General features: G+C 37.3%; 1 pseudogene; it reads right to left on the minus strand.

The window, feature by feature from the left end:
• Positions 1-6,232: 6,232 nt before the first annotated feature.
• LOC100588552 lies at positions 6,233-116,119 on the minus strand (annotated as a pseudogene).
• Between the last annotated feature and the right edge of the window lie 28,060 nt (positions 116,120-144,179).

Genomic DNA, 144,179 nt, shown 5'->3' on the forward strand with positions numbered 1-144,179 from the left:
GGATCTTTCCTGCTTTCTCTTGTGGGCATTTAGTGCTATAAATTTCCCTCTACACACTGCTTTGAACGTGTCCCAGAGATTCTGGTATGTTTTGTCTTTGTTCTCGTTGGTTTCAAAGAACATCTTTATTTCTGCCTTCATTTCATTATGTATCCAATAGTCATTCAGGAGCAGGTTGTTCAGTTTCCATGTAGTTGAGCGGTTTTGAGTGAGTTTCTTAATCCTGAGTTCTAGTTTGATTGCACTGTGGTCTGAGAGACAGTTTGTTATAATTTCTGTTCTTTTACATTTGCTGAGGAGAGCTTTACTTCCAACTATGTGGTCAATTTTGGAATAGGTGTGGTGTGGTGCTGAAAAAAATGTATATTCTGTTGATTTGGGGTGGAGAGTTCTGTAGATGTCTATTAGGTCCACTTTATGTAGAGCTGAGTTCAATTCCTGAATATCCTTGTTAACTTTCTGTCTCGTTGATCTGTCTAATGTTGACAGTGGGGTGTTAAAATCTCCCATTATTATTGTGTGGGAGTTTAAGTCCCTTTGTAGGTCACTCAGGACTTGCTTTATGAATCTGGGTGCTCCTGTGTTGGGTGCATATGTATTTAGGATAGTTAGCTCTTCTTGTTGAATTGATCCCTTTACCATTATGTAATGGCCTTCTTTGTCTCTTTTGATCTTTGTTGGTTTAAAGTCTATTTTATCAGAGACTAGGATTGCAACCCCTGCCTTTTTTTGCTGTCCATTTGCTTGATAGATCTTCCTTCATCCTTTTATTTTGAGTCTATGTGTGTCTCTGCACGTGAGATGGGTTTCCTGAATACAGCACACTGATGGGTCCTGACTCCTTATCCAGTTTGCCAGTCTGTGTCTTTTAATTGGAGCATTTAGCCCATTTACATCTAACGTTAATATCGTTATGTGTGAATCTGATCCTGTCATTGTGATGTTAGTTGGTTATTTTGCTCGTTAGTTCCTGCAGTTTCTTCCTAGCCTCGATGGTCTTTACAATTTGGCGTGTTTTTGCAGTGGCTGGTACCGGTTGTTCCTTTCCATGTTTAGTGCTTCCTTCAGGAGCTCTTTTAGGGCAGACCTGGTGGTGACAAAATCACTCAGCATTTGCTTGTCTGTAAAGTATTTTATTTCTCCTTCGCTTATGAAGCTTAGTTTGGCTGGATATGAAATTCTGGGTTGAAAATTCTTTTCTTTAAGAATGTTGAATATCGGCCCCCACTCTCTTCTGGCTTGTAGAGTTTCTGCCGAGAGATCAGCTGTTAGTCTGATGGGCTTCCCTTTGTGGGTAACCCAACCTTTCTCTCTGGCTGCCCTTAATATTTTTTCCTTCATTTCAACTTTGGTGAATCTGACAATTATGTGTCTTGGAGTTGCTCTTCTCGAGGAGTATCTTTGTGGCATTCTCTGTATTTCCTGAATCTGAATGTTGGCCTGCCTTGCTAGATTGGGGAAGTGCTCCTGGATAATATCTTGCAGAGTGTTTTCCAACTTGGTTCCATTCTCCCCATCATTTTCAGGTACACCAATCAGATGTAGATTTGGTCTTTTCACATAGTCCCAAATTTCTTGGAGGCTTTGTTCATTTCTTTTTATTCTTTTTTCTCTAAACTTCCCTTCTCTCTTCATTTCATTCATTTCATCTTCCATCAGTGATACCCTTTCTTCCAGTTGATCGCATCTGCTACTGAGGCTTCTGCAGTCTTCACGTAGTTCTCGAAACTTGGCTTTCAGCTCCATCAGCTCCTTTAAGCCCTTCTCTCCATTGGTTATTCTAGTTATCCATTCTTCTAATTTTTTTTCAAAGTTTTTAACTTCTTTGCTATTGTTTTGAATTTCCTCTCATAGCTCAGAGTAGTTTGATCGTCTGAAGCCTTCTTCTCTGAACTCGTCAATGTCATCCTCCATCCAGCTTTGTTCCGTTGCTGGTGAGGAACTGCATTCCTTTGGAGGAGGAGAGGTGCTCTGCTTTTTAGAGTTTCCAGTTTTTCTGCTCTGTTTTTTCCCCATCTTTGTGGTTTTATCTACTTTTTGTCTTTGATGATGGTGATGTACAGATGGGTTTTTGGTGTGGATGTCCTTTCTGTTTGTTAGTTTTCCTTCTACCAGACAGGACCTTCAGCTGCAGGTCTGTTGGAGTTTACTAGAGGTCCATTCCAGACCCTGTTTGGCTGGGTGTCAGCAGCGGTGGCTGCAGAACAGCGGATTTTCGTGAGACCACAAATCAGCTGTCTGATCGTTCCTCCGGAAGTTTTGTCTCAGAGGAGTACCCGGCCAAATGAGGTGTCAGTCTGTCCCCACTGGGGGGGTGCCTCCCAGTTAGGCTGCTCAGGGGTGAGGGACCCACTTTAGGAGGCAGTCTGTCCGTTCTCAGATCTCCAGCTGCATGCTGGGAGAACCACTACTCTCTTCAAAGCTGTCAGTCAGACAGGGACATTTAAGTCTGTGGAGGTTCCTGCTGAGTTTTTGTTTGTCTGTGCCCTGCCCCCAGAGGTGGAGCCTACAGAGGCAGGCAGGCCTCCTTGAGCTGTTGTGGGCTCCACCCAGTTCGAGCTTCCTGGCTTCTTTGTTTACCTAAGCAAGCCTGGGCAATGGCGGGCGCCCCTCCCCCAGCCTCGCTGCCACCTTGCAGCTTGATCTCAGACTGCTGTGCTAGCAATCAGTGAGAGTCCGTGGGCATAGGACCCTCCGAGCCAGGTGCGGGACACAATCTCCTAGTGTGCCGTTTTCCAGGCCCGTTGGAAAAGCGCAGTATTAGGATGGGACTGACCGGATATTCCAGGTGCTGTCTGTTACCCCTTTCTTTGACTAGGAAAGGGAACTCCCTGATCCCTTGTGCTTCCCGAGTGAGGCAATGCCTCGCCCTGCTTCGGCTCGTGCACAGTGCGCTTCACCGACTGTCCTGCACCCACTGTTTGGCACTCCCTAGTGAGATGAAACCGGTACCTCAAGCAGAAATGCAGAAATCACCCGTCTTCTGTGTCACTCAGGCTGGGAGCTGGAGACCGGAGCTGTTCCTATTCAGCCATCTTGGCTCTACCTTTTTCCTGTCTCCATATTATACTATGGAAGTTTATAGTTTTAACTTCTGTGAATGTAAGCCATCTTTAAATCCACGTTTCAGTTACCGAGCCAAGCAAACTCTTAGAACCACTTTCAACTTCTAATGCTAGCATGGTAAATCTTGGATCTCATTTAGTGAACCACTTTAAGAAATTAATGAAAATGTAATAAAATTAAACATCAATTTGTGATTATTATTTTAAAAATTTCTTAACACAAAAATATGAGAACTGTCTTAACATTAAGAAGGACATCTATTACATATCAAAATCAAATATCATATTTAACAGCAAAATGTTGATGTGTGCCTCTGAGTTTGGGACTTAGAAAAAATGCTCACAACCTTCAGAACCATTCAACATTGTATTGGAGGTACTAGCTAACAGCACATTAAATCAAGAATAATGAATAAAATATATAAGAATCAAAAAAGTTGAAATAAAACTGACAATATTTGCAGTTGATATGACTATATATGTAGAAAATTCAAAATCTAAAGATAAATTGTCAGAATTTATACGTAAATTTAGAAAAAATTGTTGCATATAAGGTCAATGTATCAAATCAATTGTATTTCCATATCCTGGCAACAAAGATTGACTATTAAAATAGTTTAAAAAGATAAAATTTACAAGAGAATAAAATTATCAAACACCCATGAATAAATCTAATGAAAAAGTGCAGGATTTCTATATAGAAAACTATTAATGTGTTGAGGGAAATAGAAGAATACCTAAATAAAATGAGGATATTTTCATCTTCATTGACTGGAAGACACGAGTTTATGTATTTATGAAATCTAATAAAAATCTCAAAAGGTCATTTGTGGTGATTGACAAACAATTTTACATTTCTTCTGAAGATTTTTGAGGATAAAGAATAGCAAAGATTTTTTTTTTTTTTTAAAGAAGAGAAATTGCCATAGTCAATTTGGGCTGCTACAACAGAATACCATAAGGCTGGGTGGCTTAGAAATAACAGAAATTTATTCCCCATAATTCTGGAGGCTGGGAAATCCAAGATGAAGGTGCTGGCAGATGGTGAGGGTGCACTTCTTGGTTTATAGAGTATTGTCTTCTCACTGTGTCTTTACCTGAATATACATGGTGAAAGAGCTCTCTGGGGTTTCTTTTATAAGGACACCAATTCCATTCAAGAGGTGTTCACTTTCATTACCCAATCATCTTCTAAAAGCCCCACCTCCAAATGCCATCACACTGGGGATTAGACTGTAACATATTAATTTTGTAGAGGACACAAATATTCAGACTATAGCAGCTATGAAGCCTTGATCTACTAGATATCAAGACAATATAAAGAATTGTTAGGACATTGTCATATTAGCACGAGGTTAGAGAAATGAACAAATGATATTAAAGGAGAGAATTTAGGCATCTGAATGTGTATATATGGACTTTTGTATATGATAAAGGTGAGATTTGAGGTAAATAATCAAAGGAAAATATTTTCTATAAATGATGGTCGGTCATTTGGATGGCTGCATGGAAACAAAGGAAAATGTGATTCCTAACTTCAAACTCTGTTCAGAAAAAATCTAGGTTTAATATGATCGAAGTTAGAGCACCAAAGCTTTAAAGTTCCTAGACAATAATATGGAGGTAAATACTCTTGATTTTGGTATAGGGAAGTATTGCTTAAATGGGGTTAAAAATACCACCCAAAAAGGAAAAATGTACAAATTGAACTCCATTAAAATTAAGTTCTGTTCACCAAAAGACACTATTAAGAATGAAAGATGTAGAGTAGAATGGGAAAGCTCATATTCAGAATATATTAAAAATTTCCATAGATCAATAAGAAAAGGCATACTATTTTTTAAAATCAACAAAACACTTTACACTCACTTCACAAAACAGAATATCTAAAAAGTGAATAAATACATGAAGCCATTTCATCTCTTTAGCAGCAACTCAAATGTAAATGAAAGCACAGTGAGATAGTATGCTCCCATTAGAATCTCCAAATTTAGAAGATTGTTATTTTCAAGTATTATTTCAAGTATTGACCTGTGAAGGAATATGTGAAGCAATATAGGAAGGCTCATGCAATGTGGTGGGAATACCACCAAATTAGTACTAGCACTTTGGAACACAGTTTAACATGTCTGCTAAGTGTAAGATGTGCTTACACTATGAACTCTAATTCCATTCCTAGGTATATATGCAATAGGAATTTGTGTATCTGTACACTAAGAAACTTATGCAATAATATCACAATAATTACCTGGCATAATCCATCATAGTTATCTTTAAGAGGTCAAAACTGTAAATACCCCTAATGTCTATCTACAGCTTAATAAGTTGTGGCATATTCATATAATTAAATATCAGACATCGAAGAAAATCAACAAGTATAGCTATAGACAACAAAATTGATAAATCTCATAAATGTATCGAACACAGGAGGTTCGACGCAGAAGAGCACATACTCTATGGTACCATTCAGTAAAGTCTTAAAACCAGATAGAGCTATACTATGGTAATAGAAATAAATACTGGAAAAGTGAAAGGGGTGTCATGTGGGCAGAGGCCCAGCGGCTCTCATCATATTCTATTTCTTGACCTGGGAACTGGTTCTATGGGTGTTCTCTGTGTTGATTTGTTGATCTGGACATTTATGTTTTCTGCAGTTTTCTTTAATAAAAAAACCAAGAAATTCAAAACCATTACCATTAAAATGATATCATGAAACATTCATTCTTAGTAGTCTCAAATGGGCTCTTGGTGTTGCTTGTAACTCTATTATTTTCACAGCAATAATTATAAATCTATTAACTCTATTATTTTCAAAGTAATAATTATAAATCTATTAATCCCTTACTTGGTTCACTCCACACTCTCCACAGTTACTATTTCACACTCTTGCCAGCTACCCCTTCCTTCTGCCTCAAGAGCTCTCCTTTTGTGATAAAAAGACACTCACTATTGCTGCTCTAAATATTCAATAGAGGCTATGGGAGGAAAGCTCCTTCAGCTTTCTGTCACCAAACACACAAACTTATCTGCAGGAGTGAAGCTAGCATTGTTAAGGCAGCAGGTTTTTTAGCAAGAATTAAATTATGTTCGGAGTGACGAAACCCCCCAAATAACATTTTAAGCAAGATTGAACTTCATCTACCTGTCACACAAACAATGTCTGGAGGTCAGAGATTCAAGGCTTTTCTGACATTCTGCTCTTTGAAGTCTGAGAGAGGCTGAATGTGGTCCTCATCTTTGTGGTTCAATGTGGCCACATCTACATTCCAGACAGCAGGCCCGGAGATGGGAGAGGGCAAAGGACCAATGTGATGATGGTCACAGGACTTGAGGCAGCCGATGCAGGTTCCCCAGGGGTGGTTTCCAGCTGTTCTGTTGCTCTGTGGCTCACTCCACACAGACTCTGTTGGTGTCACCTTCTTCCCCAGATGGTCCTTATGGGCCGAATTTAGGCTGGTTCTCAGATGGCTTTCTCTTTTATAATATATCCATTTTCCATTCACGACGAATCCAGTGTAATCTGGATTGAGCCAACAGAAATGCTCTGAAACTTATTTCACCAAGGTGACTAAAAACATTCTTGCAAAATAAATCAGTGAACATTTTTCATGTCTTATCTAATTGGACCTCTCAACATAATTTAACTCTGATGGCCAACTCATGCATCTAAAACTTTATTTTCCCTTGATTTTTAAACATCACAGTCATCTATTTCTCTTCCTATTTCCTTGGCCGTCCCCAGTACGTTTTTCCAAGGCCCTCTGTTTCTACCCTTCATTCTATGCTAGTACTTCTAAGAACTATGTCCTATGCCATATTCTTTTCATTCTTTACCCAAGCCTTAACAATCTCAGCTGTTTCAATTTCAGTTACATCATTGAGAATTTCCAGGCCTATATCTTTAATTCAAAACTTCTCTTCTGAGATTTAGGACCATCTGACTATTGAAAATATTCACTTTAATATTTCCCAGGCACATCAAACTCAACATGGCCAGGACTTATCTTGTGATCTTCCCAAATCTGTACTTATTTTGCTGTTTACTAACACAGCAATGGCATTATATTGCAATCATTCTGCAATTAAGAGAGCTTCAAGTCATCCTGCTTTTTTCTTTTTTTTCCCCAATTTCCAATGAATCAGCAAGTCCTGCTGATTTATCCTGTTATTACTATTTGAATTTCAACTCTTAACATCATTACCAGGCTGCCTAGATTACCACACAACCTTTGAATGTGATTTTCTATCTTTACTGTTGCTTTACCCCATATCTTTTCCACCCTGCAGTAATAAGGAGCTTCCAAAACTGCAAATCAAATATTGTCTCTCTTTCAACATCATCACCGGAATAATTGCTGTAACATTTTGGGGTGCCATTCCTGCCTAGCTCTTTAGCTTTACCTCTTGCCATTGACACATTTAATTTTATCTTTTTTTAATCTGATAAAAAGAATCTATGCTTTGTCAGCAAAAAATATATTTCTCTCCCAGAACAACGTTTCTCCCTCCACCTCTCCCATTTCTAGTTTTCACCTGGATCACTCTGAATCAACATAAAGGTAACACTTGAATATTGCTTCAAAAAACTATTTCTGATCACTCTATGCTATAGTACACCTATTCTGTGCTTCCAATCACCTGCATTTCTTTATAAAACTTGTCATAGTCTGTGGTAATTGCTTATTAATATTCTATTTTCCATTACAGACTATTAGCGCTGTTTTTTCATAATTTGAGTTACTTTGCTCAATATTTTTCCTTTAGTTTAGTGTCTGTCAGAAAAAAAACTGTCCCTGAGAAGGAGTAGTGAATACAACACAACAAAAAATGAATACCTAGAAACTGTGTGTACTTTCGTTCAATGCTAAGATCATTGGTGAGAAGAACAATTGCTTGTTTAATAATAAACCTGGTCTAAATCTATTATTCTTACATCAAAAAGCTTTAGAATATTTTTCACATCTGTGATTAAAAATACATGAAGAGACAAAGGCACAAACACAACCTAATTGAGAATGTATAGTATTTTCAACAAATGTTTCTTTCTCAACTCCATATGATCAATATAGAACTCCATAAGATCAATAATGTACCTAGACATATACATTACACTATTCACAAAAATTATCTCAAAAGAGTAATAGACACAAATGTAAAATTCAAAACTATAAAACTTCTAGAAGAAAAATAAGAAAATTAATGAGATGTTGGGTTTTAGAATTAATTTTCAGACACAATACCAAAAGCACAATTCATAAAAGAAAAAAAAATTTGTTACACTTTATTAAAATAAAAACAATTTTCCTGTAAAGGACATTGTTAAGAGAATAGATAGGCAAGCTTCAGACTGAGAGACACTATTTGAGAAACACATATTTATAGTAAAGAGCTTGTATCCACAAGATACAGAAAACTCTTATCTGGACAACTCACACTAAAGAGGATATACTAATTGCAAATAAGCATGTGAAAAGATACTAACCATTTGCCATTTGGGAAATGCAAACTAGAACAATAATGAGATACTGCTATACCTATTAGAATGGCTAAAATCCAAAAACCTGACAATACCAATTGCTGGTGCAGATGCAGGGAAACAGAAAACCTCATCCATTGCTTCTGGAACTGCAATATGGTACAGGCCCATTGGAAGACAGTTTGACAGTGCACATTAGAGCTAAAATATTGTCTTTCTTATGATCCAGTAACTGTGTTCTTAGGTATTTACCCAGTTTATCTGAAAATGTATGCCCACACAAAACCAGTATGCAAAAGTGCTATTAGAAACTTTATTCATAGTAGCTGGAAGCAACTAAAATATCCTTTAGTAGCTGAATGGATAAACTGCAGCAACCAGACAATGGCATATTCCTCAGTGGAAAAAAAGGATGACTTATTAATTCATACAACAACATGGAGGAATATTAAATGCCTATTATTAAATAAAAAAGTCAGCCTGATATATGTACATACTGTATGATTTCAGTTATATGACTTTTTGTAAACATAACAGTGGTTGCTGTTGTTCAAAGTGGGTGGGAAGGTGGAATAAGTGAACGTGAGAATTGTTTTAGGGGCCAGGCATGGTGGCTCACATGTGTAATCCTAGCACTTTGGGAAGCCAAGGTGGGCGAATGACCTGAGGTCATGAGTTCAAGACCAGCCCAGCCAACATGGTGAAACCCTATCTCTACTAAAAATACAAAAAAATTAGCTGGGCCTGGTGGCACACACCTGTAATCCTAGCTACTCGGGAGGCTGAGGCAGGAGAATCAACCAAACCAGAAGACAAAGGTTGCAATGACATGAGATTGTGCCACTACACTCCAGCCTGGGCAACGGAGCAAGACTCCAGCTCAAAAAAAAAAAAATTATTTAGGGTGGTGAAACTATTCTGTATTACACTGTAATGGTGGATACATAAAATAGTGTATCTTTGAAAACCAACTTTACAGCATAAAGACAACTTTAGTTATGCAAATTTTAAAAATTTAATTATGAGTTTAGTGATCCCAGGATGGAATGCAGAATATGAAGAAAGATTCTAACTCTCCTACAAATGTTGGAAACAACTTCACTGAATGGGGTGAGGAATAGGTGCTGACCTACGTTAATTTAGAAATAAGTAGTCTATACGATTAAAAGGAAAGGAAATACGCACAAGGACTATTTTCAACTAAAGACTTGAAAAAGTTGTTTCCATGGGAGTTAACAATTCTGAAACCACTACATATATACTGGAATTAAACAAATAAATGGATAGAAGATGGTTGGAAGCTAGGTTTCTCACTATTAGAGTGGAAGATTACAAATAAGCAAGGAAGAAAGCTAGACTGATCCATGTAATAATGGATTACAGTTGGAGGCATCCAATGAATTTGTTTAAATTAGTATAAAAACAGTTGGTCACACATAGAAATAAGTATATATATGTGTGTAGAAATTGTTAGTATACACTTATATGTCTTTGCAGTTGAGAAATCCTAGATGCAAAAGTAACACTGTAGCAATGTGCACAGTTACCTCTCAGAAGTTAGTTTCTAATACCATTCTTCAATAAAATTAATAAGGGCCTCTTGGAGAAATTCTAGGACTGGAGCAAAAAATACACAAGTTAAGCCTGGAGCATCTTGTAGTACCAGCAGAGAGTGAAGAAGTGCTTAAAACAGTAAGAATGATGAAGACATGTCAAAGAGACACAGGTGCCAACTGAAATAATTCTCAACTGTCAAAATTGAAAAAATTTAACAAAAATTAAGCAAAGTAGTATTGTGTTATGAACCCTAAGCATAAAATAAATGTATTTGATTCCATACACGCATAGATCCTTGGTATGGTATGATGAGAATGTTTTCATACTTCTGTGGTCTTCTTCCACTAAGTCCATAACCTAAGTCGAATTATGAGAAAATTATCATACTAATGTTTACTGAGAGACATTTTAAAATTGCCTGACATTAGTATTCAAAACTGTGAAGGTCATAAAAAATAAGGAAAGTCTGAAAAATTACAACCTAAGAAAATATGATGAATAAATGCATTGTGGTATACTGAATTGGATCCTGAAAGAAAAATAAAATTAGGTAAAAACCAAGGAAATCTGAATAAAATATAAACTACCGAAAGATAATTTATCAACATTTGTTTATGAAGTGTAACCAAATAATTATACTAATGTAAGATGTTAATAGTAAGATAACTAGGTGTGGGGTGTACATATGAGTTCTCTGCATTAACTGCATTTTTTCTGTAAATCTAAATCTATTTCAAAATTAAAAATGTTTACTTAAAAATTCACAAAGAGTGATGTAAGCAAGGTGGTGAAACAGGAGTTTCTTGCACTTGTCCCCTCAAAGTAACATCCGTCCATGCATGAAAATATCTTCATGAGAGCAAAAGAATTCCAATGAGTGACTACAACACCTGGGTGGAGCACAGAAATGAGAAGAGACACACTGAAGAGGGTAGGAAGTACAGTTTCACATTATTCATGTCACCTATCCCCTAAGACCACAAGGCCACAGCACAGAGATCCCTCCGTGATTGAGAAGGATAGTGAAGTGAGCCCCCAGCTTCACTGTAGGCCCTGGCACCAGGCCAGCCTCTGTGGATCCAAGTTCCAGGCCTGTGCCTGTAGACCAAGGCTCTAGGCTTGCCCTAGCATCAGGCTAGCCCCTAAAGAACCATGTTTAGGCACACCCTGTACTGTGCTGGCCCCCAATCTAGACTCAAGGACTGCCCCAGCTCCAGGTAAATTCTCATAGACCCAGGCTTCAGGCTGGTTGGTTCCACAGACCCAGGCCCTACTCCGCTCCCACAGACTCAGGGTTCAGAACTTCCCTTGCAGATCCAGGTACCAGGCCCACCACAGAGAACTCTGGCACCAGATACTTCCTCATGGACTCAGGACCTAGGCCTGCACCCACAGACTCAGGATCGAGGTCTGCTCTCAGGCCAAGCCCTCCTTTCCCTCGACCCAGGAGTCGGGAAAACTTATTCAAGGGCTATCTTCTGCAGCAAGCTCAACCATAGGCCTCACTAATCAGCCTGCCAGGAATCTATGGATTGGCTGACTACTAGAGGGTTTTCTCTGCCAAATTCAGTTGTAAATACTGGAAGAGGTGCCCACTTCTTTAAATATATGGGAACTAGCACAAGGACATGAGGGATCATAAATAAACAGGGAAACATGACACCACTAAAGGATCAAAGCAGGGCTTCTGGCAGATCATGGCATACAAGAAGCAGGACTAGATTGCAGCTCCGACTTGGACAGACAGAGTACTGTGTGGAGGCTCCATCATGAACTTTTGCACAGAACAACTGCAGGAATACATGAGGAAACGTGAGAGGAACCACAGATCCCCTGAAGGAAGCGGATTGCTTCTGCAGGATCTGGGAGACATTCCAAATACTGTGAGTACCCAAACTGTGGAAGGGGGAAGGGGAGATCGTCTGCCCTGGAACATACAGCCCCAATGGGGAAACTGACTGCCTAGATTATGGGAGAAGATTCTGACCTTACCTGAAGCTGAGTCAATTTAGAGAGCTGAGTGAAATATAGGGGTAGAGGAAGCAGCGGGAAAAGCCCTGGGAACTCGCTGGTCTCCCTAGCCAGCCATTTTTGCCTGGCCTCACAGGAGTCCTTTGTAAGGACAGCCAGAGGCACTGGGAAAAGACCATAGGGAGAAGTTCAGTTCCAGCTGAACTTTGTAACAATTTGAACTGATTGTAACAATTTGAACTGGCCAGAACTTGGGTGAGGGTGTGAATCCGGTGTGCAGACTCCACAGGTGGGGGGAGAAGGAAAGCCACAGCTGGGAGGTGGGTGGCCTCGGCAAGTTCTCAGTCCTGCTCGCCCATTGCCTGGAAACAGAGTTGGTGCCGTTGTGGGGAGCACGGTGGGAGTGAGACCGACCCTTTGGATTGTGTGAAAGCTAGGTGAGGCCTGTGACTGCCAGCTTTCCCCCACTTCCCTGAACAACCTGCATGACATGGTAGAGGCAGCCATAATCCTCCAAGGAGCATAACTCCAGTGACCTGAGAACCTCACCCCCATCCTGGACAGCAGCTGTAGCAAGCCCCACCCAAGGAGAGTTAGAGCTCAGACATGCCTAACCCTGCCCCCACCTGATGGTCCTTCGCTACCCACCCTGGTAACTGAAGACAAAGGGCATATAATCTTGGGAGTTCTAGGGCCCTGCTGATCACCTGTTCCTCCCCATACCACCACAGCTGATGCTTTCCGGAAAGTGCCACCTTCTGGCAGGAGGCCAACCAGCACAAAAGCAGTGAATTAAACCACCAGAGCTAAGTGCCCATTTTACCCCCCTGCTACCTCCACTGGAACAGGTGCTGGTATCCATGCCGAGAGACTCATAGATGGTTCACATCACAGGACTCTGTGCAGACAACCCCCAGTACTGGCCTGAAGCTGGATAGACTTGCTGGGTGGCTAGACCCAGAAGAGAGATAACAATCACTACAGCTTGGCTCTCAGGAAGCCGCATCCATAGGAAAAAGGAGGCAAGTACTACATCAAGGGAACACCCTGTGAGACAAAAGAATCTGAACAACAGCCTTCAGCCCTAGACCTTCCCTCTGACAGAACTTACCCAAATGAGAAAGAACCAGAAAACAAACTCTGGTAATATGACAAAACAAGTTTCTTTAACATCTCCAAAAAAATCACATTAGCTCACCAGCAATGGATCCAAACCAAGAAGAAATCCCTGATTTACCCGAAAAAGAATTCAGGAAGTTAGTTATTAAGCTAATCAGGGAGACACCAGAGAAAGGCGAAGCCCAATGTAAGGAAATTAGAAAAAAAAAGTACAAGAATTGAAGGGCGAAATATTCAAAGAAACAGATAGCATAAATAAAAAAACATTCAAAACTTCAGGAAAGAGTGAACACACTTATAGAAATGCAAAATGCTCTGGAAAGTCTCAGTAATAGAATTGAACAAGTGAATTAACCTGATCCAACAAAGACAAAGAAAAAGAATAAGAAAATATGAACAAAGCCTTCAAGAAGTCTGGGATTATGTTAAATGACCAAACATAGGAATAATCAGTGTTCCTGAGGAAAAACAGCAATATAAAAGTTTGGAAAACATATTTGGGAGAATAATCAAGGAAAACTTCCCAGGCCTTGCTAGAGGCCAAGACATCCAAATATAAGAAGCGTAAAGAACACCTAGGAAATTCATCACAAGAAGATCACTGCCTAGAGACATTATCATCAAGTTATCTAAAGTTAAGATTAAGGAAAGAATTTTATGAACTGTGAGACAAAAGCACTAGGTAACCTCTATCAGATTAACAGCAGATTTATCAGCAGAAACCCTGCAGGCTAGAAGGGATAGGAGCCCTATCTTCAGCCTCCTCAAACAAAACGATTATCAGCCAAGAATTTTGTATGCAGTGAAAGCGAGCTTCATATAGAAAGAAAAGATATAGTCTTTTTCAGACAACCAAATGCTGAGAGAATTCACTACTACTAAGCCACCACTACAAGAACTGCTAAAAGGAGCTCTAAATCTTGAAACAAATCTTGGAAACACATCAAAACAAAACCTCTTTGAAGCATAAATCTCACAGGACCTATAAAATAAAAATACAATAAAAAACAAAAAACACAAAAACCAAGGTACGCAGGCAACAAACAGCACAAGGAATGGAATGGTACCTCACATCTCAATACTAACATTGAATGTAAATGGCCTAAATGCTCTGCTTAAAAGATACAGAATAGCAGAATGGAAAGGAATTCACCAAGGAACTATCTAGTGCCTTCAAGACACTCACCTAACATATAAGGACTTGCATAAACTTAAGGTAAAGGTGGGGGAAAAAGACATTTCCTGCAAATGGACACCAGAAGCGAGCAGGAGTAACTATTCTTATATCAGACAAAACAAACTTTAAAGCAATAGCAGTTAAAAAAAAAAAGAAAGAGACATCATATAATGATAGGCCTTGTCCAACGGGAAAATATCACAATCCTAAACATATGCACCTAATAATAGAGGTCCCAAATTTATAAAACAATTACTAGTAGACCTAAGAAATGAGATAGACAGCAACACGATAATAGTGGGGGACTTCAATACTTCATTGACAGCACTAGACAGGTCATCAAGACAGAAAGTCAACAAAGAAAAAATGGATTTAAACTATACCCTGGAACAAATGGACTTAACAGATATATATACAAATTCCACCCAGAACTGCAGAATATACATTCTATTCAACAATGCATGGAACTTTCTCCAAGATAGATCATATGATAGGCCACAAAATGAGCTTCAATAAATTTAAGACAATTGAAATTATATCACTCTCTCAGACCATAGTGAAATAAAACTGGAAATCAACTCCAAAAGGAGCCTTCAAATCCATGCAAATGCATGGAAATTAAGTAACCTGTTCCTGAATGAGCATTGGGTCAAAAATGAAATCAAGATGGAAATAAGAAAATTCTTCAAACTGAACAACAACAATGACACAACCTATCAAAACTTCTGGGACACAGCAAAGGCAGTGCTAAGAGGAAAGTTAATATCCCTAAATGCCTACATCAAAAAGTCTGAGAGAGCACAAACAGACAATCTAAGGTTACACCTCAAGAAACTAGAGAAACAAGAAAAAATCAAACCCAAACCCAGCAGAAGAAAGGAAATAACCAAGATCAGAGCAGAACTAAGTGAAATTTAAACAAGAAAATACAAAAGATAAATGAAATAAAAAGCTGGTTCTTTGAAAAAGTACAACTGATAGACCATTAGCAAGATTAACCAAGAAAAGAAGAGAGAAAATCCAAATAAGCTCAATAAGAAATGAAATGGGAGATATTACAGCTGACATCACAGAAATACAAAAGATCATTCAAGGGTACTGTGAACAACTTTACACACATAAACTAGAAAGCCATATCCCAAATAAACACAGACACTGAAACCCTTAACAAAATACTAGCTAACTGAATCCAACAACAGATCGAAAAGACAATTCACCATGATCAAATGGGTTTTATACCAGGGATGCAGGGATGGTTTAACGTATCCAAGTCAATAAAGGTGATACACCACATAAACAGAATTAAAAACAAAAATCACTTGATCATCTCAATAGATGTGGAAAAAGCATTCAACAAAATCCAGCATCCCTTTGTGATTAAAACTCTCAGCAAAATTGGCATACAAGGGACACACCTCAATAATGATAAAATCCATCTATGACAAACCCACAGCCAACATAAAACTGAATAAGTTGAAAGCATTCCCTTTGAGAACTGGAACAAGACAAGGATGCCCACTCTCACCACTCTTCTTCAATACAGTCCTGGAATTCCTAGCCAGAGCAATCAGTCAAGAGAAAGAAATAAAAGGCATCCAAATTGGTACAGAGAAAGTCAAACGGTCACTGTTTGCTGATGGTGTGATTGTTTACCTAGAAACCCTACAGACTCCTCCAGAAAGCTCCTAGAACTGATAAAAAAAATTCAGCAAAGTTTCCAGATACAAAATTAATATACACAAATCAGTAGCTCTTCTATACAACAACATCGACCAAGCTGAGAATCAAATCAAGAACTCAATCCCTGTTGCAATAGCTGCAATAAAAAATAAAATAGGAATATACCAAACCAAGGAGGTAAAAGACTTCTACAAGGAAAACTACAAAACACTGCTGAAAGAAATCATAGATGACTCATGGAAACACATCCCATGCTCATGGATGGGTACATTCAATATTGTGAAAATGCTCATACTGCCAAAAGCACTCTATAAATTCAATGCAATTTCCATCAAAATACCACCATTACTCTTCACAGAATTAGAAAATAAAATTCTAAAATTCATATGGAACCAAAGAAGAGCCCAAAGCAAGACTGAGCAAAAAACAAATCTGGAGGCATCAAATTACCTGATTTCAAACTATACTATAAGGCCATAGTCACAAAAACAGCAAGGTACAAAAATAGGCACATAAACCAATGGAACAGAATAGAAAGCCCAGAAATAAACCCAAGTACTTACAGCTAACTGATCTCCAACAGAGCAAACAAAAACATAAAGTGGGGAAAAGACACCTTTTGCAACAAATGGTGCTGGGAAAATTGACTAGCCACATGAAATTGGATCCTCATCTCTCGTGTTATAAAAAATCAACTCAAGATGGATTAAGGACTTAAATCTGAGACCTGAAACTAAAAATTTTAGAAGATAACATTGGAAAAACTCTTCTAGACATTGACTTAAGCAAGGACTTCATGACCAAGAACCCCAAAGCAAATGCAATAAAAACAAAGATAAATAGCTAGGACTTAATTAAACTAAAGACCTTTGCACAGCAAAAGAAACAGTCAACAGAGCAAACGGACAACCCACAGAGTGGGAAAAAATTTTCACAATCTAGACATCTGACAATGGACTAATATCCAGAATCTACAATGAACTCAAACAAATTAACAAGAAAAATGTAACAATGCCATCAAAAAGTGGGCTAAGAAAATGACTAGATAATTCTCAGAAGAAAATATACAAATGGCTAACCAACGTATGAAAAAATGCTCAACATCACTAGTGATCGGGGAAATGCAAATCAAAACCACAGTGTGATACCACCTTACTCCTGCAAGAATGGCCATAATAAAAAAAATCAAAAAATAGTAGATGTTGATGTGGATGTGGTGAACTGCACTGCTGGTGGGAATATAAACTAGTACAATCACTATGGACAATAGTGTGGAGATTTCTTTAAAGAACTTAAAGTAGACCTACCATTTGACCCAGCAATCCCACTACTGGGTATCTACCTAGAGGAAAACAAGTCATTATTTGAAAAAGGTACTTGTACACACATGTTTATAGTAGCACAATTTACAAATGCAAATTTTGGAACCAACCCAAATGCCCAACAATCAATGAATGGATAAATAAACTGATATATATATATATGATATATATCATATATATATTTTTATATATATTTATAAAATAAAATACTACTCGGCCATAAAAATGAATGAATTAATGGCATTTGCAGTGATCTAGATGGGAGATTATTATTCTAAGTGAAGTAACTCAGCAATGGAAAACCAAACACCACTTGTTCTCACTCATAAGTGGGAGTTAATCTATGAGGATGCAAAGGCATATAAATGACACAATGGACTTTGGGATAAGACTACAAATTTTTGGTAGAGACAGTGTCTCAATATGTTGCTCAGGCTCATCTCGAACTTCTGGTCTCATATGATTCTCCTGCTGTGGCTTCCTAAAGCACTGAGATCACAGGTGTGACCCACTGTACCTTGCTTGGCATTCTTTTATGATAAAAAATCTCAACAAATTAGGTGTAGAAGAAACATAATATAATTAAGGCCATATACATATGGTAAGTCCACCACTAACATCATATTCAAGGGTCCAAAGTTGAAACTTCTCCTCTAAAATCAGGAAAAAACAAGGTTGCCCACTGGAAGTGTAGTGTTTCTACAGATTCCTATAGTGTGTCACACTTACTGATTTGCTTATGTTAAATCATCCTTGCATGCCAAAAAAATCCTGCTAGATTATGGTGTATGATCATTTTAATGTGTTGTTTAATTCAGTTTGCTAGTGTTTTTCAAAGATTTTTGCACCTGTGTTCATCAGGAATATTGACTTGTAATTATCTTTTCTTGGAGTGCTGTTATCTGGCTTTGGTATGAGGATAATGCTAGCCTTGTAAAATAAGTTTAAAGAGGTCTCTAATTTTTTGAATGAGTTTGAGGAGGATTGGCATTAATTCATCTTTAAATATTTAAACAGAGCACTTACACAAGAAAAAGAAATAAAGGCACTTGAGACAGAAAAAGTAACATTGTCTGTGTTTGCAGATAATATAATCTTGTATATAGAAAACCATAAAGACTCCACAAAAAAACTGTTAAGACTAATAAATCAACTCAATAGTGTTGCAAGATACAAAATCAATATACAGAAATCAGTTGCATTTCTCTATATGAATAACAAATTATCTGAAAAAGAAATCAAGAAAATAATTTCACTTATAATAGCATCAAGAAGAATAAATCATTTAAGAATAAATGGAAGTAAAAGTTATGTACACTGAAAACTATAAGACATTTGTGAAAAAAATTAAAGACACAAACAAGACATTTATTTATGAATTAGAAGAACTGATATTGTTAAAATTTCCATACTATTGAAGGCAATCCACAGATTCAATAGAATCTCTATCAAAATTGCAGAGGCATTTTGCACAGAAATAAATGGAAAAAAAAGTCCTAGATTTATATAGAAGCAGAAAATGCCCATGCTAGCCAAAGCAATCTTAAACCAGATCAAGGCTAGAGGTATCACACTGTCTGATTTCAAAATACTACAAAACTATCATAATTAAAGCAGACATATGGACCAGTAATAGAATAGAGAGTTCAGAAACAAATCTGTGCATTTACTCTCAATTCATCTTCAACACAGGTGCAAAGAACACCCAATAGGTAAATGATAATCTCTTCAACAAATAATGCTGCGAAAACTGAATATCCACATGCAGAAAAAAGTCAGACCTTATAGTACTATAATATAATTTCATTGATAAATCTGTATAATAATTTGGTATTAATATAATTCACTTTGACTTGTAAACATTTGACTTTATTTTCCTTTCACTTGGTTTTAAGTAAGTCACATACAATTTGGTTATTTTTGACAAAATTGATCAGCATGGCGGATGGGAGGCAGGACTAGATTGCAGATCCATACAGAGCAGCTTGCGGAGGCTCGCATTGTGAATTTTAGCTCCAGATTGACTGCAAGAAGAAACCAGAAATCCTGAGAGGACCCACAGACCCTCTGAAGGAAGCAGACTATTCCTGCAGGACTCAGGAGGCACCCCAAATGCCGTGAGTATCCCAACTGCAGAAGTGGGAAAGGGAGACCCTCCTCTCCCAAACACAAACCCACAGTAGAGAAGCTGTAGATCTGTTTGTGGGAGAAATTTCCTTCTTTAACTGGAGCTGAGTCAATTTGGAAAACCAAGTGAAATACAGGGGTAAAGGAAGCAACATAAAGGTCCTGGGAGCTCTCCGAGCCCACTAGCAGGCCATTCCTGCTGGCACCAGAGGGATCTATCCAGAGGATGGCCAGAGGAGCAGGGGGTAAAAATCCACAGGGAGAAGGATGTTTCTAGTAGAACATTGAAACAATTTGAACAGGATGAGAATCCTCCTAGCCAGAACTTGGGGGAGGGCTCAAATCTGGTGTGCAGACTGCATAGGTAGGGGAAGGGAACCAAGCCCTTTTCTTTCGTAGCTGGGAGGCAGGTGGCCTGGACCAAGTTTTCAAGCCCACCTTGCTCTCTGCCTGGAAATGGATTTTGGGCTATTGTGGGGGCATGGAGGGAGTGAGACCGGCCCTTCAGTTTGCATGGGAGGTGGGTGAGGCCTCTGACTGCCAGCCTTCTCCCACTTCCCTGACAACCTACATGACTAGGTACACAACTCCATTGACCTGGGAACCTCACCCCCATCCCCCACAGCAGCTGCAGCAAGACCTGCCCAAGAAGAGTCTGAGCTCAGACATGCCAAGCACTGCCCCCACCTGATGGTGCTTCCCTATCCACCCTGGTAACTGAAAACAAAGGGCATATAGTCTTGGGAGTTCTAGGTCCCCACCCACCACTGGTTCCTCTCCATACTACCACAGGTTATGCTTTCTGGAAAGTGCCACCTCCTAGCAGAAGGCCTACCAGCACAAAAATAGTGCATTAGACCACCAAAGCTAAGAAAGCTCACAGAGCCCATTTTACCCCCCTGCCACCTCCACTGGAACAGGTGCTGGTATCCATGGCTGAGAGACCCATAGATGGTTCACATCCCAGGACTCTGTTCAGACAACCTCTAGTACCAGCTTGGAGCTGGGTAGACTTGTTGGGTGGCTAGACCCAGAAGAGAAACAACAATCACTGCAGTTTGGCTCACAGGAAACCACATCCATAGGAAAAGGGGGAGAGTACTACATCAAAGGAACACCCCATGGGACAAACGAATCTGAACAACAGCCTTCAGCCCTTGACCTTCCCTCTGACAGAGCCTACCCTAATAAGAAGGAACCAGAAAACCAACCCTCATAATATGGCAAAACAAGACTCTTTAACACCCCCAAAAGCCACACTAGTTCACCAGCAATGGACCCAAACCAAGAAGAAACCCCTGATTTACATGAAAAAGAATTTAGGAGGTTATTAAGCTAATCAGAGAGGTACCAGAAAGACGAAGCCCAATGCAAGGAAATCCAAAAAATGACACAGGAAGTGAAGGAAGAAATATTCAAGGAAATAGACAGCTTAAAGAAAAAACAATCAAAAATTTAGGAAACTTTGGACACACCTTTAGAAATGCGAAATGCTCTGGAAAGTCTCAGCAATAGAATTGAACAAGTAGAAGAAAGAAATTCAGAGCTCAAAGACAAGGTCTTCGAATTAACTGAATCCAACAAAGACAGAGAAAAAAGAATAAGAAAATATGAACAAAGCCTCCAAGAAATCTGGGATTATGTTAAATGACCAAACCTGAGAATAATCGGTGTTCCTGAAGAAGAAGAGACTTCTAAAAGCTTGGAAAACATATTTTGGGGAATAATCAAGGAAAACTTCCCGTGCCTTGCTAGAGACCTAGGCATTCAAATACAAGAAGCACAAAGAACACCTGGGAAATTCATCGCAAAAAGATCTTTGCCTAGGCACATTGTTATCAGGTTATCCAAAGTTAAAATGAAGGAAAGAAGTTTATCAGCTGTGAGACAGAAGCACCAGGTAACCTCTAAAGGAAAACCTGTCAGGTTAACAGCAGATTTATCAGCAGGAACCCTACAAGCTGGAAGGGATAGGGGACCTATCTTCACCCTCCTCAAGCAAAACAATTATCAGTGAAGAATTTTGTATCCAGTGAAACTAAGCATCATATATGAAGGAAAGATACAGTCTTTTCCAGACAAACAAATGCTGAGAGAATTTGCCATTACCAAGCCACCACTACAAGAACTGCTAAAAAAGCTCTAAATCTTGACACAAATCCTGGGAACATAACAAAACAGAACCTCTTTAAAGCATAAATCACACAGGACTTATAAAACAAAAAATACAAGTTAAAAAGCAAAAACAAAAAACAAAAAAATCAAAGTACGCAGGCAACAAAGAGCACGATGAATGCAATGGCACCTCACATTTCAATACTAACATTGAAGATAAATGGCTTAAATGGTCCACTTGAAAGATACAGAACCACAGAATGGGTAAGAACTCACCAACCAACTATCTGCTGCCTTCAGGAGACTCACCTAACACATAAGAACACACATAAACTTAAGGTAAAGAGGTGAAAAAGGCATTTCATGCAAATGGACACCAAAAGTGGGCAGGGGTAGCTATTCTTACATCAGAAAACAAAAACTTTAAAGCAACCGCAGTTAAAAGAGACAAAGAGGGACATTATAGAATAGTAAAAAGTCTTGTCCAACAGGAAAATAACACAATTCTAAACATATATGCACCTAACATTGGAGCTCCCAAATTTATAAAACAATTACTAATAGACCTCAGAAATGAGATAGACAGCAACATAATAATAGTGGGGAACTTCAATATTCCACTGACAGCACTAGACAGGTCATCAAGTCAGAAAGTCAACAAAGAAACAATGGATTTAAACTATACCCTGGAACAAATTGACTTAACAGATGTATACAGAGAATTTCATACAACAACCACAGAATACACATTCTATTCAACAGCATATGGAATTTCCTCCAAGACAGACCATATAATAGGCCATACAATGAGCCTTAATAAATTAAAAAAATTGAAATTATATCAAGCACTCTCTCAGACCACAGTGGGATAAAATTGGAAATAACTCCAAAAGGAACCTTCAAAACCATGCAAATACATGGAAATTAAATAACCTGCTCCTGAATGAGCACTGGGTCAAAAACGAAATCAAGATGGAAATCAAAAAATTCTTTGAACTTTAGGACAATAATGACACAACCTATCGAAAACTCTGGGATGCAGCAAAGGCGATGCTAAGAGGAAAGTTCAAAACCCTAAATAACTACATTGAAAAGACTGAAAGAGCACACAGTGACATTGTAAGGTCACATCTCAAGGAGCTAGAGAAACAAGAAAAAAATCAAACTCAAACACAGCAGAAGAAAGGAAATAACCAAGATCAGAGCAGACTTAAATGTAATTAAAACAAACAAAATATAAAAGATAAATAAGACAAAAAGTTTGTTCTTTGAAAAGATAAATAAAAGTAATAGACCATTAGCAAGATTAACAAATAAAAGATGAGAGAAAATCCAAATAATCTTACTAAGAAAGAGGAGATATTACAATTGACATCACTGAAATACAAAAGATAATTCAAGGCTACTATTTACACCTTTATGCACATATCTAGAAAACCTAGAAGAGAAAGATAAATTCCTGGAAAAAATACAACCTTACTAGCTTAAATCAAGAAGAATTAGATACCCCAAACTGACCAATAAAAAGCAGTGAGATTGAAATGGTAATTAAAAAATTACCAGCACATTCCAGGACCAGATGGAGTCACAACTGAATTATACCAGACATTCAAAGAAGAATTGGTATTGATCACTTTGACGCTATTCCACAAGATAGAGAAAGAAGGAACCCTCCCCCAATCATTCTTATGAAGCCAGCATTACCCTAATACCAAAACCAGAAAAGGACATAACCAAAAAAGAAAACTACAGACTGATATCCTTGATGAACACAAATGCTAAAATCCTTAACAAAATACTAGCTAACCTAATCCAACAACATATCAAAAAGATAATCCACCATGATCAAATGGGTTTCATACCAGGGATGTAGGGATGGTTTAACATATGAAAGTCAATAAATGTGATACACCACATAAAGAGAATAAATAACAAAAATCGTATGGTCATGTCAATAGATGCAGAAAAAGAATTAGACAAAATCCAGCATCCCTTTATGATTAAAACTCTCAGCAAAATTGGCACACAAGGGACATACCTTAATGTAATAAAAGCCATCTATGAGAAACCCACAGTCAACATAAAACTGAATAAGGAAAAGTTGAAATCATTCCCTCTGAGAACTAGAACAAGACAAGGTTGCCCAATCTCATCTCTCCTCTTCAAGATAGTACTGGAAGTTCTAGCCAGAGCAGACAAGAGAAAGAAATAAAGGGCATCCACATTGGTAGAGTTTACCTTGAAAACCCTAAGGACTCCTCCGTAAAGCTCCTAGAACTGATGAAAGGATTCAGCAAATTTTCTGGATACAAGATTAATGTACACAAATCAGTAGCTCTTCTCTACATCAACAATGAGCAAGAGGAAAATCAAATGAAGAACTCAACTCCTTTTATAATAGCTGCCAAAAAAAAAAAAAAAAAAACTTTGGAATATACCTAACCAAGGAGTCAAGGAGTTGAAAGACCTCTACAAAGAAAACTACAAAACACTGCTGAAAGAAATCATAGATGATAGAAACAAATGGAAACACATCCTATGCTCATGGATGGCTAGAATCAATATTGTGAAGATGACCATACAGCCAAAAGCAATCTTCAAATTCAATGCAATTCCCATCAAAATACCACCATCATTCTTCACAGAATTAGAAAAGAGAATTCTGAAATTCATATGGAACCAAAAAAGAACCCACATAGCTGAAGCACGTCTAAGCAAAAAGAACAAAACTGGAGACATCACACTACTTGATTTCAAACTATACTATAAGGCCATAGTCACCAAAACATTGTGGTACTAGTATAAAAATAGACACATAGACCAATGGAACAGAATAAAGAACCCAGAAATAAACCTAAATACTTACAGCCAACTGATCTTTAACAAAGCAAACAAAAACATAAAGTTGGGAAAGTACACCCTTTTCAACAATTGCTGCTGGGGTAAATTGGCTAACCACATGTAGGAGAATGACACTGGATCTTCATCTCTCACCCTTACAAAAATCAACTCCAAATGGATTAAGGACCTAAACCTAAGACCTGAAACTAAAAATTCTAGAAAGTAACGTTGGAAAAACCCTTCTAGACATTGGTGTAGGCAAGGATTTCATGACAAAGAACCCAAAAGCAAATGTAATAAAAACAAAGGTAAATAGCTGGGACCTAATTAAACTAAAGAGCTTTTGCATGGCAAAAGGAATAGTCAGAGGAGTAAACAGACAACCCATAGAGTGGGAAAAAAATCTTCACAATCTATATATCTGACAAAGGACTAACATCCAGAATCTACAGCAAACTCAAACAAATCAGTAAGAAAAAAACAAACAATCCCATTGTAAAGTGGGCTAAGGATATGAATAGATAATTCTCAAAAGAAAATATACTAATGGCCAACAAACATGAAAAAATGCTCAACATTACTAATGATCATGGAAATGCAAATCAAAACCACAGTGTGATACCACCTTACTCCTACAAGAATGGCCATAACCAAAAAATCAAAAAACAGTAGATGTTGGCATGGATGCAGTGAATGGGGAATACTTCTACACTGCTGGTGGGAATGCAAACTAGTACAACCTCTATAGAAAACCGTGAGGAGATTCTTTGAAGAACTAAAAGTAGATCAACTATTTGATCCAGCAATGCCATTACTGGGTATCTACACAGAGGAAAAGAAGAAGTCATTATTGAAAAAGATACTTGCACATGCATGTTTATAGCACCACAATTCACAATTGCAAAATCGGGAACCAAGCCAAATGCCCATCAATCAACGAGTGGATAAAGAAACTGTGGTATATATGTATGATGGCATACTATGCAGCTATAAAAAGGAATGAATTAACAGCATTTGCTGTTACCTGCATGGGATTGGAAAGTATTATTCTAAGTGAGGTTAACTCTGTAATGGAAAACCAAAAATTGTGTGTTCTCTCTGATATGTCAGATCTAAGCTATGAGGATGCAAGGCATAAAAATGATACAATGGACTTTGGGGATTTGTGGTGGGGGAAGAGTGGGAGGGGACGAGGGATAAAAAATTACAAATATGGTGCAGCGTATACTGCCCAGGTGATAAGTGCACCAAAATCTCACAAATCACCACTAAAGAACTTACTCATGTAACCAAATACCACCTGTACCCCAAAAGCTTATGGAAAAAAATTTGGTTGTTTTTGTGAGAAGTAATGTTGGTGAGTTTTTCTCCATTGCTTTTCTTGGTAGGGATGTATAGCACTGAAAAATTCAATATTGGAGCTACATTAAAAGTTGTAGGGTAATTTAAACTTGTAAATAATTTAGATACTTCAAAAGAAGTATTTCAATGGTTTTCACAAAGAATCCACAACAAAATGAGAGGCAATACATAATTTTCTGTGTGTTCTACCTTTGTTTCCTGTGTGAAAATTTCTGTGATTTTACCATTGGTGTTCTGGAAATACTTTAATTGCGTTAAAAATTGTGTGCCATGAAAATATCATAATGCAATTGGGAAAAAAATTAAAAAGGCAAAGAAATCCTACTTGCATTTTACTATTTTTTGAATAAGTGAATTTTTAGTGTGGGCTTTCACTGACTTATTTGATGTCCTTTTTAATATAGACAATATTGTAAACAGTGCAAGCGGTTACAAAAATCTTGCAGCTTGAACATTTATATTAGAATTCTCCATTAATTTGTCACATTATTGGAAAGAGATTTTGGATTCCGTTATTTATGAAATAATTTTGAGGATTTTGGAGAGAATTAAGTGAGATGAATTATGTAAATGTTTAATAGAGAATCTGACAAATTGAATGAAGTTAGGCAATAATCAATGCTTACTGGATGATCCAAAAGCAAATGGTTGTGATGTAAAATATCTTTTTAAGTATAAAACAGCCTGTAAGAATGCTACATGCGGAAACACATGAAATTTTCTAAGGGTGTACTGAGAGGAAAATTTTCTGAATTTAAAAACTTGTCTTACTAATCAAGAAATTGAAAAAATGAATTAATTCTACATTTAAATTTAAAAATTATCATACATGAAACTTCTTAAAAGTGAGTGGAGGGATGGAATTTTAAAGAAATAAATTGTTAAATTATAAAGCAGAAAAAGTAGAATTGATAAGTATATTCTAGTCCTGGTTCTTTTTATTTGCTTAATTTAATATTTTCAATAAGAAATTATTTTAATAACATAGAAATACCCAGAAAATAATAAAAGCGACAACATACTTATTAGCTAGACATGACACATTTTGTCCTACTTGCTTCAAATCTCTCCCTCTTTTTGTTTAAGAAATCTTACAGATAGAATTAAAAGCCTCTATACCTTCACTCCTTTCTATTGGTACTTTTTATTCATTGCTATTCAAGGACTATCATTTTTATTTATTTTTAATATATTTCCTAAATATGTATGTACCCACAATATACATTTTATTGTTATTTAAAAAATCTTAAATAATTTTATATTGAATTTATCTTTTTATAATTTGATTTATCAGCCAAACATATTACAGTATAAAAATATAAAGCTGAACCAAAATGAATATTACCTCTTTTGAAATAATTAGATTGAACGGATGTGAGTTGATTGATAAAATGTATCTTCTAAAGTTTAACTGTGATTCTCTTGGATACTCAATGGCGATTTATTTTTAATTTTGCTAATGTATTTTCTAATTTTCTATAGTAAAATTTTTTGTTTCACAATAAAATGCATATGCATGTATGTTTGAAAATAAAATGTACAAACCTATGCAAAACATTAGAAAATGTGAATGATATAGATAATGGTTTACAAAATATGGACTACAAATAGAATCAAGTAAAGAAGAAAAGATGAGTCACCATCAACAAATGCTTGGATATCAGTAATGATCATCAGTAATGAATACCTTCCTGCTGCTTCTTTCTCATTCTACTTTTTGTAGACTTCCTGCTGTGGCAGTTTTAGGTCTTTTATTTAAATATCAGAAGTCAGAAATTTTCTATCACAGAGAAAAAAAAGCTGAAAAGTATCTGTCTTAGCCCATTTGGGGTTGCTGTGAAGGAATACTTGAGGCTGGGTAATTTATAAAGAAAAGAGGTTTATTTGGCTCATGGTTCTGCAGGCTGTACAGGAAGTGTGACTCTGGCATCCGCTTGGCTTCTGGTGAGGTCCTTGGGCTGTTTCCACTCATAACTGAAGGCGAAGGGGAGCCACTGTGTGCAGAGATCACATGGTGAGAGAGGAAGCAACATGGCGGGAGGTGCCAGGCTCTTGTTAACCAGCTCTCCCCAGGAACTTACAGAGTGATACTCATTCATTACCACCATGATGGCACCAAGCCATTCATGAGGGGTTCGCCTTATGACCCAAACACCTCCCGCTAGGCCTGAACTCCAACATTAGGGGTCATCCTGTGTGAGGTTTGGAGAGACAGCCAACCAACCAAACCATAGAAGCATCCAAATCATTTCTTCAGAGCTAAACTAAATCTTGTAGCGCTCCAATCTTAGAGTATAATTATATTACAAATTACTACAATTTAATTATAGAAATTGCTCAGTGTTATACAAGCATTTCATAATTTATTTTGCAATTAATGTATAGTTTAAGGGAGATTTTAAAACTTTATACAAATTTGTAGGTTCTATGTAATATTAACATTTACTAATATTTACCTCATCTTTGATGTATTGATGTTGGGCAACCAGAAAAACATGTCTGAGCAGTCTCCCTTATAGTAGAATCTATGTAATGCAATATAATAAAAATATAATGAAATACTCGGCTGATCTCTGTAAAATGCAGTCTCTCTGTAAACAACCAACTGTTGTTTGATGTGATGATGAATTGGGAAGGGAATGTAAATGACTTTTCAGTGTTGAAAGGGGTTTGTGCTGTTGGAACATTACAGGAGGCTCTTCCCCTGCATGCAATGTTTCAAGATTCTTGCACTTCTTGAAAAGTTTGTAATGCACCCATTTTAGGTAGATTATAATAAGAAAAAAAAAACTACTAATACTGTAATTATGTAGAGTACTACTAAGATAACATTTTCATAATATAATTAAAATGTAGGCAAAATAAATAATAATTAACCCCTCCAAAAAAAAGATGGAGTAAGGGGGCACAGAATAAGTAAAACAATTACAAAGGGAATAGAAAGATGATAGGCTCAAAATGCACTATATTAAAAATGACATAAATTTTGAATGTACTAACATTCCAGTTTGAAAACAAATATTGTCAGAATAGTTATTAAAAAATGAGTATGATCCAATCATTTCTATCAAAAAGAGACACACTTTAGATATAAGGGCACAGAAGGATTTAAATGGAAAGAATGGAAAGAAGATATAAAGTTGGTCCTCGTTATTCCCTGATTCCAAGTTTGCCTACTAGTCAAAATATATTTGTAACTCCCAAATCAGTATTCTGTGTTTTCACAGTCGTGCTGAAACCTGTGCAGAGTGGTGAATATTTTGAGTCTCTTAAGGGCACATTCCCAGAGGAAGTCAAATGAGGTCCCATTCTGCCTTCTTGTTTTAGCTCTTCCATTGTTCAGAAGTATCCTTTTTACGATCTACTTAGTGCCATAATTTTTTTGCATTTCTGTGCTTTGTGTCGGTGACTTTTCTGTTTAAAATTGCTCCCAAGGGTAGTGCTGAGGTTCTGGTGTTCCCAAGAACAAGAAGGCTGTGATGTGCCCTATGGAGAAAATACCTGTGTTGGAGAAGCTTCTTGCCAGTGTGAGTGATAGTGCTGTTGGCTGTGCGTTTAATGCTAATGAATTAACAATGCATATTAGGTAAGGTGTCATTATATAGAAACACACATAAAACAAGGTTATGTATTGCTCAGTTCATGAAATGTTTGTGATCAGAGGCTCAAGGAAACCTAACCCAGTAATTCCCCCGGGGACAATGGTTAATATTTGTTAATTCAGTGCTCACAACTAACACTAATTCATGCAACTTTATAGAGCATAATTACATGGATAATGAGAATCGACTATATGAAGAAAGAAGTAACCAGTAAAATCATGGTGTGATTATAGTATTACCAGAAAAATCAGACTTTAAATTATTCCTCGACATAAAGAGGGGGATTTTATAATGATGAAAATGTCAATTTAACAAGAAGAAATAAAACAATAAATTTGTATGTATTTAATAACATTAAAATATGCAAAACAAAAATTGTAGAGAAACAAGGAGAAATAGAAATCTTTTCATCAGTAGAGATTTCAACACACCACAAGTAACATAGTGAACAATCTCAATATCAGTAAAACAGAAGATTTGGACAACAGGATTAAATAATTTGACCTAATTGACACATGGAGAACACCACTTCCCACAACTGTAGCGTTCACATTCCTTTCCAGTACACATGGGCACATGTGTCATTTATCAAAATAAACTATATTATGCAGGGCCACAAAGCAGGTTTTAGTAAATTTCAAAAGAATGAAATATAATAATGCAAATTATAATCTCTGATTATAGTGGAATTAAACCAGAAACCAACAACAGAAAGATAACTAGAAAATCCTTAGATGGTTGGAAACTAAGCAACAAACTTTTAAAAATCTATAGGTCACAAAAGTGATCACAATAAAAATTTGAAATCTTTTTATATGAAAGAGTTATAGAAAAGCAAAGCATATAAATTTCACGTGAGAAAGAGTTGAAACAATGTTTGAGAGGAAATTTATGGCTTATTTTAAATGCACATATAAGAAAATAAAAAATGTTGAAAATCAACAATCTATTTTCATCTTAAGAAGTTAGTAAAAGACAGCAGATTAAGTCATCAACATGGAATAAAATGTAAAAATAAAATTTAAAAAATGAAATAGAAAAGAAATATACAATACAGAAACTCAACCAAGAAGCTAAAACTTGTGTTTTTAAAGTTTAGTAAAATCAATAAACCCCTAGCAAGACTGGTGCAGAAAAAAATAGAAAAAAAGCAAATTATCAATATCAGAAATGAAACAAGTTTATCACTATAGAACCTACAGGCATTAAACTGACTCTAAGAAGATATTATAACACCTTGTTGCCAGTTACACACCACAGATAAAATGGAAAACACATTCCTTGAAAACACATTTCATTGAAGCCACCACAAGAAACAGAAAGTTTGCACAGTACTGTATTTATAAACAAGTTGATTCGGAAGACACTTTTCTACCCAAATGTCTTCACTGTTGAATTTTCTTTAATATTTAAGGGAGAAATAATACCAATTTTACACAATCTTCCAAATAATTTAAGTGGGAAAATTTCTCTCTCATTTTATGAGGCTAACATAATCTTGATCCCAAAGGCTGACAAAGACAGAAAAGTCATAGGCCATCCTCTCAGAAACATAGGGGCAAGAATTCTATTCAAATCTTAGCAAAATGAATCCAGTGATATGTGAAGAGATCAGTATCTTACAGTAAAGTTGGGCTTATTAATGGAGAATGTTTGGTTTAAAAATTGAATATTAATTTTTAATAAAGGAGACAAACCATATGGTCATCTCAGTAGATAGATGTAGAGTCTAAGAATAGATAGAAAGTGATCCGATCTGATCCTTAGGCTTTCTACCAAAGACCTACACTAACATTATATTAAATGTTTTTCCCCATCCTTGCCAGCATAGCACATATTTAGTTAAAATTCTGATATTTTATTCCACATAGGTTTCTTGCATTATTTTTTCAATTATTACATTACCAGTATTATTTATGTTGATTACTCAGTTTATTGGCGTTCTTTCTCCTAAATTTTGTGCCTGAGATGGTATTCCATTGTGTCACCTTACTCCTGGCCCTGGCATCAGGGAACTACAAATTAAAACCACCATTAAATGTTGCTTTTCATTCACCAGTATGAGTAAACAGGGGAAAAACCAAGTGCTGGCTATGATGCAGAGCAATGGGGATTTTCATTCACTCTTCCACATTCCGTGGTCTTGTCCAGCTGTGTGTAAGATGCATGTGTAGTGAATGAATTCCTCCTTTTATCATGCAATTAAAGCTAAAATAGGATCCGTGATAACCCATCTCTCTTCTCCTGACCCTTTGCAGGTACAATATAGCTAATACCTCCTTTTTGAGAACAGCATGGTAGATGCTCCCTGATAAAGTCAAGTGCATCTGACACACATGGCTAGAGAAAGCTAACCCCTCTGGATGCAGTGGTGTGACAGCCACTGCATGTTGTGATTTTGCTGGCCACTTAATGAATCATCCAGGACCCATGCCTCAGATGAAGGGTTACATAAAGCTGCCAGGCCACAACGAGTCAGGATTCCTCTGAAGACTAATGGGTTTTAAAATGTGTGAAGGGGACATGGAAGGTAGGCAGTCTTCTGTAGAGTTATGGGGGCAAGATGAATACACTTGCTACAGTCATTTGTCATTGGTTGCATGGTGTAAATCTACAATTATTAATTCTATTGTCTTAGGACTTTTGGATCCCTTGCAGTAATCCCTTGTAGCAGCAAAAGGCTTTAAAAAATACATGTTACCTGATGCTGAATTTACATGCCTCAGGAAACTTGATGATGAGCATGTAACTTGCATAAAATGCATGCTGATATTTACTGATCATAGGAGCTATGGTAGCATTGGTTACATAACAATTAGAAGATCCGAATCTTTTAAAGTTCTTTTATTAAAGTCACTTTAGGAAGATTATGGCCAAAAGTAATGATTGAACACATGCAGTTGTAGAAGATGCAGAAGGTTTTTCAGAAAAAAATGTTCTTGCCATCATATTACAGAAGAAAGTTAAGAAGTTTATTTAAATACATGAAAATTACAAGAACAAGTATACTGTTTAGGTTATTTTGATTTTGCAGATGAACAATATATAGAAAATTTGTAAAATTTTGTTTTAATGCCCACAAATATGTTATTTTTTAGAAATAATTTTATTTCAAAAGTAATGATAAATACAACTATTTTTGTATGACTGCAAATTAAATCCATTTAATTTCAGTCAAGAAACCGATAGGCTAAAAATTTAATATTTTGAATTGTTTTTAGTGCCTCTTCAACTTTCAAAACTGTCCCAGTTAGAACAAACCAGTATACGATACCTTTCTCATGACTTAGTTCTTAGAAGTTTTCTCTTCTTCTTTTTCCTTCTTTTCTCATACACATTAACTCATTAAGTGATTTTATCCAGTCTTACAGTTTGAAATACCATCCATATGGTGTTAACTCCAAAATCTGTAACTCCGTTGCCAATCTCTCCCCTGAACTTTACACAATATAATTTATCTCCATGTAAATGTGTAACTAGTATCTCAAACCTAATGACACTTAGAGCGGATTCTTGCTTTCTTTCTTCAAATATGGTTCCCTTTTAGCCTTCCTTATCTGAGCAAATGCCACTGGTATTCACAGCTTTTTAGTCTAAAAGCCTTGACATCATCCTTGACTGCTCTCTTCTTTTCATACTCAATATTCAATCCATGAAAAAAACATGTAGGCACTGCTTCAAATATGTCCACATCTGACCAAACATATCCACATCTGACTTCTTACTTTCTCCTTTGCTATCCTCCTAGTTTAAATTACAATAATCTTTCTGTTATAAAAGCTCCGTATTTCCACTTGGTAGTCCACCCCCATCTGTATATTCTCCACAAAACAGCCAGTGTGATTCTTTCAAAATGTCAGTCACATCAGGCGGTTACCAACCTTTACCTGGCTGTCAAGGCCCACTCCATAAACCAGACCTGAGCACGTCTCTGACTCAGTAGCCCGTAAAGTGCAGTTCATGAACACATGAGAGATCCCAAGACCTCCGGGGATCAAGTGAGGTCAAAACTATTTCCATAGCAACACCAAGACAGTATTTGCCTTTTTACTGTAGTGACATCTGAAATGATGGTGAAAAGCAATGGTGGGTAAATCCGCCGGACCTCAGCACATGTCAGGCAGTCACATGCATTGGAGTAGTGGTCATGGCACTCTATTCCTCCCCATACTCTGTTTTCTAAAAAGAGTTTTATTTAAGACTATGCTGGATAAAGCAGCTAATATTATTAGTTATATTAATTATCAATCTTTGAGTACAAGTCTTTTTAAGTTCTGTTTGACAAAATGGAAAGTATACAATTCTGTTGCATAACAGAAAACCACCGTTCTCTCAAGAAAAAGCATCTGTGCAAATGTTCAAGCTGTGAGCTAAACCAGCTACTTTTCATAGATACTTTTTTTTTAACTTGACATAGCAACTGGTATATAAACTATAGTCATTCATTCTTAAAGTCTAAAAGCCTTGACATCATCCTTGACTGCTGGCTTCTTTTCATACTCAACAAAAAGCTCCCTATTTCCACTTGGTAGTCCACCCCCATCTGTATATTCTCCACAAAACAGCCAGTGTGATTCTTTCAAAATGTCAGTCACATCATTCTTAGTATTTGGCAGACATTTAAAATTTTTCATTTAAAAAAAATTGAAAGAAGCATGTCACTGAGAAAAACAACTAGCAGTAGTGAAAATTAAAATTTTGAAAAACTTGTATGGTGCGCATGACAGTTTCCCATTGAAAGACACTTCTAATGAGATTGGTGGTGTTACTAATAAATGTGTCAACATTTGGAAGATCTGAATAACTCAATGAGTCAATATTTTTCCAATTACCAATACATGCTATTACATATCATATGTGGGTAATTATCCATTCAGAGTGAAATATAAACCAATGGATTTTAATATGACAGCATTAAAAGCTCATTGATATGATTCAGATTCCACATAGCAGCTAACCTTTAAGATACTACACCACTTGAAAATTCTGGTAGAGCAACAAAGAAAAATGTCCACGATTATCTGAAAAATTTATTAAATTACTCCTTTTATCTGGGCATGGTGGCCTGTAATCTCAGAACTTTGGAAGGACGAGGTGGGAAGATTGCTGGAGGCCAGGAGTTCGAGACAAATCTGGGCAACATACAGAGATCCTATCTCTACAGAAAATTTTAAAATGAGCTTAGTGTGGTGGCATGCACCTGCACTACCAGCTACTTCGGAGGCGGAGGCAGTAAGATCACTTGAACTCTGGAGTTTGAGGCCACAGTGAGCCATGGGGAGGGCCCTCAAAGACCAATCACCTCTTAAAGGCCCTGCCTCTTTATACCATCACATGGGCAACACCTGGGTTTTGGAGGGGACATGTTTAAACCATGGTAATACCCTTCTCAGTAATTATTTTTTATTTCGGAGAATATGGCTATTTTTCATATTTATGTTCATGTGTAATACATTAATATTATTTTTAAAAATTTAATCTATTAATATTTTTCACTTTTAATTTCTAGTACACTACATCAGCAGTTATAACTCATACAAATAAAAGCTTTTTGCAGTCCTCAATTATTTATTTATTTATTTTATTTTTATTTTTATTTTTTTGAGATGGAGTCTTGCTCTGTCGCCCAGGCTGGAGTGCAGTGGTGCTATCTCGGCTCACTGCAAGCTCTGCTTCCCGGGTTCACGCCATTCTCCTGCCTCAGCCTCTCGAGTAGCTGGGACTACAGGCGCCCCCCACCACGCCCGGCTGATTTTTTGTATTTTTAGTAGAGACGGGATTTCACCATGTTAGCCAGGATAGTCTCGATCTCCCGGCCTCGTGATCCGTCCGTCTTGGCCTCCCAAAGTGCTGGGATAATAGATGTGAGCCACAACACCTGATCCAGAAAGCAGAGTATTAAAAACTACCTTAAATGACAAAGTTTCAACTTAAGAACTAGAAGAGATCCAAAAGAAAAATGAAGAAAATACGAACAAAAAAGAATTAAAAGACAGGACAATATTAGTAAAAAAACAAGTGAATGACCAATAACTGTAGGAAGCACTCTTCGACTTAGAAGTCAAGGAAAGGTGACTTTACTTGTGAGCCACATCATCTTGATCACACTGTTTTAAGAATGTCCAGTTGGTGTAGAGGAGAGACAAGGGGAACTCACTGTGGCAGCAACAGAAATGGCTGCAGGGTGACTCCGAAACATTGCATTTATTAAGGCACTCACAGAATTCACACATATTTACCCACTTTATTGGGTAGAACTAGTGATGGTAAAGAAACCACACCAGTTATTTTAACATACAAAATTTAATATAGATAATTTTAACTGGGTGTTAGAGACTAAAACATAGGAGGTTAAGGTGTCAGGAAGGCACACCTGCGAGAACACCTTTATCCCTAGAACAGAGGGAAGAGGTGGAGATAATTAAAATTTAGAAGATTGAAAGACTGGCCCAGCCAGCCTGGAATTAGAGTATCTGAGGAGGGGCCCTCCTTGACTGGTGCTGATGCCTCAGAAGCTCCAAGGATAGTCTGGTGGAGCTGGGATCTAGCACTCTCTGGAGCTGATATAGGGGGCCCTCAATGCTGCTTGTTCTGAAGTACTGGAAACACAGCAAACCGATTCTGACAGAACAGCCACTGCCCTGGGGGAAGGAGCCTCACTGGGGAAATGTGACCAGAAAAACAAGCAGGAACAGAAAGCAAGCAGGACAGAGGAAGTCCGTGCTCTCTCTTCTCCTTCCAGGATCCCTCTAATACCTCTTGGCAGAGTCTAGCCAGAGCCATAAACAAAACAGAAATGTGGTTGCAGTGTCCTGCCCCAGGCGTGCAGAGCGCAGTGGACAAGAGTGGGTTTGAAGCTGAGAGACAAACTGGTGACCATGCTAATTCCACCACTAGGACATTGATTCAATGGAACCATCCCTGTTATACTGAGACAGTGAAATTTACAGTCTCGACAATCACAGTCAAAGCATTGCACAACCATTATATATCATATTTACAAATAATTTCCAATAGAATAGGTAATAAATAAGGACACCATATAAAGCATGATCCTTAACTGCATTTTCTGCAGAAAAATTATGATGAATGTGCTCTTACATTGCAATGGGAAATACGGTAATAATGTAGCTATAATAATAATGTAAAATAGTAACTAAATAATAGTAACAATAAGTTATAATGATGAAAGCTAATACTTTTTACTAATACTTATTCAGTTCCATTCACTTTTTGCCAGACATTTTGCTTTTTAGTCATCATGTTCTTCAATCCTCATAACAAAACTGTTAGGTAACTTCCCATTCTTAAATGAGAGTCAAACAGACAAAGTAATTCTCAAGGTATCAGGCAAACACCCTAACTCAGGTGTCTGAATCTAAAATGCTTGCACTTCATATCTGACACATTTCAATATTGTACATACGTTATACATCACAGATGTGTGTATTAAACATTAATATATAATAAACATAATATCTATATCTCCCATATATAATAAACCTCTTTCTGTGTGGTTGAAGTGTATTATTTGTTAGCAGTCTTCATCTCTGGTTTTAAAACTATGAGGTATAATTTCCTTCTTTAGCTTTGGAAAGTTTTTATTTCCCAACTCTCTAGAATGATCTTTTTCATTATACATAGCCTGTATACATTCTCCCATGTCATTAAAATGTCATTTTTAAAGCTTAATTAATGTCACTTTGCTTTGAATGTAGCATGGTTCATTTAATATCTTTCCTATATGGGACATTTGGGTTATTTTAGTATATTTGCTATTATAAATGATTCTTGCTCTGACCCAAATATTTGTGCCTCCCTTAAATTAATGTGCTGAAATCCTAACCCCTATAGTGATAGTATTAGGAGGTGGGGACCTTGGGAGATGGTTAGGTCATGAGACAGAATCTTCATAAGTGGGATGAGCACCCTTATAAAAGAGGCCTGTTATACATACACAATGGAATACTATTTAGCCATAAAACAGGATGAGATCATGTGTCTTGCAGCAACATGGATGGAACTAGGGGCCATTATCTTAGGCAAAACGACTCAGAAACAGAAAGACAAATACTGCACGTTCACACTTAAAGTGGGAGCTAATAATGAAGTCGAGTGTAGGGTGATGGAAAATGGAGACCTGGAGGGATGGGAGAATGGGAGGGGAGTGGGCGATGTGAGGTTGGTGATGGGTACAGTGTGGGAAGGCCCCGACTTCACCACCATGTATCAATGTAGCAAAATTGCACTTTCACCCCATGAATATGTACACATACAAAAACAACAAAAATAAACACATACAAATAATACAAATCAAGACAAAAAATAAAAGAGGCCTGAGGGAGACTGTTTCCCCTTCCACTGTGGGAGGACGTAGTGAGAAGGTGCTGCCTGTAAACCAGAAAGCGGGCCTCCATTAAACATGAAATCTACTGGTGTCGTGATCTTAGACTTCCAGCCTCCAGAACTGAGGACAACACATTTCTCTTGTTTATAAGCTGCCTGGTTTATGGTATTTTGTTATTGCAGCCCAAATGTACTAAGAAAATCATACCATAATGGAGTTCTGTTATAGTGTTCTAAATGAATATTTATATCTTTTAGGGAAATAAACTTCTATAAGTAAAATTTCAGGATTAAATTGTATGATCATTTTAAAGGCTCTTGTGTGAAAAAGGGCCAAATTGTTTCTAAAAGTTTGTCAGTTCACACTGTCATCAGCAGCACAATGTAGCGGAATTTGAAAGTTTGTTTTCTAGAGTTTGACAGTGAAGTATGGTGCTGCTTGTTTATTGAGGCTAATAGTTTTATCTTTTATTCCTTTTTTCCCAGTGGTTATTGTTCTATTGAAATATGTTTATGACATCTATTAAATAATGATGTGGATCTTATTAGATTAATCTTTATGATAAATGATTTATTAGAATTCATGCTAATTTGCATTAAAGAATAAGCTTATAACTGCAGGTACTTAGTGGAAGTTTTTAGAAGTGAGTCCTGGGGAAAAATAACCCAATTAAAAATATGTAGGCACATTACTTGAAAAAAAAACTCAGAAAAAAGAAAAACACCCAATATGCACGTTAAGTGGTATATATTATAACAGATATTAGGAAAATGCAAATTAAATCCACAATGAGATACTGTAACTATTAGAATGGCTAAATTGATAAGACTGACAAGCTCTAAGGTGAAATGTTCAATAAATCATATTTAAAACTTCTTAACTGTATTAAGTAAATATTGTTTTGTTTAATATTTTTTCTAGTAATTTCTGACATTCTTAAAAGCTCATGAGTGCTAGGACTTCTTGCATTGTAAGAATGTCTTCTGTGGCATTTACTTATGAAGAGTATCTTAGCTGTGAGTAGAGATTTTACATTGCAATTACTTTTCTCACTCCAACAACGTAGCCAAATTTCTCTATTGTTTTGCAGTGGGAAGTCTTACTTCTTTAGTGTTTAACTTTTTTCTTTCTGAATGTTTCTTAAGTTTTTACTTATTCTAAACAAAGAGAAAGGAAGGAAGGAAGGAAAGAAGGAAGGAAGGAAGGAAAGAAGGAAGAAAAGAAGGTAGGAAGACAGGAAGGCAGGAAGGCAGGAAGGAAGAAAGAAAGGAAGGAAGGAAGGAAGCGGCAGAGAGACAGAGAGAAAGATCATGGAGCTAGTATAGACTGTTGGCTTTTCCCCCAAAAAACACACTCCTGAGAAGCTCTGGACAAATGAGCATTATGAATATGAAGACCTAAATTAGGGATTGTGAGGCCTGCCGGCATTCCAAGAGGCGGTTGGGTTCAGGTCTCTGGGTGGGGCTGGGGCAGCTACCTGGGGGTTTGGGTAGGTCTCTAAGTTCAGGAATTAGGCCAGAAAAAGTTTTCTGTTACTCTCGCTGCCCCACGTGTCCTAAGGGGCTCATTTTTTGTCCCTTAGACATGTCAGGCAAGTTAACTAGGGTGAAGTTTGGGGCAGTGTTAATAACCAGCTGGAGTAAGGAACAGACAGATGGTTTAAGCACAACCACCAGCTCCAAGCATCCCGTGCTCTCACATTTCCTCACCCACTTCACACCTGCAGGACTGGTAGATCACAAGAGAAGGAAGTTATCACTTTCCAGGGCTTGTTTCTTCAGAGTGTAAAGCAAAATGGTAGAAGGCTGGTTTGTGGGCTGAGGAGGCAGTCACAATCACAGCACAGTTGTACCTTTGGCTTTAGTCCCGGGGCACACCCCTTACCCCTTCTTGAAACATGCATTCACTAAATCAGGGAAGAGTGTTCACACCTGAGGAGTGTGACCACCATAACAGCAAAGAAAGTATATTAGATAGCAATGCCACATGAGGAAGTATAAATGAACCAAAAAGGGTTAGGAATTTAAATAAGTAAAATACCCATTACATGCAAGACAAAGGAAGATTTTTGTGTTTTAAAGTAAGAACTAGAGTCATAAACAAGAGCCAAGTGGAAATATCAACTATAAAAATTTAATAACTAGGCCAGGCGTGGTGGCTCACTCCTCTAATCCCAGCACTTTGGGAGGCCAAGGCAGGCGGATCACCTGAGGTCAGGAGTTTGAGACCAGCCTGGCCAACATGGCGAAACCCCGTCTCTACTAAAAATACAAAAAATAGCTGGGCGTGGTGATGAGCACCTGTAATCCCAGCTACTCGGGAGGTTGAGGCAGGAGAATCGCATGAACCTGGGAGGTGGAGTTTGCAATAAGCCGAGATTATGCCACTGCACTCCAGCCTGGGTGACAGAGCCAGACTCCATCTCAAAAAAAAAAAAAAAAATTTAATAACTAAGAAAAAAAGCATGCTCGATGGGAAAAGTAACAGAATGTCCTTCATTAAGAAAAACTTAGGGAGCTGAAAATCAAGTTGCAGATATCTGCAGATGGAAGTGGAAAGTCATAAAGACATAGAAAACAATTTAAATGAAAATATATAGACATTAAAGAGCGATCTGAAAATAGTACAAACAACAACAAATAACCTCACGCTAGTACATTTAAAATTTAGATGAACAAATTCTTAGAAAAACAGAGCTTGCCAAAACTGACACAAAGAAATGGAGAATCTATGCTTATTACACCTTCACAAAATGAAGATCCACGTCCATGTGGGTGTGTAGGGTCTACAGTGATATCTCATGGGTTTAATTTGCATTTCCCTGAGGACATGCACATGGTGTGGAACTTTTCCTATGCTCATTTGCTTTTCGTGGATTGTCTTTGGTGAGGTATCTTTTAGGGTCTTTGGTCTATGTTTTATTGAGTTATTTTCTCATTATTGAGTTTTAAGTATTCTTTGTATATTTTGGATAACAGTCCTTTATTTTATTTGCCTTTTGCAAATATTTTCTCATAGTCTCATGGCTTGTCTTTTCATTCTCTTGACAGTGTTTTTCAAACAGCAGAATTTTTGGCTTTCCTGAAGTTCAGTGTGTCCATTCCTTCCCTTGTGGGTCCAGCCTGACGTGATTTGGCTGTGTCCCCACCCAAATCTCATCTTGAATTGTAGCTCCCGTAATTCTCCCACGTGTTGTGGGAGAGACTCTGTGGGAGGTAATTGAATCACGGGGTTGGTTTCTCCCATACTATTCTCTTGGTATGAATAAGTCTCACGAGATCTGATGGTTTTATAGGGGAAAACCCCTTTTACCTGGTTCTCATTCTCTCTTGTCTGCCACCATGTAAGATGTGCCTTTTGCCTTCCATCATAATTGTGAGGCCTCCCCAGCTATGTGGAACTGTGAGTTCATTAAGCCTCTTTTTCTTTATAAATTACCCAGTCTCAGGTATGTCTTTATCAGCAGCATGAAAACCGACTAATAGAGTGCTTTTGGTGTTGACTCTGGAAAGCTCCTAGCCATGCCTGTGGTCATGTAGATTTTCTCCCATGCCTCTTATCTTCTACAAGTTTTATGGTTCTGTGACAAAAGAGTTTTTTAGATTTATGTCCACTTATATTTTGAAACACCTCAATACTAGGTAAGTTACTGTTTTTGTCTACTTTCTTTAGACACTACTTCTTAGATTTTTTTCCTTGCCTCTTACAAACCTGTGCAAAAGTAGGCTTGGCTTGAATTACCTTGGTACTTATCTCAGTCAATCTCTCCCTAGGGACCACAGTTATGGGCTTTCTCTCTGTTTTGTTTTTTGTTTTTGGTATTATTTTGTAATCTATATTATTACTTCAGAAGAAAGAGGAATGATTTTTTTCTTTATATTTGCTTATACTTAACTTCTCTGAGAAGAGAAACCATGTACTTTTTCTCCAACTAGTCCCATTTTGTTAAGATTTGTGAAACCGCATTCTGTGTTAACAGTGTTTGAATTTAATTAATCAAAGCTAAAATCTCCACCTTGTTAAGGCTTCCTTTTCTGTGGAAAATTATTTATATTTGATGATCACATATATTTCACCAAGACACAAATTTAACAGGGAGGCATCTGTCCTGTTTGCCATAATTCTTGCAGTAGCTAAGGAGATAAAGCAACCTAGAAGTTTCTGTCTCCTGTTTTCTATTTAAAGTTTGAACAACTTTAAAGAAATTTGTAGGAAAGAAAGTTGTCTATAAATGATTTAAGTAGACTTTGCTTTCAATTCTGTTCAAGATTATTGGAAGATGATCTACATTTTACCAAAGAAAGCTATGATGAGAGTTTGCAGGTCAGGCCATTAATTTTATTTTGACACTTTCAATAGGTGAAGAAAGAGAAACCTGGATTTGAACACAAAATAACCCATTACATGGTATTATTTCAGTAAATATTATTGAGGCAGACAGTTGTCTAGCTGGAAGGGAATATAAAACATTAACAACAGGAATTTCCTATATATTTTATGAATTTTTAAAAGCCCAAGAGGTTAACAAGTGTTTCAATCATAAAACTGGATCCTGGGAGATAGAGGACTGGATCCCATTGTTCACATCTGCTGGTCCACATTCTTTCCACCCAACAATACCTTTTCTGAAACAGCACAGCCCAGGGCTCTCTGAAGTAAAGGGAGAAGTAATGCCAGTAATTGTGCCTCCTCATGCTCCATTTACAATGTATACAAATGTCTCACCAATTGAAACCCTTAGCACCTCAAACGGAAAAGTCAGCATTTATTTGCCTTGCCAATTATCTCAATAGGTCTTCCATCTATTATTTGCTCAGGAAAAATAGTGAGGGCTCTTGGAGTCACTCTTGGGAGGAGGTGGGAGTGGGAGCATAATAAAGACCAGACTTCAGTTTTCCAATTCGACCCCACAAATATTTACTGATGCTTTCTCTCACACAGGTCCAGTAGCAAAAGCTAGGTAAACAAGAAGGAATAAGATCTGGGATTTTTGTCCAAGAGTTTCACAGTCTGAGTGCAGTACAGATATGCAAGCAAATGCTCCTGGTTGCATAAGTGCAAAGAAAGTGGATTAAGCAGGAAGAAGAACAAGAACCAACCCTTGAGCTTTGTATCTGGGATCTACAGTGTTCGCCTAGGAGAGAACAAGGAGAAAGGGGGTGATATTTGTGCAGAAGGAGAGTATGCAGGAAAAAGTACTGTGAAACATCTTGCTATGCTCAGGGAATTTTTGTAGTTCAGTTTCGTTAAATAACGAAATGCCCTATGTAATGAAAGAGATGATTCTGGAAAAGTCCTCAGGCCTAAAATGATCAAATAATGGGTCAAAGATCCTAAATAAAAACAATTTATTTTGCATGTCATGAAGAATCATTGTTAATTTATTAAAAGAATAAATAGTTGCATCCCAAGCCCCTGAGGGAAATGACTGTGGCCCAAGATCTGAACTTAGATACACTTGCGGGGGTGGCCAAGAGTAGCCACAGGAAAAAGATCAGACAAGAAGGAAGCCAAAAAACGTTTCTCAGAAAAGTTGCTCACCAAAGTAAGGTAGCCCAGTTTAGTTACCACAGCTCGGTAAAGAGGTTCTTGCACAAGACCTGACTCAGAATTTACTTGGTATCATAAACATTTTCCTTATCCTGTCCTATTGGCACTATTTATGGCAAACATTCCTTCAGGTGTCTGATGGCACTGCAGTCGAAATGGCATTATTTGGTGGCACAGAGGCAACAGTTAAGGGATGAACAGCAAAGATGCTGGCTACCTGGAAGATTCCAGAGGTCTTAAATATTGAGGGTGAGGAGGTTGCCACTCCCGAGGTCTGGTCCTTGCCTCCTACTCTCAGAATTCTGGTTTTGTCAATTAGCCAAGGGAAGGCTCATTTCTCCCTGCCAGGTTCCCGTGAAGCTACCACCCCATAGGGTGTGAGACGCAAAATGGCACCTTGTGAATCCCTGATGAGAAGTGCATCTGTCCTGGAGAACAGAGGGTCTGAGTGGACAGAGAAGCGCATTTGTTAAGTGAGTCAACTAAACAGAAGCAGAGTTGTGGCAGGGTGTTTGCTGTGAACATGGAATGCAGAGAAGGGCTGCCTATTGATGATTTACAGAGGAATTGTGCCTGACACCGGGACCTGTGGCTCAGGTCTTTGAGAGGACATTGTCCCACCCCTGGGAGCCTGCAGAGGCTCCTGAGGACGTCTGTGCTTCTGGTTGTGCTCCTTGTTCAGTGTGACTACCTCATCTATGCCACCAGTGTTTGCACACCAACACAATTCACTGTAATTAATTAGGCTTGTACATGTTACCTTGCACTCCCAGTCCAGTCAGGTTTTCTGCGATGAGACTGGGGTCACAGTTCCCGGGGTTGGGTGTTGTCAAACAAACACTGACAGAATGCTGTTATCCTCCCATGGATGACTAATGCTGTGTGCTGTGTGTGAGCTCTCCTTTCCGTGAGAACACCTCATTCTGCTTTCCTGCAAGTGAGGAGGGAGGCCCTGCATCTGCCCACTTACACCAACAGTGCAAACAAAATGCTGCAAGGCAACAGTAAGCACTTGGTGTCCAGGGATAATACAGTTTCCACTAATTTTGCATATTATAAGCATTTTGGTGGAATTTTTGAAAGGGCAAGAGTTGCCACATGATGTACTGTTCTTATTTTGAATAATTCATCATAGAACCAGTGGTGAGAATGCATGGCATAAACACGGAAGCAAAGATGTGGGCTTCCAAGAAATATAGTTCTTCTCTGAAAGACAGTTTTAAATAGTAGGCATGTGAGGAGTATTACGTTGTTGTAGGCCAAAACAATGGTGAAGTGCATGTGTGTGGGAGCAAACATACTAAAGTGCTCATATTTTATAAAAGGGAGCCAAGAAGTGCTACTTTTTAACTTTGATATTGAATGCATGTAAAATATACTTAGGAATAACCTGTACAATCTAAAGTGAGATTTGTGTCTTTCTGCTCATTTCAGACTCAAAAATAAACAAAGCCTGATACTACAGCAAAATGTGAAGTAGGACAAACCTAAACACAGAATGTGTAAGATAGTATGGCAACCTTTAAACAGAAGATAGTTTTTGCACAACTTGGATAAGAGTATCAAATTTCTGTACAAACCAGGACTTCTCTGTTAGGACAACAGAGCATCCCAGCAGGACTGAGCCTGCAAATGGTGCCCAACCATGAGTGTTGGGGGCACCCACCCATGTTATGGATGCTTGTTCTGTCTTAGATGAAAGGCAGTTTCTTTCTCTTCCAGAAGAAACACTGACAGTACGCATATTGCTAAGGCTTTTTTCTCTCATTTCAATTAGTCTGTAAAGACACATTCATTAAAAGAGCATTGTAAATAGCATTATTATTTGCTACTAGGAATGGAAATTTCACATACTATGAAATGCTATAAGAAAACAAGAAGTTCATAGTAAAATCTGAGTAACTAAGAACACAGGATGAAATAATCATTGCTATAGAATAATACATTTCTGCGTCTCTCAGGGAAGTTAAGTCAAATAGGATTAACTTTAGTTAATTGATAGAGAAAACAAATATGAATCATTTACTGACTTTGAGGTGCACATGTAATTGAACAGTAGGGAAAGGTATTGAATAATTTGAGACAGAAAGAAGGATTTTTTTTTTTTTTTACTTAAGCGTTTTTCCTTGTTTCTCTTTTTAATTTTCATAGTACCCCTTGGGAGGAAAACACAACAAATTCCTATGCCAAGTCACAAATATTTGGGAAAACATTTTAAAAGCCCTCTTTTTTATTTTGGAATAAAGTTACCTTTGGTTTCAAATATTTTGGAAAACTCAGAAAGTAGAATGTGATATACAAGAAGAAAAACATGTATCTGTATCATCAGCTAATAAATGGCAAATGGCAGTGACATTCTGGGTGCACATCCTTTGTTTCAGCTTTGGTTGAAACATCCACTCTGAGTAACGTTTGATTTTTCTACTTGCCTCTTTGTTGCCAACTGTGACACTAATAAGGCTTAATTTCTCTTCACAATTCTTATAGACATATTTCTGGGCCAACTGAAAAAAATTGTGTGAGACTAGAGGAGTTAATTAGGGTTGGCAAACTTCTCACTGAAACATTGCAAATTAGTTACTTCAGCTATTTCATATTTCAAAGTAGTGTCTAATTAATGCAAAAGTAGCTGAGGGAAGATGCTCAATGTCTTTTGAAAGGCCACCACACAATGCCACAATGCGGGTGCTGTCCAGTTAGTGGAAGACAACTTGTCGTTGGTGGACTCGATGCAAAGCCTCTGCAGTAAATGCTATGTAGAGGGATCCTGTCTGCTCTTAGAAATGCCACTCCTCTTGCAACCATGAAACAGATAGGGCTCATATGAAGGTGACACTATATGCACTAGTTCCATGTGTCAAAGTTCTGACTCCTCTTGCCTTTCACTACCTGATGGGCAATTGCCAAGAACCCCTCATTTGTCACTGCCAGTGCCAGCCCCTCTTTAGCCAAGGCCTTGGAGCGGCCTTGGAGAGACAGCAGTGATTGAGCACAGCTGCAAACCCAGGTGCTGAGCAGGCAGTTTCCGAGTGTCCCATTCCCCACTAACTCACCTGTCCAGAAAAGTGGTCTTGCTAAGGGAGACTGACAGCGTTAAAAACTGGTCATAAATCATGAAAGGGACACATGATTACACCGAGCTGGCCGGGCAGCATCAGGCTGACAGGGAAGATGTGAGCATGAAGTTGGTGAAAATCTTTTGAGAAAAGTCTGCTGTTAATGCTGATTTTTAGGCTTCATTGTGCGACATTGTAGCTTTCTTTAAAAAGAGACAAACATTTTATCAATAACTTTTTATCATCATTATAGGTTTTTTATGATGCATTTTACTTGGGGTAAAGCACAAACCCCATAAACAACTATGTTTCCTACTGTGTTCATTTAACTTTGTAAAATGTAGATTTGACACATTATACTTGGTGTATGTGGAGTTTTGTTGGATGCATGGAATGTGTAATGATCAAGTCAGGGTATTTAGAACCCCTGTCACCCAAGTATTTATCATTTCTCTGTGTTGGGTACATTTCAAGTCCTTTCTTCTAGGTATTTTGAAAAATACAATGCATCGTTTTTACCTATTGTCACCCTACTCTGCTATCTCTGTTGTACCCTTAAATCTTGCATTACTGTTTGGTATCACATTACTGTCTGATACCACCTTTCTCCCTGTGATGTTTGAATTTTATTGCATACCTTTGAATTTTATTGCATACCTTATCTGTGTCTTTTTAGTTGGTCATATAAATTATAACAGGTTTCCTAATTTTAATCCATTTCTAATTTTTAAAATCTTAATACTTAGGCATTTTATTATTGTTTTACTTAGGGTTTATACATTTATAAGTGATGTGTTTCTTTTTGTGAGCTATTTCTATTGGATTTTATGTGTGCTGATTATTTCTAAAATAAAAAATGTAATAAAGCCATTGAAACATTACAAACCTTAATATATGTATTTAATAACTATTCAAGATTTTTATTCTAAGGTTTCTTAATAAATATATTTGATCATTATTCAAGAAATATGTATCAAGATTATTTGGAAGTTGATAAATTAAAGATTTTTATTTATTTCAAGATTTTCATTTCTAACTTGGCCAACCTTTTTATTTTTTGCATTTACATGAAAGTAGAGACAAGTAGAATACTTAGTCTAAATAAAGTAGCCAGTTATAATTTTTGACTCAAGGCTATTAAGAAATTATTCCAAATGGTGTGCTAAAATTAGTACTGATTTGTCTTAGGTCAGTGGCTATAGTCTCATGAAGTCCCCTGGAAGAATACCTCTTATCCCATTTTCTTGTCCACACAATTAAAAAGACCCACTAGCTGGGGCTTACCAAACTCATAAGATGCAGGGAAACCAGCAGCTTTGGTGCAGTTACATTGTTATCTATTTTATTACCTTGTGGGAATAGATACAATTTTTCACTGATGTGTCCTAGACTCTGCCTCTGTGACTAGGAATAAAGTTTTAGTTAACGCTGCCTCTTTCTCATCCCTACTGACCCTACTCTACTCCAGTTCATCATTGTCTTGCCTGAATCTTTACAATAATTTCTTAAAGGGTCTTTGTATGCCTGATCCATTCCAATTAATTGTCAACACCTTAATTAGAGAACATTTTAAAAAATGCAAATATGATCATGCCATGAAATCCACTCTGACCTCCTGTGATGGCACAATACAGACAGTTCTTGAACCTCTGGCTCCACCCCCATCTCCAGCTTCATCTTTCACCTTCCCCTTGCCTCTGCTCCAGTTGATGCTCTTCTGCGCTCTGTGGTCTCCCAGGCACCTGGCCTTCATGACACTCCCTCTCTCCAGAGCCCCACCCCTCTTCTCCTTTGTTCCTATCTCTCCTGGTATGCTCAACTCCTGCTAATCCTCCAGGCTCCAGCTCTAATATGTCTCTTCTGGCCCTCCAACCCATTAGCTTAGGTTCTCTCATTGTTTGTTCTCATAGCATTTTTTCATGGACTCTCTAATAATTTCCTCTGCTGTATTGTAATAAATCACTTAGTATCTTTATTGACCAGCAACTTCTATACTTGAAACAGAAAAGCCAAGCTGCTCTTGTGTAAAGACTCTAGCTGTCTGCCAGTGGCTAGTCCGGGACCTAGAACACAGTAGGTGCATAATGTTTGTTAAAAAACTAGTAACAAGGAAATAAGGAAAATAAAAAATTACAGCATTTTGTTAATAGATATAATAGAAAATGTGAATAAATGGAATAACACATTCTCTATATGGAGAAAAAATCACTTTTGTTCAAATAAGCTTGTGTAATTAATGTAGTGGCAAAAATTATAGAAAAAAATTGGAATTCAAAAACAGTATTCTAAAGTTTATCTAGAGAAATAAATACAAAAGACAGGAAAGGACATTTGTAAAGTAATATGAGGGAGTTATAGTCTAACCAGATATTACAATGTATACTAAAACTAGAATAATTAAAATACTGCAAACAGGAATAAGCAGTGAGATTAATTTAACAGAATAGAACTTTTGGAAACAATTCCAGACATAAATGCAATTGGGGAAAAATAGAATGGCAGCCTAACTGAGGGTTGTGATAATGAAATTACCAATTGTAAAAGAATAAAATTAGATTCTAAAATTTTGTACATAAAATGTTAACACTATTATTATAAAAATGGAAGCATTTATAACCGATTTTCTGCATCATCATTGGCTAGCCAAAGTTTTTCAAAGCAAAGCACCAAAGGCAAAAACTATGTATATACACACACACATATATTTTAGAGATTGATGTGAATACCTACATTTTAAAATATGTACATTAAAAATACCATAAATAAAGCTCAAAGACTATCTAACCATAGTCTTTAGAAGTTACTTCAATGTAAATGGTAGATTATGTTTAGATTAACCACTAGAGTAATATCCCTACTAGTTAAGCTTTCATCCAACTTGCTCAGAAGACCAATGCAACACAGACTAAAAGGCCAATGGCAATCAACTTTCAAAATATGAAATAGGAATACTTAATTAGTATATACAAAAATACACAACCACACATATGATCTCAGAAATGTAATTGGAAATCCAGTCAGATATCATTTGTTTCAAATAGATGTTGATTACAATAAGCAGCACCTAGGATTAATGGGATAATTGGGAGTGAAGAGGATGCTTCTCTTCTGGTGAGTTTAAATTATTACTAGTTCCATAAAGAGCATTTGGTGACATTCACACTCTGTAGCCTATCTCTTCCAATTCTGTTTATTTATATTAATGAATAAAGTTAAGATTTCATGAAAATTAACGTGTTTATTAACTGAAAAATGCGACTTTTTTATATCTTAAAATTAAGTTATAAAACAGGTGTGTTGGAAGCACATGTTGGCTAAACAAACAATACTTGCATTCATGCACGTAGAAAATGAAGTGTGAAAAGATAAATACTAATTATTAGCCACAGTTACATATTCCAGAATCCTTTCTGGGATTTCTCCCATTGCTAGTCGATGAACTAGCACCTGATGGACTGGAAGACACTCTCTCCTCAGGAAAATCTTCCAGCACCTCATTATAACTTCTTCTCGGGCTTTTTTCTTTTTGTCAGCTGGAGGAATTTTTCTTATTCTGTTATACACCACATATCATTCAATTTTCTTTTAATCTACGGCAGCACCTCAGAATTTAAAATGCAAGAGCCAAGAATTTGAATTGCTCACACTTTACGCTATTAAAAATCTTCCCCAGGGCCAGGCGCTGTGGCTCACGCTTGTAATCCCAGCACTTTGGGAGGCTGAGGCGGGCGGATCACGAGGTCAGGAGATCGAGACCACGGTGAAACCCCGTCTCTACTAAAAACACAAAAAAATTAGCCGGGCGTGGTGGCGGGCGCCTGTAGTCCCAGCTACTCGGAGAGGCTGAGGCAGGAGAATGGCGTGAACCCGGGAGGCGGAACTTGCAGTGAGCCGAGATTGTGCCACTGCACTCCAGCCTGGGCGACAGACAGAGCGAGACTCCGTCTCAAAAAAAAAAAAAAAAAAATCTTCCCCAGTAGCATAGTTGAGCCCAGTGGTCTGGCTGCCCTTATCAGCAGTCAGACCCCCAGAAGCTCAGGGTAGCAGGTATAATGAAGACATGGGCAGAGGAAAGGGATCACACTGATTAATATAACCACAATATATCAATGTATTCTCCATCCACAGTTTTTCTACAATTAATATTTCACTGGAATAACTGAAAATGGAAATAATAAGACAGTATTGGCAAGAACGATAGATTAGTATTTATAGGACAAGGTGAAAGTGACTCCCAGTCAGAATTCACAGCCTTAAGTGCTCTTGCAATGCTGAGCATGGTAAGCTTTATCGAGTCAGTAAATCTATAAATATTCAGTAAGCATCTGCTACAAAACAGCCACCATTCCAGGCATTTGGGATACATCTGAGAATCAAAGGTGCCTGACTTCATAGAGCTTTCTCAGTGTATTCTTCTGCTTTTCCATGATTTGGAGAAAAAAGAAAAGAGAAATTGCTTTTGAGAAAGTAGCCACCATAAGTACAAAGTGAATGCAGAACAGAAGCTAAGAAGACATTAAGCTCATGCACCCTAGTGGTTACTCTTAGGTATGAAACTGAAACTTAACTGTTTCTAATTCACAAAACACCTGGTGTTAGCACGGAATACTATGCGGCCATAAAAAAGAATGAAATCATGTCCTTTGCAGCAACATGGATGTAGCTGGAGGCCATTATCCTAAGCAAATTAATTCAGGAATAGAAAACCAAATATTGCATGCTCTCACTTGTAAGTGGGAGCTAAGCATTGGGTACTTGTGGACATAAAGATGGGAATAATAGGCACTGGGAACTACAAGAGGCAGGAAGAAGAAAGGAGGGAAGGATTAGAAAACTACCTGTTGGGTACTATGCCTACTACTTGAGTGATGGGATTATTTGTGCCACAAACCTCAGTGTCACACAATGTGCCCATGTAGCAAACCTGCAAATGTACCCCCGAATCTAAATAGAAGTTAAAATTAAAAACATAAAAATACCTCATTAATATTTTTATATTGATTAAATGTTAAATAATAATTATAATTATAAATAAATTAAAAGAAAAATAAATTGTTAAATTATAAACATAAATAAACCGTTAAATGTTAAAATAATATAATTTTGGGTATATTGAATAAAATATAGAATAGAAATTTTAAAAAATACTCAATTTGGAATTTGTCTTGTTGTCCTTTCCTAGGATAAGTAGGAATGATGGTAATGCAGGCGTAGCACGATTCCAGGGGAAAATGACCAGTTCACGGGCACTGCCCAGAGGAGCGTGGCCAATTTAGTCCCTGCTGCTGTATCCAGGAGGAGCCCTGACATGGGGGCAGGGTCAGATGTGGTTCAGGAAAATCCCTCTTCTCTTAAGTCTGCAGCTATTACATCATAATATGTATAATGTATTACTATTAATGTATAATGTCTAATAATAGGTATAATATATAATAATGTATAAAATAATTATATCATAATTATTTGAATAACCTGGGTATTATCAGTGCTTGATTCATTTTCCCTATGAGAAAGGGAGAAAACAGACTCTAAGGCACCTGGACTGTGGCTGTGTTTGGCTTCCATCCAGAGCCCATACTATGGCTGGAACATTAACTGTGTTAAAGTACACAACAAATTTGTCTCTTGAAACCCAATGTTCAAGAGGCATCTGTATACAGATATAAGCCTTGATGACTTATCAAAGGGAACAAAAATATGCAACCACCACTCAGGTGAAGAAACTGAACATTGCCAGTTACTAAAGCGAAATGTTTCTAAGAAAAATAGTACTATAAAAATCCCTATTTTATAGGAAAAAAGCATGCTTATAAATTGCTCACAGACAGGAAATGGATAAATTACTGCAGTGAGGGCTTGATACTGTGTGAGTATTCTAGAATGTGGTTTCAATCTTGGGAAGAATTATTTCTGGGTAGATCTCAATCTTATCATCTCTCTGAGGAGAAGAGCACAACATATAAACAAAATTTTACTAATGAAAACTAGAGAATATACGTGTTTATACATGTGTGTTTCTATACATGCGTATATATCATAAAAGTTGGGGGGCTGAAAGCTTGTTTATTAAACACACGTGTCTTTAACTTTTGCTTATTCAAAAAGTTAAAGATATAATTATGTATAATTTTATTGCACAGATTTAACATTGCTTACATTACCTTAATGGGCTGTATTCTCTCTGTAGCATTTATCAGCCTACGTGTCATATTATATATTTATTATATATTTTATATTATATTATACATTTAAGTATATATATTGTATATATTTAGTACGCACTTAAATATATAATATGACAAGTAAGTATAGTTTTTTTGTTCCCAGGTATGAGCCCAGAGCCTAAAATAGTGGTAGGGAATCAATAAATATTAATTAATCTGAGGGTTGAATTACAAAATAAATTAATATTTTTTCCATTTTGTGTGGTGCATGTCATAGAGTATGGGCAGATTGCAGTGACACAGGAAATACTTCTGATATAGAAACACATGCAGTGGACTGAACACCCCTGATACCTCAATTCAATATGAACAGTAGAATGTACTACAGCAACATGTTTAGAATAATTGTTCCTTGGTATGGATGCATTTAGATTTTTATTTTCTTCTCCATGTATTTCTACATTTAAACTTTTTCTACAATAAGCATATAAAATAAATAAAGCAGTAGGTGAGTTATTTATAGGAAAATTACTCGTCTGATGGTTGAGGGCGTCTAGGGAGGGGCACGAGTCCATCAATGAGAGCGAGGCTTACTGTTACAAAAGAAAGATACAATCAAGGATATTTGACCTAATCATGGTTAGTAGATGGAGATGCAGCCCAATCAAGCTGTAAGTGAATCACTGCAGAGGTGCACAAAACGGAGGCCTAATTATAATCAATTGTGTGATCACGGCTGAAGAAAGTTGGATAGAAGTTTTTAGAATTGTAATTTTCCTATTTCTATAAAATATTGGTATAAGAAAATACTGAAAAACTCTACCTCTTAATTTTTCAAATAAAGGCATTCCAAGACCATTTGGAGGAATATGAAAGGCAAAGGAATCAGAGAGTGATATTTCATTGATCTGCATTCAATAAATACTTGTTCCAACTGGTTAAAGCATTGCAGCTTAGTAGGTGTAGCCTAGAAGGATTTGAACTTTATTCCACAGGTGATAGAAACTCGTTAAACAGTGTTGAGTAAAGGATATGAAGTAGATTTCATTGTTAATCATCTGAATAATCACTTTAATTCAGTATTTTGCCACTATAGACATGTATGTATGGTAAGACATATGAATGTATGTATTTTAATGTTTGTTATTTGTATGTTAATTATAACTATTTAAAATATTTTTAAATTATGTAATCGACATAAAGTAAATAAATTGTTAATTAGGTTTTCTACCCAAGGCCAAATAATTCTTCTAATGGAGGTTTTTTTTCCTTAATATATTCCTAGACATAGGGTATCTAAGTGACAGAAGTGATTTATCTCTCATTTCTGCTTAGGCCTATTATTATTCTCTTCAGTATATTCTTTAGAGGTAATCCTTTTAATTTCTCCCCAAATTTATTCAATTTTGGCATGATACTAATTATACAAAAAAGTAATATTTTATGCAAGTAAAAAAGTTCTTGTTTATAATGAATCAATAATTTCTTTCCATATTAAAAAATAAAAGAATAATGGAAAAGTTAAAATGCTTGACTTTGTGGGCACCTTATTTTACTCAAAAACACATTTCGTTCATGACTTGCCTTCTTTGATTTCCAGGTCACTGACAATTTAGTAACTGTCCCTCAGAACTTGAGTAGAGTCATGGCCCGAGGCCCACATTTTATGACACTTTTACACAGTTTCAATCTTCTTTACAAAAGGCTGGGTTTTGATCGGCACTTAGACCTGATTTACCAGGACTGATAATGAGCTTAACAACCAGTGAATCCGAAAGCAAGTCTCAAACAAGAGTGGGAAAAATTCAAATTAAATTTGTATCATATTTTTTCTGAGGCATCTCCCATATTAAGTTCAAAAGGGGAATTGTTAATTAAACATTTTAATTGATTCATTCATTTATTTGCTCAAGCTTTCATTGAATATTTACAACATGTGAGACAAATTTATTTTATCATGTATTTCACTTTCAAACTGTTTTTGGATTATTGTGTTATAGAGTAAATAAAAAATGCATATTTTTACTTCTCTGATATTCAGGAAGAATTCTGACATAAACATTTATTTACCCAAACAAAATGTGTCACTTACAATGCCCTACTAAGGAACATGGAATTATTCTGCAAAAAGGGAAATCAGCATTTTTCAAGAAACAGTAAATGATCAGAGTATAGTTAGAATAATAAAAATACTTAGAACCGTGCATATTGAGAAATAAATAACACTTCTCTATTTGATATTTCCTCAAAAGGGTAAATATCATTGGTCATAAAAGGGTATTAGGAAGCACATATTTCCAAAATCTATATTTCATTAAATATCCATATTTCTCCTTGGTTATTATTATTATTTATTTTTTATTATACTTTAGGGTTTTAGGGTACATGTGCACAATGTGCACGTTTGTTACATATGTATCCATGTGCCATGTTGATTTCCTGCACCCATTAACTCGTCATTTAGCATTAGGTGTATCTCCTAATGCTGTCCCTCCCCCCTCCCCCCACCCCACAACAGTCCCCGGAGTGTGATGTTCCCCTTCCTGTGTCCATGAGTTCTCATTGTTCAGTTCCCACCTATGAGTGAGAACATGCGGTGTTTGGTTTTTTGTCCTTGTGATAGTTTACTGAGAATGATGGTTTCCAGTTTCATCCATGTCCCTGCAAAGGACACGAACTCATCATTTTTTATGGCTGCATAGTATTCCATGGTGTATATGTGCCACATTTTCTTAATCCAGTCTATTGTTGTTGGACATTTGGGTTGGTTCCAACTCTTTGCTATTGTGAATAGTGCCACAATAAACATACGTGTGCATGTGTCTTTATAGCAGCATGATTTATAGTCCTTTGGGTATATACCCAGTAATGGGATGGCTGGGTCAAATGGTATTTCTAGTTCTAGATCCCTGAGGAATCGCCACACTGACTTCCACAATGGTTGAACTAGTTTACAGTCCCACCAACAGTGTAAAAGTATTCCTATTTCTCCACATCCTCTCCAGCACCTGTTGTTTCCTGCTTTTTTAATGATGGCCATTCTAACTGGTGTGAGATGGTATCTCACTGTGGTTTTGATTTGCATTTCTCTGATGGCCAGTGATGATGAGCATTTCTTCATGTGTTTTTTGGCTGCATAAATGTCTTCTTTTGAGAAGTGTCTGTTCCTGTCCTTCGCCCACTTTTTGATGGGGTTGTTTGTTTTTTTCTTGTAAATTTGTTTGAGTTCATTGTAGATTCTGGATATTAGCCCTTTGTCAGATGAGTAGGTTGCAAAAATTTTCTCCCAGTCTGTAGGTTGCCTGTTCACTCTGATGGTAGTTTCTTTTGCTGTGCAGAAGCTCCTTAGTTTAATGAGATCCCATTTGTCAATTTTGCCTTTTGTTGCCATTGCTTTTGGTGTTTTAGACATGAAGTCCTTGCCCACGCCTATGTCCTGAATGGTATTGCCTAGGTTTTCTTGTAGGATTTTAATGGTTTTAGGTCTAACATATAAGTCTTTAATCCATCTTGAATTAATTTTTGTATAAGGTGTAAGGAAGGGATCCAGTTTCAGCTTTCTACATATGGCTAGCCAGTTTTCCCAGCACCATTTATTAAATAGGGAATCCTTTCCCCATTTCTGGTTTTTGTCAGGTTTGTCAAAGATCAGATAGTTGTAGATATGTGGCATCATTTCTGAGGGCTCTGTTCTGTTCCATTGATCTATGTCTCTGTTGTGGTACCAGTACCATGCTGTTTTGGTTACTGTAGCCTTGTAGTATAGTTTAAAGTCAGGTAGCATGATGCCTCCAGCTTTGTTCTTTTGGCTTAGGATTGACTTGGCGATGCGGGCTCTTTTTTGGTTCCATATGAACTTTAAAGTAGTTTTTTCCAATTCTGTGAAGAAAGTCATTGGTAGCTTGATGGGGATGGCATTGAATCTATAAATTACCTTGGGCAGTATGGCCATTTTCACGATATTGATTCTTCCAACCCATGAGCATGGAATGTTCTTCCATTTGTTTGTATCCTCTTTTATTTCACTGAGCAGTGGTTTGTAGTTCTCCTTGAAGAGGTCCTTCACATCCCTTGTAAGTTGGATTCCTAGGTATTTGATTCTCTTTGAAGCAATTGTGAATGGGAGTTCACTCATGATTTGGCTCTCTGTTTGTCTGTTATTGGTGTACAAGAATGCTTGTGATTTTTGTACATTAATTTTATATCCTGAGACTTTGCTGAAGTTGCTAATCAGCTTAAGGAGGTTTTGGGCTGAGACAATGGGGTTTTCTAGATATACAATCATGTCATCTGCAAACAGCGACAATTTGACTTCCTCTTTTCCTAATTGAATACCCTTTATTTCCTTCTCCTGCCTGATTGCTCTGGCCAGAACTTCCAGCACTATGTTGAATAGGAGCGGTGAGAGAGGGCATCCCTGTCTTGTGCCAGTTTTCAGAGGGAATGCTTCCAGTTTTTGCCCATTCAGTATGATATTGGCTGTGGGTTTGTCGTAGATAGCTCTTATTATTTTGAGATACATCCCATCAATACCTAATTTATTGAGAGTTTTTAGCATGAATGGTTGTTGAATTTTGTCAAAGGCCTTTTCTGCATCTATTGAGATAATCATGTGGTTTTTGTCTTTGGTTCTGTTTATATGCTGGATTACATTTATTGATTTGCATATGTTGAACCAGCCTTGCATCCCAGGGATGAAGCCCACTTGATTATGGTGGATAAGCTTTTTGATATGCTGCTGGATTCGGTTTGCCAGTATTTTATTGAGGATTTTTGCATCAATGTTCATCAAGGATATTGGTCTGAAATTCTCTTTTTTGGTTATGTCTCTGCCAGGCTTTGGTATCAGGACGATGCTGGCTTCGTAAAATGTGTTAGGGAGGATTCCCTCTTTTTCTATCGATTGGAATAGTTTCAGAAGGAATGGTACCAGTTCCTCCTTGTACCTCTGGTAGAATTCAGCTGTGAATCCATCAGGTCCTGGATCTTTTTGGTTGGTAAACTATTGATTTTGCCACAATTTCAGAACCTGTTATTGGTCTATTCAGAGATTCAACTTCTTCCTGGTTTAGTCTTGGGAGGGTGTATTTGTCGAGGAATTTATCCATTTCTTCTAGATTTTCTAGTTTATTTGCATAGAGGTGTTTGTAGTATTCTCTGATGGTAGATTGTATTTCTGTGGATCGGTGGTGATATCCCCTTTTTCGTTTTTTATTGCATCTATTTGATTCTTCTCTCTTTTCTTCTTTATTAGTCTTGCTAGCGGTCCATCAATTTTTTTGATCTTTTCAAAAAACCAGCTCCGGGATTCATTAATTTTTTGAAGGGTTTTTTGTGTCTCTATTTCCTTCAGTTCTGCTCTGATTTTAGTTATTTCTAGCCTTCTGCTAGCTTTTGAATGTGTTTGCTCTTGCTTTTCTAGTTCTTTTAATTGTGATGTTAGGATGTCAATTTTGGATCTTTCCTGCTTTCTCTTGTGGGCATTTAGTGCTATAAATTTCCCTCTACACACTGCTTTGAACGTGTCCCAGAGATTCTGGTATGTTGTGTCTTTGTTCTCGTTGGTTTCAAAGAACATCTTTATTTCTGCCTTCATTTCATTATGTACCCAATAGTCATTCAGGAGCAGGTTGTTCAGTTTCCATGTAGTTGAGCGGTTTTGAGTGAGTTTCTTAATCCTGAGTTCTAGTTTGATTGCACTGTGGTCTGAGAGACAGTTTGTTATAATTTCTGTTCTTTTACATTTGCTGAGGAGAGCTTTACTTCCAACTATGTGGTCAATTTTGGAATAGGTGTGGTATGGTGCTGAAAACAATGTATATTCTGTTGACCTGGGGTGGAGAGTTCTGTAGATGTCTATTAGGTCCACTTTATGTAGAGCTGAGTTCAATTCCTGAATATCCTTGTTAACTTTCTGTCTTGTTGATCTGTCTAATGTTGACAGTGGGGTGTTAAAATCTCCCATTATTATTGTGTGGGAGTTTAAGTCCCTTAGTAGGTCACTCAGGACTTGCTTTATGAATCTGGGTGCTCCTGTGTTGGGTCCATATATATTTAGGATAGTTAGCTCTTCTTGTTGAATTGATCCCTTTACCATTATGTAATGGCCTTCTTTGTCTCTTTTGATCTTTGTTGGTTTAAAGTCTATTTTATCAGAGACTAGGATTGCAACCCCTGCCTTTTTTTGTTTTCCAGTTGCTTGATAGATCTTCCTCCATCCCTTTATTTTGAGTCTATGTGTGTCTCTGCACGTGAGATGGGTTTCCTGAATACAGCACACTGATGGGTCCTGACTCCTTATCCAGTTTGCCAGTCTGTGTCTTTTGATTGTAGCATTTAGCCAATTTACATTAAACGTTAATATTATTATGTGTGAATCTGATCCTGTCATTATGATGTTAGTTGGTTATTTTGCTCGTTAGTTGCTATAGTTTCTTCCTAGCCTCGATGGTCTTTACAATTTGGCGTGTTTTTGCAGTGGCTGGTACCGGTTGTTCCTTTCCATGTTTAGTGCTTCCTTCAGGAGCTCTTTTAGGGCAGGCCTGGTGGTGACAAAATCACTCAGCATTTGCTTGTCTGTAAAGTATTTTATTTCTCCTTCACTTATGAAGCTTAGTTTGGCGGGATAGGAAATTCTGGGTTGAAAATTCTTTTCTTTAAGAATGTTGAATATCGGCCCCCACTCTCTTCTGGCTTGTAGAGTTTCTGCTGAGAGATCAGCTGTTAGTCTGATGGGCTTCCCTTTGTGGGTAACCCGACCTTTCTCTCTGGCTGCCCTTAACGTTTTTTCCTTCATTTCAACTTTGGTGAATCTGACAATTATGTGTCTTGGAGTTGCTCTTCTCGAGGAGTATCTTTGTGGTGTTCTCTGTATTTCCTGAATCTGAATGCTGGCCTGCTTTGCTAGATTGGGGAAGTTCTCCTGGATAATATCTTGCAGAGTGTTTTCCAACTTGGTTCCACTCTCCCCATCATTTTCAAGTACACCAATCAGACGTAGGTTTGGTCTTTTCACATAGTCCCAAATTTCTTGGAGGCTTTGTTCATTTCTTTTTATTCTTTTTTCTCTAAACTTCCCTTCTCTCTTCATTTCATTCATTTCATCTTCCATCAGCGATACACTTTCTTCCAGTTGATCGCATCTGGTACTGAGGCTTCTGCAATCTTCAAGTAGTTCTCGAAACTTGGCTTTCAGCTCCATCAGCTCCTTTAAGCCCTTCTCTCCATTGGTTATTCTAGTTATCCATTCTTCTAATTTTTTTTCAAAGTTTTTAACTTCTTTGCTATTGTTTTGAATTTCCTCCCGTAGCTCAGAGTAGTTTGATCGTCTGACGCCTTCTTCTCTCAACTCGTCAAAGTCATCCTCCATCCAGCTTTGTTCCGTTGCTGGTGAGGAACTGCATTCCTTTGGAGGAGGAGAGGTGCTCTGTTTTTTAGAGTTTCCAGTTTTTGTGTTCTGTTTTTTCCCCATCTTTGTGGTTTTATCTACTTTTTGTCTTTGATGATGGTGATGTACAGATGGGTTTTTGGTGTGGATGTCCTTTCTGTTTGTTAGTTTTCCTTCTACCAGACAGGACCCTCAGCTGCAGGTCTGTTGGAGTTTACTATAGGTCCACTCCAGACCCTGTTCGGCTGGGTGTCAGCAGCGGTGGCTGCAGAACAGCGGATTTTCGTGAGACCACAAATTCAGCTGTCTGATAGTTCCTCTGAAAGTTTTGTCTCAGAGGAGTACCCAGCTGAATGAGGTGTCAGTCTGTCCCTACTGGGGTGGTGCCTCCCAGTTAGGCTGCTCAGGGGTGAGGGACCCACTTTAGGAGGCAGTCTGTCCGTTCTCAGATCTCCAGCTGCATGCTGGGAGAACCACTACTCTCTTCAAAGCTGTCAGTCAGACAGGGACATTTAAGTCTGGAGTTTCTTGCTGAGTTTTTGTCTGTCTGTGCCCTGCCCCCAGAGGTGGAGCCTACAGAGGCAGGCAGGCCTCCTTGAGCTGTGGTGGGCTCCACCCAGTTCGTGCTTCCTGTCTGCTTTGTTTACCTAAGCAAGCCTGGGCAATGGCGGGCGCCCCTCCCCCAGCCTCGCTGCTGCCTTGCAGCTTGATCTCAGACTGCTGTGCTAGCAATCAGCGAGACTCCGTGGGCATAGGACCCTCTGAGCCAGGTGCAGGACACAATCTCCTAGTGTGCCGTTTTCCAGGCCCGTTGGAAAAGCGCAGTATTAGGATGGGACTGACCGGATATTCCAGGTGCCATCTGTTTCCCCTTTCTTTGACTAGGAAAGGGAACTCCCTGACCCCTTGCGCTTCCCGAGTGAGGCAATGCCTCCCCCTGCTTTGGCTCGCGCACAGTGCGCTTCACCGACTGTCCTGTACCCACTGTTAGGCACTCCCTAGTGAGATGAAACCGGTACCTCAAGCAGAAATGCAGAAATCATCCAACTTCTGTGTTGCTGGGGCTGGGAGCTGGAGACCGGAGCTGTTCCTATTTGGCCATCTTGGCTCCACCGAACCTGCCATAGAGGTTTTCAATAGAGACGATCACAGTAAAAAGTTTCGTATGTCGGTTGCTGTGGATGGGAGGATGGATGTTCAATACAATCCCATAAACACTGATGGGAGTGGATTGTGTATACGTCTCTGTGATTTACTTTTTAAGAGGTCTCTCCTTGGTTATTTTTTAATTGCTCCCTTAATGTGTAGTCCAATTAAAACTTCTAAACTTGAAATATGGGTGATAATGACTGGCTAATTTCCAGAGGGAGAGCAAGTGACAGATTGGCAAAATCACATATCTTGTTGTTTGAAAATGTTTAAACCTGATTTTCAAGGAAGAAATAGCCTATTTTTCTTTCAGCTTTTAGACATGTCAACCAAAGGCATAATTTTCAGTACATCTCCCTGTGTCAAGTCCTGAAACACAGGAAGATTTTAGACAGAACTTGTTTTTATCACAAGGATTGTCCAAAAGCTGGATGAGGTTCATTGCAAGGAAAATGACGGCTGCTAGGAAGATATTCTTTAGTATATTAAAAAAAATTCAAACATGTTTAGTGCTTAGTGAGTTGGATTTTATTGCCTCTAACATCTTTTTTTTAAAATCAGGCAACGAATATCGAAATGCTATAAAGACAGAAGCTGCATATTGGTGTATAAGTCAGCCTGAATGGATATCTTAAAAATAATGAAATATGGCCTGGTTCGGTTGCTCACACCTGTAATTCCAGCAGTTTGGGAGGCCAAGACAGGCTGATCACCTGAGGTCGGGAGTTCGAGACCAGCCTGACCAACATGGAAAAACCCTGTCTCTACTAAAAACACAAAACTAGCCAGGAGTGGTGGCACATGCCTGTAATCCCAGCTACTCAGGAGGCTGAGGCAGGAGAATCACTTGAACCTGGGAGGCGGAGGTTGTGTGCCGTGAGCTGAGATCGCGCCATTGCACTCCAGCCTGGGCAACAAGAGCAAAATTCCATCTCAAATGAAAAAGAAAATAAAAGAAAATAAATATTTTCTGCAAGGAGAAATGAGAGTCAAGAGACATAATTCTAGATTGGACAAAGTCCCTTTTCTGCTGGGTGTGAGGGCACTGAGCTCTTTCCCATGCACTCACAAGTGGAACCCAGAGATGGTCTCAGAAGAAGAGTGTTTAGATGCTGGAAGAGGTTGCTGAAATGTTCAGAGTTGTAGGCCAGAGACCCAGCAGGGAAACAAAGGTATCCAGGGCGTGCAAATGGCCAGTGCTCCCAGGTCTCTGATCAATACCCTAAGCCCAGTTGATACTATGGAGAACAGCTAAAGTTCATGTGCCAAAGTTTTGGCTAAGCAATAATAGAACAGACAACAGGATTCTGAAAATGTGCTGTCAGAGGGGCTTTTTCAGAGGGAAACTCAGCAAGGTGTTATCAAAGGGAAAAATGGGATCCAGTTCAATTGCAACAATGAGGCGTTGCCGAGCTATTTGCACTGAAATTGTGCTGGCAAAGAAACCAATTCAAAACACAAGCGAAAATACTCTGCATGGATGATCTGAAAACCTCTGAAAGTTTTCAGTAGGTTACTTTTCTCTGAGCTAATAGAGTTTCTGCACCAGTACCAAATGTGGCAGCATTAACTATGGGGTCAGATGGGATTCAAAATTGTTCAAGTTTTGTCCATCAGGCCTTCCAGATAGTTTAAGGTCCCAGACAAGATAATACACCTACTCATTTTTTCTATATGAAGGCAGGTGGCCACAAACAGAATCACAGTCTTCAGTTGAAATATTACCTTTGCATTTATCTGCATGAGGTAGACTAGGGGCAAGACATAGGTCTGCAGAGACCATTTCCACTAGTGGCCCAGTGGCATAGAGTGGTGGTTCTCTCACTCGGATGGGCATGAGGAGTACCCAGAGGGCTTGTTATGACTCACTTTTCTAGGCTTTGTCCCTAGACATTTTGATTTAGTAGGTGAAGGTGGGAGCCCATAAATGTGCTTTTTTTTGTAGAGTTGGGGGGATGGAGTCTCGCTGTGAGGTCCAGGCTGGAGCGTCATGGCACCATCTCCGCTCACTGCAACTTCTGCCTCCCGGGTTTGAGTGATTCTCCTGCCCCAGCCTCCCGAGTAGCTGGGATTACAGGTGTGCGCCACCACGCCCAGCTAATTTTTTTTTTTTTTTGTATCTTTTAATAGAGACGGGGTTTCACCATATTGACCACGCTAGTCTCAAACTCCTGAGCTCAAGTGATCCGCCCACCTCCGCCTCCCAAAGTGTTGAGATTACAGGTGGCATTTCTCAGACTCCCAGGATTTTGAGAACCGCGGCATCAGGATCACCTGCAGGGCTCGTTAAACCCAGGTTGTTGGGCTCCATCCACAGAGTTTCTGATTTGGTTGGTCTGCAGTGGGGTCTGAGAATCTGACCAGTGCCTGGGTGGTGTTGCCACTGCTGATAGAGGACTGTCCTATGAGAGCCACTGACTGAGGGCATGACCGACGCACGGACAGCCAACCGTCTTCCTGGCTGTGGGAGGGAACAGTGTCCAGCTCCAAAGGGCAATGCTCCTCAGGTGTGTCCTGGACTCAGGACAGCAGAAGTACCCACTCTGTTATTTTGGATGAGGGAAGAACCCTTCTTGACGAATACTCTCGTGGTAAGATTCTGACTGTACTGTTGCCTAGAGGGAGGGTGTGGAGGTGCAGGGCGGCTGCCTGATGGTTGCTCTTTCAGCATAGTTCACGTTCATGGACTTGGATCCTGACAGGTAGGGATGCACAAGCTGCACATTCAACCCACCTTTCTCCAAGAATGATTACCCATTGCCCTGACAGGCACGGACTTCTGGTGATGGAAAGTACCTCTGCCTGACACCGCTGTACACAGAGGCCAGGCAGGCCTGTGTGTGGACTATGGCCTGGAAGCGATGTGGAGACTCCCTGTACTTAGCTGACGGAACATAGCTAGGAAGGAATTTGACAGGAGAAAAAAAGAGAGGTGCTCACAGACAGCTCTGCAGGTCAAGGAAGAGGGATGGGCAGGAACTCAGAGGAGGAAGATGGGACACCAGGTCTCCTGCATGAGGAGCAAGACCCTGTGAGGCGCTTCAAGAACCAGAGAACACCTGTCAAGGAAAAGGAATGGGCTTTCTTGGTGGACAAGCATCTGCACTGAAGGAGTGATTTCAGGCTGGGGAAGTCTAGAAGTCTGCTCAGGTGGCCATGGAATGTTCACTGCCCCGAGGAGGCATGTCTCAAACAGTTTTTGTCCTGTTGGGCCTGTGGAAGCCATGATCTCAGGAACTCCACTGAAGACACTATTCAGAAGCTTCTTAGGCCATGTGTTTGTCTCCTACTCACCTACTTCTTAGGGTGCTCCCACAAGTGCCAATCATGATTGAAAAATTAAATATATAACAGAGTATCTATTGGCCACTCTGTTCCACAGTTCCTCATGAAAGTACCACACCTGCTGGCCTTCCCCAGGGAGCGGCCTCTCTGTTCGCTTGGTGCTCCTGCCCAGGCTCTGGAACCCTGTGGCTGGTGCAATTGGGAAGTCCGGGGTGCTGCATGGCCTTCCACTCCAGGAGGGCCACCTCCCAGATGCCCGCCACAGGGCCTGGCTCTGGCTGCTTCTCCAATCACAACAGAAGTGCTCCCTCTGACCCGTCTGTGATATTTCTTATTTTGCTCTTCTTTCATCCCTAGAGGCAGTCTTCCCTTCCATGAATGTCAAGATTATGATGGATATAAAATAATCAACTGTTTTGTTTACATTAGCATTTGAGAACAAAAGATGAAAGGATCATTTTACTGAAGAAGCCTTATCAACTATCTCCATATATAAGCCTGAGTTTGAAATGACAAGATAAAATTTTATTTTTTCCATGAGTTTCGTAATTAAACGATAGAAAACTGAGTGGAGTGTCTACATGAAGCAACACTTCTGAAGGGAGAGGTAGCTGAAACCAGGACACTTGAGGATGCTTATCAAATATGTTAAAACCTTGGTAATTCAGTTCCTTCTCATGAAAAAACCCTAAAGGCTCTCAATTATTAATATGTTCAAATATTATTTTTCCCCAAATTAGTCTGATCGAGAAGAAACCTACCTAAAGGAAAATCTATATAAAAATATTCATACTTAAACATTTATAAGAAGGCTCTTAACTTCCAGGAATGGAAATTCAATTTTTACATGGAAAGTCCTTCAGACTTATATGCTGTATGTAAAGTCTACACAATGATTTCTGAGTTTTCATAAGTTATCTGATTTTATTCACTAGGTGCTTCCCACATCTTACTTCTATAAATACGTTTTATATAAGAAATTATTGACACTGCTTTTAACATTATCTTCTAAAATATACTTGATTTTTTTTCCGAATAATTTCTCTTTTTGCCTAAAACTCAGCTGCTTCTCTTCTTCCAACCCATGCTTCCTGCTGAGCTTTCTGTCTCCCTATAGAGCAACTCCAGTCTTTTAATTACTCAAGGCAGAAACATGGAATTATCGTGGAACGCTTCCTCTCAGCCTCCACAATAACTCCGGCTCTAAGTTCAGTACATTCTACCACCAGCTCACTGCAAGCCCTGCCTGAATTCATGCCTCATCATGGCTCACTGACGCTATTCTTCAAGCTTCTAATGCGTCTCCACCCCTGCCCTTAGGGGTTTTTCATTTTCTTCTCTGCAGACTCATTGGACTTACTTACCTGATAGTTTATCTACCATGAGGAAACGCTACTCCTTTGTTTAGATTCCAGTGAGGCCTCTCTGGTGCCTTCAATGATAGGGAACCAGGTAGCAAGACCTGCAGAGCTCCTTGTTCTCAGCTCCTGCTTTCTGGTTAGTCTGTTCTGACATCCTGTGGCTCTGTGGATCCATATCCCCTTCCTGTCTTTTGGAGTCTGTACATTTCCCAATCATACCTGGATGCCTTTCCCATTTCTCATGTCTTTCTCTAATTTGAAAATCCATTGTCATCTTTCAATAAACAACTCAACCATCACCTCCTTTGAGAGGATTTTCTTGTTGCCTCCCCTGGAATGAGTCTCTTGCTCCCCTAGAATGAGCTCATTCCCGGGGAAGAGAAGAAACTGAATCCTACTGTTGCAACATATGTACATGTCTAAATCTCCACCTTTCTCATTTATCTTTCTGTTGTCAGTGAACAGCATGGCACCAATCTGAGTTGGCTGAATGAATGAATGAATGAATGAGTGAAGAAGAGAGAAGAGAGTACAGACAGGCACACCTGCTCTTTTTTCACACTTGGCTTATATTGCTCATTCGGAATATTATTCTTTAAGCAGGATATAGATAAACTGGAGAACATACAAAGGATGGTATGGGGATTGCAGCCTTGCAACTAGAGAGGAGCTTATGATGCTGAGCGGTGTTCAGACTGGCTCAGGAGAATCAGCAGAGCCATCCTCACACACCTGTAACGGTGTCAGTTGAGAAGAAGCTTTGTTGTGTGTAGCCTCAGGGATGAGAAAACCAATGGGCTAGAGCTATAGAAAGAGATAAGTTCTTCACTCTCTCCTGTATGGACTGTACTTAGAAATAGTATTGGCCACTGAAAAGGGAATTTAAAAATTTATGCATATTACATTTGTAATGTCAGTAGAACATGTTTTTCAGCTCAAGTCATTAATGACTTATCTAAAGAAAGGCTGTGTCAATAGAAATGGAAGTCATTAAGTAATAGAAGACTGACAAATAGAGAATTATAGTGGCAAAAGTTAATCATGGCTCTCCAGACCCTTTATCGGAGAAAAAGTGCCCTGCTAGGTTACTTGAAGTATTCAGTCTGCCTTTAAGGAAGGTTTCTATTTTAAAGAGATGCACAAAGCTATTGGAGACTAATGATATTAAATTTTAATCATACAATTTAACTCCTCCATCGAAGTTGTGTTTATGGTACAACCTTGTAAAAATTTACTTCCCTTTGGGAAAGCATGCACTGGTTGAAATGACACAAATGTTTAGTCTGCCTAATAATTACAATTTGAAATTTAAATTACAAATTGGTTTTGTCAATCAGTATCATATGACATTGTTTAGCATGAGCAAGTGTCAGGGAATCTTATCAGCTCTGAGACACTGATGAAATTAATTTTATGGGTAGGAAATGAAAAAAGGGAAATCATGAAAAGTGGAAGATTAATAAAATAATTGATGCCATGTGACCAAGGATAGCCAGACAGCTCCAGATGGCACCCTTTTGTCTTTCTTTAGCCTTTTAGTGGAGAGACATGCATGTCTGTTTCACCAAGGAGAGAGAAACTGGGAGGGACATGAGAAATGCCAATGGTGCCATCCCAAGAGCTGTCTCACCTATGCCCCATCCACAATAGACGCCTTTTGCCGGATTCCCATGCAACTCAGGAATGGAGATAGCCACCGGGGAGACAGAAGGCATCTCAGTCCTCAGACACTTTGGTTATCACAGCAGCGAAGGACAGAAAAATACTTTACAGGAATACTTGCTATGGTCCAAATGTGTCCCCAAAATTCATATGTTGACACTTAATTGCCAATGCGATAGTGTGTAGATGTGGGGCCTTTAGTGAGGATTAACTTGTAAGGCTCTAGCCCTCATGGATGGATCTGGACCCTCTATCCATGGGCTCCAGAGACTGGGTTCATCCCCTTCCACCTTTTCCATATGAAGACACAGAGTTCTTTCCCTTTTGTCCTTTCTGCCCTTTCTGCTCCTTCCATCATGTGAGAAAACTAGGTGGTGTTATCAGTGACAAATGGGTCTCTACCAGACATGGAACCTCCTGCACCTTGATATTTGGCTTCCAACCTCCAGAACTGTGAAGAAATCTATTTCTGCTCATTATAATTTACCTAGTCTCAGATATTTCATGACAGCCCCACAAAACAGATCAAGACAACAGTCTTTTTCAACCATAGTACGTTAGCAGATAATTGAACTTCTTTTCAAAATGTGTAATAATATTTTTACAGAAAATATTACTACTTTTATAGAATTTTACAGAATTGCTATTTTAAATATTACTATTTTTACAGAAAACAAAAAACACAGGACACATTTTATTTTAATTTTAAAGTGTTTATTCAGAAATTTAAGGAAAATTCCAAAAGAGTGTTCTTTGGAATAAACTCACTCTTTCAATGCACATATAAATTTCATTTGCTTTATGAAGCTATAATGATATCTCTGACCTGCAATATGTAAATACCTGCAATATGTAAATACATGTAAACTCTTGATTACCTATCAGCCACCAGAAATAACTTCTTTCTGCATACTTCAAGCTCACCTCACTCCCAGATATAATTTCTATTTCATGATGCCTCTCCCTGCTGCTGGTACTATAATGCCAAGCAATTAAACCACATATAGCTATGTTAAAAATTGCTTGAGGCCAGGCGCCGTGGCTTATGCCTGTAATCCCAGCACTTTAGGAGGCCAAGGCGGGCGAATCACGAGGTCAGAAGTTCGAGACCAGCCTGACCAACATGGTGAAACCCCGTCTCTACTAAAAATGCAAAAATTAGGTGGGCATGGAGGCACGCACCTGTAATCCCAGCTACTCGGGAGGCTAGGACAGGAGAATCGCTTGAACCCAGGAGGCGGTGGTTGCAGTGAGTGAGATCACACTACTGCACTCCAGCCTGGGCGACAGGGCAAGACTCCGTCTCAAAAAAAAAAAAAAATTGCTTGAGAATTTGATTAGAAATGCTAATTTCTTTGTTAAAGATGGCTGTCAATTACATCACAAACAGATATTGATCAAGAACAAATGAGACTAATTTTTTCTTTCAAAGGTAAATTCAGATGAGAGTTCTCAGAGGAAGACATGAGGAGAATGTAATGATAACATTTATGACTATATAATAAAACAATAAAGGAACAGTAAAGGAATACAATGGGCAGTAAAGAGTAAATCCAAATAAACTTGGGCTGATGATATAATAATATATTAAAATGATATATATGGAATTCAGTAGGAATATAGATAAACAAGCACCTGTTTTGTCTCAGAGAATAAGGACAAGCTCAGAGAGCAGGTGTTATTTGAGTTGAAACACGGAAGATGAACAAGAGTTCATACAAGTGAAAGGAAGGCAGGTCATTTTAATCAAGGAGCATGGGTAATCATTAGCAGGGATAAGAAGGTGGGAACATGAGGTATGGTTCAGGCCCCTGGAACAGGAAACGTGAGTGGAAGCAAGTGAAAACAGTGAGGCTGGACAGGATGGCAGGAGCCAAGGCATGAAGCACTTTAATGCCAAGGATTTTAGATCTTAAACAGTAAGCAATGTGGAGATTCTGAAGAATTTTGAGTCAGTGAAAGACATTTTCAGATTTCTTAATGGAGAAATTACTAGGGCAACAATAGGATGATCACCTGGAGGGAGGCCAAGTAGAAGCATTAAGACTATTCTAGAGGACCAGGCAAGAGGTACTGTGAGCCTAGACCAGGAGCGTGGCCGTAGGAATCAGGGAGAAGTGGTAGATATACAAGATTTTGTATGAATTGGCATTATTTATGGATTGATAGAGCTGGAGGCTAAGAAGATGACTCATTGGTTTTCAAAGTGTTAAGTTCTCTTTTTGTGAAATCTTCCTAGATAATTAAGTACAGCCTACATTGTTAGTTTCTTACTTTGACCTTTTAGTGGCATCCTCATTTTTTCCCCATGATTTTTGGGTGAATGTGTTTTGTTTTGTTTAAACACATATTTACTCTCACCTCCCACAGGAGGAAGTGTATACTTCCTAACTCACCCGCATTGGGCTTGGCCATGTGATACACTTTAGAAAGTAAAATGAGAATGGATGTGACCTCTGCCACCTCTGCCTTGAAGCTTTGGATGCCAGTGGGAATCAGCTGAGAATTTTTGTGCCTTTGCTGTCTACTAGCAAAGCAACATACCCCAGTCAGGGCAGCTCATTCAGCCTGGGTTCTGGCATAAGAAGAAATGTGATCAACTGTTCAGACCAACACACCATGTTCAGATAACATGAACAAGAAATTAATGTGTGGGCAAGGGACTGAGATTTTGAGTTTGTTTGTTACTGTAGCAGAAGCTAATTCAGGGACTATATGCTTCTTTGTAGCAGAAAACTTATATTTCTATACCTAGACCCCCCTTCTTAAAATGCGTCTTAAACAGAAATTTCAGAAATGACTTATAATAAAATGAAGACTTAGCTTGGAGGGTAGAGGATTTTAAAAACAGCGCCCTCTTTGAAATCCACACCATGGATCTTATACTTTTTCCAGAAGCCTAGTTTTTGAATGACTGTCTATTTGCATAATGGCTTTTCTTGTGTTCCCTTTGTATTTCTATCTAATTACTTTAGAACATCTTCCTTACGTTTTGCGTCATTTTGGTCCTTTTCTTTAGGACCTACACGTTCCTGGTCGACTACTTGCAATTTGGATAGAGTAGTTTTGGGAATAAAACATTGAAGATGTGAGTAGTCTGAAACAATGATAGTTATCAATGTTGATAAGTTATCAATGTTGTGGACCACTCGCATTAGAAAAAGAAGGCAACCTTTCTTTTCTCCTTCTATTATGAAATATGGGCTTTAGTGGTGGTCTGAGGTCAAATTTAGAAAGTATTGAAGATCATAATTTAACATTTTAAATGTAAAGAATCTTTTTCAAAAAATTCTTTGATGTCTTGAATTAGACTATAATGTAGTAGATCTCTGAGATTTAACTTGAACCCCAAAAGAAGGAATTCTGGCATGAACAAGAATATGTTTGACACTGTAGTGGCCAAGGGAAAGCTTCCCTTCTGCCCTCTGGGGATTCCTTGAAAATGAACTGACAATACATGGATTAACAAGAGAAAAAGACAAACACATTTATCTAAGGTACATAAGCAAGGGGGAAGTGCAGGAGGATGATTACTCAATAGCCCAGTGAGGTTCAGAAGCTTATATGCCCTTCTTCAAAGGGAAGAGGAGATGGGGGAAATGTATTTTCAGGGATAGTAAATGATTTTTAGGGGAATTGAATGAACATGGAGACAAAATAGCTTGTAAATGATATCTTTGTAAGCTCGATGGGACTGAGAACCAACAATGATTTGGGACAAAGCCTGTCTGGACTCCAGGTATGGTGTTTAATTTTCAATCTCTTCCTCTATGTTATGAGTTTTATCTTCTCTGGTTAATAAAATTTCATGGAAAGGATCAAAGGCAATTGTGTTCCTCCTCGAGGATCTGGCTTCCAGGTAGATAAGGGAACTTCAGAGAATAGCCTTATCCTTTGCTTTGTGGGAGACAGAGGATGGAGAGACAGGAGGGAGGAAGAGGCAGGTCAGAGAGACTTTAAGGCTGCTTCTTTTAGTTAAGCATGTCAAAGTGCTGTATTTTGAGGTATCATGTTTTGAGCCCCAACAACTCATAACAGTCATCCCTTTTACATTTCCTGAAGTGAAAGTATCATTTCAATGGTAGTATTAGTTTTACTACTTCTACTACTTGTAAGTGCTGCTACTTTTGAACATACCAGGTACTGTAGACTTACTTACACAATAAATCTACAGTAAGTTGATTTACTGCAGTTGTGATTCACACAAACCTCACAAAAACTTTAAGAATAAGCACTAATATTTCTGTTTTATAGACAAAGAAACTAGAGTTGAGAGAGACAAAGGAACTGCCATGTTAGCACAGTAACCAGGCTCTGAAACTACCTAGTCATCTCATGCCATGACATAAACTTACTTCAAATATATGCTATGAGACATGTATAAGGCTACATAATAATTCTAGAAAAAGTTGTAATTTGTCATCTAGCATTATTCCGTTCTCCAATTTTTGTTTCTAATTTCTTTTTTTTTCCTTGAGTTCACATCTGTGTCACTGAAAAAAGCAACCCAGTTTGTTAGGCGCACATCTTCTGTGTTGATGGATGTTAGCAACATATTTACTATTTTATTGGATTTTCAGATTCATTCTTTGTGGACTTAGTGATTAGATATTACTTTTTTTCCAAATGATCTTTTTTTCTTAAAACTGAGAACACTTTGTATATATAAGAATTAAATCATTTTTATTATTTGTAAGCAGGTAATTTCTTCATTTAAGTAAACATGACTACCAAAGTCTAGATTCACCAAAAATGTGAAGATACCCTTCACATCGCAGGACAGAATATGGAAGCCACTGCCATCTTTCATGACCATGTAAGCTAATAAGTATTCAGCCATTGAAATGGACACATACAAACATACACACATAAATAGAAACAACTGAAATTTACTTTGTAATTTATATGCTTTTATCTTTAATTTTCTAAAATTCAATTTCAATTTTTGTGTTAAATTTTTAAGAAGTAAAATTAGAAAGCTTACCTTAATGATCATCCAACTAATAATTACTAAGGTTTTATAATTACTGAGATACCAATATATCTTTCTTTTTAATACAAACAAACCAAATTGCATATTGTCAAACATTAAGCTACCTTTCTTGGATTTATTTGTATTGTGATATTGTTTGAATATGCAGAAAATTTACCAGGACAGGAACTTTACGTCAAAAGAAAATGGAGCTGAGGGTTATGCAACAAGAAAATAAAAAAGTGTTTTCTGTTTTCTTGTATTGCTAAAATGTTATCATCTTCTAGTCTCTCATTATGTCAAACTGCATACATATAAATGATATATCCCACTATGTGTTAATTCCTACAATTGAAAACATGAAGAAATAAAAACCAGGTACCTCCTATATGGAGGCATGGTTATTTGAATACCACTTTTATCTCCTTTTATGAGTTCATAAGTTCCTACAGATTCTAAATAATATAACTTACAAATGTTTTTAAAGACTTCCAAGTGCAACTCTATTCTGGAATGAGAGGCTTGCTGCAATTTCTTTATTACTGAATTCTTCAAGCTACTATTTTATCAAAATGTGAAGCAAATTTTAAAAGTCAGTGCTTATTACCCATTTAAATTCCTTCTTTGTTATTCTCATTGAGCTTTTTTTTTGTGCAGAGTTAAGGTGAGGGGGCAAAGAAGTTAGAATGAAAGAATCGCTTTTATAAAAAGGAAAGAAGGAAGGAAAAAGGGAAAAGAGGAGAAAAGGAGGGAGAAAGAAGTGATATAAGTATAGTTTTTCATATTTTTCCATCTTTGAAGTCAGTACATACCTTGCATTTGATGGGTCTATGATGCTAGAGCCAATAAGCTCTGATTGGTGTGCAGAGCTTATTCTTTTTCCTGATGACCTAAATTAGAGGCAGTGTGTCCATCACCAAAACTTTTAAGAACCTTTTGAGGAAGGAATATGAGTCCCAGTTGTTGTTTGTTAGGATCAAGAAGGTGAGAGCATCAAAACTTGCAGAAAGATATTAGTAATTTGAAAAAAGCTCCCAGAAAGGATAATGAAACACTTTCATGAAATGCTGCATGATCAATGCTCTTGAGGGCACAAAGGACCATACTGTGTGGTGGGGAAATATGAGGATATCAACACCATCATCTGAAATATTGTAGAAGAATTTACATTTAAAGATAAAGAAATTTGGAAATACATCAATCATTCGTTTGGCTCATATTATTTTCCTTCTTATGTACATACAAAAATGATTTATGATAAAAACTTATCTAAAAAAGGTCTTTCTGTAAGTATAAAATAAAAATCCTGAATTATAATGAAACTGTGTTATCATCTGATTAACAGTTTTCCCTTTTTAGTCATACATAAATTAATGTTGCATTCTATTTTTTAAATGAGAATATACATTGAATTTTAATAACATTTAATTCTAAAAAGAAACAAAAGTGAAACTAAAGAAATTTTTAAACTTCAAATAAGTGCTTATTTTCATTAGTAGAGATCTTAGTATTTAAAAGTAAAGGAGAACTTGAAAACAGATGATTAAAAATTAGTTTGGAACCATTGGTATTTTCAAAAATCAATTCTACATTTAGATATAAATATTTAAGACTTCCTTTTTTAGTAACTGGTTGACATTATTTGCAAAAATAGCTTGGTAAAATAGAAAGAGCACTGAACTCACATATCCTGAATTCCAGTTTTGGAAACCAATTAACCTTAAGAGATTTGTCCGTTACTTTTGAACATATTTTCTTTCTACCAATGATAGTCATGATTTTTGCACCATTTACCACTTCTTGGATCCTGCATTTCTAACTAGCTCCCCAGTCTGTGGTGGTGTTGCTGACCCATGGGCCACACCTTGAGTACTAAGACCTTTAAAGAAAATCTATCTGTATTCACATAGTTGTTACCATATTCCTCATCTGGAAGATTTGACTCCCTTGTTTATTTTTGTTTTCTGAATATTTTAAGAAGCTACACCTTGGTAGTCCAAATTGGTCATAAAATCTTTAGTCTTTCTAAAAGTACATTGGGGAAATCAGATTACACCTGTTTTAGGGCATTTACTCCATGCCTGCCTAGTCAGATCTGGGAAAATACTAAATATGTGAGATTAATTTTGCTTCATATCTTGAAAATTTTCCCAGTGGAAGAGGAGATGTTACTTACTGGGAAGATGTGCCCAAAGAAAACTTTCCCTCTTTTCCCTACTAAAGTACCAAATGATTCAGAAAGCAGCACCTCACACTCATCTGAATCACACTCAGGGATGCATGCGCTGGGGATGTGGACCCTAATGCTTTGATTTACATCTAGGAGGGTTAGTGCACAGAAGGTAGTGCTGGTGAACTAGTCCCAAAGGTGGGTTAGTGCATGGAAGTTAGCTCTAGGGTGTGAGTCTCACAGCTGGGTTAGTGCATGAAAGTCAGCTCCAGGGAATGAGCCCCACAGTTGGGTTAGTGCATGCAAGTCAGCTCTAGGGGGTGAATCTCACAGCTGGGTTAGTGCATAGAAGTAAGCTCTGGAAGGTGAGTCCTACAGCTGGGTTAGTGCATGAAAGTCAGCTCTGGGGGGTGAGCCCCACATTTGGGTTAATGCATGGACGTCAGCTGTGGGGGTCAAGTCCCACAGGTGGGTTAGTGCACAGACTTCAGTCCTGGCAGTAGAGTCCAATAGTTGGTTAGCATAGCACCAGAAGAAAGTCTGGTTAACCCTGTTTCAGAAATAAAACATTTCTAAGGACATGTTTTAATAAGTTTTAAGCTTCAGTGACCTGTGTTATTGTATTGTTTGTTCTCATGCTGCCATAAATAAATACCTGAGATTGTGTAATTTATAAAGAAAAGAGGTTTAGTTGACTCACAGTTCTACATGGCTGGGGAGGCCTCAGGAAACTTACAATCATGACAAAAGGCACCACCTCACAGGTTGGCTGGAGAGAGAATAAAAGCTGAGTGAAGGGGGAAACCCCTTATAAAACCATCAGATCTTGTGAGAACTCACTCTCACGAGAACAGTATGGGGGAAACCACTCCTATGATTCAATTATCTCTACCTAGGTCTGCCCTTGACATGTGGGGATTCTTACAATTCAAATCCCAGATTTGGGTAGGGATGCAGAGCCAAATCATATTATTCCACCCATGGCCCCTCCCAAATCTCATGTCCTCATATTTCAAAACATAATTATGCCCTTCCAACAGTCCCCCAAAGTCTTAACTCATTCTAGCACTAATCCAAAAGTCCAGGTCCAAAGTCTTATCTAAGACAAGGCAAGTCCCTTCTGCCTATGAGCCTGTAAAATCAAAAGCAAGTTAGTGACTTCCTAGATACAATTGAGGTACAGGCATTGAAAAAATACATCCACTCCAAATGGGAGAAATTGGTCAAAATGAAGGGGCTACAGGCCCTATGCAAGTCCAAAATCCAATAGGGCAATCATTAAATTTTAAAGGTTCCAATTTATTTCCTTTGACTCCATGTCTCACATCCAGGTCATGCTGATGCAAGATGTGGGTTCCCATGGTTTTGGACAACTTCACTCCTGTGGCTTTGCAGGGAACAGTTCCCCTCCTGGCTGCTTTCATGGGCTGGTGTTAATTGTCTGTGGCTTTTCCAGGAGCATGGTGCAAGCTGTTGGTGGATCTAACATTCCGGGTTCTGAAGGATGGTGGCCCTCTTCTCACAGCTCCACTAGGCAGTGTCCCAGTGGGGACTCTGTGTGGGGGACTCCAACCCCACATTTCTCTTCTGCAGTGCCCTAGCAGAGGTTCTCCATGAGGGCTCCACTCTTGCAGCAGACTTCTGCTTGGACACCCAGGTGTTTCTTTACATCCTCTGAAATTTAGGCAGAGGATCCCCAACCTCAATTCTTCACTTCTGTGCAGTGGCAAGCCCAACACTATGTGTAAGCTGCCAAGGCTTGGAGCTTGCACCCTGTGAAGCAATGACCCGAGGTGTACCTTGGCTCCTTTTAGCCACGGCTGGAGCTGATGCAGCTGGGATGCAGGGCACCAAGTCCCAAGGCTGCACAGAACAGGGAGGCTCTGGGTCTGGCCCAGGAATTTTTTGTTCCCCACTAGGCCTCTGGGCCTGTGACGGGAGGGGCTGCTGTGAAGGTCTCAGACATGCCCTGGTGACATTTTCTCCATTGTCCTGGTGATTAACATTTGGCTTCTCATTAGTTATGCAAATTTTTGCAGCCGACTTGATTTTTTCCTCAGAGAATGTGTTTTTTTCTATTGCATCATTAGGCTGCAAATTGTCCAAACTTTTATGCTCTGCTTCCTCTTGAATGCTTTGCCACTTAGAAATTTCTTCCACCAGATACCCTAAATTATCTCTCTCAAGTTCAAAGTTCCACAGACCTCTAGGGCATGGGAAAAATGTTGCCAGCCTCTTTGCTAAAACATAGCAAGGATCACCTTTATTCCAGTTCCCAACAAGTTCCTCATCTCCATCTGAGACTACCTCAGCCTGGACTTCATTGTCCATATCGCTATGAACATTTTGGTCAAAGCCATTCAACAAGTCTCATGAAGTTCCAAACTTTCCCACATCCTCTTATGGTGGGAGCAGGCACCCCCAAATCAGGCCATAAACTGACCCCAAGACTGGCCATAAACAAAATCTCTGCAGCACTGTAACATATTCATAATGGCCCTAAAGCCCAAGCTGGAAGGTCGTGGGTTTGTGAGAATGAGGGCAAGGAACACCTGGCCTGCCCAGGGGAAAATAGCTTAAAGGCATTCTTAAGCCACAAACAATAGCATGAATGATCTGTGCCTGAAGAACATGCTCTGGGTGGAGCCAAGATGGCCAAATAGGAACAGCTCCAGTCTACAGCTCCCAGCGTGAGCGACACAGAAGATGGGTGATTTCTGCATTTCCATCTGAGGTACCGGGTTCATCTCACTAGGGAGTGCCAAACAGTGGGTGCAGGACAGTCGGTGCAGTGCACCGTGCACGAGCTGAAGCATTTGCCATTGGTTTGCAAGGCATTGCCTAACTTGGGAAGCACAAGGGGTCAGGGAGTTCCCTTTCCTAGTCAAAGAAAGGGGTGACAGATGGCACCTGGAAAATCGGGTCAGTCCCACCCTAATACTGCACTTTTCCAATGGGCCTGGAAAACAGCACACCAGGAGATTGTGTCCTGCACCTGGCTCAGAGGGTCCTATGCCCACGGAGTCTCACTGATTGCTAGCACAGCAGTCTGAGATCAAACTGCAAGGCAGCAGTGAGGCTGGGGGAGGGGTGCCTGCCATTGCCCAGGCTTGCTTAGGTAAACAAAGCAGCCAGGAAGCTCAAACTGGGTGGAGCCCACCACAGCTCAAGGAGGCCTGCCTGCCTCTGTAGGCTCCACCTCTGGGGTCAGGGCACAGACAAACAGAAAGTCAGCAGGAACCTCTGCAGACTTAAATGTCCCTGTCTGACAGCTTTGAAGAGAGTAGTGGTTCTCCCAGCACACAGCTGGAGATCTGAGAATGGGCAGACTGCCTCCTAAAGTGGAACCCTGACCTCTGAGAAGCCTAATTGGGAGGCACCCCCCAGTAGGGACAGACAGACACCTCACTCAGCCGGGTACTCCTCTGAGACAAAACTTCCAGAGGAACGATCAGACAGCTGAATTTGCAGTTCACGAAAATCTGCTGTTCTGCAGCCACCGCTGCTGACACCCAGCCAAACAGGGTCTGGAGTGGACTTCTAGCAAACTCCAACAGACCTGCAGCTGAGGGTCCTGTCTGTTAGAAAGAAAACTAACAAACAGAAAGGACACCCACACCAAAAACCCATCTGTACATCACCATCATCAAAGACCAAAAGTAGAAAAAACTACTAAGATGGGGAGAAAACAGAGCAGAAAAACTGGAAACTCTAAAAAGCAGAGCACCTCTCATCCTCCAAAGGAACGCAGTTCCTCACCAGCAATGGAACAAAGCTGGACAGAGAAAGACTTTGACGAGTTGAGAGAAGAAGGCTTCAGATGATCAAATTACTCCAAGCTACAGGAGGAAATTCAAACCAACGGCAAAGAAGTTAAAAACTTTGAAAAAAAATTAGACTAATGTTTACCTAAAATAACCAATGCAGAGAAGTGCTTAAAGGAGCTGATGGAGCTGAAAGCCAAGTTTCGAGAACTACGTGAATACTGCAGAAGCCTCAGTAGCTGATGCGATCAACTGGAAGAAAGAGTGTCAGTGATGGAAGATGAAATGAATGAAATGAAGTGAGAAGGGAAGTCTAGAGAAAAAAGAATAAAAAGAAATGAACAAAGCATCCAAGAAATATGGGACTATGTGAAAAGACCAAACCTATGTCTGATTGGTGTACCTGAAAGTGATGGGGAGAATGGAACCAAGTTGGAAAACACTCTGCAAGATATTATCCAGGAGAACTTCCCCAATCTAGCAAGGCAGGCCAACATTCAGATTCAGGAAATACAGAGAATGCCACAAAGATACTCCTCGAGAAGAGCAACTCCAAGACACATATTTGTCAGATTCACCAAAGTTGAAATGAAGGAAAAAATGTTAAGGGCAGCCAGAGAGAAAGGTCGGGTTACCCACAAAGGGAAGCCCATCAGACTAACAGCTGATCTCTCAGCAGAAACTCTACAAGCCAGAAGAGAGTGGAGGCCAATATTCAACATTCTTAAAGAAAAGAATTTTCAACCCAGAATTTCATATCCAGCCAAACTAAGCTTTATCAGTGAAGAGAAATAAAATCTTTACAGACAAGCAAATGCTGAGTGATTTTTCACCACCAGGCCTGCCCTAAAAGAGCTCCTGAAGGAAGCACTAAACATGGAAAGGAACAACCGGTACCAGCCACTGCAAAAACATGCCACATTGTAAAGACCATCAAGGCTAGGAAGAAACTGCATCAACTAACGAGCAAAATAACCAGCTAACATCATAATGACAGGATCAAATTCACACATAACAATATTAACTTTAAATGTAAATGGGCTAAATGCTCCAATTAAAAGACACAGACTGGCAAATTGGATAAGGATTCAAGACCCATCAGTGTGCTGTATTCAGCAAACCCATCTCATGTGCAGAGACACACATAGACTCAAAATAAAGGGATGGAGGAAGATCTACCAAGCAAATGGAAAACAAAAAAAGGCAGGGGTGCAGGGGTTGCAATCCTAGTCTCTGATAAAATAGACTTTAAACCAACAAAGATCAAAAAAGACAAAGAAGGCCATTACATAATGGTAAAGGGATCAATTCAACAAGAAGAGCTAACTATCCTAAACATATATGCACCCAATATAGGAGCACCCAGATTCATAAAGCAAATCCTGAGTGACCTACAAAGAGACTTAGACTCCCACACAATAATAATGGGAGATTTTAACACCACACTGTCAACATTAGACAGATCAATGAGACAGAAAGTTAACAAGGATACCCAGGAATTGAACTCAGCTCTGCACCAAGCAGACCTAATAGACATCTACAGAACTCTCTACCCCAAATCAAAAGAATATACATTTTTTTCAGCACCACACCTATTCCAAAATTGACCACATAGTTGGAAGTAAAGCTCTCCTCAGCAAATGTTAAAGAACAGAAATTATAACAAACTCTCTCTCAGACCACAGTGCAATCAAACTAGAACTCAGGATTCAGAAACTCACTCAAAACCACTCAACTACATGGAAACTGAACAACCTGCTCCTGAATGACTACTGGGTCACACTCAAGCCTGATCCTCACTGCACCTGGCAGCACATTCTTCTGTTTTGCAAAATGGGATAACTGAAGACACAGTTTGTGTCATTGAACATATAGCTTGGATTTCTGTTTCTCATTCTCTTCTTTTTTTTTTCCATGTTGAAATTTGTAAGTAAAGAAGTGAGAAACACTGTCTTTCTTCCACTACTTAAAAACCAGAAGACTGGGCTAGGTGTGGTGGCTCACGCCTGTAAGCCCAGCATTCTGGGAGTCTGAGGTGGACAGATCATGAGGCCAGGAGTTCGAGACCAGCCTGGCCAATATGGTGAAACCCCATCTCTACTAAAAATACAAAAGTTAGCCAGGCATGGTGGCACATGCCTGTAGTCCTAGCTACTTGGGAGGCTGAGTCAGAAGAATCACTTGAATCTGGAAGGCGGAGGTTGTAGTGAGCTGAGACCATGCCACTGCGCTCTGCCTGGGTGACAGAGCAAGACTCCATCTCAAAACAAACAAACAAACCAACAAACAAACAGAAAAGACCAGAAGCCTGTAACCTATCTTTATTTTTACTTTTCTGAATAAATATCCATTTGCTTCCAAATTATTTACACTACACAACACACTTCCCCCACTGATTTGGAATACTATCCTTATGATTATGAAAATTTTATTATTCTTTTTTCTTTCATTTTCCTTTATTTCCATCCATGCTCATTTATGTCAACAGCACTTTTAATTATTGAAGCTATAGAATATGTGCAGTTATGAGAAAGGGCTGTTTCCTCCCTGTGTTCTTATTTTTCTGAGCTTTACTCTCTTACAGAATCTTCCATTTGTGACTTTAGCTTTGCCAAGATGAGCTTGATCGGGGAGACTCTAACCCAGTGGCACTAGAGGAATTAAAGACACACACACAGAGATATAGAGGTGTGAAGTGGGAAATCAGGGGTCTCACAGCCTCCAGAGCTGAGACCCCTGAACAGAGATTTACCCACATATTTATTAACAGCAAACCAGTCATTAGCATTGTTTCTATAGCTATTAAATTAACTAAAAGTATCCCTTATGGGAAATGAAGGGATGGGCCAAATTAAAGGACTAGGTTGGGCTAGTTAACTGCAGCAGGAACATGCCCTTAAGACAGACATCACTCATGCTATTGTTTGTGGCTTAAGAATGCCTTTAAGCGGTTTTCCACCCTGGGTGGGCCAGGTGTTCCTTGCCCTCATTCCTGTAAACCCACGACCTTCCAGCTTGAGCTTTAGGGCCATTAGGAATATGTTACAGTGCTGCAGAGATTTTGTTTATGGCCAGTTTGGGGGCCAGTTTATGGCCAGATTTTAGGAGGGCTTGCTCCCAACATGTTTCCCTTCTTTGATTTGCAAAGAGATAAAAGCAAGGGCAGCTTTGTCACGGTGAGCTACTTCTCGCAGGAGTCGGGATCCACATCTGCAGACTATACAAAGGCAAACAACATAGATTAAAAGCACAGTCATCATTGAAATCACAGAGCTTCCAAGTGTTTTTATTCATTTAAATGAGTTACTAGCTGCTAATTTGTCTACAGCTCCTTTAAGCACTCCAGTTCCTGGCATTAAGGTTAGGTGTGCCTGGGATGCTTTAAATATTTGTTCTTTTAATTTTGCTATATCCAAAAACAAATTTGTAGAGTGTCCTTCTGGATGCTTTTTTATTCTTTCCCAAATTTTGATCTTATTAAGAGCATTTAATAGTTTCCACAAATCCTTATGTTTAGCTCCTAGAGTGGGACATATCATTTGAGGTTGAGGTGCCACTATAACGCCATGGTTCCAGATAATAGGAACTTTTGCTGTACTTCTTATCATTTCTACCATCTGACCATTTTGTTCAGATCATTTGAACATAGTGTGGCTGTGGCACGCAGACTGAGAGGTGCAATTCAAGCTAAATATCCCCTTAGGGGACCAATCAATAATGATTCCATAGGAATTGTTGTGCAGCACCTCTGCCTGTTCTGTAATGCAATCTTCCTAAACAAGCATGTTCATTTTTTCTAACTGTTTACAAATAGGTTTTTGAGGGTGGTATGCTTCAATTATAAGAGCAGATTTATTATGGTAAATACTGAGTTCAGAAAGCATGTGTAACGGTGTCATAAAGTGATTGCATCCAGGCATTATTGCCACCCAAGATTGATAAATATACCTAATAAGTATAATTGTTCTCTGTGTCAGCCCTTATTGAAGGAATCTCACAGCAGTGATGATAACCGCTATCATAGCTACCATTAAATTATTCACTGTGACTGGCTGTCCCACTTTCCTCAGGTTTTCTTCCACCATCTGTGACAGCTTCTTGATCTGTCCCCAGGTGGGTAGCTGTGTTCAACGGGTGTTGCTCATGACAGTTGGGGTCCTCCTCAGTGTCAGTCTCGACATGGCTGCTATCGAGGGGTCCTTGGGATCCTCTGAGTCTCTTCTTTGGCATCTGGCTCATGATAAGGTTTCAGGTGTCTTGATGGTATCCAAATCAGCTCTTGATTTTGGCCTGGAGAAATACAAGCATAATCTCTACCCCAAGTTATTATTTTACCTATTTCCCAACTTTTTGTTATTGGATCTCTCCACCAAATATGTTGTTCTGTTTCTGTCTTTGCAGCTGGTTTCTGTCGATGCTGTTCAGCTGCTGATAACATCTGGCCTTTGGGCAGGCTCAAAAAATTTAAAGTTAATAATGTTAGGTTCAGTTGTATCTGTGGTGTTCCATATTCTCTGTCTCCCCCTTTCTGCTTTTGCAACTGCTGTTTTAGGGAGAGATTCATTCTTTCTACTATGGCTTGTCCTTGAGAATTGCATGGGATACCAGTAATGTGTTTAATATTCCACATAGAGAAAAATGTAGCTAGAGCTTGGCTAGTATAGCCTGGGGCATTATCTGTTTCAATAGAAGCTGGAATGCCCATCACCGCAAAGCACTGCAAAAGATGACGTTTAACACAGGCAGAAGACTCTCCTGTTTGGCATGTACCCCAGACAAAGTGAGAAAAGGTGTCCACACATACATGTACATAAGCTAGTCTCCCAAACGAGGGAACGTGTGTGACATCCATTTGCCAAAGAGAGTTAGGTTCTAGTCCTCGAGGATTAACTCCTCCTATAAAAGATGAGGAATGCACCATTTGGCAAGTTGGGCATCGCTGGATAATAGCTTTAGCTTCTTTCCAGGTAATGCTGTATCTGCGTTTGAGACCGGAGGCATTAACATGGGTGAAATTGTGAAAGTGTCTAGCATTAGATATTGCAGTAGCAACTGGATGATCAGCCATTTGATTTCCTTCAGTCAAAGGTCCTGGAAGAGTGTATGAGCTCTAATGTGAGTGATGTAAAAAGGGTGCATTTTACTTCTAACTGCTGTTTGCAATTGGGTAAATAAAGTCATCAGTTGTTTCTCTGTATGAAATTGTAACTGAGCATTTTCAATTAACTGTGTGGAGTGAACCACATATGAAAAATCAGAAATCACATTAATAGGCATATCAAAGGCAGTCGATACCTCAATTACCGCTATAAGCTCTGCTTTTTAAGCTGAGGTACAGGATGTCTGGAAAACTTTACTTTTTGAGCCAGAATAAGAAGTTTTACCATTACTAGACCCATCTGTAAAAACATTCTCAGCACCTTCAATTGGTTTAAATTTAGAGTTATTTTAGGGAGAATCCAATTAGTTAATTTCAAAAACTGAAACAGCTTTGTTTTAGGAAAATGCTTATCGAGAATACCCACAAAGTCAGCTAAATAGGTTTGCCAAGTAAGACTATTTATAAAAGCTTGCTGTATTTATGCCTTCATGAGAGGGACAATAATTTTTCCAGGCTCATATCCATGTAATTTAACAATCCGAGTTCTCCCAATCCCTATCATAGTAGTGATTTGATCTAAATAAGGAGTTAGAGTCCGTGAATTAGTATGTGGAAGAAAAAGCCACTCTACTAAGTCCTGTTCTTGGACAATAACACCAGAAGGTGAATGCTGAGTTGAAAAAATTAGCAAATCTAGAGTCTTCTCTGGATGTATTCTATTTATCTAAGCTTTATGTACTTGCTTCTCAATCAGTTGTAACTCTGCCTCCACGTCCTTTGTTAATTGCTGAGGGCTAGTGAGACTAGGATTTCCTCTAAGGATAGAAAACAGATTACTTACGGCATAGGTAGGAATGCCTAGAGCAGATCATATCTAATTAATAATCCCTAGTAATGTCTGAAAGTCATTTAATGTTTTAAGTTGATCCCTACGTATGGTTACTTTCTGAGGCACAATGGTAGTGTCATTTACTAAGGTCCCCAAGTGGGATTAAGGAGTAATAGTCTGAATTTTGTCAGGAGCTATAATTAAACCAGCACAAGAAATCGAATTTTGCAAGTGATCATAACATTGGAGTAATATTTCTCGAGTGGGGACAGCACAAAGTATATCATCTATATGGTGAATAATGTAACACTGTGAAACTTTTTTATGAGTACATTCAATTGCTTGCCCCACATACATCTGGCAAATTGTTGGGCTGTTTGACATGCCCTGTGGCAACACTTTCCAATGATAACGCTTAGTAGGCTACAGGTTGTTTACTGCAGGAATTGTAAATGCAAACTATTCACAGTCTTGCTCAGCCAAGTGGATAGTAAAGAAACAGTCCTTCAAATCTATGACTATTAAAGCCCAACTTTTTGGAATCATAGCAGGAGAAGGCAATCCTGGCTGTAATGCTCCCATAGGTTGTGTATCTGAATTGATGGCTCTTAAGTCAGTTAACGTTCTCCATTTACCTGATTTTTTCTTAATTATGAAAACTGGAGAATTCCAAGGGGAAAATGTTGGAGCTATGTGCCCATTTTCTAATTGTTCAGCAACTAATTTCTCTAAGGCCTCCAGTTTCTCTTTACTTAGCAGCCATTGTTCTATCCAAATTGGCTTATCTGTTAACCATTTTAAAGGTATAGGTTCTGGAGGCTTAACAATGGCCACCCTCAAAAATTATTTCCTAATCTTTGGTGGGAACTTTGTTTTTCCACTTGAAGCGGTTCTTTCAAACCTTGCAAATTTTTTTCTAGTCCCATACCAGGGACATACCCCATTTCATGCATTGTATGTTGACCTTGAGGGCTATATAATTATTCTGGAATCAGAACTTGTGCTCCCTTTTGTTGTAATAAATCTCTTCCCCATAAATTTATAGCTACAGAAGTTATAATCGGTTGAATAGTCCCAGGTTGTCCATCAAGCCTTTCACAATGCAAAATATAACTACTTTGATATACTTCAGCAGCTTTACCAACTCCAACTATGTTAAATTGAGCGGGTTGAATTGGCCACGTCGATGGCCAGTGCTGTAGAGAAATGATTGAAATGTCTGCTTCTGTATCCACCAAACCTTTAAATTTCTTTCCTCGAATAGTTATTTCATAGGTAGGACGTTTATCAGTCATTTGATTTACCCAATAAGCTGCTTTGCCTTGTTTATTTGTGCTTCCAAATCCTCCTGTTTGTTTAATTTCACTTTTTCCCATTCCCACATATGGCACAATCAGGAACTGTGCTATACACTTTCCTGGCCCTGCTTTCCAGGGAATAGAAGTAGATAAAACAATTTGAATTTCCCCATTATAATCTGAATCAATGACTCCTGTATGTATTTGTACCCCTTTTAGACTTAAACTAGACCTTCCTAAAAGTAATCCTATTGTCCCTGCTGGCAAGGGTCCACAGACTCCTGTTGGGACCTTTTGTGAGGGCTCCTCAGGCAGAAGCCTCACCACTTTTGTGCAGCATAAATCTACTGTGGCACTACCAGTTGTGGTGGGGGACAGGCATTGTACAGGGGTGAGGGAATGGCCTGAGCTGGAAATGCCCCAGTTTAGAATGGAGCCCGGGACGGGCCCTTCATGGCATTTTCTGAAATCAGGTTCCCATCTTTATCAAACTTAGAGTAACACTGATTAGCCTAATATTTTCCTTTTTTTACATTTTGGACATATTTTAGGCTCAGCAATTTTCTTCTTTCCCCTATCTGGCAGCCTGACTCACTGATTTTTTCTACATTCTTTTTTAGTATGAATAGCTTGTTTAACTTATTTGAGTAATTTAAAAGGAAAAGGCTCAAATGTAGCTGTAATATTTCCCTGTTGATCTGGGGGATGTATTCTAACAGGGAACTGCCAAGCCTCTAAATCACCATCTCATCTAGCTCGCTGAATTCCTGCCTGAATAGAACTAAGAACCATCGCTCGAGGTGCTGCTCAAACAGTCACTGGGGCAACTACTTTTCACCCAGTGTACTCTGGAAAAGAAAGATCTAGGAGATCATTTTTTCAAAATAATAAGGAGCGGGTGAAGAAGGGTAGAAATGAACCTCTCCTTCCTTTGCCACTTCAGCTTTAGCTGGCAAATAAACATGCTATGTAACCTCTTCTGTTACTTCTCTATACTCTTGTTCCTCTGCCTCATCAGTGTGAAAAAGTTCCAAGGTGAAATGAACCAGACCCCCCCCACACCTGTCCCACTGTTACCCTGATGCTTCTGAGCTCCCCTCCTTACTCACCACAGGGATTGCTTTAAGAGTCCTCCAGTGTCCTTCAGCTAGTTTTCCATTCCAACCATTGCTCTGGTGACCCTTCGACCTGGATTTCAGCCCCCATGAATGGACGCCACTTGCCAAGACCAGCTCAGTCGGGGAGACCCTAACCCAGTGGCACTAGAGGAATTAAAGACACACACACAGAAATATAGAGGTGTGAAGTGGGAAATCCGGGGTCTCACAGCCTCCAGAGCTGAGACCCCAGAACAGAGATTTACCCACACATTTATTAACAGCAAACCGGTCATTAGCATTGTTTCTATAGATATTAAATTAACTAAAAGTATCCCTTATGGGAAATGAAGGGATGGGCCAAATTAAAGGAATAGGTTAGGCTACTTAACTGCAGCAGGAACACGCCCTTAAGACACAGATCGCTCATGCTATTGTTTGTGGCTTAAGAATGCCTTTAAGTGGTTTTCTGCCCTGGGCAGGCCAGATGTTCCTTGCCCTCATTCCTGTAAACCCACAACCTTCCACCTTGGGCGTTAGGGCCATTATGAACATGTTACAGTGCTGCAGAGATTTTTTTTATGGCCAGACTTGGGGCCAGTTTATGGCCAGATTTTTGGGGGGGCTTGCTCCCAAGAAGCTTTATAGATGTAAACACACATAAATGTGAGTTCATGTCCTAATGTATTAATTAATGTTGGAAAATTGCTTGTTTATAATTTCAAAACTTTAGGTATGAATGCAGCCAATAAATTCAGTTATTCAAAGTGTATGCATTCCTTTATGTTTCACAGGAAAGTTTTATAATTTTTGATAATAGATGAGCACAGTTAGCTTTATTGCTTGATTTGTTAAAAGCTTTTTACTTGCTTCTATGAATGAGATTATGAGATTTGTTCCATTGTTGCATTCTAATGCATTATTTTTGGTATACAAAAAAATTTGGTTGTTAGTGTTCTCATTTTTGTTATTGTTGCTTTTCTGAATTTTTAAAACTTTAAAAAAATTCCATTCATTTTTTATATATAAGTGCAAAAAGAAGCATACAAAAAGGTATGCTCATTGAAGGAATTTGAGGGAATTTTTATATTTATAGAAACCTATAAATAAGCATAATCATATCCCATTCCATTAAGTGTCTGTGAAGTCAATATTTCCCTCTTGCCCTTTATCTATGTGTATATGTGTCTAAATACTCAAAGTGATGTCATATTGGATATAAGATTTCATGTCTTAATTTTCCAGTTACCAAGAACTTTTTCCCACATTAATCATTATTTATCACAAACATGATTTATAAGGGCAAAATACATTCTAGATTATGACTGTAATAAGTTATTTTTCTTTGGACAATTTAATTTCAAATTTAATATGATAATTAATATTTTAGTCTCATTATACACACATTTTTATTTATATTCCAAGTTTTCTTTAGTTTCACTTCATAGAAATGAAATTACTAGATTAGAGGTTTTCAGATTAATTTTAGGCTACATGGAGAAATTAAGCCTGAGAGAGGTAAACCACCAGATTTTGTGAAGTAAAGGGAGACTCTCTCAGTAAGTCCTGGAAGAAGTCATAGAGACCAGCAGAGAGGATGCATAGAATTATCCAAAACGCATGCTGGAGTAGAACTTGGAGACAGAGAATAAGACAAACTTCATTTACCTAAAAATGTGGAAGTAAACATCTTAGCCTATACCAGACCTGAAAATCAGAAGTAGAGGGAGGAAGCCGTGGTCAGATCCTAATGGTGATGAACATAGACAGTAACCCTCAGAGTCTATCCACAGTGGGAAAGAGCCTCTTCCTGAAGGAGAAACATTGGAAACCTGTGTGAGACATGGTGGCCCAGAGCACTGGTCCCCAGGGAATGGAAAGGCATGACTTGGAAGTGCACCAGTGCAGGGTGGCAGCATTGAGAAGGTGCATTGCTCAGGAAGAGAGAGGTGCCTTGGAGATAGGACAAGACACCTTTGGAGACTTAGTCATAAAGCGAAGGAGGAAAGCAGGCCTTACTGAATAAAGTTAGTTTCAAAGAATCAGAATAAAGCTGACCAAGTTAATAACAGCAAATCAGGGTCCTTTAATTAAAGCAAGTGTACCTACTGCAGCAGCAGGAGAGGGCACTCTTGAACTAAGAAACCAAGGAAGCCACAAAACCCCCACCTCCACCCCCACCCCAGCATGGCTTGCTGTTACTAGTTCAGGAGCATCTTACTTAGGAATCATGAAAAGATCGTCATGAACATCCCTACAAAGTCAAACAAATTGCAACAACCAAAACGGTTTTAAAAAGAGAACCATCAGATAGAGAAAAGTTGTAACACAGGATATAAAATTGAATCAAATTTAATTAAATAAAGCCGTTTCACATAAAAAAGCATATCATGTATCTAAAATGTCAAAACTCAGCATGGAAATGGACAACCAGAAGAGAGTGAAAAGTGAGTCAACAAAATTCTTACTATAAATTAAAAAACAAAACAGACAAAAGTATCTCAGAAACAATAACTCAACTGCAAAGACCCCAAAGTAGAGTAGATATTACAAAAAGTACCAAAGGGGGATGAACAATAAGAATGTAAAGAATTAAGAAAATAAAAATACAGTAAAAGGAAGTACACAACATCTGACATAAATTTTGTGACAGACATAGAATACGGGGGAAGATAGCTTAAAATACATGATTAGAGTCAATGAAGAGAAAACATAAAACAATGAGAGAACTAATATTTAAAACTGTAACTGAAGAACAATATCTGTTAAATAAGAGACTTAACTACATATGAGAAGAACCCACTATATACTCGAGGAAATCGATTCAAAATGGTCAATTCTAAAAACTACCCTAGCAAAGTTAGTAGACACAAAGATAAAGGGAAAAATATCTCAAGGGCCTCCAGGTAAGAAGGAAAAGAAAATTACTGAGAAGGAAAAGAAAATCAGTATGATACCTGCTGTTGCATTAAACAACTGTGGAATGCCACCATCAAGAAGCTCAAGGAAGAAAAATGCAAGTAAAGAATTCTATATCCAGTCGAATTTCTTTGAGATTCGAAGCAATAGAAAAGCAATTTAAACATGCAAGAGCTCTGGGAATCTTGTATTCAGAAACACTTCCTGAGGATTATGCTAGAAAACAAGCTTTATGCAAACAAGAGACTGCTGAAGAAACTTGGGTAACAAAGAACAGCAGGGAAAATAGAATGTATTTCTCTGTAAATCTAAGACTAACTTACAGTGGAAATGGACTGAAACAATAATATGTACTAGTAATATCATCTATAATGTATTAATAGCCAACTTAAAATGGAAGCTAAAAAATAGGGAAATGGGAAAATAAAAAACTCTTACTGAGTAGGTTAGAGGTGAGAGTCAAATGATATTTAAGCTTGTCAAACCAAATAGGAGAAGCTTATGAAAGGAAGGAATAATAAGAATGTACATAAATTAATTGGCATTAAGGTAATACTAAAATAAAAATATTATTCTTGCTAAAGACCAAACACAAACACAAAACTACCGCCAAAAACTTGAGTAGAACAATTTAGTGATTGAATGAAATATCTACTCTTTCAATCTTGAAATGGGACTCATTGGGAAAATACAGCATAAAATATTTTGAATTCTCATTCTTTCGCTCTTGGTTTAGGCCTCTAAATGAATATGTCTGATGACTGAAAGAATGCTAGTGACTCTTCCTGGACAGTAACTTGATGGTGACAGTGCTCCCTACACAGATGCCTGCTCAAAGTAGGGAGCTGTAGGTCAGAAAGTTCAGTGTGCTATGTAGAAGCAGGAAGGGAGCCATGTCCACCACACGGTTTGACCTGGATTCACTCCTCTTACTGTATTCCCTGTTCTTGTTCTGACCACTGTCTGCTCCTCACCAATCCATATTCTAAAATTTGTTATACCAGAATTTTAGTATTCTTTGAAATATTACTCCTCAGATTGGTATCTCATTACTATTGCCTTAACTGTTTTATATTATTTAGTAAGAACAATATAACTAATACTGTGAATATTATATTTTTGTGTACGAGTATTTTTTAAAATAACATTTTAGTTCGTAAATAAACTTCATTATTTTTTCCTTTCTCACCCAACAAAGAAAGATAGTAAACACATTCTTGAAGAAATTTTTCATATAAGAATTATAAACAAAAGGCCAAATTTACCACTAAAAGTTTTTCACCATTTATATTTTCACTCCAGTAAGAATAGTTTAGTTTCAACAAATCATCACTGGAATTAATATTGCCTTTTTACCTTCACTGCATTAAAGAGTCAAAAAAAGTATTTCCTCATTTTAATCTCCATTTTTAACTACCAGTGTGGCTTAAAATTTTTTTAATGTTTGTTGGTCATTGTATTTATTTTTCTATGATATGTCTCTCTATCCTTTGCTCAGCATAGTATTTTTCTTTTGGCATAGGAACATTTTATGTTTTAAGTTTGTGCATTTTTGTCTCTCTGACTTATTACAATTAATTTCTTCAGTTTTTAGTTCATTATTTTCCAAAGTAATTTTATAAAAATTACATAAAGGACTCAAACATCTTTGGCCAACAGATTTTAATCATTATTTATGGAACAATCTACCCAAGAACAGTAGAATACATATTCTTTTCAGGTACCTGTGGGCTGTGTACCAAAATAGACCATATCCTGAATCATGGGGGGAAAAATCCTCTAAACAAATTTAAAATATTTGAAACAATACAGACTTTGTTCTCTGACCACAATGAAATCAAACTAGAAATAAAAAAGAGAAAAATAACAGGAAAATATCCAAACACTTAGAAGCTAAACAACACACTACCAAGTAATCAATGGGCTACAGAGGAGGTCTTAAGAGAAATTAAAAAATATATATATTGAATTGAATGAAGATGAACATACAGCATATCAGAACTTATGGGATGCAGGTGATATAGTTGAGAGGAAAGCTTATAAAAGTAAACTCTTACGTCAGAAAATAGAAAACGTTTCAAATCAATAAGCTAAGCTCCCACATCAAGATATGAAAAGAAAATAAGAGCAAAGGAAACCTATTGCAAGCAGCAGGAGGGAAATTATAAAGATAGAAGCAGGAATTAATACAATTGATGACAGAAAACTAACAGAAAACCCAAGAATCAAGGAGCTGGCTTCTGAAAAAGTCAATAAAATCTGCGAACCTTTTACAAGACTAGCAAGAAAAGAGTGAAGAAACAAATTACCAATAAAACAGAAATATCCCAACAGATACTGCAGAAATCAAAAGGATAATAAGCATTTACTAGGAACAATTCTACACACATAAATAGGAACACTTGGAATGGACTATTTCCTCAAAAAACTATCATAATTTGTCCATTATGAAGTAGATGATAGACTCGCCTTATGTCTACTAAGGAAGTTAAATTTGCAATTGAAAAGATCCCTCCAAAACTCTCCAGTCCACATGGTTTTACTGGAGAATTCAACAAAGTATTTAAAGATAAATTAACAACATGAATTTTATGCAGTGTTTTCCCTAAAATAAAAGAGGAGAGAACATGCGCAAAGTCAGGTCATATACAGTATTTACTGATATCCAAACCAGGAAAAGTCAGTACAAAAGAAGAAAAGTACAGACCAGTATTCCTCATGAATATGAATGCAAAAACTCTTATTTGTAAAATAAAAAGTATGGAAGAAAAATATTAGCAAGTAGAATTCAGCAATACACACAAAGAATTATCTACTATGATGAATGGAATATGGCTGGTTCAATAGTCAAAAAACCAGTCATTGTAATCCACTCTATTTACAGGCTAAAGAAGAAAAATCACATGTTCAAATGAATTGATGCTGGAAAAGCCTTTGATACAATGGAACAACAACTCATGATAAAAACTCACAGAAAATTAGAACTAAGGGAAACTTCCTTAATTTGAAAAATAGCATCTTCAAAATCCCTACAGTTAGAATCACACTTAATAGTGAAAGGCTGAAATGCTTTCTTCATTTTTTATTTTGAGACGGAGTCTCGCCGTGTCACCCAGGCTAGATGGAGTGGAGTGTCGTGATCTTGGCTCACTGCAACCTCCACCTCCTTGGGTCAAGCAATTCCCCTGACTCAGCCTCCTGAGTAGCTGGGATTACAGGCACGTGCCACCATGCCCGGCTAATTTTTTCTTTTTTTTGTAATTTTCATAGACATGGGGTTTCACCATGTTGGCCAGACTGGTCTCAAAACTCCTGACCTCAGGCAATCTGACCACCTTGGCCTCCCAAAGTGTTGGGATTACAGGCGTGAGCCACCGCGCCCTGCCAAATGTTTTCCCCTTAAATTTGAGAACAAGTGGGGGATGTCCATGCTTATCATCTTTCTTCAATGTAGTCCTAGAAATGCTAGTCAATGTAATAAGGCAACAAAAGGAAATAAAAGCAAATAGATTGAAAAGAATGAAATAAAACTGTCCATATACGCTGATGAACTCATTGTTTATGTAAAAATGCCAAAGTATCTATCAAAACCAACAAAAAAAATACCTTCTAGGACTAAATAATATGTTTAGTGAGATCATAGAATACAATAAAAAAAGCTAAAAAAAATCTATTATATTTCTGTATGCTAGCAATGAACACACAGAAATCAAAATCAAAGATACAATCTCATTATAATCACTCAAAAAATGAAACATTTAGGTATATATCTAATAAAACACATGCTGGACTTGGATTCAGAAAATTACCAAAGGCTGCAGAAATGAATCACAAGTCTAAATAAATGGATCTAAACATACTATGTTTATGGATTGGAGATAGACCAGAGTAAAGATGTTAATTCTTCACAAACTGATATACAACGTTAATGCAATATCTATCAAAATATCAGCAAAAGTCTTTTTTTAGAAATAAGATTATTCTAAAATTGTTATGAAAAGACAAATGAACTTGAATAGCTAAAACAATTTTGAAAAAGAATAAAGTGTGAAGGATGACTTGATTTCAAAATTTATTATGTAACTTGTGATTAATACTGTGGTATTGGCAGAGGAATAGGCAGATCAATGGAACAGAATAGAGAAACCCAAAATAGACCCACAATAGTGCAGCCAAGTTATTTTTGATAAATGTGCAAAAACAATTTAATGTGCAAAGAATATTCTTCCTAATAAATGGTGTAGGAACACTTGGATATCTGTAGGTAAAACAGGGAAACTTGAACTAAAGCTGACACTTTATATGAAAATTAACTCTAAGTGAATCATACATTTAAATGTAAAACCTAAAACTCTAAAACTTTTAGAAGAAGACACAGGAGAAAAATCTCTGGGACTTTCTTCAGTGCTTCATGAACAGTTCTTAGATATGACACCAAAAGCACAATTTATAAAAAGAAAAATCAGTAAATTGGGCTACATCAAAACTAAGAATTTTTCTCTGTGAAAGACTTTGTAAAGAGGCTATAAAGACAAGCTACAGGCTGGGAAAAATATGCATCAACCATAAATCTTACAAATAACTCATATCTAAAATGTATAAGGAAATCTCAACACTTAACCGTAAAAACATCTAGTTAGAAAATGGGTAAACGAAATGATGAGTTATTTCACAGAGATGATAAATGAATGGCAAATAAGCATATGAGAAGACGTTCAACATCAATAGTCATCATAGAAGTTCAGGGTAAGCCTGTGATGAGATGTACCTACACAGCTATCAGAACTGTGTCACTATTTGGCAATAGTGCCAAATCCTGGTAAGGACGTGAAAAATGGGATCTCTCATTTGTTGCTGGTCAAAACGTAAAACGGTACAGCCACTCTCGAAATTGTTCAGCGATTTCAGGTATTGCACTCCTGGGCATTTATCCCAGAGAAATGAAGACTTAGGCTTAGCCAAAAACTGTATATGACTGTTTATAGCAGCATTATTTGTAATAGCCAAAAGCAGGACATTGTAGATGTCCTACAACAGGTGAACGGTTAAACAAACTGTGATACATTGACAAAATGGAATGCTATTCAGGAATAAAAAGGAATGAACTACTGATATACATGACTTGGGTGGATCTCAACAGCATCATGCTAAGTGTTAAAAGCCCATTTCTGAAAGTCACATTCTGTGGATTCCACAGAATCCACATTCTACAGCACTTCTACAGCATTCTTTAAATGACACAATTATGGATATGCAAACAGATTAGTAGTTGCCATAAATTAGGGATGGGGCAGGGGGATGAGAGTTGTGATGATTAAGGGGTGACATGAGGGACATCTTTGCGACCGTGGACCAGCTCTGTCTCCTGAGGTGGGGCTTTCACTGATCTACACAAGGGGTTACATGACATGGAACTGCACACACACAATGCCAGTGTCAATGTGCTGACTGTGATATTGTACTATAGTTATGTTAGATGCAACCATCAGGCAAATGGGGTGAAGAGTACACAGGATCGCTCTGTAACATCTGTATAACTTCTTGTGAATCTATGATTATTTCAAAATAAAAAGTTTAAAAAATCACTTGTTGTCTTTGTAAATAAACATTTTATCTATTGTGTAAAAATATGGTTAAATGTATAATAAAATAAATAGTACACAGATATCACAAAGTGGCCATTGATGATCTTAAATAGTGACTACTCCACTCACATTCAGTGATTTCCCTGAATTTCATCTTTCGTGCGTACCATTTTGGCTTAGCCGGGGGCAGCTGTTCTAAGACCTTGCTTATTTCTGGTCAACAGAAATGTGTTACATTTAGATAATATTGGAGCCATGGTGTGTAGTCACCACCACAGCAATTTGTCCTGTGTTAACCAATGACATATTGCATCTTACTGGCCTCTGGTTGTTTATTAGTTTTCAATATCTTCCTCACTTTTTACCTGTTCCAGCATTTTCAGTTTGTTTTTTACAATTGTCTGGCTTCTCTGTTTCTTTCTTTTTTTTTTTTTCAGTTTTTTTTTCTCTGTACATTTCGTTTGGGATAGCTTCTATTGCTATGTCTTCAAGTTGATTAATCATTTTTTGTGGAGTGTTCAATCTGCAGTTAATCCTATCTAGTATCCTATCTAGTATATTTTCATCTCAAACATACTTTTCATCTCTAGAAGTTCACTTTGAGACTTTAAAAAATACCTTCCAAAGGTCTGGTTAACAAATGCCCAGGTATTTCTCCACCTTCCTGAATATTTGGATTACACTTATAAGAACTGTCTGTCTACTAATTCTGTTCTCTGTGTCATGTCTAGGTCTGTTTCGATGTATTGGGATTTCTCCTCCATATGGGTCATATTTTTATTCTTCTATGTCTGGTTGTTTCAGTTGGATGCCAGACATTGTATTCTTACCTTGTTGGTACAGGCTATTTTTTTATTCCTGCAAATATTCTGAGTTTAGCTTTGAGATGCAGTCAAGTGACTTGGAAATAGTTTGATCTTTTGAGAATGAGCTTAACAACATGGTGGGACAAGAGTAGATTTAATTTAGAGCTGGTGTTTCCCATGCTCAGCAAGACTGGGTGCTCCATCCAGTGTCTTGTGTCTGCTTTTCCTAATGGGAACATAAAGTATTCTTGTTTCTGAGTGAGCTCAAGGAATTTCCCTCTCTGCTCCTTTCTAGCGATTTCTTCCCCAGCCTTGGGCTGTTTCCTTACACATGTGTGCTGATGATACTCAGCTGAAGGCCAAGGGCAGGTCTCTGGGTATCTCTCTCTGCATAACTGCTCCTTGCTGTTTACCTGTCTTGGCATCTGTGGATTTCCAAGTCTGTCTCCTCAACTAAGACAAATGCAGGGCCCTGCCTTGGTTGCCCCTCCTGCAGTTATTATCTAAGCCCTCTCTGGGCAATGAGGCAGGGCAATTATAGGACTCACTGTTTTATTTCTCCTCTTTAGGGATTACTGTCCTGCACTACCTGGTGTCCAATGTCGGAGAGCTGTTGCTTCTTCTGTTATATCTGTTCAGTTGATTGAGGTGTGAGGGTTAATTTGTTTCTGCTTATACAAGTTGACTTCTACCAAGTCACTTCTATCCCTTTGTCTTCACAGTCAGTCTCCATTTTAGTGGGGAGAAGCTCAATCTCAGAATGAAACACTCAGTGATACCATTCTCTTGAGTGTCTTATGACCTCACAAGCTGAAAATCGCTGCCCAAAGCCTAGACAGGGCTTCTCTGGTGTCCTGAGCTCATATGGTGCCTCATGGAGGGCTGGACTCAGAAAGCCTCATCCACAAACTAGGATCTGAAACAGCCTCTCTGGAGCACTGCCTCTCCCAGGTTAGCCCCTCAGTAAGTAGACCAATTACCAATGATGCAAAAACAAACCACCCAAAGATAAGGGGCATCCAAAAATGATTTAATTGTGTTCCCAGACTGTGTGTCAGAAATTCAAGCAGGGCACAGGAAAGACGTCTTGTCTCTGCTTGGTGATTTCTGGTGCCTTGTTGGGAATTCTCAGTGACTAACAGCTGAGGCTGGACTGACTGGGGTGTCCTCACCTGCAAGTCTGGCAGTGGATGCCTATTGTCCACTGGCTCCTTGGCTGAGGCTGACCTGTGGGTAAGGAAGGGAGCACTGCATGTAGCCTCTCCATATTTCCCAGACTTCCTCACAATATATGTTTCTTACATGTAGCTCAGCTCTCCAAAAACAGTGGTGGGCACCCAGGTGGGAGATGCATTATTTTTAAAAAATAATATAAATGTAATTTTCAGAGCAGTTTTAGGTTCACGGCAAAATTGAGTAGGAAGTAGGAAGTTTCCGTAAATCTCTGCCTCTCCATCAACATTCCCACCAGAGTGGCATATTTGTTATCAGTGATGTCTTACATTGCCACATACGGGCTTCTTTAACTCAGCAATATCCACTTAAGATTGCTCCATGTCTTTTCATGGCTTGATAGCTCACTGCTTTTTAGGACTAATGAATGTTCCATTATCTGGATGTACCACAGTTTATCCATTCACCTGTTGGAAGACACCGTGGTTGCTTCTGAATTATGACAATTATAAGTAAAGCTGCTATAAACATCCACTTGCAGGTTTTGTGTGCCCATGCACTTTCAAATGTTGGATCATATGGGAGGAAGTATGCTTAGTTTTGTAAGAAACTGACAAATTGTCATCCAAAGTGGCTGCACAGCTTTGCATTCCCACCAGCAATGAATGACAGTTCCTGTTGCTCACCATTCTAGCATTCAGTGCTGCCAGCATTTTGGATTTTTACCATTCTAATAGATAAGTTGTGTGTGCTGTCTCGTTTCAGTTTCCCTGACGAAATGTGATGGAAGTGTCTTTTCATATACTTAATTGTCATTTTAATAACTTCTTTGGTGAGACTGCATTGTTTTTTAAGGCCCAGTCTTGGAAGTCACACAGCGTCAAATCTATATTGAAGCCATCAAAAGCCTGACAACATTTGATGGAGGCAAATATAGATCCACCCTGCTTGGAAATGTGGCAAGTCACATTGCGGAACAACATGTGGATATGAGGACTGAGGAAGACATCACGGGGAAATACAATCTACTCTGGCATCTTCAATAAGATAGAACAATACACATACGAGTGTTTAGAGAAACTGGGGCCAGGGCATGGAAGGAACTAAACATACTTGGAAGCATATCTTGTGAAGACTTGATTAATATGGTCTGGGTTCCTTGACAGATCATCATTTAAAATCGTGGCTGACAGCCACAGAATCATGTCACAGATCATTCACACAACATCCCCACTCTGGCATAAATTACATTTTTAAGTCCATAGCATCAAAAATAATGTCTTGAGAAAGTCGTACAATCTACGTAGGGTTCCATTATTTTATTCTTAAAAAGTGTAGTGTGAACTAGAATCCCTGAAAGACCTCTTTCCATTCTAAATCTCTATTTATTTTTTTTTTTTTAGGTAGATTTAAGTTACCAGGAGGCAAATTTCTCCTTCCTGTAAAGATGAAATCCACCTAAGGGTAAAGGTTACTTAGAAGGTGATAGAAAGCATTAGCTGGCCCTCTTACTAATTTTGAGGGAATCTATGGGGAAAGGAAACAAATACCCTGCATTGCTAAGCATTGGCTTCATGTCTTGTCCTCTTGCCCTAATTCCATGAAAGCCACCCTCAGAATGCACAGGTTTGTCAGGTAAAAAGAAGAGATGATTCTTTCAGTCCTGGCTTGTTCAAAGCAGTCTCAGTGATCAACAGGTCTATCAGATGAGCTTTACCTGTAGAAAATTGTATTCAAAAGCTCCCAGATCTTATAACCACAAGGTCAACGTTTAAAAAGAAAGGAAACAAGTAGGAAAAATCTTAATGACATCATTTCCCTGTGTGGCTCTCATTTCTTACATTGCTTTACTTTTCTGTCATTTGCACCGAGTTTTCAGGTCCAAATGTCAGGTATCAGAATTCAAAGGGAAACACTTTCTCTCACTTATCTGTGTTTCTGTTCCCCAGAGTCCCAGGCCTAAATTTCAGATTCTATTTTTATAGTCCTCACAGTGGAGAGTTATGTGGAACACATTGATTGTAGCCAGCTAGGTGTTGAGAAATTTCCTTTACTAAAAGCTTTGCATGACTTGAAAAAGGAGAGAGCTGGGCAAGCAGTAAGACTCAATATTCAGGAAAAGATTTTTTTTTTTTTTTTCTAATGTGAGCCTGAAGTTGTTACTTACAGCCTAGTGTTCTGTCTGCATCCAACAGTTTTCACAGGAGCTGCAGATGCTCCTGGAGAAAGTTCCTCTAGTCTTACTCGATGCCTATCAGAAATTCAGATATTTCATTAGTGCTGGAGAACATTTACTCTTCTTGTAGCACAAAATAAACAATTTTATACAATACTCACCTATTGTCAGGTAACAGGCTTTCCTATTTGTGTGTTTGTGTGTGTGTGTGTGAGTGTGTGTGTGTGTGTGTGTGTGATCTTAGCTTACATATCATGTCTTTAGAGGAAGCTTTCCGGCCCCTTATTCCACAGCCTCAATCCCAGTCTAGGCCCAGTTCCTCTTTTCTATGACTCTCATAGAATATTTTGAGCTTGTTTCAAGCATTTATTTGCTTATGAGTATTATTATTGGATGAATATGTCTTCTGCACAACCATGGAAAGCCTCAGAAAATGCCCATGCTGATGTTCGTAGCTCAGTGCATGCACAGTACATGTGCAAAATATAACTGTCAAATGAATGAAGAAATGAGAATTTCTTCTTCCAATCTCCATTTCTTAAATCAGAAAACAGAAGCTAAAAATTTAAGACTCTTATTTGTGATCTTGTGGTTGATGTGTGGTTAGATGGTCATGGAATTGAGGTCTGTAACAGCCCCCACCCTATTATGTGCCACATGTACTCTGTTTCAACTGCCTTTAAACCCACTGTATCAGGTTTGATTTTTGTTAAAGTCAAACAAGAAATAAATTGCTGCTTGTAACATATTAGTTGCAGTAGAACAAACTGAGACGTATCCCTTTGTTCAGAGTGGGACCTACTCAGTAAAGATGCCTCAGGAAAAATTGCAGTCCACACTTGCTGCAGTGTAGTGCATTTGTTTTGTTTTTTGAAACATCTTATGACCTAGCCAGTCTCTTAATGACACAACAGATGGTCCTAGAAGTTAGCTTGCAAAGCATTTTAAGCTTTCTTCACTAGAAACTTTTAGGTATCTGTGCAGGGATAAGATAAAAACATGTTTGGATGAAGTTGTTATAAAACCTCAAGACTTAGCGTACAAAGATATTACAGAAACAGTATGAAATATTCAAGTATCTTGATATACCATTAGGTGTGTGTGTGTGTGTGTGTGTGCGTGTGTGTCTGTGTGAACATTTCTCAATAAACTAACTTTTTTGGGTAATTGTTATAATTTCCTTTTATAAAAAAGTTTTTTTGTGTGTGTTTCAACTTTTGACATTCTCAGGCTGATGAATATTTAATTATTACTAAATAATATTGAAAATAAATAGTTTTAAGTCTCTTCCACATGCATTTTTTGGTTCACATCTCTGATTTATATTATTAAAATAATCGACTTGGTTGTTTTTAATATTTAATTTTTCTGATTTTTTAAATTAGGGCATAGTTACATAGAGTAAAATTGATGTGTGTGTGTGTGTGTGTGTGTGTAAAGTTCTGAGAGTTTGGCAAACATATGCAGTCATAGAACACCACAGCCATCAAGATTTAGAAGAGCTCCATCTCCCTACAAACTCTTTTGTAGTCAATCCTCAGCCTGCTGCCAGGCCAGCATCCATGAATCCACTTTTTGCCCTGATATTTTGCTTCTGAAAGAATGACATACAAATGAAATGATATAGCATGGAACCTTTTGAGTCTAGCTCCTTTTACCCAGCATAATCCATTTGGGATTTATCCATGTTGTGGTGTGGATTGGTGGTTCTTTCTTCATTACTGCTCAGTTGTATTTATTGTATATATGCACTTTGGTTTGTTCATTTATTCTGCAGTTGAGGACTATAGGGGTTGCTTCCAGTTCATGAATAAAACCACTGTAACAGTTTATGTACAGGTTTTTTTTTGTGTGTGTGAACAAAACCTTTTATTTCACCTGGATAAACACCTCAGAGTGGTCACTATTTTAAGTGTATGTTCAATTTTGTATTGTATTGTCAAACTATTTTACAAAGTATCTGTACTATCTTGGATTGCCAAAAACAATGTGTGATAGTCGTTACTCAGCATCCCTGTCAGCATTTTGAATTGTTTACATTTTAGCCAATACATTAATGCAGAGTAATATCACATTATAGTGATTTGCATTTCCCCAGTGACTAATAATATTGACCACATTTTTATATGCTTATTAGCTATTCATAAATCTATTTGAATTTTCAGATATTTGGACCATTGTTTAAAAAGCATTACTTTCTTATTTCTTTTTTTTATTAATTTTTTTGCACACAAAAACAATAAACATTTTCTAAAAATACATACAAACAAAAAGATGCATATCAAACATATTAGGAAGGTTACACATGGGAAGTCGGGGAATAGAAATGGGGGGTGGGAGTTAAATGAGAGAGGGACTTTATATGGATCAGTGATAATAACTCAATCCTCTATTTGACAAAGAAGAGGGAGAAGGAAGAGGAAGAAAAAGAAAGTGGGATAAAGGATCAGAAAGGGAGGAAAATAGAAAAAAAAATAGAAAATAGAAAAACAGGTCTACTCCAGGGTAGACCTGTTTTGTTGTCACTGAGTTGGTTGGTTGGTTTGTCTGTTGTATTTTTCATGTTTCGCCAAGTTGGCCAGACTGGTCTCGAACTCCTAGCCCGAAGTGATCAACCCGCCTCGCCCCCCAGAGTGCCAGGACCACAGGCGTGAGCCACCACGTCCAGCCCCCACATTGCTTCTGGCCTCTGTGGTAGACCTCCCAGACGGAGCGGCCGGGCAGAGGCACTCCTCACTTCTTCCCAGACACGGGGTGGCCGGGCAGAGGCGCTCCTCCCAGACGGGGCCAGGCAGAGCGCTCCTCACTTCTTCCCAGACGATAGGTGGCCCGGCAGAGGCGCTCCTCACTTCCCAGACGATGGGTGGCCGGGCAGAGGCGCTCCTCACTTCCCAGATGGGGCGGCCGGGCAGAGGCGCTCCTCAGTTCCCAGACGGGGTGGCCGGGCAGAGGCGCTCCTCACTTCCCAGACGGGGCGGCTGGGCAGAGGCGCTCCTCAGTTCCCAGACGGGGTGGTCGGGCAGAGGCGCTCCTCACTTCCCAGACGGTGGGTGGTCGGGCAGAGGCGCTCTACTTTCTTATTTCTGAGTTTCGAGGATCTTTATATGTCGCATGGTTACAAGTCCTTTATCAGATGTATAATTTGCAAACTTGTTTTCCCTGTCTATGGCTTTTCTGTCTTTTCAGTCTCTTAACACTGTCCTCCCAAGAAGAAATGTTCAGTTTGATGATGTCTAATTTATCACTTTTTTTCTTTTATGGATTCTGCTTTTGGTGTTGTATCTTAAAAATCTTTGCCTAACTCAAGATCACAAATATTTTCACTCATGTTTTCACTTAGAAGTCTTAGAATTTTACATTTTACATTTAGTTTATGATGTATTTTGAGTTGATTGTTGTATAGGATATGAGTTAGAAATTGATGTTGTGTTTTTGTTTGTCTTTGCATGTGAGTATACAATTGTCCCAGCACTTTTGTTGAAAAAAACTTTTCTTTCTTTATTGAATTGCCTTGGCATTTTTACTGAAAAATCAATTGACTGTAAATACGTGGGAATATGTCTGGCCTTTCTTTTCTGTTTCCTTTATCTACATGATTATTAATACTTTCTTACTGTATTGTCTTGACTACTGAAATTTTATAATAGGTCTAGAAATCAGGTAGTGTGAGTCCTTCAAATTTGTTCTTATTTATTTACTTATAGATGTGCCTTTTTATTTTCCTATAATTTTAAAATTAAATCTTTGGTTTTTCTAAAAAATGCTGCTGGAATTTTTATTAAAGTTGTGTTGAGTGTGTGGAGAGTTGCAGGTGAACTGACATCTTAGCAGCAGTGACTTTTCCAGGCCATGGATATGGTATGTCTCTGTTAGGTCTTTGATTTCTTTCATCAGGATTTTCTACATTTCAGTGTACAGACCCTACACATACTTTATGATATTCATATCCAATTATTTCATGTATTTCATCTTATTGTGAATGGTATGTTTTTAAAATTTCAACTTCTAATTATTCACTGATGGAAGGTAGAAGTACAATTCATTTTTCTGTATTGACTTGTATTTTGTGACCTGCTAAACTCACAGATTGGTTCTAGAATCTTTCCTGCAGATGCTTTACAATTTTCTATGTAAACAGAATTTCTGGGAAAAGAAAATTTCATTTTATTTTAGTTCGCATATATTTTATTTTAATGTTTTGTCTTATTATATTGTCTAGAAATTTTAGTACTCTGTTGAATGGCGTTATAAAGGCAGACAGCCTTGCTTAATTCCTGATCATAGGAAGAAAACATTTACTCTTTCATTATTAAGTATGGTGTTAGCTGTAAGTTTTTTTTATAGATACCCATTTTCAGATGAGGATGGTCCTTTTTATTACTAGTTTGTCTAAAGTTTTCCATGATAAATGGATTTTTGATCTTTTCCTAAGGCTCTTTCTGCATCTATTGAGATCATCGTGTAGTTTTCTTATTTAGTTAGTTAATTTGATGTATTAATTTAGTTGATTTTTGAATGTTCAACCATACTTGCATTCCTGGAATAAACACTGTTGATTTATATTTTTATATGTTGTTGGATTCAATTATGTAACATTTTATTGTGATTTTGGCATTTATTTTCATGAGGAAAATTGATCTGTACTTTTCTTTTAATATATACGTCTGAGTTTGATAGCAAGGTGATATTAACCTCATAAAACAAATTGGGACATTTTCCTTCTTCTTTTAAATTTGAGGAGAGCTTGTGTAAAATTGGCATTATTTCTTCTTTACACATTTGGTAGAATTTTTCAATGAAACTCTCTGGGCTTTGTGTTTTCTTTCTTGGAGCATTTGTACTACAAATATAGTTTTTATGTATCAATTAAAACAAAAATAAAATTTTATATATCAAATAAAATAAAAATAAAATTAAATACTAAGTATATTTTTATATAAGTAAAAATAAAATTATATATAGGATTTATATATTTATGTCTTATATATACATAATTTATTGAGTGAGTTTGGGAGTTTGTGTCATCATGAAATTTGTTCGTTGAATATAATTTGTTAAATTATTGCTTAAAATATGTCCTTATTATTTCTATAACATCTATAGGGTCTATAGTGATGTCCCTTTTTTCATTCCTTACATTTGCAATCTACCTCTTCTTTTTTCTTAGTCAATAGGGCTAGAGATTTAATTTCATTGATCATTTCATTTTGAATCAAAACACATGGAAAGTGACAACATCCTGCATTTAGAACAATCCACTCTTGTGGAAACTAAGTATCACCAGGCAGAGAACTCACTACCACGAGAATAGCACCAAGCCAATCATGAAGAATCTGCCCCATGGTTTAAATGCCTTCCATTAGGCTTCATCTTTCAATATCACTAAACTGGGGTCAAATTTCAAAGTGACTTTTGGTAAGGAAAAGCAAACCATGTTTAAACCAGATCACCTTATGATCTCAGCTCTTGGATATGTTCAATGAAAGTTGACTTGTAGATTTTCAGACATATTCTTTGTTGTACAGGTGGAGTGATCCTTCTTCCATCTTTCTACATCCTAAACAGAAATTCTTATGTATTGTTCAAATTTATATGTATCAAATACCTGTTAAGTATTAAAAAGGAAATAGAACTCAAATGAGAAATCTAAATCAAAATAAACTCAAATGATACTTCCATGTTATCATGATCATTAATATTGTGTTATATTCTTAGAACACATTTTTAAAAAGGAGTTAAAAAGTCATGATAAATATTTTAAAAACCTTTTGTACTTTCTGGTTTATAGTTTCTGAATTTCTAGTTTCTTTATCAACTGCTCTCCTTTGCAGGCCTTATATTTTGGAGTTGTTATTGTTGACACTGTTTTATTCTTTCCTATTTAGTTTATAAAATTTTAAACCATTTTTAGAGCTGTGGCAATATTCAGTAAGGTTTGATATTTAGTGTTGTCATAATCTTTTCAAATAAAGGGTTATAGTCTTATATAATAAAATACTACAGTGGTAAATGTCTATATATAAGGGTAAATAGTCTTTTATTTGAAATGCAAGTTGAACTTTTCTGTACATGTTTCCTGGAAAGATACTGCAAAGCTGTGCACATATTCTCAAAGGGCTAGGAAGTACCACAAAGGCACTGTCTTAAGTACATCTTTATTTCAAATACAACTCTTAAGTGTTACTTTTGCTCTTCTTTTATGATGCAAATTAAATGATAGGTATTAGTGCTTTTAAAAATATATGTCATCTATGGAAAAATAAGAGATATGCCTCTGATTGTAAAGTTACCTCACAGAAATATAGGTAGATCATACCTGGGTACCACTACTGTACATCTGAATACCACCAGAATCCTTTTTGTTTGTTTGTTTTCAGGATGATTGTTGATTAGGGTAAGTTTCTATTACCAGGATTTTTTTCTGTTAATTCTAGTGCCCCAAAAAATTGAGGCAGTTCATAGATCAGTACTTCCTCCAGTAATGGATTCTTGGTCCTGGACACTTTTTTTTATTCTGTTTCCTGTGGTTACTTAGCTGTTGACTAGCTTTCTGTACCTAGCCTTCGTTCTTGGCCTGGCCTCCACTGCTTCCATTTTGGCTTTACTCTTTCTCTCAGGGAAGAGACTCTGTGCCCCATAGTGAATCATCACCAGGCAGAAGCCCAACTGTCTGCTTGTGTGGTCATTCATGCCTTTCAGCCTGTTCAGTGAAGCTGAATTTTTTTTTTTTTTTTGAGACGGAGTCTCGCTCTGCCGCCCAGGCTGGAGTGCAGCGGCGCCATCTCGACTCAGCAAGCTCCGCCTCCCGGGTTCACGCCATTCTCCTGCCTCAGCCTCTCCGAGTAGCTGGGACTACAGGCGCCTGCCACCACGCCCGGCTAATTTTTTGTATTTTTAGTAGAGACGGGGTTTCACCGTGGTCTCAATCTCCTGACCTCGTGATCCGCCTGCCTCGGCCTCCCAAAGTCCTGGGATTACAAGCGTGAGCCACCGCACCCGGCCAGTGAAGCTGAATATTGATGACAGAGGTTTCCAAATAATGGACAGAGTTAAAGAGGAATGCCACCTCCTCTCCAGCAGCACACAATCACTTCTGCTATAGTTTGAAAGATGGTGTCCCCAGTGCAACAGTATTAAGATGTGTGGCCCTCAGGAGGTGATAAGTTATAAGGGCTCCATCCTCCTGAGTGGGAGCAGCACCCTTATGAAAGGGCTGAAGATCGAAGGGAGTGCTCTCTTGCTCTTCCATCCCTTCTGCCATGTGAGGATGCCATGTTCCTCCTCTCTGGAACATGTAGCTACAAGGCACCACTTTGGAAGCAGAGAGCTGCCCTTATCAGACACCAGTCTGGTCAGTGCCTTGATCCTGGGCTTCCCAGCCTTTAGAATCATGAGGAATAAGTTATTATTGTTTATAAAATTACCAGTCTGTTGCATTTTGTTATGGCAGCACAAATAGACAAAGGCAAATTTTATTCTTTCCTCTTCAATACTACAATCTTCAAGTGGAGTTCTAATTAAAGCTGCCCTACTTATTCCCTGTAACAATGAAGGACTAACTTTATTATTTTTTCTTGCTCACCTGCCTCCCTGGTAGCTGGTAAACTGCTGCTTACCTTTTAGGATGCAAATTAAATCTCCTCATTCCCCTGTTCCAATAGCCTTACAATAAAATCCAGAAGCTTGACCTACATAATCACACCTTAGGACACCTTCCTAACCTCATTGTCTTCCGACTGTCTGCTTGCATTCTCTTCCCCAGATATACTGCCTCCTCAGTGTCCACTGAGAATGCCAAGGAGATGCTTTTGATTCTTGTTCTCCTCTCAGCATGTCCCTGCAAAATCCATTTAGATAACTCTCTTTCTCTCTTTTAGGTTTCTACTCACACGTCCCTGCTCAGATGTCTCTTATTTCTTTTTCTTTTCTCCCTCCTACTACCTTATTCAGCATTACTTTCCCTTTTAGAGCCTAGTGCTACCTAATACCATCTTACAAATTATTTGTTTTCTAATGTCTTTCTCTCCCATCTAGAACATAAGTTTTGTGAGAGGAGAAACCTTGTTTTATTCACTGCCATATCCAGGGAACCTGTAGTAAGTGTGGTGGCACTCATGAAATATTTGTTGGATATATGAATGGCAGAAAAATAATTTACATGCAGTGGGTTGATTGGCAATTAGAGAGAAGCACTCAATTTGGTGTGACTGTTCCTTTATGCAGCCTAGCACATGCGGCTACCCACTGATGGCCAGCAGTGAGTGGGATTTCATGTGGACTAGCACCTTCCTTTCTCAAGGTGCAACCTTTTCAATCTTTTCTTGCCAACTCTGCCCTTCTAATTCAGACTCTATGGAGGGCGTCCTGCCTAGATCTCCTCTACTGAGCCTTTGAAAGATACCTACACATTGTCTACAAGATAAAATCTGAGTTAGTCTCTTGTGTTCTTCTTCAATCTCTTCCTTTTTATTCTATTTAAAGTATAATTAATATATATTCCTGATTTCTACTATTGCTGAAGGTAGTTTTCATATCAACTATTTTCTGAGAAGGGAGGTTTGAATGATTAGAACAATTTTTTCCATTATTACCAGAAATTTGGCTATGTCATTGTGGCAGGCAGAGTAATGGTCCCCCGGAGATGTCCACTAGCCAATCCCCAGAACCTGTGACTATGACACAGATGATTTTGTAGACATGATTAAGGATCCTGAAATGAGAAAATTATCCAGGGCCCAGTGTCCTCACAAAGGTCTTTGTAAGTAAAAGAAAGAGGCAGGAGGCACAGAAGGAGATGTGACAATAGAAGCAGAGGTCAAAGTGAGGAGAGAATGGAGCCAGGAGCCAAGGAATGTGGGTAGCCCCTGGAAGCTGAAAAATGCAAATATAACTATTTTCTCCTGAAGCCTCCAGAGGGAATGTCTCCCTCAGTTTTAGCCCAGTGGAACCATTTCAGACTTTTTATCTCCAAGAACTGTAAGACAAATTTTTGTTGTGTTAAGCCACTAAGGGTGCAGCAATTTGTTACACCAGCAACAGGAACCAAATGCAGTCATCTGGTATCTTGCAAATAATACTAGAATATTAACAAAAGGAAACACACTTCCAACTAATTCTTTCAGGAAGGAAAGGAAAATGTCCAAGTGTGTGCAGCAGTGTTTTGCTCTCCTATACCCCAGTGCCCCCCTCAATTTGTGTCCTGGTTTCCTACCAGGCTAAGAGCCATGCACAGCTCAGTCCACAATTTTCCCTTGATCAATGTCCTTCCAATCCAGGCTACTCTTTGCAAACCCTTATCCCTAGGAATTAATAGGTCATGTTTTCCACATTCCCCTTCACTAACTTGGGCCCTGATTCCAGTGAACATGGCCCAGGATCTATATGCTTATCATACAATTAGTTTGAATACCAGAAATACAGGTAGATATTCCTGTTACTCTATTTCATCTCTCAGATTAAAACACCATTGAATTTCAACTTGTTATTAAATTGAGCCTGGATTTGTCTTATTGGTTTGGTGCAAACTAATTGTGGTTTTTGCCATTACTTTTAATGCAATGAGCCTTAAAACTCACATGATTGAAGTTCTGCTTAGCTCTGCAACCTCATCTGGCTCCACTTTCTCTGTGGTTTTTGTGCCCCAACCGCAGGGCCTCTCTTTTCCTTCAATATGTTAAGATCGCTCTCCACTCAGGGCATTTGCTCATGCAGTTTCCTGTGCCTAGAATATCTTCTGCCCCATCCCTTCTCCTGGTTTACCTTTAATACTTCAGCAGTCTCCTGAGGAAAGCCTTCCATTCCATTATTATTCAGAGGACATTAGGCCCTCTGTTACATTCTCTCTCTGCTCTCCGTATCTTTCCTCTGAGGCACTGATCCCAGTTGTTATTTACCAATAATTTGGTTTCACTGCTTGCCTCCTCCAGTTGTTAGAGACAGGCACAGTATCTGTCCTTGCCTTTTATTTGCAGCAATTAGCAGAGGACCTGGCATCCGGAAGCATTACAAAAAATGCAGATGATATGTTCTTTTCTTGTGTCCCCTGTCACTGAAACTTCAAGTTGCTGTGGGCACAATCTAAGTTATGACATTTATTACTAAAAGATAGTACTTTACATTTCTTTTCATCTCAAGGTCTCAGATTCCTCTGTTAATGATTTCATCATGATATCCCATTATGCTAACCACTAAGCAATGTTCTCTTTTTATAATTATAAATTGAAATGACAGAAGAAAATTGAAGTAGAGGCAAAAATGTCTTTGAAAGATTCACAGGGAGGGAATGACCCAGCTCATATGGACTTAAAATACTTTCAAGTCATTCTTTTCTCTAGGAGTAATTATTTTCTTCTCTATATTTACATAATTAATAAATACATTTTTCTCCACATATATATATGTATATACATGCATATATTCCACATATGAGAAATCCTTTATTTCAGTAATGGATTGGAATGAACACATCTATCATTTCCCCTTGTGTAGGCAATTGTGTTATTACATAACTGGCTCTAGGTTATGGACTTCTGTTTCCTGTTATAATACCTTACATGTGTATCGTGTTTTCCCTAGCAAAAAGTATTACTTCAAACAGCCCATTTTTTTCCTCTTTAAACTCTTGCTTTCTAGAGCTATGTTAAACATTTGGAACTGCGTTGAAAAAACCCTGAGATTAGTTAATTTTAATATCAAGTCATATTTAACTAGATTATGATATCTTTTTTTGTACTACAAGGAATTCTCAAAGGTTATCTTTTACATGAACTTGGCAAATTTGTAAACAATGTCCTTTATAAACGCTTTCTAAAAGAATTTCTTACTAGATCTGAAGCCAACTTTGACGGTGATGAAAGTAAATTTTCCTTGCCAACTGTTTCATTGCTTAATTTGTCTTATAATTAAAATACTCTCCCTTTTATTGAATCCACACTTTCTCTACCACACACTCAGCCATTTTTATTTCTCTTATTCAAACTAATAATAATAATTGCTATCTTTTCTCTATATTAGACATTAATGGCAGTTTGGGGTAAATTTTTATCATAATAGCATGTCACTATTCTCCATCCAGCAAAAATTATTCTGAGTTTCCTTTCAATATTGAAATACGGCCCTATAGTTTATCTCATTCAGTTTCATACATAGCTTGGAAAGACAGATTGTATTTTTAATGATTTATGTTTATTCATATTGCAATTTCCTTCATACTCAAGATAATTTATGGCATCTGATTGAAGGGCACCTTCAAGTAGTTATGCCTTAGGTGGAATAATGTTTATGTTTGCTACTTTTCCAATGAGTTGAGATATGTTTTGATACTCAAATAGAAAGGTCTGAATTCAAATACATTATATTTTTTAAGTTAGCTAAGTTTAGTTTATCATATAAAGGATCTCAATAAGGCATATCTTTAATAGTTTTTACCTTTTTTCTCCTTGAGAATGCCACTAATACTTGGTGCTTTGTTCTTAAGATTCAGTCTACTTTTTCTGAAAATGCATTGATATACTCAAATCAAAGTTGGCAAACTGAAATGGAAGAGGGAGAAGTAAAATATCTAGCCTTTATTCCTCCCAAATTCTTCTCAAATATGACAGTATCTCATATATTTGAGACTGTTTTAATGCCTAAACTTGATTTATATTTCTAGCAGTTTCAAGGAATTCTTTCACATTGGCAGCATGATCAAGTATTGCTGGGATGCAGTGTGGTTTTAAAAACTGCAAGTGAAAACCACAAGCCCCTAGAAAAATAATTCTGGAATTTAACAGAACCACAGTTGGGGAATTCATTCATAAAATTCTCATTAATTCCAATAGAAGTTATTTTAAGAGATGTTGATTAGTAGTATATTTTCTTTCTAATCATTGCTGGTCTCCATTAATACTGATCCTCTAACCACTAAGTTACTAGGTTGGTGCAAAAGTAATAATGCTTTTTGCACCAACCTAATATAAGCAATTGGTTCCAACTAGTATTAACCACACATATCAAAAAAGAAATGGATAGACTGCATAAGTCAGTGATTTCTAAATGACATTTATATACAAATTCTATTAATTTCACTAGTAATCAAACATATTTTTTCTTTTTTTTTTCCTCCCTAGACATGGGAGTCTACTTCTTCTTAGTGAACTTCCAGCAGTGCCCCCCAAAAAGCTGTTTTGTAAAGAATCAAGGATTACCTTCCAGCACTGCCTGTGTTAACTGTCATTGCTCCAGTCTTCTGCTCTCCACTCTCCACTCTTAACACCAGCAGGAGAGGAGCTGACTTCCTGTCCTTGGGGCTGCCCGGTGTCACTGACCCAGCCCTCTAACTTCCCTGGCTTTTCACTAATTCCTCCATCTGCTGGTGTCTCAATTTTGTGACGGGATCAGAAGAAAGAGCATAAATGACCTTCTAATGGGTATAAATTTTATTTCCAATTTAATTTGAAATTTTTTAATTAATATGAAGAATAAAATAGATTTCAAAATTTCAAGCAAAATTGTGTCTAATTTTTGAGGTTTATAAGAAAAGTCATTTATACGTAAAAAAGTGAGGAGGAATTTCATTCTATAAATTCTGTCCTACACTCAGATATTTCAGCGTAGCCTGCAGGTCTTCCTGAACTTCTCGCTAATCTGATTTTGTGTTGAAAACTATTAGAGGGAGTTTGGTGAGGAAAAGCATTTTTACAGGTAGTTCAGTGTCCATTTCTTTTGAATATCCCTCAGCACAGGGCAAGAAGCTCTGTAACATGCATTAGCACTAATTGAAGGGTTTATTACCTGTATATTGGACTCTCTGAAACTTTAGAGAAGAGAGTTTTTAAGAATATTTTATTTAATGTCCTCTAAATTTACAATCAGCATCTTTTAATTGATGTTTACTTTGGTTTATGGCTTTCTTAAAGTTTCATTGCAAAGAAAGGATTATGAGTATGTTTAGTTGTAAACATGACAAGTATAGATTTTCTGAATTCAGCGAAGTGTGGAAGTAATAGGCCAATAAATTACTGCTAAGTAGCTGGGTTTAAAAAAAAAACAAACACAAACAAAACTAAACACTGCATTGCAGATTCCTACTGTGAGCTTTTCTTTTTTCTTTTTTCTTTTTTTTTTTGAATAATATATGTGCAATCATTCTCCCCAGAACTATCACAGCTTGAATTGAAATAATCGATCTAATTTGTATGGCAAAAGAAAAAAATAACACCCTTGTTTGTGCTGATAAAATGCAACTTGTGGCAACTCCAATCCTGTGGTTTTAATGTGATTCAGAAAGCTGTCTGCAATAAAGGAATGTATTAGAGATACTAAAAGCTGATACCGTTTTGTTTTTTGTAAAGTTCTGGAACAATTTGGCTGATTGGGGGAAAATGTGCTTTAGATTTTCTGATAAGTGATTTTCCGTTCACCAAAATTTATTTCCATATCCAGAAACATGATTTTGTGAAGCCTTCTCAATCCATGGGGTACCCATGGGCTTCTAGTATTATGTGCCGGATGTAATTGCAGTTTGCACAAACCTCTTACAAATGGCAACTAAAAGTTGTCAAAAGATAGGAAATAAAGAGGCTGGTTGGTTTGACTAGAATAAAATATTTCCAGGGAATTTATTTCACTTTAGACTGTTTCAAAGGACACTCTAAGAACAGAAACCATGAAGATGTTTTATTTACCTGGCACTAATGTCCACAGAAAACAACCTGAGACAAGAGGTTACACAAATTTGGGATTTCAAGTTGTCAGAGGAGTTGGAAGTGCCTTACCTCTTGTTATCCTCCCAGAACCTCTGGAGGTCAGGTAGGGTACTGTTGACTTTCAGGGCTTTGAAAAGTCAAATGGTTCTAATCATCTGCTGGACAAGCTTTGTCCTGGCAACTCCATTTAAATGATTTACTTTTCCACTTTTCCTCCCACTGGTTCACTACATCCCTCTGAAGTTTCCCCACACCTCTAATCTCTTTATAGCATTGCGTGAATGAATTGCTTTAATGCATATTGTTGTTTCTCTGTCTAGCCCATTAGAACGTAAGCGCCACAGGACAGGGATATTTGTCTTTTTGCTCCCTGGTGCTGAAATCAGTAATTTGTGGTATTCCATAAACAGTCCTTAGATGACTGGGTAGTTCCTATAGCTACAGACCAGTGAAGCCACAGTGTTTTAATGGGTTTGTAGTACTCAGGAGTCCTTGGGAAACGAATCAGCAGTGGATTTGGGGTGGAAAAGGAAATCTTGAGTGATAGATTTATTCAAGTCCTCTGCCAGAGAGACAAGATGGTCCATGAATAATGGTGGCCCCCAGCTTGGGCCAGGCTGTGGTCCTAGATATGCAGAAGACCCCCAAGTGGATCAAACCACCACCCCTCTCTGCAAGGCCTCTTCTGATCTCCCATACAAGGTAAGTCAGGGGACAGCCACTTCTGGTAGAAGGGAGAATCTCTGATCTTCTGAACTTGTTGCTCTGTGAGCCATTCTAGAAAAATATTGAACTTAAGGAGGAGTTCATGGGAACCCCTGACTTGTAGCCAAGTTGAACAGACATCTGGGTAACATGAGGACCCACTACTTGTGTTGAGTGTCTGAAGTGGTAGTTAGTATCATAACTGAATTTAACATACCCAGTTGGTGTTTGGAGAATTGGAGAATTAGTCAGTGTGGGAAACACACACTCATATCACACACAGACACGCATACCTTGCACATGAGGTTTTACACATTTGACATTGGAGTGAAGGGCTGAGTGTGGTAAACAGGTTGTTTTTTCTATACAACCTTCAAGACTCCAATTTATATATGTTAGATCTTTTGCTTTTCATCATTTTGTTCCTCTGTGCTTTGTTCTAGAACTTAGGTGAGGAAAAATTATCTAGGCTACCTGGATCACACTTTGAAAACTGCTTCCCTGTGGTGCCACTCTTCAAAATTTCAACCTGTTCTCCCTTCTTAATGGACTCTAAGTCTGGGTTGTTTTTCTTCTTAGCAGCATGTGTCATTAGAACATATTATTCACTTTCTCAGTCTCTTTGAGCCTCCCCTAAATGAGCAGATTCTGCCAGGAAATACCTAAAAAACAGGGTTGAGATCTCTGAATTTTCTTTTTCCTGAGAGTCTCAAATATATAATTCTTCACCATCTCTTTGACTTTACATTGCCTTAATATACATACTTAAAATACTTTCTTTAGCTTTCCCAGTTGTTCTTTTGGGAAACATTGTTCAAACCCTTGTGCCACTTATAACTGATAACAGATCTCTCTCCGTTTTACATTGGACAAAGTTTTAGCTGTTATCTTCAATGCAAAAATAATCAGAAAGTTAACATATGATTATCGTTAAAATATTCTAATTAGCCAGGCATGGTGGCATGTGCCTGTAGTCCCAGCTACTCCAGAGGCTGAGGCAGGAGAATCGCTTGAACCCTGGAGGCAAAGGTTGTGGTGAGCAGAGGTCGTGCCACTGCACTCCAGCCTGGGCAACACAGCAAGACTCCATCTCAAAAAAAATATATATATATATTCTATTTAGTCTTTAAAATAAGCATAACTTTACATACATAGGGAATTTTCATTATGGACATTTGTGTAATAAAGGGTGCACATCATAACCATGGTTAAATTTGTTAGTAAATAAAAAGCCATAGGTTTTTTTTAAATTTTTTATTTAGATAATTTTATTTCTCCAAATTTGTTGTTTATCAGGAGTGACTGAAATAAAAAATATAATTGAGTCCCATCATCATCATCATCATGAAGATGGCTTTAAGAGAAAACTGGTCAGATGAATATTACTGTTTCCCATTTTCAACCAATAAACAGTTGCCATTGATAAACTGACAGCCAGGTGTCTGTCAAGAATGCTCAAGATATGTTTTATAATACAACATACCTGTTCACAGGGGGAAAAAACCCAGGAAATAACTTACCTGTACTTCTTGATTTCATCAAACAAGACAAGCACAAAAGCACCACCCAAGCCTCTGAGAACACTGGACCATGAACCCTTGAAAAAAGCCTTGCCTCCTTCATCACCAGCAGTCTTCCTCCAGCAGTCAAGTGTGCCTGTGTACGTGATGTTAGTTACTTTGCATCCTGACTGCATCATCATGAGGGACGAACAATGTCAAATGAATAGGAAGTCAACCCAGAAAAGGCAGTGACAGTCTGTGTGGTCATCCAGCTGATGACGATGTGAGTGTTCCTGGGATCCAGAAGCATTCCCTTTGCAGTGTCATAGATACCGAAGTAGGCAGCTCGGATAATACCCTGCACAGACACGTTAAAGCCTTGGTATAGGCCCTTAATCCCATCAGATTTGTAGATCTTAACCAGGCAGTCACGGAGGCCTCGGAAATTTCCTTTCAGCTTCAGCTTTACCCACATTAGCTGCTAGACAGGTAGGGGCAAAATCAAGAGGGTACACAAAACACAAGGATGTGGCCCCAGCAGCACCGCCTGATGCCAGATTCCCTGCAAAGTAGCACCAAAACTGAGTCTTTTGTCCACACCACCCAGGAAGATCTGCTTGTATTTATCTTTGAAGGCGAAGTTAAAAGCCTGGGTGGGGAAGTATCTGATGACATTGGCCAGGTTACCGCGCCAGGACAGGACTCCCTGGTTCTTGGGAATACGACCACGCAGTCTATAATGCCCTTGCATTGCTTATCTGAGGTGATCTGCTTGCTGGCATGCTGCACCTGCAGCAGCAGCTTGACCTGCTCGATGGGCGCTACCACTGTCTTGGAGATGACTGCGGCCACTCCACCTGACAGGAAGTCCTTGGCGAAGGACACAGCGGCATCTGCCATGTTGAAAGGAAAGAGGAGGCAGGCTGTTACGGGACTGGACCGGGCCGGGAACCGGCTTTGACTCCGGGGCTGCCTAGGTTTTTTTATCAAGCAATTCCTAGGATTCCCCTTCCGCTGTGAAAAACACTCCAAACTGTTGAGTTTTAACATTTTAAAAGATGGCGTAGGGTTTGTGGGAATGTGCAGAGATGCTTTCCTTTTCTGTCTGAATAAACGTCTGTATCTTCTCACAGGTCCTAAGAAAAGGAAACCGTGTCAAATACACCAGACGGAGTTACTCAGAAGTGTGTTTTTGTCTTTCTCTAGCTAAGGAGTGCTTTCTCTTCCTCAGGTCTTAGATGCCCCTGAGACTCTGATGGAAACATCTGAGTTGTGTTTCTTAAAAAGGAGAGAGAGAGAGAGAGAGAGAGAGAGAGAGAGAACCAAAGGATGAGCACAGTTTCAGGTATTCCGAAGACAAAGCCTATTCATGGACCCCAGGGTAAAACTTCTCATCTGGTTGGAATAGTCTGGAGACTGTTCCATCCAGATCCAGCTGTGAATGTGCCACCCACATGCCCTGTGTATTTACATGTTAGAAGGCAATGCTTGAAATTCCTTCCACTTGCTGCTGTAAACCCAGCTAAATCCCCTGAAACCAGCTCATCAGAAACTCACTTTCATAATCAAAAAAGAAGCACATGGAGGGGCAAAACACATGCCTGAGAGTAGTTATTTTCATGTAAGATGATGCTTAGTAACATCTATTTTTAAAATTATATATACACATATTTAAAACTGAAATTATGTAATCTATTAAAAACATGCTTGAAGGTTCACCCCCAAGACTTTTTTTGTTGTTGTTTTGTACCATCTTACATCACCACTACTTCATACCACTTTATATGATTACCACTTATATAGAGAGAGAACATAGAGAACATATATATATCTCTATATATGTATATGTTTAAGAAACATGTATATATGTTTCTTAAAGGCTAAGTTTAAGAAAATGTTTTTAAGCATTCCCTTATTTCATTATTTTGCACATTCATTTGAAAATGTTTTCCTGCTGAGAAGCAACATAAAATAGAAAATTTCTATATATAACAAAGAAGGTATTTTGTGTTTATATATTTCTATCATGGTGCATAAAAAATCAGGAAAGTGATGCCCTAACATAGTTTACATTTTATTAATTTTTGTTATTTTTAGTTTTTTTAAACAACTAAAAGTCTTTCATTCTAAGCTGACAAAAAATTGCCTATTTAATTATGGAGCAGCTGAAATACAGCAAATCCTTATTAATTTAGAGTCTATTAGTAAAGTGTTTGACATAATTTGAAAAGAAAGAATGCTATTTATGCAATTTAGAGATAAACCATGTTGGCAAGTGAGTTAAGTGTAAATAAGATTTTATAAGGGGTATTTGCTATTCTAAAAGAAGGAATTTTCAGTCACATTAACATCAATTTGGTGAGTCAATTCTGAAACCTGTTTTTTTTTCTGTACCTTAGTGTAGATCCAGTGGGTCCTCTGTGCTGCTGAACATTATTAGCATAGTTCATTATGCCATTCACTCGTAAGAGAACGGCTCTTCTATTTAGTATTCTAGAATTTATTCTGTGCTTCATATAGAGAACTCACCATGCTCCTGTTAATCTAAATGAGTGTGGACATCAGTGGGCTGTATGAATTCGGTGACAGTGTCTATAACATTACACCTAATGCTAAAAACAACAACAAAAGCTAAAATAATCAGGTAGACTATAAAAAATAGTATGTTTGCAGTTATTTTTCATCATATGAAAACCAAATCAACTAAAATCATTAGCTGATCTGATTAGGTAACAAAAAAAACGTATCTCAGATATATTTACTTATATGAATGAGGGAAGCAAAAGCAAGTGAACAGTGAGGTTCAACAATGAACCTCACTGTCGAACAGAGTTGAGGTTTGAGGCCTGCAGGGTCCTCTGGGATTCCGTTTAAGCCATTATTAAGGATTTAAAAATCTCATTGATTTCGTGTCCAATATGTAATCAATTGACTATATAAAAATACATGGATCATTGAAGGTTCCAGCAAATGCAAAAGACAAGTAAAAATAAAATCTAAGCAAATTAAGAATAGTAAAGGAAAAAATGGGGTATTTATAAAATAATAGAATTGTCCACAAAGAAAATCTTAATATAGGAAAAAAGTATTAAGACTAATCATAGTGTTTTTAGCAGTTTTAGTGGATAAAAGGTGTTTATATTTTATCTGTACCTTTTAGAGAAAGAAGTGTTTCTCTTTTTTCTCAGCTTTATTGAGGTTTTACAAAAAAAAGTTTATATATTGAAGTGATGTTTGATATGCATATACATTGTGAAATGAGTACTACAATTAAGCTAATTAACATATTCATTACCTCACATAGTTACCCTTTTTTATGTAGTGAGAACATTGAAAAGTCTACTCTCAGCAAATTGCGAGTATACAATTCTGTATTGTTAACTATAGTCACCATGATATGCAGTAGCTCTCCAGAATGTATTCATCCTGCTTAACTACACTTTTGTACCCTTTGACTAATATCACCCTAGTTTTCCCACCATTCTCAGTCCCTGGCAACCACCATTCTACTCTCTGCTTCCATGAGTTCCGCTTTTTTAGATTCCACATTTGAGTATTTGTCTTTCTGTGCCTGGCTTATTTCACTTAAAATAAAGTACTCCAGCTTTATCCCTGTTGCCCAAATAATAGGATATCCTGCTTTTTAAAGACTAAATAATATTCCTGTATATATATATAAATATATTATATATAATAGTCTATGACTATTATATAGACTAGGCTATGTATGTATAAAATAGTCTAATAGTCTGTATATAATAATATATATGGTATTATATATATATAATAGTGTATGTACATAACATTATCTGTCCATGGACACTTAGGTTGATTCCATCTCTTGGCTATTGTAAAGAATGCTGCAGTAGACATGGGAATATGATACATTAATGACAAATTGATTTCATTTCCTCTGGATACATACCCAGAAACCAAACTGCTGGATTTTATAGTAACTCTATTTTTAATTTTTTGTAGAATCTCCATGCTGTTTTCCGTAATGACTCAACTAGCTTACATTTCCACTAAGCATGTACAAGCGTTTGTTTTCCACATCCTCACCAATAATTGTTTTTTTATTTTTAAAATTTTTGATAACAGCCATTCTAGCAGGTGGGAGGTGATAGCTCATTGTGGTTCTGATTTCCATTTTTCTGTTAATTAGTAATGCTGAGCATTTTTCTGTATACCTGGTGGCCATTTGTATGCCTTCTTTGTAGAAATGTCTATTCAGGTACTTTGCACATTTTTAATTGGGTTGTTTTCTTGCTATAAAGTTGTTTGAGTTTCTTATGTATTTCGGATATAAACCCCTTATCAGTCACATGATGTGCAAATATTCTGTCTCATTATTTAGGTTGTCTCTAAACTCTGTTGATTGTTTCCTTTGCTGTGCGGCAGAAGCTTGTTAGTTTGATGCATACCACTTCTCTATTTTTGCTTTTGTTTCCTGTGCTTTTGGGGTCATATCCAAAAAAATTGCCAAGACCAATATCATAGAGCTTTCTCTCTGTTTTCTTCTAGTAGTTTTACAGTTTCAGGTCTTACATATGTCTTTAATCCATTTTGAGTTTATTTTTGTATATCGTGTGAGACAAGGTCTAACTTCATTACTCTGTGTGTGAATATCCAGTTTTCCCAGAACGACTTATTGAAAAGGCTGTCCTTTACCCCCTGTATGTTTTTGGTGTCTTTGCTGCAAATCAATTGACTGTAAATGTGTGGATTTATTTCTTGGCTACCTCTTCTGTTCCACTGGTCTATATGACTGTTTTTATACAAATACTATGCTGCTTTGATTACTATAGATTTGTAGTATATCTTGAAATCAGGTAAAGCAATGCCTCCAGCTTTGTTCTTTTTGCTCGAGATTGCTTTAGCTATTCAGGGTCTTGTATGATTCTATATAAATTTTAGGATTTTTTCTATGTCAGTGAAAAACATTGGAAATGTTATAGGAATTCTACTGAATCTGTGGATTGCCTTGGTAATATGAACATTTCAATAATATTATTTTTCCAATTAATGAGCACAGAATATCTTTCTATTTGTGTCATCTTCAATTTCTTTCATCAATATTCTATAGTGTTTAGTATACAGACTTTTCACCTTCTTAGTTAAATTTATTCCTAAATATTTTATTCCTTTTGGTGCTATTATAAATGTGATTGATTTGTTGGCTTTTTTGTATAATAGTTTTTTTGTTAGTATATAAAAATGCTACTGGTTTTGATATGTAGATTTTGTACCTTGCAACTTCACTGAAATCATTTGTTACTTCTAACAGTTTTTTAGTGGAATTCTAAGGTTTTCTATATCTGTAAAATTATGTCATTTGCAAACAAAAACAGTTCACTTCTTCTTTTCTATTTTGTATGCCTTTTATTTTTTTCTTTCCTAAATGCTCTTGCTCGGATTTCTAGTGCTGTATTGAATAGAAGTGGAAAGAGTGAGTATCTTTGCCTTGCTCCAGATATTTTTCTTTTTTTTTTCAGACAAAGTCTCGCTCTGTCACCCAGGCTGGAGTGCAGTGACACAATCTCAGCTCACTGCAACCTCTGCCTCCCGGGTTCAAGTGATTCTCCTGCCTCAGCCTCCCAAGTAGCTGGGACTACAGGTGCATGCCACCACACCTGGCTAATTTTTTGTATTTGCAGTAGAGACAGGGTTTCACCATGTTAGCCAGGATGGTCTCGATCTCCTGACCTTGTGATCCACCCTCCTCAGCCTCCCAAAGTTCTGGGATTACAGGCGTGAGCCACTGCTCCCAGCTGTCTTGCTCCAGATTTACAGAAAAAACTTTCAGCTTCCCACCACTGAGTATACTAGTTCTGGGTTTGTCACCTATGGCCTCTGTTACAATGAGGTAAATACCTTATATACTTAATTTGTTGGGAGTTTTTACCATAGAAGGTACTTGAATTTTGTGATGGCTTTTCTGAATCTATTGAGATGGTAATAGGATCTTTATCCTTTATTTTGTTAATATGATGTACCACATTTATTGATTTGTGTATGTTGAATCATTCTTGCATCCCAGATAGAAACATGGTGTATGATCCTTTATTGCACTGTTGAATTCAGTTTGCTAGTATTTTGTTGAGAATTCTTGCATGTATCTTTATCTGGGATATTGGCCTGAAATTTTCTTTTCTTGTAGTATCCTTGTCTGGCTTTGGTACTGGGGTAATTATGGTCATGTAAAATGAGTTTGGAAGTGTTCCTTTGTCTTCGATATTTTGGAAGAGTTTGAGAAGAATTGGCATTTATTCTTCTTTAAGTGTTTGGTAGGATTCACCGGTAGGCCATCATGTCCTGAGCTTTCCCTTGTTGGGAGATTATTGATTACTGATTCAATGTCCCTACTTATTATTGATCTGTTCACATTCTCTCTTTCTTCATGATTTAGTTTTTGTGAGTTGTATGCATCTATGAATTTATCCATTTCTTCTAGGTTATCAAATTTGTTGGTGTATAATTGTTCAAAATAGTTTCTTATAATCCTCTGTCCTTCTGTGATATCAGTTGTAATGTCTCTCTTCTTTCATTTTACTTATTTGCGTCTTCTCTGGGTTTTTTTTTTTTTTAAGTCTAGCTAAAGATTTATCTATTTTATTTATCTTTTCAAAAAAACACCTCTTAGTTTAATTGGTCTTTTCTATTATTTTACTAGTTTCTCTTTTATTTATTTCTGCTCTAATCTTTATTTTTTTTTTCTTTTTCTGATTTTGGGCTTAGGCTGTTCTTCATTTTTGTTTTCTTGAAGTGTAAAGTTTAGTTGTTTCTTTGAGATCTTTTTTTCTTCTTAATGTAGGCATGTATTGCTTTATATTTACCTTTTAGAACTGCTTTGCTATATTTCATAATCTTTGGTATATTGTATCAACATACTCATTTGTGTGAAGATATTTTTGATTGATTTCCTTTTTGATTTCTTCTTTCAGTCATTTGGTTTTCAGATGTCTGTTTTATTTCCACCTATTTGTGCATTTTTCAGTTTTTCTGTTGTCATTATGTTCTAATTTAATACTATTGTGGTTAAAAAAGATACTCGATATTATTTAAATCTTCTTAAATTTCTAAGATTTGCTTTGTGGCCTAATATATGTTCTATCCTGGAGAATGTTCAATGTGAGTTGAAAAGAATGTGTATTCTTCTGTTTCTGGATAGAATGTTCTGTATATGTCTATTAGACTTACTCGGTGTAAAGTGTAGTTCAAATTCAATGCATCTATACATTTATGCATATTTCCTTATTGACTATCTATCTGAATAATTTATTTGTTGTTGAAAGTAGGGCATTGCATTTGCCTAGTATTATTACACTGCTATTTCTCCCTTCAGTTCTGTTAATATGAACTTTATATATTTAGGCACTCTGATGTTGGGTGCATATATATTTACAATTGCTATATACACTTGATGAATTGATCACTTTATTATTGTATAATAATTTTCTTTGTCTCTTTTTACAGCTTTGACTTATAACCATAAATGCCTACATTAAGAAAAAAAGAAAAATCTCAAACAATCTAACTGTACACCTCAAGGAAGTAGAAAATGAAGAACAAACTAAGTCAGAAAAACGAAGGAACTGATAAAGATTGGAGCCAAAATAAATAAAATTGGGAGTAGTAAAACAATAGAAAATATTTAAGTATAGCTACACCTGCCATCATTTTCCTTTTATTTGCATATTTTTTCCATCACTTCACTTTCAGCCTATCTGTGTCCTTAAAGATAAGTGACTATTATGTAGGCAGCATATAGTTGGATCTTGTGTTTTTATTCATTCAGTTATCTATGTCTTTTGATTGAATAATTTAATTCATTTACATTTAAAATAATTATTTTAAATGATTATTATTTAAGGACTTACTACTGCCATTTTAATAGTTTTCTAACTATTTTATAGTTCCTTTGTTCCTGTCTTTCTCATTTGCTTTTTTCCTTTATGATTTGATTTTTTTTGTAGTGCTAGTTATTTTTGTATATCTACAATAGGTTTTGGGATGTTTTTGTGATTATCATCAGGCTTACATAAAGCATCTTGTAGTTATGAGTTTATTTGAAGCTGATAACAACTTAACTTCATCACAATGAAAACTCTAAACATTGACTATTCTTCCCAACATTTTATGGTATTGGTTTCATAATTTACACTCATTATATATTGTGTATCCATTAACAAGTTATTATAGCTATATTCATTTTTAGTACTTTTGTCTTTCAATTATCATTCTAGAGTTACAAGTGATTTATGCAACACCATTACAGTATTAGAGAATTCTAAATTTGACTACATTCTTACCTTTACAATAAGCTTTTCACATTCCTATACTCTCTTTACCTTTTCTCATTAGGCACGTTCAGTGGTGATGAACTCCCACAGATTTGTCTGGGTAAGTCCTTATTTCTCCTTCATTTGTGAAGAACATATTTGCTGACTGTAGTATTATTTTTGATAAGTTTGCTTTTTGTTCTTTTAGCACTCTGAGTATGTCATTCAACTTTCTCTTGTCTCCTGGCCTATACATTTCTGCGGATAAATCTGTTGATAGCCTTATAGAGGTTTGCTTGAATTAATTAGTTTCTTTTATAAGTTTCAAAATTCTCTCTTTGTCTTTGACTCAAGAATTTGATTATAAAATGTCTCAGATCTCTTTAACCAAGATTGTCTAACTCATGGCCTGTGAATGACATATGACCCGGGATGGCTTTGAATGTGGTCCAATACAAATTTGTAAGCTTTTTATAAACATTATGAGTTTTTTGTGATTTTTTTTTTTTTAGCTCATCAGCTATTGTTAGTGTTAGTGTATTTTATGTATGGCTCAAGACAATTCTTCCAATGTGGCCCAGGGAAGTCAAAAGATTGGACACCCCTGTCTTTATATTTATTTGGAATTCTTTGAACTTTATGGATTTTGATGTTCATTTCCCTCTCCAGATTTGGGAAGTTTTCTGTCATTATTTCTTTAAATAAACTTTCTTCCCTTTTCTCTTTTTTAGTTCCACTGGGACTCCTGTAATGCATATGTTTCCCCCTTGATGGTGTCCCATACATAAGTCTTGTAGCCTTTCTTTACCTGTTTTCATTATTTTTTCTTTATGTTCCTCTGACTGGGTAATCTCAAATGACCTTTGTTTGAGCCCACTGATTTTTTTCTTCTGCTTGATTAAGTCTGCTATCAAAGTTCTCCATGGAACTTTTTATATCAGTCATTGTGGTTTTTAGCTCCAGCATTTTGGTTTGGTTCTTTTTATGATTTATGTCTCTTGGTTGAACTTCTAATTTTGTTTGTATATTGTTTTTATGATATCTTTTATTGCCTATCTCTGTTTTGTTATAACTCACTGAGATTTTTAAAATAAGCTTTTAAAATTCTTTTTAGGCAATTCATAGACTTTCATTTCTTTAGGATCTGTCACTGGTGCTTCCATTTCTTTATGGTCTGTTACTGGTGCTCCCTGTTAGTGGTGTCATGTTTCCCAACTATTTGTGTAACATATGAATATGTGTTGGTGTCTATGAATTTGAAGGAGACATCTATTTCAGTTTTTACAGACTAGCTTCTGCAGTGAAAGCCCTCTACCAGTTAGTTTATCCAGAGATTATGGGCAGATAATCTGGTGAACTGCGCCAGCTGACTTGTTTCTGGAAAACTTTGTGTAGCCTGGTTTAGTGCCTAGGCCAGGCTGGTTCCACAGGGGTTATTCTGGTTCCTGGTTCCAGAGGGGCCAGGCAGAATTTAGAGTCCATGGTGCTGGCATCTGGGGCCACAAGGATGACCTGCAGCTTGGGTTTGCAGAATTGACTTGAATGTTTGGTCTTTAGGTGTTGGCCTAAGACTAAGTCCCCTGAGGAATAGTCTGAGATCTGGGGCCATGGTCAGGAATAGTCTGACCATGCTGGGGTTGACCTGGAGGCTGGATCTGTAGAGATTGACCTGGTTCTTTAGATAATGGGAACATGCCTGGAGCCTGTATCCATAGGAGTAATCTTGAAGCCTGGATCCTTGGAGGCTGGTCCAGTACCATGGTCTACTGAGTTGGCATTGAACCCTGGGTCTGCTGGAGTGGGCCTGGACCCTGGCTTTCCTGTAGGATGGAGCAGCAGATGCCTGCTTGGTGTCTGGGACCACAAAAGGCAGCCTGGTCTATGGGTGCTGACCTGGGTCTGGGGTGGGCCTGGAGGCTGAGTCTGTGGATGCCATCCTGCAAACTGGGGCTGACTGTGTGGTGGAGCATACCTAGACCCTGGGGCTGCGGCAATGAGCCTGGTGCTGTGGCAAGCCTGGAGGCTAGATCTGTGGAGTACTAACCTAGCACAGGGGCCTGTTTAGAGCCCCAGGCATGTCTGGAGCCTGAGGCTGTGGGGGCCATTCTGGAACCTGGAGCGTTGGTGTTTGATCTGGGGTCAGGTGTTACTGGGGCTTGCATTTACAGCAAAGCTGGGTTCTCACTTTACTTGCTTTTGACCACATGGAGAGTATCTCTATTTGCACTGCCCTCTTCAATGTGTCTTTTCTGTGCTATACCTAGGTGCTGTAATATCTTACCTTGATTTCTTAGCTCTTATGAAGGTATTTCTGTGCATGTATAGTTATTCAAATTGACATTTCTGTAGTGGGACAAGCCCTGGAAAGTCCTATTTCACAATGTTTCTGGTATCATTTTTACCAAGAGTTTTTAGATACTATACTAAAGTAACAACCCTTGAAGGAAAAAAATGTAAAATTGGCCTTTATGAAAACTTTAAAAAGTGTTCTGTGCTGAAAACCTTGTTAAGAACTTAAAAAGACAAGATTCAGATTGAAAGAAAAGATTGCAAATCAAATTACTGACCCAAAATAATTGTGTCCAGAATATATAAAGAACTTCTGACACTCAACAATAGGTAAACAGATAAACAATAGGTAAATCACCCAATTTTGAAAATGGCAGAAGATCTAAACAAACACTTCCCCCCAAAATAAACAAATGAAAATTTGGCATATTAAAAGATGTCCAACATTATTATTCATCAGGGAAATGTAAATTAAACCTCAATGAGATACCACTATAAACCTACTAAAATGGTTACAGTTTTAAAAAGCAATGATAATACCAAGCATTAGTGAACACGCTGAGCAATTGAAAATATTTTTGTTCAGTGATTGTAGGAAAACAAAATGGTACACACACCATGGAAAATAGTTTGGTAATTTATTATCAAGTTAAATATATGTACTATATGTTCCAATGTCCATGGCTTCCACAAGCTTGCTGGCCAGCTGTTGATGAGAACACTACTTAGTGGTAAATGCAGAATTAGTACTAAAGTCAGCTATGAGATAATGAAATTGATCTTGAGATTGGCATATGATGATTGAATGTTACCAGGTCTTGACACCTCCTGACAGTGCATCTTTAGATATGTTATTTAACCTTATTGAGTCTATCTGTGATTCATGGGTTAAATGGACACATACCAGTCTTACAATCATACACTAGTATGAATACTTTAAAGTTGTTAAATATTCTCTACTTTACAAGATAGATAAGTTTATGGAATGTTATTATGATCATTATCATAATCACTATCATCTGTATTTCCTCATTACCAATTTGAAACTCTTCAAACGCATTGTCCCTTAAGAATAGACTGGAAGTTATCAAGGATGTTGTGAAAAGATGTCATATTATTCTTTTTGGCCACAGCGTGGTCCTTTTTCCTTACAGAACACAGATGTCATAAGGACAAGAGCATGAACCAGGGCTGAGTATTAATATGAATAACTTTCTCTTTTATCTGTATAACCACATCTTTTTCCCCCATAATTATAGCTACCCACTTAATTTTAGCAAACAGATGAGAGTACATTGGGTTAAGTCAGTAGTGTATTTTAAATCTTTACCTTATTCCATTTCTATATCAATTCTGTTATAGGAGTTAATCATGAGATATTACAAATACAATTGGTGGTAGATAAGCCCACAAAGTTTAGAAAAATTTGACACAAAAACACTGAAAACTCAAAAAGCCAGAATGCCTCTTCTCCTCCAAATGATCTCAACACCTCTCCAGCAAGGGCACAGAACTGGGCTGAGGCTGAGATGGCTGAATTGATAGACATAAGCTTCAGAAGGTAGGTAGTAATGAACTTTGCTGAGCTAGAGGAGCATGTTGTAACCTGATGCAAAGAAGCTAAGAATCATGATAAAACAATACAGGAGCTGATAGCCAGAATAGCTAGTATAGAGAGGAATATAATTGACCTGATGGAGCTGAAAAATGCAATATGAGGACCTCACAATGCAATCACAAGTACCAGTAGAAGAGTAGACCAAGTGGAGGAAAGAATCTCCAAGTGTGAAGACTCTCTTTCTGAAATAAGACAAGCAAACAAGAATAAAGAAAAAATGAAATGGATTGAACAAAACCTCTGAGAAATACGGGATTTCTCTGATTGGGGTACCTGAAAGAGATTGGGAGAACAGAACCAAAGTTGGGAAATATACTTCAGGATATCATCCAGGAGAACTCTCCCAACTTAGGAAGATGAGCCAACATTCAATTTCATGAAATGCAGAGAACCCCAATAAAATACTCCACAAGAAGATCAACCACAAGGTATATAATTATCAGATTCTTCAAGGTTGAAATGAAAAAAAAAATGTTAAATTCAGCCAGAAAGAAAGACCTGGTCACCTACAAAGAGAAACCCATCAGACTAACAGCAGACCTCTCAGTGGAAACCCTAAAACCCAGAAGAAATTGAGGGCCAATATTCAACATTCTTAAAGAAAAGAATTTCCCACCCAGAATTTCATATCTGGCCAAACTAAGCTTTATAAGTGAAGGAGAAATAAGATCCCTTTCAGACAAGTAAATGCTTAGGGAATTCATTACCAACAGGCCTGCCTTGCAAGAGCTCCTGAAGGATGCACTAAATATGGAAAGGAAAAAAACATTACCAGCCACTACAAAAACACACCAAAATACACAGACAAGTGACACTATGAAACAACCACATAAACAAGTCTGCAAAATAACCAGCTAGCATCATGATTACAGGATCAAATTCATACATAACAATACTAACCTTAAATGTAAGTGAGCTAAATGCCCCAATTAAAATGCATGGAATGGCAAACTGGATAAAGAGTCAAAACCCATAGGTATGCTGTCTTCAAAAGGCTCATCTCACATGCAAAGACACATATAGGCTCAAAATAAAGGGTTGGAGGGAAATTTATCAAGCAAATGGAAGACACAACAAAGCAAGGGTTGCAATCCTAGTTTCTGACACAACAGACTTTAACCTAACAATGATCAAAAAAGACAAAGAAGGGCATTACATAATGGCAAAGGGTTCAATTTAATAAGAAGAGCTAACTATCTTAAATATGTATGCACCCAACACAGGAGCACCCAGATTCGAAAAGCAAATTCTTAGAGACCTACAAAGAGACTTAGACTCCCACATAATAATAGTAGGAGCCTTTAACACCCCACTGACAATATTAGACAAATTATTAAGACAGAAAATTAACAAAGATATACGGGACCTGAACTCAGCTCCGAATCAAGTGGACCCGATAGATATCTACAGGACTCTCCACACAAATTCAATAGGATATATATTCTTCTCATCATCACATGGCACTTACTCTAAAATTGATCACATAATCAGAAGTAAAACACTCCTTGGTAAATGCAAAAGAACTAAAATAATCACAAACAGTCTCTCAGACCAGAGTGCAATCAAATTAGAAATCAAGACTAAGAAATTCACTCAAAACCACACAGCTACATGGAAATTGAACAACTTGCTCCTGAATGACTCTTGGGTAAATAATGAAATTAAGGCAGATATCAAGAACTTATTTGAAACTAATGAGAACAAAGAGACAATGTACCAGAATCTCTGAGATGCAGATAAAGCAGTGTTAAGAGGGAAATTTATAATATTGAATGCCCACATCAAAACACTGGAAAAATCTCAAGTTAAGAACCTAACATCTCAACTAAAAGAACTAGATAACTAAGAGCAAACAAACCCCCAATCTAGCAGAAGACAAGAAATAACCAAGATCAGAGCTGAACTGAAGGAGATAGAGACATAAAAAATGCTTCAAAAAAACCAACAAATTGAGAAGCTAGTCTTTTGAAAAAGTTAATAAAATAGACTGCTAGCTAGACTAATAAAGAAGAAAAGATAGAAGAATAAAATAAATACAATCAGAAATGATAAAGGGGATATCATCACTGACCCCACAGTAATACAAACAACCATCAGGGAATATTGTAAACACCTCTATGTACATAAACTAGAAAATCTAGAAGAAATGGTTAAATTTCTGGACACATACACCCTCCCAAGACTGAACCAGGAAGAAATTGAATCGCTGAATACACCAATAACGAGTTCTGAAATTAAGGCAGTAATAAATAGCCTACCAACCAAAAAAGCCCAGGACTAGATAGATTCACAGATGAATTCTATTAGAGGTACAAAGAAGGGCTGGTACCATTTCTACTGAAACTATTCCAAAAAATTGAAAAGGGGGAACTCCTCCCTAAGTCATTCTATGAGGGCAGCATTATCCTGATACCAAAACCTAGCAGAGATACAATAAAATAAAATTTTAGTCTATTATCCTTGATGAACACTGATGCAAAAATCCTCAATAAGATACTGACAAACTGAGTCTAGCAGTGCATCAAAAAGCTTATCCATCATGATCAAGTTGGCTTCACTCCTGGGATGCAGGGTTCTTGGTTCAGCATACACAAACCAATAAATGTGATTCATCACATAAACAGAACTAAAGACAAAAACCACATGATTATCTTAACAGGTGCAGAAAAGGCCTTCAATAAAATTTAAAATCCCTTTATGTTAAAAACTTTCAATAAACTAGGTGTTGAAGGAACATACCTCAAAATATTAAGAGCCATATGTGATAAATCCACAGCCAATATCATACTGAGTGGGCAAAAGCTGGAAGCATTCCCCTTGAAAACCAGCCTAAGACAAGTTTGCCCTCTCTCACCACTCCTGTTCACCTTAGTATTGCAAGTTCTGGCCAGAGCAATCAGGCAAGAGAAAGAAATAAAAGGTATTCAAATAGGAAGAGAGGAAGTCAAACAGTCACTGTTTGCACATGACATGATTTTATATCTAGAAAACTCAATCATTTCAGCACAAAAGCTTCTTAAGCTGATAAGCAAATTTAGCAAAATCTCAGGATATGAAATTAATGTGCAAAAGTCCCTAGCATTTCTCTGCACCAACAATAGGCAAGCAGAGAGCCAAACTATGAATGAACTCTTATTAACAATTGCTACAAAAGAAATAAAATACCTAGGAATACCACTAATGAGGGAAGTGAAGAACCTCTTCAAAGAGAATTATAAGCCACTGCTCAAAGAAATAGGAGATGACACAAAGAAATGGAAAAACATTCCATGTTCATGGATAGGAAGAGTCAATATCATGAAAACGGTCATACTGCCCAAAGTAATTTGTAAATTCAATGCTATTCCTATTAAACCACCATTTAAATTCTTCACAGAATTAGAAAAAACTATTTAAAAATTCACCTGGAATCAAAAAAGAGCCCAAATAGCCAAGGCAATCCTAAACAAAAAGAACAAAGCTGGAAGCATCACACTACTTGGCTTCAATCTGTACTGTGAGGCTACAGTAAACAAAACAGCATGTTACTGGTTCAACAACAGATATCTAGACCAATGGAACAGAATAGAGAATTCAGAAATAAGACCACACACTTACAACCATCTGATCTTCAATGAACTTGACAAAAACAAGCAATGGAGAAAGGACTCTCTATTTAGTAAATGGTGCCGGGAGTACTGGCTAGCCATATGTAGAAAATGGAAGTCAGACCTCTTGTATATTTGTAAATATACACATACACAAAATATATTTGTATATGTGTATATACACAATATACAAAAATTAACTCAAGATGGATTAAAGACTTAAATGTAAAACCCCAAACTCTAAAAACCCTAGAAGAAAATCTTGGCAATACCATTCAGGACACAGGCATGGGCAAAGATTTCATGATGAAAACGTCAAAAGCAATTGTAACAAAAGCAAATATTGACAAACGGGATCTAATTAAACTAAAGAACTTCTCGGCAAAAGAAATTATCATTAGAGTTAATTGACAAACTACAGAATGAGTTAAAAATTTTTGCAATCTATCCATCTGACAAAGGTCTAATATCCAGTCTACATAGAATTTAAACAAATTAAACAAATTAACTTAACCCTATTAAACAGCGGGCAAAGGACATGAACAGACTACTTCTCAGAAGAAGACATTTATGCAGCCAACAAACGTGAAAAAATGCTCAACATTACTGATCATTAGAAAAATGTGAATCAAAACCACAATGATATACCATCTTACATCGGTCAGAATGCCAATTATTAAAAAGTCAAAAAACAAGAGATGCTGGTGAGGTTGTGGAGAAAAAGGAACGCTTTCACACTGTTGGGAGTGTAAATTAGTTCAAACATTCTGGAAGACAGTGTGATGATTCCTCAAAGACCTAGAGGCAGAAATACCATTTGACCCAGCAATCCCATTACTGGGTATATATCCAAAGAAAGAGAAATCATTTTATTATAAAGATACATCATGTGTATGTTCTTTGCAGCACTATTCACAATAGCAAAGACATAGAATCAACCTAAACGCCCAATAATGATAGACTGTATAAAGAAAATGTGGTACTTATACACCATGGAATACTATGCAGTCATAAAAAAGAACAAGATCATGTTCTTTGCAGAGACATGGATGGAGTTGGAAGTCGTTATTCTCAGCAAACTAATGCAGAAACGGAAAACCAAATGCTGCATGTTATAAGTAGGAGCTGCATGATGAGAACACATGGACAAATGGGGGGAACCACTTTTAGGGGTGGGGGAAGAGAGCACATCAGGAAGAATAGCTAATGAATTCTGAGCTTAATACTTAGGTGATGGCAAACCACCATGGCATATGTTTACCTATATAACAAATCACATCCTGCACATGTACCCTTGAACTTAAAAGAAAAGTTTAAGGAAAAAAAATTCAATTGATGATTAAGGATATTTTTATTGCTCAAAATATTATTTTATTTAGCATTTTATTGAACTGATTGATTTAAGAATTTCAATTTTATTTTTTTCACATAATTTTTTGACTGTAAATTTGTCCTTATAATTGCAAAAATATGAGAATAATATCACATTTAGGAGCTGTGCAATTTGATGGACTATTATATCTACTTCTGTATTTCTGCTATTATTTTAATGTCTCTTAGTTTAAATATTGGAATTGTATGCATTTGTATTTGTTCAAATATAAAAACTGTTTTTTTCTTGTTTTTGCATTTTACTTATTAGTTATAAAACTATTAAGTACAGTATTTGAATTCTTTAACATAGATTTTTAAATTTGACAAAATATAACACAAATGAATATTAAAATGTTACAAAATATAATACTAAAATAAAATTTTATTTTAATATAAATGTCTCTTACTTTTATATGATCATAGCATGTGGGATATTATGCTTATAGATTTAAATATAAATACACATTAAATGGAGTTATTTTTTCACAAGCCCTACTCCATTCTAGACTGACCAGAATAAACTCCCTGAATTCCACAATTTGGTTTAGAATCATTTTATGAAATTTCTTTTTATAAAATTTCCAGAAGTATTATTTAATTTGGATAACAATTAGCTGTAATTGAAATGCAGATAACTGGAGAAAATAGAGACCTGACAAAGAGTTAAGAATTCCATTAGTGCTTCTGGCACATTATAAATAATCAACTAAAGAAAATGCTAAAAAAAATACCAACCTTGGTAGTGTATTGATTTTTTCAATGCACTTCAGCATCTCTATAAGTAGTTTTCTTAAACATACAAATTAAGTGCATTAAAAAAAAGGAATCCTTGGTTTATTAAAAAGGATTAGAAAGAGTTGTATAATAATTTTCTTCCTAATCTTTAATAGATACCAGAAAAATTTATTTGTGATGACCAAGACAACTCTAATACTGCTTTATAGTTCATTAACTTCAATATTTAACTTCTAGAAATTAACCAATAAATCAACTTTGTATCAATAGTTCCTTAATTTTAAAGCTCTTTTTAAGTCAATACACTTATTTGGATGTCTTCAGACTGTTGCTTTAATTAAATTAATTTAATTAAATTAACTAAATTTTTAGAAGAAAGAAATTACATAAAACATGAAGTGGCCTAATAGTCAAATTTTGCATTTTTCAGTAAGTATTAAATTAAAAGAAGAAACTACTGTAATAATTCTCAATATCAATTCTCAACATTCTAAAGTGTTATGTTACATTGTATGTGGTAATTAGCAATTCAAATAATTCACTATCTGTCTTCATCAAGACTTGAAAATAGTCAGACAAAACAGACTGAACACATTATATCCTTTTCAATTCACACAAGCTACAGAAAACATTAATGTTGATTACAGATGTAAATGTCTCTTACTTTCATATGGTTTATATTGAAACTAAGAATTATTACATATTTATTTATTAGTTACATCTATTCTCAAAGGCTAGAGGACTTTTGAAGAAGTGTTGCTGTGTATTTAGTTCTCAATTTAATCTAAATACTTTTAAAAATCTGTATGTTCAGTAGAAATGTGATAAAACCAGACATCTGGTTTACACACCTGCTTAGCAATCAGTGAGCCTGGTTAGAGGCTTGACCTCTCCACTTCTCAGTTTTCTCATGTTTAGATTTAAAAAGAGTATTCTTCTGGTTTGATTGTTGTGTTAAATTAGACAAAGTATATGAAGTCTTTGAAGAATGCAAAAGACATAGTGTATGTTGAATAGGTGCTTACTACCTTTGCAATTGCAGTAGATAATTTTCCAGGTCATTCTAGCCAATAGTGCAGTCATGACTCTAGATAACAAAAAACCTGTATTATTCCATGACCAGGCTCACAAAAAGATTTATTAGAAAGGTTGGGCCAGGCACAGCGCTCACACCTGTAATCCCAGCACTTTGGGAGGCCAAAGTTGATGGATAACTTGAGGTCAGGAGTTCGAGACCAGCCTGGCCAACATGGTGAAACCCCCATCTCCACTAAAAATACAAAAACTAGCCAGGTGTGGTGGCAGGAGCCTGTAATCCAAGCTACTCTGGAGGTTGTGGCAGGAGAATCGCTTGAACCCGGGAGGGCAGAGGTTGCAGTGAGCTGAGATCGTGCCACTGCATTCTAGCCTGGGCACAGAGTGAGGGAGACTCCGTCTAAAAAAATAAAAAATAAAAAAATAAAGTTTGTCAGCCCAAGCCCTTGTCTCTTCAAGGTCAAGGTATTTTTTTATTGCATTTCATTAAGAGCCATTTTTTGTATATTTGCTACTTGATTTCTTTGTCTCGTGGCCACCAGCCCCATCATCTCTCTCTGTAGAGCCACAGCCTACCACCTATTTAGAAGTGTTACAGCCTTGAATTGAGATGGGGTTGAGATCACTACCATATAATCTATGTTCAGAGATGGGGCATGGTTGACATTTTCTCCTTTAACTTCTCCTAATATTGCCAAAACTCTTACCAGATGTCTCCTATCTGGTCCAGGAATCAGGCAAAATAACATCCTGGTGTCCTTGTGTATTCATTCTGTCTAAACGCTTCACCCCAGGTAAGGAAGTCAGTTCATTTTGTGCCTCCTTTTTTCTGACTTCAATGTACCCTAATTTTCTCCAGATTTTCTAACTTCTCCTTTCAGACCTCAGCACCTCATAAGTTGTTATTGTCTCATAATTTGATAAACTGTATGACCTAAAGTTTAATAGGTTTTGTTAACCTAAGTCAAGACTTATATTTGAAATTTCTATTTCTTTATATTTCACAGTGACATAGATATTAGAGCCATCAATTGCTAATGTAAATATATTTTGGATGGCCTAGTCTTGGCTAGCTTCACTTGGTCCAGGTGGAATAAATGTCAATCAAGGAGAATCAAATTTCGTGTATAATACCTTGCACTTTAACACACTACACAACCATTTTTGGTCGATGGCATAGCAATTTAAATCACGGTCTCACAAATGAATGACAGGGATGTCGTTGGGGTCTTGTCATGTGTTCTTGTCAAATAAGATAATTTTTATTATAATTTTATTTATTTATAATGTTATACAAAGCATAAATGTAATTTTGACTAGCAATATACCTCCACTGTTATGCAGAATGAGTGATCTCTGTCTTTACCAAGAAAAAAATACATCATCATAAGTTAGTATAGTATTTTATCCACGTGGAATATTGTCTAGGCATTAAATGACAATTGCAGAGTGACAAAAGCAATTTTCTGGAAAATGTGCTTATACAATGATAAATACTGAGATAAACATAAAAAAATACAGTATATTAACTGGATATTTTAAAATGCAAATTCAACCACGTTTGGAATAATTGTTGGATTTTTTGTTTTATTATAAATTATTGGCACTATTGGATATAGATTTTGTTTACATTGCAACACAGTATTATATCACTGATAATTTTAAACATTTTTAGTGATTAGTGCATAGCTCTAGAATATATTTAGTTCCAGCATACCAAAATCATAGCTATTAGCAGTTAACAATTAATAAGAGGGGACACCACCAGTAACGTGCACAGAACTCTCTCCATTTTCATTCATGAAAGCAATATTAAATTGTTTCAAAGTATATTACGTAGTAAATTGAATAATAAATGATATTCATCAGGACATTCTTGCTTCAAAAACATTTGTTTCTTATTTCAAACAACCCACTTTTGCATTCTACGTTGATCAAACACCTTAAGCAATTTCCCATTTACACTTTATTTTACTGCATTTTGCATGCACTTCTAAAATTCAATTTAACATTAATGTCATTTTGTGTACTGTGTTATTTATATTAGATGTCTGCATTGATCTTGCTCACTAGATATTTGGTAAAGTTCTACTTCACTGTCTACTCAAATATAAGGTTGATGAAATTCTTTCCCCATTAACAGTTCTTCAAACATGCGAGGAAACTTCAGAATATGCAAACCTACCATAAAACATTTCCCTTTAAACAGAGTTGTGATAAAACAGAGCAACCGGAAGGTATCCCGAGCTTTGCACAAGCATGAACTGTTAGTGTATTTAGCATCTCAAGAGAAAAACTGCTCATCTAGAAGTAACATAATAGTCAAAACATTCAAGAAAATGGTTCATAAATGATGCATCCTAAGAGGTGACAGAGAAAAGCCTGAATAGAGAGCATGCAAATAATGTGTGAATATAGCAAGGAGATATAAATAGTTCAATAGCAAGCAGAAACTGACTGTCAAACAGGATTACTTTTCGTAAGTCTCAGGGATGCTAAAATAAATATTGAAAGATAGAGGGTAGAAAGTAATGAGAGAAAAGAAAAATGCCACAAATAAAAATCAGACCAAAGTTTCAAAAAACCTATTTTAAAATACCTAATACCATAATAGGAAGAGACAGGAGGAAGAGAGAGAGAGAGAGAGAGGAGACAGAGAGTGTGTGAGAGAGGAATGGCATCATTTTATCATAGCATTATTTTTAAACATTTTTTTTTGAGATAGGGTCTTATTCTATCACCCAAGCTGGAGTGCAATGTTGTGATCATGGCTCACTGCAGCATCAAAATCCTGGGCTCAAATAATCCTCCCACCTCAGCCTCCCAAGTAGCTGGGACTACAGGCATGTGCCACCACACCTGGCTAATTTTTGTAGAAACAGGGTCTTGCCATGTTGCCCAGGCTGGTCTCAAACTCCTAGACTCAAGCGATCCTCCTGCCTTGGCCTCTAAAGTGCTGGGATTAAGGCACGAGTCATCATGACTGGCCTATTTAAAACATTTTGTGCATATGTTCTCTTATAAGCTGTTCCATAATACTGCAGTAGGCAGAATGATGACCCAGAGAAACATCCAAATCCTAATTCCTGAAATGTTTGAATATGTTAGATGACATGGCACAAGGGAATTTGCAGATATTTTTAAGTTAAAGATCTTGCAATAGGGAGATTGTGCTAGATTATTTGGGTGGTCTCAATGTAATCGCAAGGGTGAGGGTGAAAGAGGGAGGCAGGAGAGTGGGTGTCAGAGTGATTCAGTACGAGAAAGTCTTGGCCAAGCCATTGCTTATGTTGAGATGGAGGAAGGAGGCAAAAGGCACGGGATGTGGGCCGAGGGATGCAGGCAGCCTTTAGAACTAGAAAGGTAGGGAATGTGTTCTCCCTGGAGCCTCCAGAAAGAAGGCAGCCCTGCTGACACCTTGGATTTTAGCTGATTGAAACTCATTTCAGACTTGTGACCTTCAGAACTGTAATATAGTATATTTGTGTTGCTTGAAGTCACTAAGTTTATGGCAATTGTTACAGCAGCAAGAGGAATCTAATAAAAAAAAACTATTAAGACAGCATTGAATCCTCATTAGAAATAAGAAAACTGACTTCTAAACATGTTATGCTATTAAATATTTAACCAATATTTCAACACATAGCCAGGACTGAAATGCAGACCTTTCCTACTCTAAAACCTAACCTCGTGGCACTATCTCTAACTGTCATGTCACTGTAGATGTAGAAATATTTCATATTATAATATATTATTATAATATTATTATAATTATTATATGTTTATTATATATAATATATAATTATATATTATTATTATATATAATATAATATTATATAATGTATATAATTATAATATATAATTATATATTATTATTATATATAATATATTATATAATGTATATAATTATAATATATAATTATATATTATTATTATATAAAATATAATATTATATAATGTATATAATTATAATATATAATTATATATAATATATAATAATATAATATAATACATATATAATATATAATATAATATACAATATATAATAAATATATAATATATAAATATATAAATATATAACATATAATATATAAATATATAATGTATATAATTATTAATCTTAATTTTATATATTTTATATTATAAGTTTATATTATAAATAAATAATTATATATAAATATATATTATATTTATATTATATTATATTTGTATATTATACATATATAATATATTTTATATATCATAATATATCTTAACATTATATATTATATACAATATTTTATATATAAGATTTAATATTATATAGAATATTTTATATATTATATCTTTTTATATATTATGTAGTATATAATATATGTTATAATATCATTATATAATGTAGAAATAAAATATAATATCATTATAATCATTATATATTATAATGATTATCATTATAATCATTATAATTATATTATGTAATATTTTAATATAATATATATTATTATAAATATATAATATAATATATAATATATATTTTAATATACAATATTATATAATATATAATATTTTAATATATAATATTATATGCTATATATTATATCATTATAATAATATATTAGTCTCAATTTTATATATTATAATATATCTTAATATATGTTCTTAATATTATAATAATAATAAGAATCATTTTTAGAATGAAGTGTCTTGATATAACTGATAACAGTAGAACCACTTTATTGCCAAATACGAGTATGTACATGTTTGCATGCATTCACATGCAATTAAAATGATAGGTTTCAGTCTCTCAGTGAGCTTGTGCCCCGGGCTATGACTTTTACAAGTGCTTCTCTGGTTTTATTGTCTCTAGGTGAGACAATAAATCCTGGTGCCTGATGTCAGGTATTTTTCTTCACCCACATCAAGGACTAGAGGTGGTTTAATTTCAATATTTCCATTTTCCTGGATCAGTTAGGTGCTGGTAAATTAGTTTCTTTTGAGGGCAGTACTTTGTTGACAGAACTGAGAGCTCAGGCATATTTTAAAATGGCGACTTTTTTGCTCTCTTGATGAAGTCACAGGGGATTTTTCTGTAGTTTTTTACAAAACCTGGTAGGGCTGCTGCAGGTAAATCCCTCAAAAATTTGAGGCCCTCTAAAACTCATCCCCACCAGTTTTTAACTGTCAGAGTTGTCCACGTTGAGTCATCAGTAATTTTTTAAGAATAATTTATGTCTTTTCAACACTACAGCCATAGTAGTGGGCTTCTGCCTCTGTATCTAAAGAAAGTTGTTGATTTTCAGTTTGTTCAGCTTTTTCCTTGCTGAGAGGATGAGGGTGATGACTTCCAAGCTTTTTTTTAATGTTGGATCAGAAAATGGGATTCTGCTGTGTCTTTTTGCATGACTGCATTCGATCATCTTATTGCTTTCTCATAGTCTTCTTGTTCATTTCTTGCTCATTCTTAGAATCACACATTTTCCTGAAGTTGTGTTTTAGTGGAATTGCATATTTGAAGATCACACTTAGAATTTATTATTTATTGCTACTGGGTTGTCTTTGCTTATTCACCTTTTGGGAAAATAGAGCTGGATAACTGTATGACTTTGGAAAGAAATAAAGTTTGAATTTGTATCAGTATTTTGAATTTGTTCCTAATGACATGAAAACATTTCTTATTTACTTTATTTCCACAATATACAGTTACTAGTTTCAAAATGTCAAATGAAACGTTACCACTAGCAACAATATTATTGAATGCTGGTTAGGATCTCTTTAAGTTCTTTTTGTCTTTATTTCAGTAGTAATTTTTGAAGTCACTTTTGGTGGGGTATTGTGGCAGGCCAGATCTCACTAATGCAGGCCTCCATAACAATTGTTTCAGTGCTGACTGAGTGGTTCAGTTAAACATTAAAAGCCAGTGCCCCTATACAAAGGCTGGGCTGTAACAAAAGCCAACCGAGAGTTTTGCCTAGGCTTTTTGTGGGGCTTAAAGCATGACAAAATAATGAAGGAATTCTTTACAGGACCCATTTAGGATTAAGCAAGTTTTATTGTGGGTCTGAAGAAACTCCCCAGGCCTCCACAAACAAGTTTATTGGGAGTCTGAAGGAACTCCCCAAACCTTTGTGATTTAGGAGGAGACAAGATAAGGGTGATCACCCCAGCACCGGGACCTATTTAGATTGAGTAAATTTACTGAGGCTCCAGTGGGAGTTCTTTAGGACTCAGATTTGAAGACCTTAGTTATTGATTAAAAGAAGTTAATAACTTATGTCTCTAGATGAATGCACACATACATGTAGACATATAGCTTAGAAGGTATGTAAGCTCTGGAAAATTTTGTAATTTTGAGTTGGTCTGGTGATAATTTCCAGGCCTTCTCCATGTAACTGGTTGCAGAAATAAAAACTCTCTTCCTCCCCAGTTCATCTGCATCTCGTTATTGGGCCACGAGAAATAGCAGCCCAACCCTCAGTTTGGTCTGAGAACAAAATTTGATGTGGCAGCCAGAAGAGACTGGGACAGTGCTGTGTTCAGTGGCCAATGGCTTGTAACGAGACAGTCTTCAGGAGGATCCCAGCAGCTGCCAGTGAGATTTTCCCCAGGGACTCTCCCAAGGGGTGTTCTGTGCACAAAATTGCACATCCCTTTCATTACTGGGGAAGAACAGAGATCAGGAGCAGACTCACTCAAAGGATGAGGTAATCGAGCATATGTTGGGAGCCTATTGTTTTCCTATCTAGGCTAAGCCATTTGTCCAGTACCACCAAGGGAAGCAATAGGGTTTGCTCATACACCTGCTTTGCATTTTGGTTAAAATCAGATTTTGAGTTGGTTTTGAGTTGCCTGAGTGCACTCCCCATTGTGTTGTCCAACCCACTTGTTTGTGTATCTGTCTTATTCCTTTTGATAAATGGGAGATATTGGGTTCATCCCTGTTGAGAGGCCTCTGGGAAGGAAAAATATTTTTTTTAGTAGATCAGTGATTAAAAGTCAGCTTCATTAAAAGCTAACATCCAAGATGTGTATATTTATGTGTGCATGTTTGTATTTAAAAGGCCTTCACGCTTTTGTTTTTGTTTTGCTTATTTCTCTCCTAGGACCTTGTCTTTTTTGAGCAAAAGTTTTTTTCTTCTTAGTTGACTGAATTCTGTTTTCTTCATTAATAGCTATTACAACAGAAGCTCCTCTGGGGTTTCTAAGAAAAAGTGTAATTTAGATACTTAGAAATGTCTTTGTTTGGAAAAAAATTTTTTTAAGTGTACTGTAAAGGCATCACATGGTCCAGCCTCATAATAATTCTCCCTTTTTGAAAACCCAGGATTCAGTGTGGGCTTTGCCCAGTGCTTAAAGATCCACTTAAAGGGTAGGTAGTCAATATGAAAATGCAGTTAGTCTCCTTACACAGTCCTATGATAAATTTCTGTAATTTTATGTTTGATTTGGCATCCATCTTTAATCTCCTTCTAGCACCACCCAGACATTTTCTCTGTGTACCTTGAGATGTAAATCTTGCATTTGATTTTTCCCCTAAGAGTTGTTTCCTTTAATATGCAGATTTAGGGCTATTTAGTTGACAACTTCCGGAGTAATAAACTAGGTTATCAAGAGTTTGCAAGTCTAAGATAGGAAAAAGGAGGTCTTATGAATCTGTAAAATGTACTTCTATTTTCATGCCTAATACATCTATGTATTTATGTCTTGTATAGACCATGTTTTACTATGGAAAATATATAAAAGAGTTCTAATTAATTGGCTCAAAGAAAAATATAAGCACTTAAATACTTTAACAGAAAAAGAAAAACTAGTCAAATCCTTTTCAACTTTATGTGACTTAAGTAAAATCTTTAATAAATAAGCTAGCTTTAAAATCATTGGTAAAGTAATATTAAACATGTCTTAAAATTACCAGCATACATTTTTGTTTGCATTTATTGATCAGGCAATTTCATACTTATCCCTGCCAAATACTATAAGGTGTCAAAATTTGGCACTATAACTATAACTCAGCCCAAAACAGAATGATCTTTGCTTGTGTAATTTTTAATAAATAAAATATTAATATTGGTTTAATGAAGATAACTACTTCTTAAATTATTTAGTAAAATACCCTGCCTTCCAATCTTGTGGCCTTAGGAAGTCTGGTCCAAAGACATAAAGAAAGTTTTTCTGGGAAAAGATTGTTATCATTTTTGTTTCACAGCTAAACTATAAAGTAATTTAATGAATAAGAATAGCTTGGAGGTTAGAAACAAGGTGGAGTCATTTAAGTTGGTTTTGAGTTGGTTTTGACTGTCTCAGTTTTAATATTACAGTGGTGGTTTCATAACTTTAAATGATGACTGTCATGGTTTTCATAAATAATCTAGATAATGATTAAAATATATAATTAGATAAATATAATGGGACACTCATAAATTTGTCATAATTTAGAATCTAAAGCTATATTGAACAACTGATATTTCATTATTTGGGTATTTTCCAATAAAATATATTTTAGGAAAACAGTCTTTCTAAAAATTGTGTCCTTTTGAAAGGGAACTAACTTTTGTCTAATTCAAAACTTATTTAAAGGCTATATATAAAACAATGTAAAAGAAAGTTATAAAAATAAAGAGAGTTTCAAAGATTATTGGTAAAATAAAAATATCTTCAAAAATGTAAACATTTGGTCTAAATTATGCAGGTCACATATTAGGTTTGCTAGTGCTTTAGGTCATAAACTGCTTCTTTGACTTAAAAATTGTTCAATTTATTTTGGAGTGTTAAATTCTAGATAAGTCCTGGGGACATATGAAATTAACCATGCCCCTAGCTATGCAAAAAGGTATTAAAGAAAAGAGATTTTATATAAGAAAGGATCTTGTATGGTAATTTCTTGTCCTAAAATAAAATAACTGGTTGTTTAAAAAGAGGCATGTTGTCAGAAGTCAGAAAGTCAAAGCATGTCATAACTTATCTGTGCAGTCATGAAAGAGTTTATGAAAGGGGATTTATGCAAGAAATATTATACAATTTAAAGGTAATTAGACCTCCTAAACGCTTTATAAAATACCACTATGACTCTTAGCTGTACAACTTGCCCGCTTTACAGCTAGGTAAGGCCTGGAACGCATGGAGTTGAACACTAGAATACGTCAGACCTTATCTGCACTTCTGTCAAGGTCCTAGACCCCACACCTAGTACATAATGAAAGCCCCAAATTTAACAAGGTTTTCACCAAAAGTAAAGGTTGCTAAGAGTTAGCAGTGTAACATGTATTTAAGAACTACTGGGCTGGGTGCGGCGGCTTGTGCCTGTAATCCCAGCACTTAGAGAGGCCAAGGTGGGCTGATTACCTGAGGTCTGGAGTTTGAGACCAGGCTGACCAACATGGTGAAACCCCGTCTCTACTAAAAATACAAAAAAAATTTAGCCAGGCGTGGGGGTGGTTGCCTGTAGTCCCAACAACTCGGGAGGCTGAGGTAGGAGCACAACTTGAACCCAAGAGGCTGAGGTTGCAGTGACCTGAGATCACATCATTGCACTCCAGTCTGGGCGACAGAATGAAACTCCTTTTCAAAAAAAAAAAAAGAACTATTGAAGAAACAGTCTACATGCAAGGTGTGTAAAGAAAGTAAAATATACTTTTGGTAAAAAGATTATAATGAGGTATGAGAATGTGGATTTTTGCCTAGATTAAAGTTTACAGGTTTATTTTAAGTTGGATAAAATAAAGCTGAAGTTTAAGCAAGTTGTGGAAGGTTGATTGTAAAGGAAGTTCTGTGTGTAAACATATTGGCTAAAGTTAAAGGGTTATCATCCATTTTTTTTCCTGTAAATTGAGCATTAAAATAAAAATATACCAGGTTTCTCTTAGAGCACTAACATGCTCTTTAAAAAAATTGTAAAGGGTTTTAAAAGGTCTATGAAAATCTTACCTATGGTCAAACATTAAAATCGGGTAAATATATCTGTAAGGTTTTATTAAGAATTGAGTTTAACATTAATAGTACACTAATGTAAAGGTGAAATTTGGCTTACTTGGTATAAAAATTATACAGGAAGCATTGTCAAATATGAAATTGTGTTTGGCTTTCTTTGGGCTGTATTAGTGTAAATATGTTACTGGTATGCGTC

This window comes from Nomascus leucogenys, chromosome 17 (assembly GCF_006542625.1).
Source record: "Nomascus leucogenys isolate Asia chromosome 17, Asia_NLE_v1, whole genome shotgun sequence".
NCBI lineage: Eukaryota > Metazoa > Chordata > Mammalia > Primates > Hylobatidae > Nomascus > Nomascus leucogenys.